The sequence below is a fragment of the Vitis riparia genome, chromosome 7 (assembly GCF_004353265.1).
Source record: "Vitis riparia cultivar Riparia Gloire de Montpellier isolate 1030 chromosome 7, EGFV_Vit.rip_1.0, whole genome shotgun sequence".
NCBI classification, from domain to species: Eukaryota; Viridiplantae; Streptophyta; class Magnoliopsida; order Vitales; family Vitaceae; genus Vitis; species Vitis riparia.
Window position 1 is genome coordinate 8,055,248 of NC_048437.1, and position 142,325 is coordinate 8,197,572.

Consider the following 142,325-nt stretch of genomic DNA (forward strand, 5'->3'; position numbering starts at 1 on the left):
TCAACCCATAAAAGTATAAACAATAAATGATTTGTTTCTCAACTTAAATAGGGGTACGTTTGATCATTTGTTAAATATTTATAAAAGTAAGAAAAAATTTAAGGATGTGTCTGGTCAGTTAAGTGCATGAGCAGAGCTAATTGTTTGTCACACCCATAGTTCTATGAGATTCCAAGACCGAGCCCAGATGTGCCTCAAAGAATCAAGGCCCATGATGTGTTGAGGCCTTTTCACAAAGGAAAGCTTAAAATTGAGCCCATCCAATTAAAATATGTAAGACTCATGAACTTAATTTGGAAATGGACTTGGTCTTTTTGAAGCCCACAAGGCGGCTCATTTCCTTTGGACTACAATGTCTGGTGTCATTTTCATGGATGTAAGGGCACCCACAATTTCCTTTTTAATAAAATCGCATCACTTGTTATTGAGTTGGTGGAGGAAATAACCTACCAGGCGTTTATAGTTTCTTAGATTGCTTTCGTTTTTGGGGCAAAATCTTCGTCCAAAACTACAACTAAGAAAAGCAGGAGTTGGGTGAATTGAGAAGCTCCAAAATTAGATTAGCCGATGCAAACAATTAAAGTAGTGTAAGTAGAGATAAAATACAAAGTGATGTGCAAGGTAAGACAACGGAACCCACCAACCAAAATACAGAATGGGGAAGATGTACCACACAATAGTGGAAGCCCATTGTTAGCTTATTTTTTTCCCCTAAAGATGTTAAAAACAAAGGAGCAGTGGAGAAGAACAATAATTGTATGCGATGTTGCAAAGGACGGGAATACTTTAATAGAGTGTTGGATTAAAGGAGAGAAGCTTTGAAAGAATGATAACTATTTTAGAAGAATAGACAATGGACACTTTAAAAACTGGCCTTCTCTTTTTCTCATCACAAAAAATACTTTAAAATATGGTAATAATGGAACTTTGAAAAGGAGCCTCCGGATCCCCACCTTTTTTTTTTCCTACTTGCACTTTCACTTGCACTTTCACTTGCACTTAGCACATGGTTAGTCTTAAATGATGTCTCTCTTTTTCGGGTTTCAATGTCTATCTTTATTGGATTCAAAATGCAATCCTGCTGGTTTCAATAACATGGTTAATAAGTCATAATACATGGAGTTTAAAGTGAGTTAAGATGGGGCATCATTCTGCAATACTTTAGCAGTACAATGAAATCTTAATGGAAGCACAAGTGATAAAAATCTTGAATGCGGAAAAAACACACACTTGACTAGTTGAAAGCATGTTAAGTGTCCAACTCTCACGTCGCTTCCTCCATTTCCATGATAAAAAATGTATGGAAGGTGAGGTGAGAGTTGAGTCGAAGAGACATTTTCGCCTGCCCTTTGATCAGGACTGTGAGGTAACCCACCGAAGGCCCAACAACACACACATCAATTATTAAATTTTCTCATCCTTCATGCATCTCTTTCAAACATTTCAGAGACTAGTTCTGACAGGTTCGGATCAATGGAGAAATCACACATAGGCACTATTCATTTGTTCCCCATAACAATGGCATCTGGGTCACATGGGAATCCATGTGAACAGAGTTGGGCACCCGCGACCATACCCCTTCCTTACACTGTATACACATATTTATAGTATTCCAAGACAAACCACCACCCTTCTTGGCTCGACCCTCTATGCGGGGACCGATTCCCGACGTCGACACACGTGTTTCAAATCTATTTCCCCTATCCCCGGTTAATAGACACGTATGGTACAGGACCACCGCCATGGCAGTGGCAGCATGAGCTCTGACATGCCATTGCCATTGCCATTTGCCAACCCCTCCTTTCTCGAACTCTCGAGCCATCTCCAAACACACTGAGCCAATTTTATATTTATATATGACCTTGCATTATGTGGAGTACGATTATGTATATTATAATGGAGATTGGTGTAGGGGGTTCACATGAGTATTAGTATAATTACCATATTTCACGGGTTTGGGTTGGTGGGAGCAAGAGGGATTCAGCCGTGACCGTATCTAAAACATCGAAGATCAAGAACCCATATATCTATTAAAATAGATAAAAGTGCACAATCGAGATCGAAAACAGGTGTCTTTTTGGCCAAAGGCAAGGCACGAATGATATAGGAGTAAAAGGGTTGGTGCATTGGTAGTGGCTGTTGCTTGCATAGGGAGGAGGGTTCTCTCTCTCTCTCTCTCTCTCTCTCTCTCTCTCTCTCTTTCCTTTCCCTCCAATAATTGAAGTTAACACTGGGCTTAGTTTATTTGTGTTAAGGCACCAATGATGGGGTGAATCTAGTGGACTCCATCTTTCCACGTCTGAAAGAGCCGAGGTTGTCAAAAACTTGGAGCCATGTTAGTGTCCCCATTGCAAAATCCACGAGTTTTCTTCACATCAAACACTCTTTTAAGTGGATTCCAACTCCTCATTCAACCCAATACATAGATTCCCTTCACCTAGTGGTGGGTTTCCCTGTCACAACCTAACCAAAAGGTTTATCCTTCCTCACTCTCTTCACAAAGGAAGAAGAAAACGTTAAAAAAAGATGGAGGAGATTCCATTCATCTCTCAGGTGGGGTTCCTTCAAATCTAAGTACCCAATGAGGATACGTCTGCTCTTCTGTTTGTGAGCAATGGCTATTCTTCAATCCACATTCCACCTAGGTCCCTAATACCATAAGCTAAAAGACCTCTTCTTTGTGGGGTTTGTAAGGATCATGTATATGTTAGAACCCGTTCTCCAATGGTGCATGCTTCCTATAATATGTTTCTTGTTTCGACAACAATGGGTCCGGATCTCCTGCGGAAATGATTTCATGGATCAACTTTTTTTTTTTTTTGTAAAAAAATCTAGTCAAATTCATACAACTTGTGTTGTGAAATTTTATATTGATCACTCTTATTGTCCTATTATGATGCCAACTTATATTTTTAAAAGGGTATCTCTAAAGCTCATCAAAGTTATCCCAAATTTTTTCTTTTCCCTTGTCTCAAGAAAGGTTGTATGTAGATTATGGTATGTGAAAGCGGAGACAGCTATTAACATGAGATTACCAAATAGATTAATGTATATATTTTTTTTAAATCAATAGATTATAGCCGGGCTGCATTTGATTACAACTACTCATAAAGGAGCAAGTGAGGCCAGTATACTTCAGTTTAAAAGAATGTCAAAAAATTTACATATTAGGGACAAATAGAAAACACTTTTCAGGGACCTGAATCATTTCTCACATGAATGCAACCCAACGAGGCCTTAGTGCAGTGAGGCAGTTATCCTTGAAAGCTAAAGGTAAATGTCCTGTTTCCATCAGATAGAGAATCACCCTATGTTGCACCAATTATTGACCTAAGAACATGTAGAGAGATGACATATATATAGATATATAAATATATGAGATACAAGTTTGACTATAACCATTTATGACTCTACTGGTTGATGGTAAAATTATCTTCTCTATGACTCCATGGTGCGAGGAAAGGATTTATCCATAAGATATGATGCCGGGGGGCATCAAAGTTCTAATTCTTGTTATAGACAGAGAACTAAATGATGAAGTTGACACTAAAGTAAAAGTTTCAATGGGATATCGATATGAAGAACCATCTTTTCAGAGCTCGCTCGAATATCTTCCTCATAACTTATCCTTTTGACTCAGCATGAGAAAATGCGGTTAAATGGAACAGGGGGATATTTCATTATGAGGGCCCAGCATATTTCCTTAATCTCCAGTGCTTCAGCCATAAATTTTTATGATCTTTATCTTCAATTTTGTGGATTTGTCTATGAAGTGGTACAGCACAGTGTAAAGATTACATGCCTGTTTTTGTATCTCATTGCTGCAGCTAGTTTCCTCATTATTCTTCAAAGCTGGAAAGGTGTTTGATGGTGAATAAAACAAGAAAGAGAACTGCATCATTGCCCTTAGATATATAAAGCATACATGGTTATAATATGGCAATGATTATGTGCGATGCCATTTGAAAAAAGAATCCATAAAATCATATCTATCACGCATGAATAGCAAACCTATATTCAGGTAAAAGTTGAAGACATTCATCATTATATACTATTAATGACATTAAGCTATCTAGAATATGAGTTCAATTATTCATGTACACTCATCCTATGTTCGGCTATGCACCAAGTCCCTATGCTTGGGCAGAATATGTTTCTGGTTCTTTTAAAATGCAACTGAACTCTAGCTCTCTCACCTCTGAGACTTCAAATTTCAGGAACTCCTTAGTGGCCATAGCCCGTACTGGTATCTCATCAAAAAGGCTGTTCTCAACCCAAAGGAGGTCTGACAAACTTAGCCATCAATGTAAAGATGCAGACTAAAACCCATAATTTACAATCAACCAATAGATAGAATGCCAGGTTTGAGAGTTTGCTTTACTTCAAAAGATCCCTCCATAGCAACCACCCTTGAGTCTTGACTCAGCTGGCACGAGTGGATTTGGGTTTCAAAGTAATCCTTAGGGGTACTGGTCATGGATACAATTCTAACCTTTCATTGTAATGAGGGAATGGGTCGAGACTTGAAGTTGTAAAGAGGTTAACATCCATCCATACTGCAAACGTACAAATCCTTGAATATTAATATTAAGCTGTACGTTGTCTTGTCTGCTGAAATAAGAAGAGTGAGGCAACAGTATGTATTGGGGCGCCTGAGTTAGCAGATGATGCGACACAATTTCTAGTTGATTTGGAAAGTACGCAAATTTTATTGCATTTTGCCTGGATTTGAACTCTTGTGCACGCTCTATGTGCCGACCAAACACCTCTGCTGAACCATTGCCATTTTTTTTTTCCAGAAAAGAACTTGTATTAGTTTTAAAGTACGGGTTTATTTAAGCTGAACATTTTGGCATTATTAGAAGATTAAGGCAGAAACAAGATCCTTTATCCATTTAGACAAGTTGCACAGTTACAAACTTTCTTCCTTGTACACAGGTAGTGACAAACTTACAAGATGTACAAGGCCTTCAAGCCAAGGGGGAAGTCCTTTTTCTTCCCTCCTTTTTTTTCTTAATCATTTTCTTAAACTAATTCTTCAACAAGAAATTACATATTTTCATCCAACCCTTATGACATTTCTCAAAAGGGAGGGAGAATATTTAATTTCTTCTGCTCTTTACACCCTGTATTGCCTCATTGACAGTCGCTTCCACTCTACCAAGCGTTGTAAAAAGTACATAACCTACAGATTTATCAAGAAAAAAAAATGATAATCAATACAAGCAGGTGTGCAAAATATTGAAGAGAAAAGTAAGTAAAGGAATAAGATAAGTGCATGTATGTAATAAGATAGGGTTCTTGCCTCAAGGGGTTCCTGTAGGGAATAAGATGCAGAGGTATCCTTGGGAATTTTAGAGACTAGAATGCCAAAACCTTGTCCCCTATCTCTTAAGATCTGATCACAGTAAAACACATTCGTAGAGCAGTTAGTGAAAGCTTGGAAAAAACAAATATTTTCTATAAATAAAAGGAAAAAAAAAAGAGTATAATATCAATTTTACAACATAGGATACCTTGAATGCATCTTCATCAGTTCGATCATCTCCAATGTAAACAGGAAAAACATCGGTACAGTTGCCAAATCCTAAAAAAGAATATTTAATATAATGGGTTAGTGACAAAACAATATTATTTTGGCCTACCATTATTATTATAAGTGAACAAAAATAATCAAGTGGGGTGCTTCCTTTTGAACACTTTTTCCTGTTGTCAAAGTTTGGATTACATATATTCCAACAACCAAACAAGGGGCTCTCAAGTGACTTTGTGGAACAAACGTACAATTTATAATATAATAGCTTAAAGTTTGAAGTTTTAGACTCACCGAGCGACTCTAACAAAAATTCAAGAGCCTTCCCTTTGTCCCATTTAATGGTAGGACGGATCTCCAACACCTGTATTAATAAACAATACAATATTGAAAGTGAGACATCTCCCTCACTCGTCTCATACCCTAATATACAAATTTAATTAAATATAATAACATTGAGACAGGTTAATGTCTGGCATCCCCCACCTTCCTTCCTTGAGTCAGTCGAAGCTTAGGGTACTGCTGTAACACTGATCTAACCTGCTGTGCCAGAATACTCCACTTCTGTATTTTCCATGCATCCAGTCAGATACATGCTCAATGAAATACGTATATGCGTATGAGAAACTGTAAATGGTTATGTGATGATGTACCTTCTCATCAACACAGCGGTAATGCACAGAGAGACAGAACTTGTTGTGCTCCACACTTGCTCCTGGGATGGACTTGGTTTTCTCCAACAATGCTTTGTAAACCTGAAAATTGGCAGAGAACAGAGTTTAGAAGAGAAAGGAGAAGAAGCTTTGAATTGTGAATAATACGTTTCTCCGATGGAAAAAGATGAACTCACCTCGTCGATCATGGGAAGGAATTCACTGGCTGGTTGGAAGAGGACAGCCTTTGTCTCCTGATGAGGAGTAGAAAGATGTGGAACAGATGAGAAAAAAATAGAAAAAAGAAGTATTTTTGAGGGAAAAAGAAAACTAAGGACTCTGTAATATATATAGACTATAGTGCATATTTGTAAACAGCTCACATACCTTTTTGTATTTGGAACCTTTTGCTGGTCCTTTAATGTCCATGCCGTGACTGCCTGCATAGTAAAGCTCTGCTAATCGTACAAAGTTGTACACCTACACATTAAAAATGACTACGAGATGAGTTGAAGGCAATACGTATTGAAAGATGAAGAAGGAGAAGGGAAAAAACAAAGAAAAGGTAAACAAATTCAGTTTAAAAGCTTCAACTGTGTAGAGATGAAAAGACAGAAGAAAGATGAAGAAGCATAGAAACAAAAGCTAGCTTGAAAAATGTACCTTGTCCCTGCATCTTCCACTCACTATAGCAGTGGGGAAATATCTAGCAAGCTGTCTCACTGCTGCTCTCATCTAATGAACAGTCACGAGAAGAAAATTTAATTAGTGTCGACTCATACGCGGCTCATACGCTGGGTGGGGGCGTGGGAAGAAAGGGATACGCGTATACAACAGTGAAAGAGAGCTTTGAAGAACTCACCGCGTCGGACATGAAAGCGCGATCCGGGTCATCAACTATGGGCGAAAGCGTGCCGTCGTAGTCCAAAAACATCACTATTTGCTTGCCCTTTGAAGCTTCTATTATTTGCTCGAACATGTTCAAAGCTGATGGGTGGCGAAGCTGTTTTATCAGCAATTCAACCCAGAGACATCATCAGATCATATTAAACCACCAGAGCAAAAAAACTCAAGTTTGGTATGTGAAACAGAGATTGATTACCAAACTGGTAGTACTCACCATCCAAGAGTTCTGGTCGGATAGAGAAGCTGTGGATTTGACACGGGTGGGGGAGGAAGCTCTCATTGAATCAACCCACGCGTTGATTCTCGCTCCACCTCCGACTTTCTTCGGTGGAATGTTTATGCATCCCCCCTGTGTCTCCCGAGTCTTCTGTACCGCCTTCGTGAACAGGGATGAGTTCGATACCGTCATCGTTATCGCCACGTTGATACCGGATTTGGTATCGGCTACAACTACATTCTGCCTCGTCATCTCTGCTCTTTCTTCAATCAAACTCACTGCACAACAATCCGACATTTTCAATCACACATACACCATTTTCATAGTCAATCAAAACAACGAAAAATCCAAAATCGGAAGGAACCCATTTGAGGAAATTAAGGTATTGAATCAATACCTAGAGGGCTTAAGAGTTTACAGGGAAACGAGCGCCGGTGAAGCAGATGAAAGAAAAAAAAATTAAAGAAACAGGGGGGCCGAGAGAGTGCTCTGTGCTGAAAGCTCAGCTCTGAGGCTGAGGGATTGAAGAATAAAAAAAGAGAAGGAAGAAAAACTAAATGAAGGGAAGGCTTAATAAAGCAGGAAACAAAGAAGCCGTAAAGGCAAACCGAGTGACAAAGATCAGAGAAAGAGAGGGGGGGAGAGAGAGAGTGTGTGAGGAGGTGAGTGAGAGAGGCGGCCCATTTTGGGCTGATTTATAGTTGCAACCACACGCTACAGGACGAAGGCAATGCCCAAAGCTCTGTGGGACCGGTGGATCCCACTTCAAAGTCTTTGAAATCCAGAGGGCCACGTGGCCCCCCACCACTCCCATATTGGCCTCTGGCGCCGTCTTCGCCGTCACTGTAACAGCCTCGGCTTAGCTGGTATTTTTCCACGTGGCCGACATTCTTTGGCGGGCCACTTGACGTGGATAAAAACCTCTATACCTTCACGGTCGAGGTTGAGACTTGAGACCCACGGTTTCTACAAGGCTTTCCCAAAATAGAACCCCCACCCTTGCTTTGGGTCCCCAACCCCCTGTTTCATGGCTCAAACCCTTCAAAACCCTTCCTCAAATCACCAAATTCTGCCTCTAATATTTAACTGGGGCCTCAATGCCTCATCGCCCCCTGTAAACCCATCAAAACAGGCAGCCATCATTCACATACCAAAACCACCTTTTGTTTTTAATTTAAAAAAAAATAAAAAATTCCTCATCTCTTTTCTTCTTCTTTCTTGTTTTACCAAAAGAGCTCCACCCGCCCATTAATTCATCCTTCTTCCCGTACATGAAAAAGACCTTTAACAGAATTCACTTTCCACAACTTTATATTTTGTTGCACGCTTCTCACATAACCAAAATTCCACATTATTTATCTTCCACTTTGAAAGGTAAAGGAAATGTACGTGGTTATTACCACTAATAGTTCACCCGACTTGCAAAGATAGAGCGACTACACAGGACGTCCATTCAACTAACTTTACTAAAACATCAACAACCCTACTTTAATCCTATCTATTTCTAGTCTCCTTTTCATCCTTTCTTGTAAGTTGGCTGAAAGCATACAAACCAAGGGTAAACAATCTTTGTGACAAACCAAACAATCAATGAAACTGGGAGCCAAACAGGTCCCATATTGGCCAGGAAGTTGGCAGAATTGTTTCCTTCCCTCAGGGTTTGTTGGGGAAGGCCATGAGGATTCTTTTTTTTCTCTTGGTCTATAATGGAACAAGCTGGCTGGATAGAAGACCCATTGGAGAAGATTGGATTATGTACCATAGAGATCGAGTGACTATGACATGGATTAGGTTTAAGTCCAAACTGACCGAAAGCTAGTCCTTGGGTCACATGCACTGGCATGGGTTAGGCACACTGATTTTATTTTTTTTTAATTTCCTCTATTCGTTTCGACATTTAATCAACTGAGGATGGCGGAAGGAATTCCTAGCATCAAGGGTGTCCTATCAATTCATTTGTCTATGCTGAAATCACGACATATATAGGGTACCCAAGGTCCAATCCATACAAACCCAAAATGTTATGTTTAAATGTTTGATTGCCTCCTTGTTGCCCCACTACTTCTTTTCTATTTTCTAGCAATGATCTCTGACATTGTTTTTTTCATAGTCCTTGAGACATATACCTAACTGCTATGCCACCATTATCATTCACATATTTCACAAAAATCCTACCTGCTTTCTGGTGACGCTACTTCCAAGCAAGGGATCAATCATCTCACATACCTCCTATGCCTCCTAATTTGCTTATTGCGGTCATAATTTTATTGTCTTGGTCTCCAAAAATTACTTCTAATGGATGTAAAGGATAAATCATCCTAAATTTGCAAAATACCAGCCAATTGACATATCATTGAATAAGGGTTTTTAAAAACAAATTCTTCAAGTAATACAATCATGTAACGCTATTTTATTTTTATCACCTTATGCTTGAAATTATTATGTTACGTTATATTAATATTATATTCCAGACTTCTCTTCGAGTCATGCATGAGATACCACAATAATTAGAATACCTAACAGTTGCGTACCCGCAATCAAAAGTTTTATTGATATAATAACTTGCATTGCATGTTGCTTTGACCAATCATCTTTTCGCATTGTAATTTTATAATCATAATATAGTAGAGGCAAAAAAGAAAAAGAAAAAGAAATTCAAATAAGGGCAACAGGTGTCAAAAAAGTAAAGAAAATGGTGATGTACAGAGCGCAGTGGCAGGTAGTCAATAATTTTGAGTTCAAAGCAATATTACATGGAAAAAGCTTGAAATGGAGCCACGTGAGTCCAAGAACACTCGTTACTTTGTCAGCCTTGCTCTCCAAATGGTCTCAAACAAAATAATGGGTAGAGACAGAGAGAAGTGAATGTGGTTAAAGAGCCAATAACGTACGATTCGTCTTTATGCCCATTGTTCGCTTCTTTGTATCTAGACTTGAAACTAGAGGCTCCATCATTTTCCTAACTTCCATCTCTCTCTCTCTTTGTTGAGGAGACAATGCTAGCTTCAACAGTACTCTTTCTTCAATCCAAGATGCATGGTCTTGCTGAGGATGTGATCGTGAATGTGAATGTGAAAGATTCTTCCAAGTGTTAGAGTAATAGGAAAGAATATATGTTCAGGGTAACGCTAAATCAATCAAACAACTGCCTCTACACATTTGTAATATACTTGTTAATTTGTTTGACCTCATGAGAAAGTATGAGATTCTGATATATATTATATGTACTTAAGGTGTTCATATTCATCTTTTTCAGATGCATGGGCATTTGGGTAGCCGGGTGGTATACAGGTATCTTTGGCTTTCTTCATATACTTTACTTTAAAGTTTAAAACATCAGAAGATGGGGCCTGCTGGGGGGTCGGGGTGGGGGGAGATCTTCATTTACTATTACTTTATTTTCAAAACAAGGGGTAGTGTTGGAGAACATGTATCTGGGTCGTAGAAGAAAAGTAAAAGTGAAAGTATTTCTTAATCCAAACGTGATTCCGGCTTCACCGCCTAGATCAATGCTTCCAATCTTGGTTTGTTTATTCATTTAGGTTCTCTCCTGGATTTCCCATCTTCTCGAGAATCCTTTTATTAATCCCAACACCCATTATAATACGTGAATGTGAACACCACCAGAAGATGTTACGACTTAATTATTCAGTTGATGAAGTTTGGTTTGTACTTTCTAAATGGACGGTAGAAATTATGAGGATATTTTAATGAACGGCATATGTGTCACAATGGAAACCTAACAATACGGTCAAACCTCCAGACCGTATGAATGAATAGAAACGGCATATAAGAGCATTATTGACCTAACAAACCTAATCAATGAAGTCAAATTGATTAAGCTTTAAATTATGGTCTTGAGTCTTGAGTCTTGACAGTGCGAAGTTTAATTGGACAGTCGAAAGCATACTTTATCCATCCTTTTCCTTTTCCCTTTTTCTCGTTTCTCACCCTATCTTTAATTAAACTTTCTTCCTTGTTTCTGTGTTAAACTTTTAGAAGCTGGGCTGCCCAGAATGGTAAAGTGCTTGCGGTCTACCCAACAAGAAACACCCACGAATCCCCACTACATCAGAATCTGACGTCTTCGTATACGTGTCACGCGTAGACGACGCGTAGTGTAAACCAGAGGGACAGTAGGCACGCCCGATGTAGGGCTGGATGCCCGACACCACACGTGTGCTTTGAAATCTTTTACCTGTAGAGAAGCGAGTAAAAATTTTTGGATACGTGGCGCATGAGTAGAGAGAGTGGTGGGGCTAGGGTTGGGAGCCACATGCTGAGCAACAAACCCACTACGATGGTCGGCTGATTCCAGGAATAAACAGCCCCTCACATGTTGGTGGTGTTTCTGCATGTAACGTGTCTTACCATTTACAAAAACAACCCATAATTTCACCGGTTATGCAACCGAACCACCACCCTCGCTACTCTCGAGTTCACTGTGTTGTGTTTCTGTCGACAAGCCAATTACTTAAATCCTAGTAAATAAACCATGCATGTATATATATACTAATACACACACCACCTTTAATGCGCCTACCTAACTCATCACTTTCTACCTTGTCACCTTTTCTTTTTTCTTTTTTGCCATGACTTATTCATTCGGTTGCTTCTTCGTGTCACATTCTTGAGTGCAGCAATGGTAAACTCCTGTACTTCATGACCGGTAAGAGATGATTGGAATGAGTCATTGTACCTTGTGATGGACGTTTGCCAGTCCAATTAGCTAGCTGGCATCTACCTTTTTGACTATTGTAAATCGGGTGAAAAAAGAAATGATATTTTGGTTGGATTCCAATAATGCCTAGGGAAGGTGACAAGTGTATTAGTGGGCTGGTAATTCAGTTTTGAGACGTTTTCAGGGTAAGGTTCGATAGGAAAGAGGCAAATTTGAATGTGGGGCGATGGGTGAGCCAATTGGGATATGGCAAAATATCATATTTCTCGCCTAAACTGATAAACAACTCCCACTGTTCCGTGCCATTATTGATGATGCGACTGTGAAGTTTGGTGGGAGTCCTCTCGCGTGCACTAGATCACAAATATTTCCAATTTCTGAATAGGTACATCCACGTGGAAATAATGATTTTTTTCTGCCTTCTTCATCATCACCTAACTGACAAATTTTTATAATCTTTTCAACTAGTTGCTGCCACCCTATTTCTCACATTAATTTTGACTAGACCCAAAGGAAAATGTGCTCATATAGTACATGATCCATATGCTGCGTCTCCCTCAGATAATAATGCAACTTCTAGTACAGCTTGGCCTACTTTCTATGCTATTATTAGAAGTGATTTTATTATGAAATGAAAACAAAAAAAAGGAGACTAATAAAAATTTTCCTTTTTTAGAAAACATTTGTTACAAATTTAAAAATTAAGGATAAATTATTTATTCAAAATAGTTTTCTGAGAACTTTTTTTAAAAGTGATGTGATTTTTTGTTAAGTTTTAAGAGAAACAAATGAAAATATGATTTTTTTTTATTAAAAAAAAATCATTCTACATATATCATTCCTTATAATAAAATTTTGTTATTGAAAATAATTATAAAAAAAACATATTTTTCAAAAGATTACCCATCAAATTACAAATTTTTATTATTCATCTTGTAGATATTTTAAATTTTCTTACCATTTATTGACATTCATATTTAATATATTACTTAAAATCCCTTTGAATGTGATTTTAATTTAATATATATATATATATATATTTAAATATTTAGTGTTTGATAAATTTTTAAAAATACTTTTAAAATTTTTTAAATATCATCTGTAATATTAAAAAAATCACTTATAATTTTTTTTATGAAAAAACATTTAATGGAAGATTTTTTTTAATAACACTTTGATTAGAAATGTTATTTAACATGCTTTTAGAATATGTGATTTTATTTAAAGTGTTTTTAATAATAATATTAAAATATTATAAGTGTTTTTTTTCCAATATAAGTGATTTTTAAAATTTTTAAGTATGTTTTTAAAATTTTATTAAACACATAATATAATTTTAAAAACACTTTTTAGGTTAAAAGCAGTGTTAATTAGCTTACATATATTATATTTTTAAAAATTTCCACATACCTAATCGAGGCTCATTTAAGGAAATATCGCTTTTAAGGGCTCCCCGGGCGAGTTCTTGAAGCATCAGATCACATAAAAGGAGAATACATAGAAGATTCAGGAAACCAGAATGAAGGAGGAATCAATCTCAAAATTAAAAGGAAAAATAAATAAATAAACCATGACAGGGGGAAACCAAAATAACTGCCACGGCAACTATAAATCCTTGAAACTTTCGGTTAGAGGTGGGGCCATGTAGAAGTGCCCCTCTCTGTGAAAGCGCCACGCGTGAACTGGTCCCACCTCTTTCACTTTAGGAGCTTGACAGATGAGATGACTGCCCTGGTCCCACCATAACCTCATAGTGCTCAGTGCTCTCCGCATATTTACAACCCCGTCCCGTCCCTCCCTATCTCCCCTTTTTCTCTCCTTCCCAATATCCACTTCTTTTGTCTTCTTCTTCCTTCCCCCATTTTTTTTCTTTTCTTTTTTTTTTTTTTAATTTTTTAAATCACAAACCTTCTTAGTATTAAATAATAATAAAAAATTGTCGACCCACAATACCTTATTATAACGTACACTTATATTAATTATGTATAAACATTTTTTGTTACTTAAGTAGTGGTTAAATTCCAGGTGGATGGATCAATTGTTGATTACGTAAGCAAGTACGTGAGGCACATAAATTTTTTATTCTTTAATAGGTGACAGATGGCATAATGCCTTGATAAATGTCATATATGTGTAAAGATGGCACTGATTCTGGGCTTCTAGCAACCCTTTTTCGCTTTAGAATGCTTAAGTAGTGGTTCAATGTATATTATACAGTTGTAGACTAGAATCAAATTATTGATGGACTCGTCCTCTATTGAAAATCGAGAATATTGGAGGAAATGGGAAGGAAGCAGGATTAAAAAAAAAAGTGACATTCCCTTAGAGGAATTATGGGACGGTTCAAGACCCACTATGAGTCTATGATACAACAAAAGTATAGTCCTTTTGTATTATTATATATGGCCAGGTCACATTCAACCTCTTTTGTATTTTTTTAAAATTATCATCTTTTACCCTTCCCTCAATCAAAAACAAAGTAATTTAATTAATACACTAAGCCAAACCTAACTTCAGAATTGATGCAGGAGTTGACCACATGGGTCCCCAATAATTGCCTAACTCCGGGTATTGTATATTCCTTGTCAATTTTTATTTTTAAAACTAAAAATTAATTAGAATTTTGGTGATATTGAGAAGGGCAAAGAACTGGTCACAATTATGACAGGATGATGGGGTTCCCACCCACTCGACTGGCTTCTTCGTGGCAGCACAAGGGAAAATGACAAACAACTTTTGCTTTATTATTATGTTTTTTCTAATGGAAAGGTCACACCGGTCCTGAAAAGAATTTGAATTAAAATTAAAATTAAAATAACTATAAAAGGAAAAATATATATATATATATATACACGTAAGTGAGTAAAGTCGAAAATGATGACAAAATACCCGTTTTGAACTTCTTAAAATATGTAGGCAAAAAAAGAAGTGAAAATGATCAATTATTGTTTGGATCGTGGATGAAGGAAATTGGTGGGGTTGGTAGTTGGTACGAGGAACTAGTATCAATGTCTTTGAATACCAACCGCTATATATACATATATATAAATATGACAAGACCAATTAGTGCATGGATTCCAATTGAATTCCAGCCAATGTAGTGGAGGCTTTGCTTCTGAGTTGCAGGAGAAGTAGCAGCATTTTTCAACAAAATATTCAATACTCCATGTGATATGAATTATTCTCCACAGCCTACAGGCAGCACAGGCTTAGTCCTTATCCCTCCATTATATGTCCGACTCCAGTTGTGATTATCATCATCATAATAATAAAAATAATCATCACCATCCACACACATTTCATCATCATTTACATCATCATGATACATATATGGCCTATCCCCTCATCACAATGTGGAGCAAGTGGGTACGACTCCATTTCTAGCTAGCTTTTGTCGTACCAGAGGCAATATATATGTATAGAAGTCTAGATTGAGGTGATTTAATTTTTGTTGTTTCTGGGGGATTGAGTGAGGCCACAGGCTTCCAAGTGTTGTCCCTTTTTTATCTTCACTGGAGTTTGGATATTCAACTTTTCTATCATTTAGATAAAAAGGTAAGATGAAGCTGGATTAGAGATAGAAACCCCTCCCCTCGCCACCTTTATTTATTTTTCTTTGCTATCTTTTCTATATCTCTTCAACTATCTCCAACAGAAACAGTTGGTGATGTGAGATGCTGGGACCTTCCTACAAGGGTCCAGGTCGGCATGATGGACTTCCACGTGGTCAGGATGACTGTCACAATTTTTAATTTTTTTTTTTTTATCCAAAGCAACTTGGGAAAAATATATATATATATAAATTAAAAAAAAAATCTCCATAGTCCTTGCTTTATGATAAAGAGACCTAGTTTAAGCCCATAGTGGTGATCGTAAAGTTAAAAATACCATGATTTGATTTGATCCCTCCCTATAAAAAGAACAATACTTTCCTCGATCCCTCACGTGTGCACTGTGATGTCTCAAGCTTTTGATTCTTCTTTTCCTTCAAATATTGCAGTTAAAGTGTGTGTATCAAAAGAGAAATGGGTAATGGGTAGGCAGTGTTGAATAATGCAACGACCCATCATCATTTTTAATCCTTCAATCCTTTTCACTTTAGAACAAGATGATCTCCATTCATTTCTATACTGTTTAAAGTAAAGCTTAATTATTAACAATGTCGAGGAAATCAAACAGGAGGATGCCAAACATGGTGCAATTAAATTACCCATCCGTCCTTCCATCATTCCATCCACCCATCTGTGTGTCATCCCTCTAGCCTCCTCCAAAGATAACAACAAAAAGAAAGGGCAAAAAGAAAACCCAAAAGAAGAAATCAAAGCCATGCACCACGAAGCCCGGTCACATCCATCAAGATAGAACAGTGGAGGCAATTTGGTCATCCAAATCACTATTTAGCATGTGGTCTGGAAACCTCCAAGATATAGGAAAGACTAAAGACACTGAGACTGTAGAAGAAAGCAATCCCTCCAAAGTCGTCCACTTGATTTATGTTGACTTGGGTTCAACGCGTTGGTCCAGGTCCATGTCCATGTCCAGGGGCTGCAGCGAGTAAATATAATAAAATATAAAAAAATGTCTCAAAGGTGTGAGAAAAAATACTTTTACAACCAAAGCAATCAATTACATTTGGTGTCTTGCGATTCACTAATCAAAAGAAGACATTCGGATACCCGCATAAGAGGTTAGTTCTTGGCAAGTCCTTGAAAATCAAAGCTTTCCACATCATTTAGACTCAGAAAACCTCCCACATGGGACAGAGATGCCCTGGCATATGGGCCACCCTTTAATTTAAGTGGGGATTGGCTGGACATATAATGGCATAGAGGAGGGGGGGGGGGGGGGGGGGGGGGGGAAGGGAGGCGAGGTTCCATTGTCAGCAACAGGAGGGGCATGGGCTCTCGCAAACATACAAAAATCTAAATACAAGTAAAAGGTGATGAAAAGATATAAAGGGGTAGTTAGGGTTCCAAAGTAGAATACCTGTTTCCATTATTAAAGTGGGTTAGGGTTCCTACTTCCTACGCCCATGACTTCCATTAATTCCCCCAAAAAGAAGAGAAAATAAAAAGGCCTGTTTGGCACGCTTTAAGAATTTCAAGTACAATGGCACAATAATGGTTGGTAAAGACTTAAATGCAACTTTTTATAAGAAACAAGAATCAATTAAGAATGTAAGAAAAGGGGGCCTCCTAAAGTGTTAGCTTTAATTCACATACTCCACAAAAGAATCTCCAAAAAAATCAATACTTGCATTGAATAAGCATTTAATTCCTACATAAATGACCATCTCTTACATCCAACAAACATTAATTCCGTATTCTATGTGACATGTCTCTCCCCACCTCTCTCTCTCTCAAGTCTTATGAGTCATGGACAATTCCACACACCAACCCAATTTGTAAAACCAACATTAATGCTCATTCTTTAAGTTCCTTCTTCCCTCTACATGGTTGACTGAACCTCAACCATTTGGCAATAGGGTCCCAGCTGACCAAGCTTCCATGCTTCACTGCAGCTGCAAATGGCCAGAGTTGTGGCCGGATCAAGATCTTTGGAAAGGTGTTAACTTTTTTTTTCTTTATTCCTAATAATCAAATGAAATCTCATAAGTTCCTAACCATATCACAATTTGCTTAAAAAGAGATTGTGGAAAGTATGTGAACTTTCGGTTGTCTTAACATTGTGGCTTAGAATCTCTAATGCCGTCCATGCCACTTCCACGTGCCAAAAGGAGGAGGAGAAGATGCAGTGCTGATATATAATTAATGTTAGAGAGAGAGAAGAAAAGAAAAGGATCACTTCTAGAAAAATCGAGATATGGTTACTTGTTGGTTCTTTTCCTGTAAAATTTCTGCTTTCATTCGCTGAACAGACTTGCGGGTCATATTACTATCATTGAGTGGGATGAGTTCAAGGAATCTATATATATAATTTATAAGTGAGAGTAATGGGGTATGCACCACCATTGTTGATAAGAAAATTTGATAAAATGGGGGATCTTGTTGGCACAAAATCTGATTGATAGGATCTTCTGGGGTGCTAATCTCTCCACACACAAAATGACCAACCATATATTTATTAAGTTGGCTTAATACATTTACTTTTGAACCTAGTAGGACTAAGTACTAGATTCTCCCTTGGTACCTAACCATATATTCCTAAAAAAAACTCTTTTTTCAGTTTGATAGTTCTTTCGTTTTCTAGCTAGATTCTCTTTCAATTCACCTTTTGCCATTTGAAAGGTTAACAAATGCCGTCAACACTATTATAATCTAATTCCGTTTTTTGTTTTTGCATCTTGTTTCATAGAATCAATGAATAGTACTGCATTTTGGACATGGATGAAGAGCCAAGAAAAAAAAAAGAAAAAAATCTCGGTCCGGCCCCGCCGGGAAATCAGCAAATAACTTTCATGGACTATGCACACAATGTGAATGAGAGTTTTGCCTCCTCCCTTTAACTAAGACTTTCACAAACCATGGTGCAAGTAGGGTTCAAGTTCAAGATCAAATATACCCACGTAAAGAATTTTTTAGTTCAACTAGCAAACACCTTTAATTTAAATAGGTGCGTTATAGTTGAAGAATATTTGTCACAGAAGAAAGGAGCTTTTATGGAGGCATGGTTGATAAGATAGTTTGGCATTTGTAATTATGTATGTATATATATATATATATGATCCATGAGCAAAAATAGGAAGCAAAGTTGGGCAAATTTGGTAATTATTTAGGTTGAAGTAAGCATACGTACAACAGATTATTTGTCTCCGGACCTGTTTAAAATGCTACGATTTCCTAATCCTAGCATGGGCTGTGTCTTTGTGATAATGGAAAAAGGGAACTTTAGAAACCCTATAGTCTCTCTCGGGGTGGGAGCCACCCGAGCATGAACTGATAAAAACTCCAGTGTGGAGCAGTTTCAGGCAGCATGAACATTATGGGCTCTGGCACTGGGGTTGCTTCAGAATGGATATGGTCAACTGCCAACCCACTGTCTAGAGTCCATGAACCGTAGAAAGACGACACGGGTCACTGATAGTGAGCAGTTGTGGTTCGTGAATTCACATTCTTATTAGCACCTTACAGTAGCCACAGATTCATTCGGGAACGAACACCCAAAGCTCTTCCTTGGTTATAAGGGCCTAGGACCAGCCCAGCCCCACCAAAAAGAGAAAAAAATAGAGCTTCTTTGAGGAGCCCGGTTGGGATAAGCCTTTTGGGCCTGCAAATATGCCTTGAGGACAAGCCTTACCTTTCCCTGGCTGGCGTTTGCCCAAGCTTCCATCTTCTGAGCATAATCTTTCAAAAAATAGATGACTTCATTGGACAAAGGCGTTTCTTCTTTTTACAATAGTGGAGACTTTGCACATCATTTCCGGTGAGAAAGATTTACAGGAGTCTATTATTGGATAATGTAAATGTATCTTTAAATTCCCTTTTGGCTGTCGGCATATGTTTTAAAGGCCCGCCCACCATCCCCATACGCGTAAAAAACAAATGCTCAAAAAAAGACGAACCGATGGCCTCCAAGAGGTTGGAGTACCATCGCTAACCACTGTCATAATCATGACTCGAGGATTCATGATATCTTGAATATCAATCAGGCAACTTCCTCATTTTTTTGTTTTGTCATTATCTGCGAAAGTTATAATCATTGTAGTTACATAATGGAAATGACAACATCTACTTTACAACTAATGTGGTTCCTCTAAACCCACAACATTTACGTTTAAGTCCATTCATTTGGCATATGCTTTAATTCATGCATGAACCTTTGTCAAATGAAGTCCTGGTTCAATTCCTTGATTTTCCCGGTTTGAATATTTAATGCTTCCATCCAAGTTTACAGCATAGTTGTCCCCGGCGAAAGTAATTTTCTTGATACAAACTGAAGCATTCCATGTGTCGGCCGGCTTGTGGCTTTTCTTTCAAACAAAAGCCCAAGACACCATACAAGGTGCGCAGCAAAAGAGATGGTGATTCAACAGCCTTATCAGTTAAGAAGTTTATCCTGACTGCATGGACTTGGATATATATGAGGGGTTGGTGAGGGGTTTTTGTCCAGCTGCCCCACCTACCTCAGCCGCCCTAAATACTGAGACAGGATTTGCTGAATTATCTAACATTCCTGATTCTCTTTCTGACATCCTCGTATAAATTGATGCATCTATCCAACTCAACTCATAAAAGAAATTAAAGGTTTTGTAATTTAGAAAACATGTTTGATAAACTTTGATAGAAAATAGTTTTTTCAAGAATTTAATAATTGTTTTTTAAAACAATCATGAAGTGTTTCTGGGTTTTTCTATTTTTGTTTTTTGTAAAATTTTCGAAGTAACAATTGAATAGTTGGAGAATAAGTTAAGAAAAATCTTTTTACATTTGAGTTCCCAAATGGAATCATTTTCCCGAGAAAAATTGAGAACTATTATTAGGAATTATTCTAAAAAACTGATTTTAGGAACCCGTTCTAAAAAAATTACTTTTTGAGAAAAAATTTCTAATACACTGCTAAAAGAAACCCTGGGCATCTTACAATAAATTATGCATCCCCCCGTGGGTGTGTCTGATACATCTTGTTGACATGCCCCTACCCTTATTGTATGACTATATGATAAGTAATTAATACAAAGTATTTGACACAAAATCAATCATCTCACTTTATATATATATATATCAGAAATTGCTAATAGCTCTTTTATTATAATGGACTTCATTATCTAATAAGATTTTGCCCAAAGTGGACAGACTCATCAAATTAGGCAGTTTCTAATAAAAAAGCTATCACATGGGCCTCTCCTATAGGAAGAGTATCAGATGAGAACTCCATCATGACAAGATAGTTATCTGATGGAGAATTTATTTAATCGAGTCTACAAATAGGTTATTTTCTACGTTGAGAAAATAAAGGCTATGCTTAAATGAGAAAAACACCCAAAAGAGGGGTGAATTGGGTTTTTTAAAAACTTTTTTAACAAACAAATTCAAGCACAAAATAATAACAAATAAAGAGATAGAGTTAAAGAATTCAAATTCGGATTTTATAGTGGTTCAACACTTCTTTGCCTACATCCACTCTTCTCAAACTCCTAACCGAGTGAGGGTTCCACTAACTTGAAGCTTCAACCAAGTTTCTAAACTTCTTTACACTTGGATTCCGGCTCCAATGGACTCTTACACAATCTCTTCAAAATTCAACTCTCTTGAAGGCTTTAACACTCAATTTTTACAAGAATGAATCCTTCAACCTAGCTTAATGATAGCTCAAATACAAATCAAAGCTAGGATGACTCATAAGGGTGCACTAAAGGATATGCAAATGAAGATTTAATGCACCAAGAAATAAGTGAAAACTTTTAAGGCAAGAACAAGTGGGTAGACAATTGATTGCAAGTGTTCTCTATATCATAAATGAAGTGGAGTTCTCAATTTATAGTTTTCTTAGTTCGGGAGCCAAGGAAAGCAAAAAGCAACCTCAACCGATCGAGCTAGGGGTCGATCGGTTCACTAGCCGTGGGAACATTTAATGCTTTGGTAGGTTATCGTTGCCTCAATCGGACCTCGACCGAGAATGAGGGTACCTCGATCGGGAAGGGAAGACTACTGGATAAAAGAGAGTGTTTTTTGACACTCCTTGACCGGACCTCGACCAGACAAGGGCAACCAATCGACCGGTTCCCTGGCCGGTTGAGCTAGTTGGCCTGTGCCTTGACCGATTCAGCCTTTTGGCCTCGAAAACCTATCTTTTTCAATTATTTTCCTTTCTAACACTTAAGTAAGGTCTTTAGGTGAATTAATATGCCAGTTTTGAAACGTTTTGCTTAAGATACATTTGATAAAACTCGGGTTTTAATGAAATTGTAATTTTAAATAATAAACCGAGTATTCAAAGATGCATGAAAAGATATGTAAAACCTAAGTGCACCCATGCATTCATCTTACATTTGTTTGCTATGATTAAAAGTCTTCCAAAAGTCTCGATCTTGTATTCATTTAGTCCTTTAATGAATTTCCAAATTTATACCTGAGATTCTTTACGATTCAAACCAATTAGTCACTTAACCATGATTTGTTATCATCAAAACCTGATTAGGAGAGCCCTTAGGCTCACAATCTCCCTCTTTTTTATGATGACAAATCTTGGTTATCTAAGAGAAGCAAAAATCTCTTTCTCAAACCAATCATGGATTAATAAAACAGAATTTATGAAGTTAAAACCAAGATAATCAAGACATGCGAATTTTCAATAGGAAACAGTGTAAGTCATGAAACATATAGCATATCATATATATAAGTTAAAAGTACACGAGAACATATAAACCTATCAAATTTATGATCCAAAGATATGACAATGATACGCATGTAAGTCTCCTAGATCCTAAATCTCTCCTCCTTTTGGCAACATAAAAAAGTAACGAATGGGGTCTCTATGAAATCAAGGCTGAGGAAGTGGAGGTGGAAACATGGAGCGTAGGTAAGCCATCATCTCCTCATGCTGACTCTCCTAGCGACTTTCAATGTGCTCAATCCTCTGTTGGAGATGTTTAAATGCAGTTTGTTGCTGATCCATGTGATCCTTCATACGCTCAAATCTGCTGCATATACTCAAATTGAGGTGTGAAACCAGTCTGATATTGATCCATGCAATCATCCATGGAGTAGAATCGAGTATCACTGATTACTGCAAGCTCCTCCATGCGAATGCCAAGAGAGCTGATCTGAGCAAATAAATCCATCCAAGGCGCATGATCAAGAGTGTGAGGTGCCTGATGAGGTGATGTCTCTGTGTGAGGAGACTCAGTGAAAGATGGCTAAGAAGATGGTCTCACTATGTAAGCTGGCTCAGACATCATCGACTCAGGGAATGTGGCCTAAAACTGAACACCCTTGGACTAGAGTGGAGAAATGTCAAGCTCGGGTTCTCTCTGCTCAAAGCCTCTTTGAGGGTCTAACCCACCATCCATCTCTCGTATCTCGGTCTTCTTCTTTATTTTGGGATGCACTTGTCCATGTCCTCGGGCCTGTGTTGGTGGTCTCTCTGCTCTCCTAATCTAAGAACCATCGGGGGTTTTCTCAAATTTCATCCACCCCAAGGACTGCTCATCATATGTGTCATAAATGTTGGGGGCCTCAAAATCTGTTTCTCTGCTCAAATCGACCCCGACATCCTTGAACACTCTAGTGAGGAAGCGATCATAGGGGAATAAGCGGGTCGTGCTCTCGCAGCATGATATTATGTGCATCATCATTAGATACCCCACGTGAATCCGTCTCCCCGTCAGAATGGAATCTATGAGGAATGCCTCGAAGTAGGAGACCTCATCTTGGTGTCCGCCTCGTGGCAGTAGAATGGAGCAGATCATGTGGTGAAGTACTTGGTTGATCATGGTTAGGTTATGAGCCGATGTTTTACCCATCCCCTAGGTGTTTGCAAGTTTGCACATTTTCTGAATGACCTTTCTAGACTTAAAACCCGACACATTGGGCCAAGCCTTGGACTCATACACCTTGAGTCCAACTAGAGCAATATCTAAAATACGGCAGATGCTCTCCGGGTTCAACTGAATCTCAACACCTCTAACGGTGGAAATAATCGGGCCACCAAGTTCATATGTTGCCCTTGAATAGACCGCATGCACCAGAGTTGGGAAAATCGGCTCTGAAATCGTCACTCTGGCAGCCAACCCATTCGAATGAAGAGACCCTCAAACCCGAAATGTTGCAGTTGGGAGAAATTGATACTTCTCCCTAGAACTACTTTCCTTTGAGCGAACTTCTGCTTGTACCTCTAATAATCCTCCACGATGCTGAAAAGGGTCGTGTCAAACCTAGCATTTCGGCGAGCCTCCGTCTGAGCAGGCTGAGACGGCTCAGTAGGGCACTTGCCCTGTGCTCTAGAGGCAGTCGTCTCTCTCCTAGAAGCCATCATAAAATCAAAAATGAAGGAGACGAGGTTGGTAGAGAGAGAAACACACACACCCGAAACCCTAGGTACGTAAGAAAGGTGTTGAAGCTGGCTATGACGCGTAGACATAGGAGAAGTCGTCCCAAATCCAAAGCCCTAGCCTCTGAAAATCAATCTAAAGCCCTCAATCTACTGCAATGGCCTCAAAAACCCCTTCTTGGCAGCTGAATCAGTAGAACACTCAAATAACCAAAGGAAATGGGAGAGAAAATGAATCATGATGAGGTATTTAAATCGCTAGCCCTGACGAATTGGTCGACCGCCTGGTCAACAGTCAACTTTCAATTTTTGTGCATTTTCTCATCTCGTGATCCTCCATCTGCCTTTTTAAGTTGAAATCCCCAATTTTTTATGCCCAATGCCAAGGGAATTTTGATTTTTGGTCAAAAATTAACCATTTATCTAAGTATATGTTTATATGATGCATATGACATGAAATTCATGCAATCAAAAGGTATATTCATCAAGAATTCATTAAGAAATTCATTAGATCACAAAGAAATCACCCCTAGTTGTCTTTTAATATCAACAAATTATTATTCACTTAGAGGTTTTGTAAATATATCGGCAAATTGATCTTTTGTACTTACATATTCAAGTGTAATGTCACCCTTTTGTGCATGGTCTGTAAGAAAATGATGTCTAATCTTTATATGCTTAGTCCTAGAGTGTTGCACGGGATTTTTTGAAATATTTATGGCACTAATGTTATCACATTTAATAGGAACATGCTCAAAAGATAAATCAAAATCACTAAGTGTTTGTTTCATCAAAAAAATTTGTGCACAACATAAACCGGCTACTATGTATTAGGCTTCCGCCGTTGATAAGGCTACCGAATTTTGCTTCTTACTATGCCATGAAACAAGTGAGTGTCCTAGGAAATGACAAGTGTCGCTAGTGTTTTTTCTTTCAACCCTACAACAGGCAAAATCGACATCCGAGAATCCAATTAATTCAAAGTTATCACTCTTAGGATACCATTAGTCTATGTCCATTGTCCCTTTCAGATATCTAAGAATTCGTTTTACGGCACTTAAGTGAGATTCTTTAGGACATGATTGAAATCTAGCACACAAACATACACTATATATGATGTCAACTCTACTAGTGGTCAAATATAACAAAGAACCTATCATGCCTCTATACATAGTTGAGTCAATGGATTTACCTTTCTCATCCTTATCAAGCTTGATGGATGAGCTCATTGGAGTCTTCATTGTTTTGGCTTCTTCCATGTTGAACCTTTTAAGGAGATCTCTTATATATTTTGCTTGATTGATGAAGGTTTCTTCCTTTAGTTGTTTGATTTGAAGTTCAAGGAAGAAGTTGAGTTCTCCTATCATGCTCATTTCAAACTCACTATGCATGCACTTAGAAAATTCTTCACAAAAAGAGACATTAGTAGCTCCAAAAATAATGTCATCAACATATATTTGAACTAAAAGCATGTCCTTTTCTTTGGTCTTTATGAAAAGAGTTGTGTCAATTTTTCCAATTTGAAAACCCTTTTTCAAAAGAAATTTACTCAATCTTTCATACCATGCTCTAGGTGCTTGTTTCAAACCATAAAGTGTCTTTTTAAGTTTAAAAATATGGTTAGGAAAGTTAAAACTTTGAAAACTGGGTGGTTGTTCAACATATAAAATAAAGTCTTTAAAACATGCAAAGGGAAGTAACATCATAATGGCTTCCAATCTAGCTATGGGGGCAAAGGTTTCTTCATAATCTATCACTTCTTCTTGATTAAAACCTTGGGCTACCAATCTTACTTTATCTCTAACAATTATGTCATTTTCATCTATTTTATTTCTAAAGACCCATCTAGTTCCAATAACACTTTGATTTGAAGGTCTTGGCACTAATTCCCATACTTCACTTATTTCAAATTGATTTAACTCTTTTTGCATAAAAATATCCAATTTTCATCAACTAAAGCGTCATTTATATTTTTAGGTTCAATTTGAGAGATAAAAGCAAGATTGTTGCAAATATTTCTAAGAGATGATCTAGTTCTTACCCCACTAGATGGATTGCCTATAATTTGATCTTGTGGGTGGTTGATGACAAACTTCCAATCTTTAGGAAGGTCTTGGCTTGATTCACCTTGCACTTGTTGAGAAAAGGGTAGTGCCAATGGTGATTCTTCTTTCTTAGGATCCTCTCAAATTTCTTCTTGTTGCCTTCTATATTCAATTTACAATTTTCCCATGGAGGTCTCCAAGCCTAAATCATCATCAAAACTCTCTATTTCTTGGAGAGAATTGTTAGATTCATAAAAAATAATATGAATGGACTCCTCTACAACCATGGTTTTTTTTTTGTTGAAAACTCTAAAGACTTTACTTGAAGTTGAGTAACCAAAGAAAATTCCAACATCCACTTTTGCATCAAATTTTCCAAGATTGTCTTTGGTGTTTAATATAAAACATTTGCACCCAAAGATTTTGAAATAGCTAATGTTGGGTTTTTTGTTTTTCCAAAGCTCATAGGGAGTTTTCTTAAGAATGAGCCTCAATAATATTCTATTTAAAACATAACAAGAAGTGTTAACCGCTTCGGCCCAAAAATATTTTGGTAAATTGTTTTCATTTAACATGATTCTAGCCATTTCTTGAAGAGTTCTGTTTTTCCTTTCAACTACTCCATTTTGTTGAGGAATTCTAGGAGCCGAAAAATTGTGGTTAATACCATGCTCATTGCAATATTCTTCAAAATCAATATTTTCAAATTTTCTCTCATGATCATTTCTTATACAAGTGATTGTAAAACATTTTTCATTTTCAACCTTATTGCAAAACTTTGAAAACTCATAAAATGCTTCATTCTTTCGACTTAAAAACAAGACTCGTGTGTATTTAGAGAAGTCATCCACAATAACATATGCATAAGATTTTCCTTCAAGACTTAGTGTCCTAGAATGACCAAATAAATCCATATGCAACAACTCAAAAGGCCTAGATGTTGAAATGAAATTTTTGTATTTGAAAGAGTTTTTTATTTGCTTTCTCATTTAACAAGTTTCACAAACTTTGTCTTTTTAAAAATTTATTTTGGGAAGGCCTCTAGCAAGTTCATCTTTGTTGAGTTGGGAAATGAGGTTCATGTTAGCATGTCCCCACCTCCTATGCCACAACCAACTTTGATCATGCATGCTTGAAAAACATCTATCATGACCATCATATTTTGAAATATTTATAGCGTAAACATTATCACATCTATGACCCATAAAAATGGTTTTATCATTTTGAATATCATTGATGATGCAATGAGATGCTTCAAAAATCACTTTAAAACCTTTGTCACAAAGTTGACTAATGCTTAAAAGGTTATGTTTTAAACCATTCACTAATAAAACACTTTCAATAAGAGAGGATGTGTCATTACCAATGTTGTATTAACCAATGATTCTTCCTTTTGCATTGTCTCCAAATGTAACATATCCTTCATTTCTCTTTGTAAGGAAAGCAAACTTAGATTCATCCTCGGTCATGTGTCTTGAGCATCCACTATCCAAGAACCACTTATCCTTCTTTGAACCTTACAAAATAAAATTCAAGTTGATTTAGGTACTCATATCTTTTTAGGTCCTTGAGGGTTAGTGCTTTGATTTTTCAATCCAAACTTTTTTAGCTTTTGCATTTGAATTCTTTTGAGAACCATTTCTTAAGGGACATGTACTACTAATATGCCCTCCTCTTCCACAAAAGTCGCAAGTAGAAGGACTTGCACTTGAGGATTCTTTTACAAAGTAGTTTTTAAAATACTTTTGATTTTTTAAAGATTTGAATCCTAGCCCTTGTTTGTCAAAAACACATTTTTTGCTAGCTAAAATCATTTCAAAAGATTTTTGTCCACAAGAAAAAATTGAAAGAAAGGAGGTCAACCATTCATTTTTCTTTTTCAAAATATTATTTTCTTTTTCAAGATGAGTTTTAGAAATTTCAACAATTGAAAATTTTTCTTTCACTTCTTCAAGTTCTTGAATTTTCTTTTTAAGATAATTATTTTTCAAACTAAGTTTTTCAAAATCCTCATATAATTCTTCAAAAACATCATGCATATCTTCATCACTAAAGTTAGAGTTTACCTCATCAAGTTCATCTATTGTCATGAAGCACATGTTTGCCACTTCTTTCTCATTTTTTTCTTCGGATGATTCTTCACTTTCACTCAAAGTGGTCATCATCGTCTTCTTTATTCTTCTCTTGGCTTCACTTTTGTAAAAAGGACAATCATATTTAATGTGTCCCAAATTTTTGCATTTGAAGCACACCAAATCTATTTTTTCTTCTCATTTATCCTTCTCACCACCAAATGAAGATTCCTTTTTAGAAAGGTCTCTTCTAAAAGTGAACCTTCTTTCTCTAAACCTTTCACCATTCATGTATTTGTTAAGCTTTCTTGTGATGAGGGCTAGATTATCTCCTCTTCATTTTGTTTTTCTTATTCAAATTCTTCTTCTTCCTTAGTTGTAGCTTTGAGAGCTATATTCTTCTTCTTTTTGTCTTCACCTTCTTGTAGCTTCTTTGTCAAATTGATTTCATATGTCATTAATGACCCTATGAGTTTCTCCATAGGAAACTTGGTCAAGTCTTTTGCTTCTTGAATTGCGGTGACCTTTGTATGCCACTTTGATGGGAGTGACTTCAATATCTTCATCACCCTTTCGGATTCCTTGTAGGTATTTCCCAAAGCTTCAAGATCATTGACAATGTTGGTGAACCTAGTGATCATCTCAACAATAATCTCATTTTCTTTCATTGAAAACAATTCATAGTTATGAACAAGTAAATTTATTTTTTACTCTTTTACTTGATTTGTTTTTTCATGAGTTATTTCAATCAATCTCCAAATTTCTTTTGTCGATTTGCATTGACATATTCTATTATATTCATTTCTATCCATAACACATTGCAAAGTAAAAACAGCCTTAGCATTTATTTGAAAATTTCTTCTATCAAGCTCATTCCATTCTTGCTTGGGTTTTGGAAACAAGACTCCATCAACTAGTTTTGTAGGAAAAGTTGGGCCTTCTTCAATGACGTCCCATACTTCTAAATCTTTTGATTGTAAATACCAAGTCATTCTAGTTTTCCAATAAGGATAGTCGGTTCCCGTAAAAAAATGGAGCTCTATGTTTTGTAAAATTTTCAGTTTGAGATGAGCTTGATGGAATAACCATTTTATTTTAGACGATTAAGTCTTAAACAAGAGTCTTTGCTTTGATACCAATTAAGAAAATAAAGGTTATACTTAAATGAGAAAAACACCCAAGAGATGGATGAATTGGGTTTTTCAAAAACTTTTTTAACACAAAAAATTCAAACACAATATAATAAAAAAAATAAAGAAATAGAGTTAGAGAATTCAAACTCTTATTTTATAGTGGTTCGACACTTCCTTGCTTACATCCACTCTCCTTAAGCTCCTAATCGAGTGAAAGTTCCACTAACTTGAAGCTTCAATCAGACATCTAAACTTCTTTACACTTGGATTCTGACCCCAATGGGCTCTTACACAATCTCTTCAAGATTCAACTCTCTTGAAGTCTTTAACACTCAATTTTTACAAGAATGAATCCCTCAACCTAGCTCAATGATAGGTCAAATACTAATCAAAGCTAGGATGACTCACAAGGGTGCACTAAAGGATATGCAAGTGAAGATTTAATGCATCAAGAAAGAAATGAAAGCTTTTAAGGCAAGAACAAGTGGGTAGACAATTGATTGCAAGTGTTCTCTATATCATAAATGAAGTGGAGCTCTTAATTTATAGGTTTCTAAGCTCAGGAACCAAGAAAATAAAAAAGCAACCTCAATCGGTCTAGCTGGGGGTCAATTGGTTCATTAGCCGTTTGAGCATTTAATGTTTTGACAGGTTACCGTTGCCTCGACTGGACCTCGATCGAACCTCGACCGGAGGTTGATCGGGAAGGAGGGTACTTCAACTGGGAAGGGAAGGCTACTAGATGAGAAAAAATGTTTTTTGACACTCCTTGACCGGACCTCGACCGGACAAGGGCAACCGGTCGACCGGTTCCCTGGCCGGTTGAGCTGGTTGGCCTGTGCCTCAACCGGTTCAGCCTTTTGGCCTCGAAAACCTATCTTTTTCAACTCTTTTTCTTTATAACACTAAGGCAAGGTCTTTAGGTGAATTAATATGCCAATTTTGAAACATTTTTCCTAAAGTACATTTGATAAAACTCGGGTTTTAATGAAATTGTAATTTTAAAGAATAAACCGAGTATTCAAAGATGCATGAAAAGATATGTAAAACCTAAGTGCACCCATGCATTCATCTTACATTTGTTTCCTATGATTAAAAGTCTTCCAAAAGTCTCGATCTTGTATCCATTTGATCCTTTGATGAATTTCCAAATTTATACCTGAGATTCTTTACAATTCAAACCAATTAGTCACTTAACTATGGTTTGTTATCATCAAAACCTTATTAGGAGAACCCTTGGGCTAACATACGTGTTATCTTCTTTTCTTTTGTGTGAGGCTTCTTAGTTAGGGGCATACATACTTTAGGCATTTTATGAATGTGGTGAAGAATCAAAAAGAAAAAATCATTATAAGTACAAATTAGAGGCACAAGTATGTATATGAGAGTTTTAAGGAATTTTATGATGAAAAAATAAAAATAAAAATCTAAATATAGTTGATGATTGTAGGAACCCTACAACAAAATAGTGTAGTTAAGAAAAAGAAGTGCACACTTTTGGGAATGACTTACTCTTATATAGCATCGACCAACCTCCCAATATCCTTCTTAGAGATGCTCTTTTGATTGTTGCCTACATCTTGAATCGAGTGCTTCAAAATTAGCTATCTCTACTTCTTATGAGTTACGAATAGTTAGGAAACCTAACCTCACTCACTTGCAACCTTGGAGGTTAGTAAGTTACGTTCATGCTAGCTCCCATTGATATGAGAAACTTGGCCCTAGAACAAGAAATTGCGTTTTATAAGATATTATGATGAATCAAAAAGCTATGTGATGCTTGATGAACAACTAAATGGGAATGTAATTGAAATTGAGTCACCAAAAGTCAATTTCTTAAAGAATGATTTTTTTTAGTACAAGAGAAGTTGATAGAAATCTCAAGTTGTTTGAGATAATTGAAGCATAGGAAAAAATTTTGAATTCTAATAAGGATATTGAGTGTCACTCGCCAACTAATGAGATTTTACCTTTGAATAATGACCTACCACCTAATGGGAGTGAACCATTAGATGATGATTCACAAGATTCACTAGTGTATAGAAGCAAATGTGAAACTACCTCTCATCATTGTTGTGAGATTTTGGGGGAAAAAAATTCATATTTGCACTATAAGATGATAATGAGTCAAAAAGTTATAAAAAGGCTTTATCATACCCTGCTTATGAAAAATGGAGAATTACAATGGTAGAGGAAATGGGAGTCTATGAGGAAGAACGTCATTTAGGAGTTAGTTGATCTCTCACCAAGGCATAAGACCATTAAAAACAAGTGGGTTCTTAAGTTTAAATGTAAGGTTGATAGTTCAATTAAGAAGTGTCAAGCCTAGCTTGGAGTGAAAAGATATACTTAAGAGGAAATGTGTAGATGGTGAAGAAACTTTCTCACTAGTAGTAAGGTTTGCCCCAATTGGCCTCACTCTAGCCATTGTCAAACATTCAAATTGAAAATTATATCAAATGGTAACTAAAATTGTATTTCTCGGTGGAGAAGTAAATAAAGAAATCTATATAGATCAATTGATTGGTTTCTTGTTAAATAGAAAGGAGCGCAAAATTTACTAGCCTTGAAAGTTTATTTATGGCTTGAAACAATCATCTAGGTAGTGGTATATTAGTTTTCATTGAACTATCATCACTAATGGGTTTATGATGGTCAAATAAGATCATTATATGTATGTTAAACGGTCTAAGGATAGATTCTCTATCTTATCTTTGTATGTTGATGACATTTTATTAGTTAAAAAAAAAAAATACAATTGTCACTACTGAAATGTGGTTTTCCTCCACTTTTGAGATGAAGGATATAGGTGAAGCAAACTATGTGCTCGAGATTAAGATTTTGAAAAATCAAGGAGACTTTTTAGTTTGTCTCAAGAGATTTACTTTAAAAAGATTCTTTAATGGTTTAAAATGAAAAGTTGCAAACCCATTAACAGTTTTGTTAAGAAATGGACGATCTTAAACCTGAAAATGTCGTAGGACGGAAAAAAAAAAAAAAAAAAAAAAAAAAAAAAAAAAAAAAAAAAAAAAAAAAAAAAAAAAAAAAAAAACTCATGATATCCTTATGTTAGTCTTATTAGCAACTTGTTTTATGTCATGCTATGTACACGCCCTAATACATTTTGTTACACATTTGGGTTAGAAATAAGGTTCCTTGGATCCTTGGTGTTCTCATTGGAAAGCAACAAATTAAGCAAATACTTTGAAACCTTAGAGGTACAATGGCCTACATACTCTGTAATCAGGGATCAAATTTGTGTTTGGTTAGTTCTAGTAACGTTGATTACGATCGGGATGTAGATGAGTGCAAATTGACTTTTGACTATGCTTTTTTGCTCAATGATGACACCATACCTTAGAGCAATAAAAAAGCAACCTTTATAGCATTATCCACCATAGAATCAAATTATGTTGCTTGTTTAGCATTGTTCAAGAGATTGTTTAGTTGACGAGGTTCACTCATGAGCTTGACATTATTGCATACATTTTAAGTTGATTACTATCTATTATGATAACATGTTGACCTTAGCCTACAAAAAGGACCCAAGTATATAATGGTCTAACTACACACATTGTGTTATATATCATTTTATATGAGCACATGACTATGCAAGAGGAAATTTCTTAAAGCACATATATCTATGAGTCATTCGATTGCAGATCCCTTAACTAAGTGGATACCTAGAGATGTTTATCAAGCTCTAAGTACTACTAAAAAATAGCATATTTTAGATAGCAATTGTCATAAGTTTCACATATTTTGAGTTGTAATTATGTCTAAAATACTTTATTAATATATTGTTATTCTTGTAATGATTATTAACCATCTTTTATGAGTTGTAAAGTGATTTCAAAATGTAAATAATGCATTTAATTAGTCATAGAAAAAAGAAGATTGAAAAGTGTTGACAAAGAAAAAAATGAGAATTTCACATGGTCATGCGAATTTTGGCAGGAGCATGTCAATTGAGATAGAGAAGCAAAAGCTACAGAAAACTAAGGAATATATGTGAACTAATTTTGCATCAATATGTGAAATTTGACATGTACATTATGAACACATGATTTGCTTTTGTAATTTGTATGGAGCACTATGAAGATAGGTTCAAAGATTTTCAACTTTTTTCTTGTAGACTTCATATCAAGTATATAAGCATTTTTAATTCCTTTTATTTCATCGCATATCAAAATCGTGTGTGTGTGTGTGTGTGTGTGTATATATATATAGACACACACAAAAGTTTCCTACTTGGCATACGCATACTAATCATTAAAGCTTCAACCACAAGAATAGAGTTGCATTTTCAATGTGGAGCTCTAACTTATATATCATTGCATGTGGAAATTAAACCTTTGTTTCATTAATTTGTAATTGCTTAGAATTGGGGGATGATAGAAATGCCTTAAGTCATTCCTCCTTCCTTGATACCCCAAGCCCATAAACGTTTGCAAGATAAGACAAAGAAAAGACAAGGGCTTGGATCATGTTAAGGCGAGGATTGAAGATATCAGTGATGTGATTAAATAAAGGTGGAATTATTACCTAAAAATTTTGTTTAATACATGTTAAGGACTTAATTTTAGGGACACCATTTTAGAGAATTTTCGTATCTGAAATCAAATAAACTTGAAACCAATCTCGATGATAAAGCCTTTGGGATTTGTTTCTATATAAGAACAAAAACATCTACACTTGTATGACTTATCCGGCATGGAAGCTTGCAAACAAGGAAAATGAGCATGTAATAAGATGTCTTGGAGGTAATATAAGGATCTTGGAGGTAATATAAGGAACTTGGAATCTTTTGGAAGTGTACTAATTGTCAATTGGACTTTTGGGCCAAAATGGGCTTCTGCTGAAACATAATATTAAAAGTGGGCTTCTTCCCAAAGTAATGTTCAAAATAGCTTCCTTGAATCCATATCAGCATAAAAAGCAATTTTTTATACTTTTTATTTTTACTTTACCAACTTCCATCCTGTGTCATCCCGTGTTGTTCTCTCTTATTCTCTATATGATTTTTTCCTTCAAAACCCTAACCCCACCAGTGGGCCATTGAGAGAGACGTTGGAGCTATAAAGTATCAGGTTAGTCCTAATATTCTTTTTGGCTTACTTTATGTAAAGTTTTTGGCATTTTCCCATCTCAGAATCTCAGTTTTCAGAAAATTATATTTTTTTTCCATTGCTTTTGGTTTTCTCTTTTGTTTACGTCCTTCACGGCTATTTTAGCATAAATGGTTTCTTATCATCCAAAGATTGAAGTCCTTTAAGATGTAGACATTTGTTGAAGTTTATAGGGAAAATGAAAATTTATGGAGAAAATAAAATTTTCTAGGGAAAATTAAAAAATTTCTGGGGAAAATGATAGATTTGTGATTTGTATATTTGATGATTTGTATATTGTGATGATTAAAAATTACTATATATTGGTTTTCTAGGTTGGTTTGAACGGTTTTCTAGGTTTCAGCTTATATTGTGATGATTAAAAATTAATGTATATTGGTTTTGTGGAGGGTAACTCGGTTTCAGTTAGGGAAAATAAAATTAATGTACATCAAAGAATGGGTTTTCTGGGCTGCTTACAACTTTGGTATTGTTAGCTTAAAGTTACAGTTGAAAAGAATGAGTTTGTTTGATGGGAGTGGAGGAGGATGAAAGGGAGGCCAAAGGTGAACCCATCTAGAAAAACTTTGATTATGGGTTGGAGAAATTGAAAGTAGGTAGGGATAATATTGTTTATGGGAAGCCCATTCAACTCCAATTTAGGAAGCCCTTGGTTAGGATAATCCCACACAATCATTGGACCCTAGTGGCCTAGCCCATTTAAATATATTATCATATGAATTGCCCAGATTATTGGCCCACTTGGATCTATATAAAGTTATAAACTATTCTAATAAGCTTGCATGCTAATAATAATGAACACATACAACATGCAAGCCATAGATTCACTGTAAACCAACTGACCTATTTTCCAAATAAATAAATAAAAACATAAATAATAATAATAATAATTAAATATACAATCAACTTTAAGGAGTAAATTAAATTTATATACAAAATTGAAAAAAAAAATCCGAAAGAAATGAAAAATAAGTAATTAAAATGTAGCATATATTTGATGGAGGGTGGACCCTCCGGTGATCATGCTCTTGGATCCCGATGGACAACGCCACCCGATGCTTTTTTATAGGTTAATCATGATGCGATGATGGTGAATTATTAGCTTTCATGGTATTTAGAATTGGAAGCTCTTCTTAAGTTGGGACTTTACCTTTGTTTTTTTCTTTGGGTTTAAGTTGATTGTGTAGGGGTTGATTTTATTAGAGGTTTTGGGTGCAAGCGATTGTAAAATAATCTTTTAACTGATGCTCCAAGTTTTTAAAACCGATTTTTAAAAGCATATTAGAGTGGTTTGAGAGTAATTTTATTAGAGGTAATAACACTTCCAACAATCACTTTTAAATAGACTTTGAAACCGTTTTATAGTAATTTTAGAAAACACTTCTAATATTTTTAATACTTGAAAAGTTTTATCATTTAAATGTTAAAAATATTATAAAATCATATTAAACATATTATTTTTAATATTTTTAATATTAAAAAAATTTCATAATTTAAATGTTAAAGATATCAAAATTACCCATACTTTTAATAAAAATATTATTAAAATAAAATAGTAAAAGTATAATATGAATGGTCCAATTCTAAAAAAACCTATTCTAAAAAAACCTATTCTAAGACATACTCATGATTTTTTATTTAAAAATCAATAAAAGAAATTGAACGTAAACCCTATGCTATTTCATTTTATTTTTTTACTATAACATGACATGTTAATTTGCTGTCATGAGTTCTTCATCTCTATGAGTTCTTCATTTTGAAATATTTATTGATATTATCATATTAATTCATAATATCATCCTACTCTTTACTTATACACTTATTTGCTTATAAATTGCTTTCATTTGAGTTGAACTTGGTATTTAGACATGAAGCTTTGTTACCTTCCAATATTTAGTTGTTTTATTCTTGTATTTTATGAATCATTGACTATAAAGTATTATTTTTTACTTGAATAAATATTATTTTTTATATAATAACCATTTGTTATTATCTATATGAAGGCAATTATGACTGATTCCATGGTAGAAGTGTTATGTTATTGGAATGGAACAATTTTAAAGACAGAAACGGATTTGAGATATATTGGAAATAATGTGGAGATTGAGCCTATAGATGTGCCCATTCATACGACCTTTGTGGTGTTGTTGAACATGATATATGATATCATTGGTGTTGACAGACACTATCAGTTAGTCTTGAAATGTCGACATCCAACTGAAATGAATAAATTTCAACCATTAGTGGTCAGGAATGATTGAACAGTTGCACGTATGCTAGCGATGCCATCAAAGTATGAAATGTCTTCAATTCAATTATTCATCAAGCAAGCTCCCAATCACAATCATTTGAATGATGATATTGGTCATTTGACACGGTGGTCGGCAGGTGATATCGATGTTGATGACGAAAATGAAAGAGATGAGGAAGATGATAGAGATGATGCAATAAATACAGATGAGATTCATTTACATAATGATGATGAAAATTGTTGTGAAAGAGAAAATATTGATTTGGTAATGGTCCAACAAGTTGTGGAATGTGAAAACACAAGATATGTGAACCTTGAAGTTGGTGATAGGTCTAATAATCCTGAGGTTGAGTTTGAGGTTGAAAACACATCACCAGTTGCTTCCCCACATGGCACTCAAGTTAATGTCTCTAATGACAACCTAAAGGCAACATTTGCACCCGTTTCATACCATATGCCACCTACACAACAATTTTCAAATATGGACGAGGCAATTAATTGTGTTGTAAGTGATTGGACTACATGGAAAAACCCAATTTTAGGAAATGTTGATGGGAAGTTATCAATTGGCCAAATATTTTTCTTCAAAATCATATTTGCAATATGTTGTGAAGATGTTTTCCATAAAGTTGCACCAAAAGTTTACTATTTATAGATCAAATGCAAGTGTGTTAGTTCTTAAATGTAAAAAAGCACCAGAGTGCCAATGGCGACTATGGGCAATGACGGTGAAAGATATAGGTATGTTTAGAATCACAAAGTACAAAGGTCCTCATACATGTGTCAATCCATGTATAAATCAGGATCATTCTCAGTTGGATTCTAGTTTTTTATTTGAGTATATTGAAACATTGGTGAAAGCAGAAATGACCATTACAGTTACTGCAATTCAAATTGTTGTTGCCGAACAATTTGGTTACCAAATTTCTTATCAAAAAACAATTTGGTGATTGGTACAAGTCTTATGCAGAGTTGTCACGTTTCTTTCTTGCTTTGGAGCAGTCAAATCCTAGATGTCTTATGTATTCCAAAATGGTTCCTGGAAACAACCCAAATGAAAAAATTTTCCAACGTGTTTTTTAGGCATTTACTCCATCTATTCAAGGGTTTACTCATTGTCAACCAATTCTTAGTATTGATGGGACACATTTGTATGAAAAATATAAAGGGACTTTGTTGATTGCTATGGGATGTGATGGTAATAACCAATTGTTTCCACTTACATTTGCCATTACAGAAGGAAATAATACAGATAGTTGGTGTTGGTTATTGGCATGTATCAGAGTTGGAGCAACACAAAGGAAAGACTTGTGTCTGATCTCTGATCGTCATCTTGGCATTATAGCTGCTGTCAATGAAACATATTCGAGATGGACTGAGCCAGATGCTTATCATAGATTTTGCATACGTCATTTAGCGAGTAACTTCAACACAAAGTTCAAAGATAAGACTTTAAAGGATCTCATGTGTAAGGCTACTAGGGAGAGTAAAGTTAAAAAATTTATTTCTCACATGGATACAATTGGCTGGATAAATGCCGAGGCTAGAAATTGGTTGGAGCAAATTCCTTTTCAAAAATGGGCACTCTCACATGATGGTAGGCGGAGATATGGGATTATGATAACTAACATGTCTAAAGTTTTTAATGGTGTCCTTAAGGGTACTCGTAGCTTACCAATAACAACTTTAGTCCAGTTAACTTTCTATTGGGTTAACAGTTACTTCACAGTCAGGCGGGAGCATGGTGCCAGTCGGCTCGCTTCAGGAGAAGAATTCACTCCACATATTGATGTCAAGATAAAGGCTAAAGTTGTTAAGGCGGGTTCACAGGAGGTTCTTTTGTATGATCATGTGGCGGGACGTTTTCATGTTAAAACTAGACACTTTGTTGGAAGCAGTAATCGGAAACCTCGCACATATCATGTTACCCTTCAAACGAGGTCTTGCACATGTAACAAAACACTTTTGTTAGGATTCCCATGTTCGCACATTCTTGCTGCTTGTCATTGTTGAGCAATTGATTTTCGACAATTTGTACAAGGTTATTACACCATACGTGTTTACCTATCAACATGGGCTCCCTTGTTTTATCTCATATTTGATGAGTTGGAGTGGCCTCAATATAGTGGACCGATAATTGTGCTTTTGGACTCAATGAAACGGCTAACTTTTGGTCGACCAAAATCAAGTTGTTTGCATAATGAGATGGATGCAAGGGAAACTAGAACTCCACAAACATGTGGACTTTGCAAGCAATCGGGTCACAATCGATGTTCTTGTCCTAATAGAGAAACCAATGATAGGAGGAGTTGATGTGCTTCATGAACATCTTATTGTACTGTTTTTTTTTTAATTTACTAGTATTGACCTTAATTGTTTTAAGATATATGTAGAAACTATCTTATTAAACATCTTATTGACGTTTGTTTGTTTGAAATTGTTATTTTTTGTTAATTCATTCTTATTTTGCTTATATCATGTTACATGAAAAAAAAATATTAATCTCTATTATTTAGGGGAGATGCTATACAAAATTTTTAAAATTTTAATAATGAAATTAATGTTGTTAGAAATTGTTGTTTTTTGTCAATTCATTCATATTTTGCTTATATCAGGTTACATTGAAAATTTTTGAATCTGTACTGTTTAGGGAAAATGTTGTTCAAATTTTTACAATTTTAATAATGAAATTCATGTTGTTAGATATTGTTGTTTCTTGTCAATTCATTCATATTTTGTTTATATCATGTATAGATGTACATGCAGACATGGATACTCTGTTGTTTCCTACTCGTCCTGACCCTGAGGATACATTTGTGCTTACTCTTCAGCATCGACATCGATCATCCACCATTCGTGTTGATCCAGATTTGGGTAATGTTTTAACTTGCCGACACAGGTTGCGTCGAGAGTGGGTTTTGGATTATCGTGTTCGGCCATACATTATACAGTCAGGATTTTATGTCTTTCATCGAGTGGGCCATGTTAAGGTTGATTGGCCTTTGATTACTGCACTGGTAGAGAGATGGCGCCCAGAGACGCACACATTCCACATGCTAGTTGGTGAGATGACCATCACATTACAGGACGTAGCCATCTTATTTGGATTACGTGTACATGGTCATCCTATAACCAATTCTATAGATATTGATTGGCATGCACTTTGTGATGAGTTATTGAGTGTTCGACCGACAGAGACTGATATTTGTGAAGCATCCCTTACAGTTCGTTTTATTACTACCCATTTCTCCCACTTACCACCAAGGGTTGTAGATGAGGTCACGTTACAGCGCCATGCTAGAGCTTATCTTTTATTATTAGTTGGTGGTTCATTATTTCCATATAAGAAGGGGGTTTACATCCAATTAGCAATTCTACCCATGTTAAGAGATTTTGGTGAAACTGCACAATATAGTTAGGAGAGTGCAACACTAGCACATCTTTATCGAGAGTTATGTCGAGCTAGCTTATAGTGCAGAATCTATTACAGGACCATTACAGTTGTTGCAGGTATAACTACAAGTCTTATTAATTATGTAATTTTGTCATAATTATGTGCATTTAAACATAATTTTATTTCATTTTTAGCTATGGTCATAGAAGCGATTACATGTGGGTCGTCCTAGTAGATCACTTCCCAATGCACCAGTGCCTGTAGATGAGAGATTTCCGCCATATGCACTAAGGAGTAGGTGGAGAGTTCTCTTATCTCATACAAACACTCCTCATCATGTGTTGGTCACATACAGAGATGAGTTTGATAAACAACGATCTGATCAGGTTTGAACTAAATATTAGCATATCTCGAGGAGGTCATGCATTAGAGGACTCTGATAGTGATGTTTGCCGCACTGGTATTATTGATATTATTCGTATGGCCACTGATGTTATGTGCATTATTCGGGAGAATTATCGTATCCCACATGTAGAGCATGGAGGAGGTAGGTCACCCGCTTAGTCGACAGTTGCTCGACCACCACTTGTTCGAGGTCGGTCGACATCTTGAATGAGAGGTAGATTTAGTAGTTGTCAGCCCATCACATCGTCAGTATCAGCATCATTACAGTCTCCTACCTTTTTATCCTCACGATTAGTACAGTCACCCATCTCTTCAAACGTAGCATCAGTGCAACACCCTACTTATTTAGACCTACCATCAGTGCAACTCTTTACCTCTTTAGACCCACCATCAGTACAACTTCCTATTTTATTTAGACTTATCTCCAGTTCAGGCTCCTACTTCTTCAAACCCACCATCAGCCCAACCCCTTACCTCCTCAAACCCACCATCAGTGCAGATTGACACATCTACTCAGCTAGATTTACCGCCAGCCATTCCGAGGGGTAGGCAGGGCCTACGTCGACCTAGATTGCTACCTCTACCACCACCTCTATTTCCAGCTCCAGCCCCATCACAGACAGATGTTCTTCATGTGTCACATGCAATACCTACTACAGTTAGAGAGGAGCATCCAAAAAGGAAGAGAGTACCAGTTACACATAGGTTCTCTCCTTGTGTAGGCATGTGAGATTATATATGTTTTTATTTTCCAATATATTAATGTTTAGTGGATATTTTTTGTGACTTTAATTAAACTATTAAAAATTACATTTTGTAATAGACTTTTTGTAATTAATTTCATTAACTAATTTTGTAAAAAAATCTATATATGACAACTACGGCTTAAGAGTATACTATTATTTCGATAAAGATAAATTTGTCATAATACAAATAAATTAATATCTTAAAAATAATAAATTAAATATTTTAAATTAATAAATTATACAATTTTATATATTATTTATATGTTATATAAGTTTATTATTTTAAGATTATTAATTTATTAATAAATAAAACATTCATTTATAATGTCTTCTATTTATTAATTTATGTTTGTTGGGATAATACTAGATTCTTAAGTTTAAATATAAATAATTTATTATTAAAGTATATATGTTAAATTTCAATAATAAATTATAATTCAATAGTTTTTAATTAAATTTGGAAGTAAAAAAAAAATTATAATTGAAATCTCACTTACCAACTGCGGCTTAAAAATATACTATTATTTCGATAAAGATCAATTTATCATAATACAAATAAATTAATATTTTAAAAAATAATAAATTAAATATTTTAAATTAATAAATTATACAATTTTATATATTATTTATATGTTATATAAGTTTATTATTTTAAGATTATTAATTTATTAATAAATAAAATATTCATTTATAATATCTTCTATTTATCAATTTATGTTTGTTGAAGTAATACTAAATTTTTAAGTTTAAATATAAATAATTTATTATTTAAGTATATTTTTTAAATTTCAATCATAAATTGTAATTTAATAGTTTTTAATTAAATTTGAAATTAAAAAAAAATGATAATTGAAATCTCAGTTATCAACTGTAGCTTAAAAATATATACTATTATTTCAATAAAGATAAATTTATCATAATACAAATAAATTAATATCTTAAAAAACAACAAATTAAATATCTTAAATTAATAAATTATACAATTTTATATATTATTTATATGTTATATAAGTTTATTATTTTAAGATTATTAATTTATTAATAAATAAAATATTCATTTATAATATCTTCTATTTATCAATTTATGTTTGTTGAAGTAATACTAGATTTTTAAATTTAAATATAAATAATTTATTATTTAAGGATATTTTTAAAATTTCAATCACAAATTGTAATTTAATAGTTTTTAATTAAATTTGAAAAAAATTATAATTGAAATCTCAATTATCAATTGCGGCTTAAAAGTATACTATTATTTCGATAAAGATAAATTTATCATAATACAAATAAATTAATATCTTAAAAAATAAAAAATTAAATATCTTAAATTAATAAATTATACAATTTTATATATTATTTATATGCTATATAAGTTTATTATTTTAAGATTATTAATTTATTAATAAATAAAATATTTATTTATAATATCTTTTATTTATCAATTTATGTTTGTTGAAGTAATACTAGATTTTTAAATTTAAATATAAATAATTTATTATTTAAGTATATTTTTTAAATTTCAATCATAAATTGTAATTTAATAATTTTTAATTAAATTTTAAATTTAAAAAAAAAAAATTAACTGAAGTCGTAGTTGACAACTGCAGCTTTAGTTCAAATATAAAGTTGCAGTTGCCAATTACGATTTTAACTAAAATGACAGAAAAAAAAATAAATTTTAAAAACATAGCGCCTACGTGGCACCAAAGAGGCCAATTTGAATATAAGTTTCAAAAAGTGATTAGATGTTATAATTTTTTAAAAAAAAAATGGGTCATTTTGACCCAAAACTCTATCAATTGAACCAGGCTATTTGAGTAAGCTTGCTCGCGCCTGTTGAACCTGAGCTTGGTTATAGGCCAAGTTTGAGCAATTCAATACTCAGCTTGCTTGGTGAGCCACTGCAATAGTTTATACAATGTCAATGTGCAAACATCCAATGTTTAGTTATCCTGGCGCCAGTAGCATTGCCCTGCTTTGCCATCCAATCTCCGAAGAATAGGTCATCTTCAGTGAATGACAAAACACACATGAGCGCAACACTGCATCAATAACATTAGAGAAAAATTAAAAACAGAAACCAAAAATCAAATCCTTTCTTCTTTTAGTCTATCCATGCTTCCATCTGCAAAATTTTCAGTTTTGGGTAGCATTATGAGCTTTGGGATGTTGGAATTTGCCTGATCTGCTGCACTCCATAATTTCTATGAAATTGTTTGTTTGGTTATTGTTTCCAGGTGTTTTGAAGGTTTCCAATGCCTCAAATACCAAATATATAGTTGCGTTAGAGATATAGTCTACTAGGCTTGGTTTTGAGGTGTTTTAAGGGTATCGAAGATGGCCATTCTCGTTGTCTAGTCATGTGAGAAAATGGGCTTGGTTTCTAAGGAATAAACAGAAAAATCTTACCTTATGTGAGCCTTCTTAAATCACAGAAATCAGATTTTGTGATGAAAATAGAAGTTTGTCCTAAATATATATATATTTCGTCAGGCTGAACAACTGGGTCATTCCAGGTTTTAACACACAGATTTACGTGTTGGGGAAGCATCCACACCCCTGATTATGGCCTAGGCCCTAGACGAGCTTTAATTAATTGAAATTGCAAAGTTGGTATGAGTCACAGGTCTGTCTACGTGTGCCTGAGTAAGTCCCCTCATCATTTGGTTGAATCCAAACTATCAACCTCCCATGACCGTATGTAAAGGCAAGGAGTGGGTGGTTGAACTTCTCTCGAATCATGGGGATCATGTGGGTGCCTCACATTACTCTGTTTCTATTACAGGTATATCTACAGATCATTATTAATGAATGGGCGCTTTTCTCTTTTTCTGCAATTCAAAAAGATGAGCTCTCCCCTCATAAACTTTGCCTTTCTTTAGTGTGATCAAACCACCTCAAGCCCATCTCTTTCTTCCTGACGTTGATCCTACGCATGGGTGGCAAATTCCTCAGAAAAGTTGTCCCCATTGGTTCTTGTTAAAGATGAGATTCTTAGCCACATCATTGAAACCTGTAAAGCAGAGCAACCAACTTGGCTTCACCTTTCTTGACCCTGAAAGGAACCCTTGAATGACCTTTTTAGATGCAAATTTCACTCCATTCACACTCCTTTTTAGCCCTCGGGATGCTTTAGAAAAACTTAAGGTAAAGAAAACAAATTAAAAGAAATTTTAAGATTGCATACAGAGACCAAAGACTAAAGAGGGTGAAAGGGGGTGGATCAGCTTTGAAAGGATTCCAGATGACCCAAGAGGGGCTTTTTCAGAGTCTCTTTCTCCCTCCATTTATTTGCAACTTGTCTTTACATGTTGAGGAGAAAGAATAAGAATATGGAATAGATCGATTTTCTTTCACTTTTTGGAATTTGGGTGGAGGACCTCTAAATTCCTTATCTCCTCCCCAGGGATATTTTATGTGCTAGCAAAGTTATCTCGGCAACATCCCATGGTTTTGCGGTTACCACCTGTCACATAACCCTGCACAAAGAACCTCCTAAAGTGCTGGGAGATCCTAGATGTTTCCATAATTTCCTTTCCCTATGTTTCTTAGATTCAAAGCCCCCCATAACCTTCTCATCAGTTCTCATGCATGCTTCCGAGCAATCCTTGAATTTAGACTTCAAAACCCGTTTCTTTTTCAACTAAATATTGCAACCCAAACAAGCCAAAATGATTGGCACTAGGCTGAACACATGCATGATTTCATAGATTACTAGTTTTAATGTCTTGAGAAGTTATGAAGAAATAATTTGGTTATTTTCACTGGTGTTGCATGCTCTTGAATGTTAACCTGTTCTGCTTTACATTTCATGTCCCTGCATCCATAAAATCCTCAAAACCGGAAATTTAAGCATACCATTGTGTGAGATGGATCACATCTAGGTGAAGACTCCGGTTGAAAGGCTCTGCTCATGGCTTCCAATTCACGTATACAATCTAGCTTTTCCACTCCAACCCAAAATCCAATTTCTCAGGCGAAGTGATGCTCTGTTCTAATTTTCTTTAATTGATCATGGAAAGTCTCATCTCATAAAGGGTGTTTCGCATCCATCTAAAATTTCCATGGAAGTGGTCCGTACACACCAGCCCTTTCTGTCTTTAATAAAATTGTAATCAACCCAATTCGATCTTCAAATATGCAAAATATCTCAACAAAGGGACTGAACCAGTGTTGATTTTACTTCCAATGGCCCCACAGAGCAATAATTGATAGCATGCTCATCACGTGTAGGCACAATCATGAAGAAAATTTTCTCATTTTCTCTCCCAATGGGCAAGAGAAACCCTTGAATCAGATCTTTACTGTTTAAGATAAGGATGAAACAGATAGAAAAGGGACCAAACACCAGATCATGTTTCACCATGTTTTTGTACAAGACACAGAAAGTGCTTATGCATTACATATTCAAAGATACTTTAATTACACTGGCCTACAAAATAGAAAACCGAAACATAACTAGGAATTCTCCACGGTCGGCCAAGAAAAAATACCGGCAGACCAAGATGGAGATATCTTACATATACATTAACAACACCTGACTGACTCAACAGCACCCCTGTCAATGTCAAAAAACCCATTGCAGAGGCTACTACTTGGGCCACCAACTGAAACCTAAACTAAACAACCGAGGAACTACCCTGGAAAAGGCCAAATTAAAAAAGGACTAAAAACAGAGATTACAATGTGATTTAAGTCTAGATGGATGCCCAATCAATCTCCACAGAAGGAAACTTCTCCAACGTCAAGCACTCCGAGTCATTCCACTGTGAATCAGTGAAATCCAAGAAGGAAATATCTGATTCAGGCGATGATGAACCCGCAGATGATTCATCGGATGGAGAAGGGGATGCCGATGATGATGAGATCTCCACCTTACAATCCTCCAAACCCAGAAACCCCGATTCGGGATCCGATGAATTATCCAAGACCATTTCCGCCTGACGGGTGGAACTTTCAATCTTTGCATCGGAGACTAGGCCAGGCTTCCCTGAATTCCCCTGTTTCTGCGAAATAGCCAAGTTTTGGCAAATGGCTTGAAGCTTCGCATCCACTGAGGAGTGGAGAGGCTTGTAGTCCCCGAATTCGCCTGCAACAAGTGACCCTTGGTGCCGGAGATTTGGGAAATTTAGCCTGGCGAACTCTCCCCTGAGCTTAAAAGCGGCCTTATCATAGGCCAAAGCCGCTTCTTCTGCAGTATCGAAAGTGCCAAGCCACAGGCGGGTACGGTTCTTAGGAAGTCTGATCTCCGCAACCCATTTTCCCCAATGCCGCTGTCTCACTCCTCGATAGAGCTTAGCTGGTTTCGGGGGAGTTCCAACCTGCTTCATGGGGATGGCTTTGGGGCCGAGGAAGTTTAGGGTATGTTGCTGCTGCCATTGGCTTAGCCTCTGGTTCTGGATGGATGAAGCTGTGGCCACGGCAGCCATGCGTTGCTGCTGCTGCTGTTGGAACTGGATTTGGGCTTGAATTTGGAGAATCTGAGCTGGGGTGATGTGGTTTAGCCCGATTGAACCTGTTTGCTCAAGACCCATTTGGTCGTAACCTGAGAACCCTTGAGAAAACATGTGGGTTGTCGATGTCGAGCAAAAATCAGGGTACATGTTGGGCTGTGTAGAGTCTGGAGGATAAGAGAAGAAGGGAAGAGAAGAAGAAGAAGTAGAAGGAGGAGAGAGAGATGAAGTCGAGGGATAAGGATAAGGAGAAGTTAAAGAAGAGGTTGATGAAGCACCTTTCATAAAAGGTTCAAGTGCTTTCATAAGTTCTTCTCTTTCTGAGAAGACTGTCCTGCTGCTACTGTATATATCTATTGCCGCTGCCATGCCTTCCCAACAAAGTCGAGGAAAAAAACAATACTTCGACTACAAAAACAAATTGGAAGAAAATAAAATCTGAAAAACCTTGTCAAAGCCAACCTGTTTCTTACCAAAATTAAAGAACAGGTACTCGGAGAAAACAAGAAAAACCAAACGATTTTTTTTTTTTTTTTTGGCACAAACAAAGAGCCAAAGAGGTCACCAAAATCAACCAGAGGGAAGAAAAATAACCCTCTCAGTTGTTCTGATTTCTGATCAAATCAAAACAAAAACTTTACACAAACAGGAGAAAAAAATCCTGGATCTCTATTCTGAATCACCTGACTTTCAAAAACACCCTCGTGAGTTTGCTTCCTCTTTTGGATTAAATTCAGTTTAAAAACAAACCCCAAAATAAGTAGTTGAAAGACAGACGACGACAGAAAGGGATTCAGAGAAGCGGGGAGCTACAGAGGGGGGGAGAAAGAGAGAGAAGATCAAACACTGCTGCAGAAACAAGGGGAAGAGGAGATTATCTATCGCTCTTTCAGTTGTGGCCTCGCTTTTTTTCACTCTGAATATTAAGGCGACTCTCTCCCTCTTTATATAACCCCTACCCCATGTGTTTTCTCTCTCCAACTACCATTTTTCTTTACTTAATCATCACTCACCCCTCACCTCGTCAACTTCAATGGGCCTCCAATCGATGAGCGATCACCAATGCCCAAGCGACACGTATGCCACAATCCTTTGAGTGACCGGCAGGTGTCCGTCCACAGCCCTAATTTACACGCGTCAGATTCAGATTGGATGCAAATTCGGTTGACTCTAATACGGTGTCCCTGTTCCCTCTTGGAGTTAAATACATTTTTGTTCTTTCTAATAACGTTGGCACGCCTGCCATCTCCCACCGAAATTTAATCATAATTCGGTGGGCGCATTGATCCTGTATTCTAGTACTATCATAGTAAGTACAAAGCAAGCAAATCGGACCGTCGGATATCAAATCATCAACAGCGGATAGATCAGAGATCAGAGATCCTCGATTAGGATTTAATTGGAATGATAGATGGTGAAAAGTGAACACTTGATTTTCGTTTTAAATAGCATTTTGCAACGTTAAAAACATCCGAACTTGACGGCGATGCAGCAGTATTTCTCATAGTGCTCACAAGTAGGATTGTACAATCCTAGGTACATCATTCTTATCCAAACCAACCCCATCTAACCTCGTCTTACGATAATAAATCTTGTCGCTAGTGTTACTTCAAGTTAAAACTAGCCGAGTTAGATTAATGAATTCGGGTTGGGAAAAGTTATTCCGACGGCAGCCTCCTCGACCTTATCCTCATCTTTCCTTTTCTTTTCTTTTTTTATATATAAAATAATATATTAACATTTAATGCCGCTCCCTGCATTTTTTTTATATTTGAATTTGTTGTGCTGAGTTAATCATCATTTATAAGATTGCAGAAGACAACAAAAAGAGGTTTGGGGTTGGTTGAAAGAAAAGCATGATTAAATAAAGGGAGTGAAGGGTAAAATGGGAAAAGGGAAAGTGGGGGAATCATGTGATTTAGAGCGAGGAAAGTGGGGGGTGAGCGGGACATGGATTCGTGAATTGCGGCTGTCCCATTTCTCTGTTTTCTTTTTGGGTTTTTACACGAACAGATGGAAATTGGATTTTGGGGAGATTCCGAAGGAGAGCCCGCAAATGAAGGGCGGAGAAAGAGAGAGGAAAGCTTGATGAGGGAGACTGGAGATTAAAAAAAAGGTTAAGTCAAAAGAAAGAAGAAAGTGGGAGAGTGGGAGAGCTAGCGTAAGGATGAAGCGAAGATGGAGTTGGGGCCCATTTTGGGCGCCCTCCCACGCTCTTCCTGACCTGGACTTCGCTTCCACTCCACGCTAGCCAACCAACCACCCATTCATTCCTATAACTTTTAAGTTAAGCACTAAGCAGTTCATCTTCTCCCTTTTTCAACACGACTTCGTTAAGCTAACAAACAATTCCCAACTTGGGATAAAGTTGAATTCAAAACAAACTTCACAATCAAATTCAACCGCAAAATTTGCAATGCTCAACTTAGGTGCACTAAATTTGCCCTTTATTTATTAAAGAGTGATGACCTTTCTTTCCTCTTCTTTCTACACAGCCTGCAGCCATTGATTTTGAAATGCATGACCTCAAATTTCTGAACTGTATGCAACTTACTAATCCCAACCACTAATTTAACCTATCTTTATAAGTTTTTGTTTCCTTCTTTCAAATGGTGATCATACATCAGCTGACAGGATCATACATCACACCACACGGATGTCAATATATATACCGTAAACGTCTAACTGATTGCCCATTTTCTTGGCATTTTCTGGTGTAGCTAATATGCTGCTCAATCAAACAAACCAAATCGGGTCATATAATTCACTAAAATTTAAAACAAAACGATACAACTTGGGAAGCCTCATTAGCCAGTGGGCTTGAAATCCGACCTTTGGGGTTACTTGTGAGTTGGCTCTTCCTATGGTTAGGTAGCTTCAGGAATGAAGGAGGTCCTCATAACCCTGAAAAATCAACTGCTTCCTCCTCAATGTCAATGTTACAGGAAGATATTTTGCTGCTCTCTTGTGGTAGGAGTTCAATTATTGCTGAGTAGGTATCTCTTCCACGTGATGTGTCTCAGTCTACATTTTTAAGTTTGCTAGCCCAGTTTGAATCGATCAAATAAATTGCCCATCAATTAAGCTGTTCCTTCCATTTCGTTGTTCCATGTGATGACTTGACTTTACATTTGTCAACTCACTATATTAATCAGTAGGGATCAATTCATATGGTGAGTTGGCGACCGGGGGAGCCCTGGCCAAGTAATCAAACCATTCGCCCCAATCCAATTGGAGTGCAATGTTGCCACTCTTAGAATAAATCTATAATTTGAATCTTCCTCAAAGACCAATTCATCGTCAAATGAGATGGTTAAAACCCGATTTCTTAAACCCAAGAATAGATGACTCAATTGATAACCCTTAAAATAGGCTTATATTAATCGACCTTTCAAAGCATGATCCAACAAACCTTATGATGGACATGATTTAATTTATTATGCATCTAACAAATCTTTTCAATCCATACGAGTCAATCAACAAATTGTTCTTCTACTTCTAATATTCCTTCAATCAAAAGACAGATTGAACTTGTTATATGACAGTTCTAAACCATTTTTAACAAATCTTTTCAATCCATACAAGTCAATCAACAAATTGTTCTTCTACTTCTAATATTTCTTCAATCAAAAGACAGATTGAACTTGTTATATGACAGTTCTAAACCATTTTCTGGCCACGGGAATGAACAAGACAACACAACACGACCGCTTCATGATTTTCGGTTTGTTAAGGATTCTACTCAGAGATCCGCTGTCATTTTCTCATTACAAATCATCCCACCTCCACTCAAGCCTTTTGGGGCTCGTCCGTGTAAAAACCTACCACAAGTACCAAATCTGCAAGAAAAGTCCTCACACAATCAAGATACCATTCAGATTCGCGTGTCCAAAAATATCCATGTTGCCATCCCGATTGATGTTTACTGCTCAGCCACATTTCAATTCATTTCCTCCAGCCAGAGCAGCCCACTTCCATCACAATAAGTGGCCCTTATCCTCCGGTGGATACCCCATTGATGGCTTCAAAAGGCAAATCAAGCAGCTTATTTATATGTTTTGCCAAAGTTGGAGTCAATTTGAGGCCAAGACCCTTCACATGTGCAATGTTTGCGAGTAAAAAATTCTACCATCTAATACAGCCGAACTGCATATGCCAACTAAAAAAGGAACTTTTAGCATCCATATATGCTTTAACATAGCACATCACCTCTTTCCTCTGGCCTACCAACTCATCTCAACATATTCCATGTCACCTCTCCATCTAAAAATTGCATCCAACACCCCAAATTTTTTACCAAATCCATCATTGGCAAAAGATACTAAAGCAAGATCTTGAACACAGAATCAGATACCTTGCCCTTATGCAATTCTAATGATGATCCAAAGGGTTTAGGATAAAACCCCCTCAAGGAAATCTTTAACTCAAAAATCAACACTATTTGTCCATCTAAAAGGACACATTCCATCAAAAAGAAAAGATTCCTTTCCTTAACAACTTGCAATTTTTCCTAGAAAAGGCCAAATTTGATTCATTCAAGGAACAGACTCCTACTGTGTAGACACTATGCATCCAACATAACAACATGCTTTAAGGATTAGGATTCACCATTTGGCACAAGAAGTTAAAGATATCAACTGAAAATAAAAGATAACAGGAAAATTCTACCCAATAATTTCTTTTAAACTATGGTAGGCAAGATTTATGTATATCTTAAGATATCATATCCCACTAGATAGAAAATTCATATCCTATAATATTATTTATCGGATATGATATTATTAGATATTATATCTAATAGACAAGAAATTATAAAATGACATGCAATGAAATATGTTATATTATATTTACATTTAATTTATAAAATAAAATAAAAAATTAAAATGAAATATATATTACTTTTCATTGTTTGATATTTGTTTAAAATAAACCTTATATAATATCTCAATTTCTATTATTAAAAAATATGAAATTTCTCTTACATTTAACATTATTCATTATTATAATAATTAAAATTTATAAAATAATTTTTTTATATATTATGTTATTCAACATAAAAATGATAATTTATATACATATATATAACAATACATCTATTAATATTATTTTACAAGATATTTCATAAATATCTTTTTAGTTCTTTTTTTAACCACAAATTTAATTTTTTAATCACAATTTTTTATTTTTCAAAATAAGTAATATAAAAAATAAAAAATAAATAAATTTATGATAGATAAGATAACTTATCTTATCTTATTACCAACCTCACATAGAATAGGATGTGTTATTTCCTTTCTTATCCTATCCTAATCCATATCCAACCAACCAAACATGATCTTATGGATTTTTGTGATGGAAAGTATTTTTATGGGTTACTTTTGGGATTGAAAATTTTCTACAATCATTTGTTTGGTAGTTTTACCAAAGAATTAGCTCAAAAAGTTAATGTCAAACCACAAACTAACAAGAGGCTCAATGACAGACTTATGAGCACCTGATCCCAGAATAAGCCTTTAGGAAACCAATTCCAAACAAGCATTTAACATGCGTAACAGTAAATCTATTTAGAACAACCTCTCATAGGTTAATTTTCTTAACCTATAGGTAGGTCTAACACATTTCTTCCCCTTAAACATCTAAATGTACAAGTACTTCCAGGAGCCCTGGCTTCTTTCCCTCTAAAAGGCCCCTTGGGCTTCCACTAGATAAAAAGATTGGACCCATCCACCTCTATTTGCAGGCTACTCTGTTGTACAGTGCTATCAATGTGTTGCAACAGGATGACTAAAAACCTAGGGCCTGTTTGGTTACTGTTTCCAAAAACTCAAAAACACGTTTGGCAATTGCTCCCAGTGTTTTTAAATATGTTCTCCGTGTTTTTAATTTGGTGGTTTTGGATATAAACCTATGCCAACTACAAGTGGAAAATTGACAAGCCATTAGAGTCACTATTTCAAAAGCATGGCAACAAAAAGAAATTGTACTTCAATGGACAAATCATTACAAGTAAAAAATCTAAACTGGATCTTTTAGGTTTATAGAATCCCACAGCCTCAAAATTGTTGATAAAATCCACCCAACTAAGCAATGTGCAGATTCCAATGGAAACACTGGCCCAGGGAGAAGAACAGGGGTCTAATGAAAAAAAAAAAAAAAGACAGAAAAGAAAATTTCAATTTCCAGAGCATGCAAATTTCTGTTCAGGAAAAGGGCAATAAAGGCAATGGTTGATAGTACATAATTTGCAGATGTTTTACAGCTTTGTGAGAATGGTAAATCTTCAAGAAACTTTCTAAACAATAAGCCGGTATCACACGCAAATTACCGGAATTGGAGTGAGTCGATAACCATATGATCACTAGAAGCTTCAGAAGAACACTACTGTTTATCAGAAGGCATCCGATTAGTCAACTCCAGATTAGTCTTGCAGTTTTCCCTCAAATCCTTTAGTGTGAGAAAACTGCTTTGCTGCCACATAATTGAAAGCATTCATCACATTTGGGACGTAAAAGAATAATGATTCATTAGTTAGATAGAAAAAATATAAGTGATAGTCTGATCATGAGAGGCCAGTGATAGTGTATGATCATGAGAGGCCACTAATACTGGCAGTGACCTATTGGCAAGAACAGAGACTGATGCGGAACCCAATATACAATGTAGCAAAGAACCACTTGGCTGGTGTTTCTAACCAATGCCTCATGGCTAATAATAGCATATTAGCACTTAGGAGTGGCTATCTGATTTAATAAAACAATCACACTATTCTACCAAAAAATGAAAATTGAATTTTGGAATATAGAAATCCAACTAGAGAGATATCATTTACATGGAGGCCCCATTTTTTTCAGCACGAGTCATCTTGGGAAGTGAATATTATAGTCTCACAGGCAATGTAACCATCATGCTATTCAAATGTAAGGATAGAAAATTGAACCCAAGAATATAGGCAACAAGAGTGAGACTCACAAGCTGGCCGTTTTCGTGAGCAAGTATATCCCCCATACTGAGAAAGAGCGACCTCCACTGACCCATAAGCTCAGATTCTAATTTAGAAGCTTTATTGGGATTCACATGACCATGTGCATCAGTCTCCTTAGCCCTACAACTTCTTTGAACCAAAATGCTTGCTTCCTTTTGACTCTTCTTTAATGCTTGTAAAAATAGAACAATATAAAGTAAGAAGAAACAAGGCTATAATAAGAAGAAAAATAGTCACACAGCAAACATCAATGCCAGATATCTAACCGTAAACATTTTATATAAACATACCAGCAATCCGACCCTTGATATCCTGGTAATGAAGATCCGACCAAATATAGGCAGCTGATTACCACATCATAAAACCATACCTTTTTCAGACAATGTGAAGACGGAGAGAAGACTACTAAGGCAAGAAGAAGGCAGATGAAAAAGTTATCTAGGAATTACAAGATACCTTTCAAGCAAAAAGGACAAGAGCAGGCCTTGAGCATGTTAGCATCAACATTTAGATTAGAACAAGCATCATTCTTGAGTCCTGTGCATCTCCCCAATTCAAAAGATTTAGACCCTTGTGACTCAGCAAATCTCGAGAAATCAACAGAACCATATCTATTTGGCATATCAACAACAGGTGCACCCTTGCCATCATTTCCACAAGATCCAAGTGAGGGACCCTTTTGTGTAACATCAAAAGCAATTATTTGATCATCATCTTGACATTTTTCTCCAAAATTATAACCCTCACTTTCGCTCGGTTCTGATCCTGTGGGCATTGAACCACTAGAAGGACAACTATCTCTTGATGCATTGCCCACTTCCTTATCAGAAGGTATTACAACACCGCCCAAAGCAATGCCAGTGCTGTTGTCCAAGAAGTTGGAAGGCTCCTTGATTTCTTTGGGAATGTTTGAGATCAGAGACGAGATATTTTCCCGCAAACCACAAACCTTCTTACCCTTTAACAGAGACAAATCCTCGTCATCACCATTTAATCCACAATTGGTATTGCATTTCCCCCTCATCAAATTTTCCACCCCTTGGCATACTCGCTTTGCAAACTCTAAATCTCCCTGCTTGTAGTCCACGGTGTTGCCATGCCCATCCCCAGACTTAACACCCCTATTACCCGAAATAAACTGAAAACCCCTTTTCCCTGCTTGATTTGTCAGGTCAGCTAGGACAAGTCGGTTTTTCCGCAACCCATCAGCAGAACCATCACTGCTCATCATGAATTCGCTTCTAAGAAACAGATCCTACCAACCTAATCCTGGATTCAACTTTCAGTACATATAAACTCGAACCCCACTGCACCTATTCATCGAAATCAACGAATTCTTAACCCTTTGATCCACATATTAAGAAACCCCACCTCTCACTGTCCACCGAAAACAACAAAATTGCCAATCAAAACATGCAAGAAAAAAGAACAAGAAAAATTGAAGTTGAACCCTAGATTAAGATAAAGAGAAAGGGCAAAGACCATGGTAGGTACATGAAACGAGCGATAATAAAAACACAGACCTTACACCGGCAGAGGTCGGATGAGGAGATGGAAAATATTTGGGGGCAAACTGAAAACTGAAAAGTGGATATCTGTTTGGGTCGCGGCTTGTGCTTGATACCCTCGCTGAAGATAAGATCTTCTCTTGAGGCGGGAACTGTAAATATTTCGAAGTAGGCGGTAGGCACGTGGCGAGCACACGCACCGCGGTTCAATTTTGAAAAGAAATAGGAGGGCATTTCCCCACTTCCCTACTTTTCAGCCATATGACACTCATGGCGGTTTTTCTCCTTTTTTTAAAATGATTTATAAATGAATAGCCTGCTACGTGGATTCTATGAGGGAAAGGTATAGAGGTATTCTGAACGAGTTGTTCGACGAGATATCAAACCCTTATAACCACTTGTTGCATCATCTTCGAGCTATGACATTAAAGACAACTAATCACCCCATATTGTGTAAAGTTTTCCTTGACATGACATTCTCCTAGTTTCACACTCTTTTGTAAGATCCTGATGTATATATTTTTCAAGATTTGTACAAGTACTTTGTACGATAATATAGGATAAAGAAGTCAAAAATATAAGGTGTTGATAAATCCTTGACGCTACCAACGTTCTACCAAGGTCTACCCTAGGATACACAAGCTATTCTACCCCTAAGATACACAACTTAATTAGCATCAGAAGTATTTTGAAAAGCAAGCAAACATGCCCTCTTGAATGAGGATTATATTCCACATCATTGAGCACCAATGTGACCAAAGAATGGAACAAGTACGACTAGAGATCTTAGGAGTTAGGACATATGTGTTGTAGAATGGAAGGTGAGGTGGGTGAGAAAAATCGGATGTGGGAGCGACGTGACGTGCGCATAGCATAAGGCAACTTGAAAAATCACCGATTTTTTTAAATATATATATATGCATATATTTGTTTTTATTTTTAAATTATTCATTTTTAATTTATCTTTTATTTTAAGTTTATATTATCATTTTATTATTATAATTTTATTTTTAACTACTTTCCATATTTATTTCATTAATTCTATTTTTTAAAATTACTATCACTTCACTCTTAATTTTTTTTTTATCTTTTTAATTTTAAATGTTTTTATTTTAAAATATTAAAAATATAATTTTATTCAAAAATTGCTACATTATAAAAATTAATGAAGTACTAATATTTTATAAATTAAAATTATTTTGATAAGATAAATTATTAATAACTTTAATTATTTAAATAAATTAATGTTAATAGAAAAATTGTCACTATATATTTGTAATAAAATTTTAGAAATTAAATCTCAAATAAAATATTTTATATAAATCAATTAATTTTTTTATTTAAAATGTAATAAAACATGTTTAATAAAAGTATTTTTAAAATAAATGAATATAAATATATTAAGGAATTTAAGTTAATTTGTTTTTTATAAAAATTTGGTAAAACTATCTTTAATCATATTTGTGTTAATTACATTTAAAAAATAATTTTAATATATATATTCTTACTTATTTTATCTTCTTTTTTTAAGTTTTTTAAGCATTTTCATGAATTTTAAATCATTTTTGTTCTATTGATATTTTCAATATATCTATAAAATCTAAGTACCTATATATTTGATACGTCGGAATATGGAATAAAAATAAATATTTTGTTTTCATTCCTATTTCTTAGTGGGTATAAATGAATTTAATGATCTCATTTCTTGCATTTGGATGAACTTAGGAATACAAAATTGGAATGATTATTTGTTTCCATTCAAATGTTTAATAATAATAGGAATGGAAATGAAAAAGAAATAAATTTATAATAATATCCTTCCATATAATTTAAAATAAATTTTGAGAGTTTTTTTTATTAAATAATAAGACTAAAAATATATATATACTCAATAAATAAAAAAATTAACCATAAAAATTCATATAACCCTAATATACAAATATTCAATTATCATTTTTATTAAAAATTTGAATAATTTGTCATGCTTAAGTAGTTATAAAATTATATTTTACCTATATATATATATATATATATATATATTATAATATTTAAATTCTCAAAGCTAGCAAATGTTTTTCCTATTTCCAAAAGAGGAAATAAAAGAATTCAAATTTCATTCAAAACCCTAGAATTTAGAAATTGAAATTATTTTTATAAATGTCATAAAAGGTTTGATTGATTCAGTTTGGGAGAATTACTTGTTGCATAAAAGTGGATGATGAATGGGTCTCTAGCTTTGCAAATAAGATAAACATAGGCTTGAAGAATGAGATAAGAGGGTAAAATAGTAAATTTAGGTTATTTTATATTATGAAATGAGTTTAATGAATCAGAATACCACCTACTTTTCATGAATTCAAATCCGACTTATAAGTCGGATTTGATTTCTACCTGAATAATTTTTTATTTCATTTTTGTTTTCTTAACATTTATCCAAATATAAGAATAAGGGATAAAAAGAGTGAGATGCTATTACACTCCTTATTCCTATGTACCAGACACCCACTAACTTGCTACACTCAAAACCACAATTCTCAAAGTGGAAGAACCGAAACAACTTGGTATTGATTTGATTCAACATTGGAATACCCTTGGTATCAAAATTCCAATACTAGAAAGTGAGCTCCAAGTAGTATCAATTAGGTGTTAAAATGAAAAACTCAAACTAATACCTCAATGCATTGAGATTCTAGTATTGAAAATGGGGTCCATTTACAGCTCCTAATATTGATTTGCTTGTCCTAATGAAATCCTTCTTCTCAACTTCTAATGCCATTTTTTCAATAACTATAGAAAGCAAAACAATGAGGCATTTGGGATTTGTTGGTAATATGCTGGATGTTGATGTGTTATGCTAATATGTTGGATGTTGGTGTCGGAGACATCATATTGTGCATTTATAATACCAATAAAACCCTTTTCTAAAACAAGGAAAACAATTCCTTTTCTTTATTCTTTGAATTGTAGAAAAATCTTCAAAAACATCTTTAAATTGTTTTATGAGAATAAGGGTTTTGAGAACTAGAAAAACAAAAACAAAACAACTCCCTTATGGAACAATTTTTTTTTAATGTTTTTTGTACTTGAGAATAAAAAACAATTATCAAAAACACTTTTCAAATCGACATTAAAAGTGTGTTTGATAGTTATTTTACGAAATATTTATAATTTTTTTATGCTTGAAAAATAAAAAATTTTAAGTGTTAAAAATACTAAAAAAACTTCTTAAAATTACTGTTAAATAAACTTTAAGAGTATATATATAATAGTGATTTTAAAAAGACCGTTTCTATCATTTTTAACATTTAAATGATAAAAAATTTTAAATATTAAAAATATTAAAAACATTTTCTAGAATCACTATCAAATGAAGTCTAAGAGTGTGTTCGATAACGATTCTAAAAAACTATTTTAGTATTTTTAACTTTCTTTTTTTATTACCTTCCTCGCGTATGTATAAGATCGAATCCATTCGATTTCTAAAAAGGATTACTAATCCTTAACTTTTCGAGGAATCTTTCATCAGTGGTTGTGAATGACTGATTTTTTTTTAATCTTTTCGACCTTGGTTCCGTATAAAAAAATTTAAATATTAGAAATATTTTTTAAAATTATTATTATATTGGTTTTAATAGTGCGTTTAATAATGATTTTAGAAAGTATTTTTATTATTTTTAATATTTAATTTTTTAAAATTTTCGAGTATTAGAAATATTAAAAATATTTTATATAACAAATTCTAAGGTATATCCGATGAGTTAAGATTGTAAATACGGAGACCAAAAATCATTTTAAACAACTTATCAAAAGTACGATGTATTCAATCGAGGATTTAAGGCATTAGAATTTCAGATTCAAACTTCTTAAAAACTTAATAAATGAATCCCAAGAATTTCCGCATTTTGGTGTATCCAAAATTTAATACATGTAATAAAATTTAGAAAGATGACATTAAGTATGGCCTGAAGAGTCAGCATCCTCGTCCAACAAACAAAATTGGTGTAGACACGTCAATCTGATCCAAATCGTTCCTCAACCATATCCAAGGACGTTGAAAGGCGCGCCAAACAACAAACTGCTAAACGACTTGACCAATTATCCACAGCCAAGTGCAGAGATGGGAAGCATCCACGTCACGCTCATGGCCTATAAGTCATGAAGACCTTGATCGTACGCTACAAACCCAAGCTTCATCTGCGGAAAACGCTCATCATCTCTTCGGCATTGAAAACGTTCTGACAATGGATTCACCTAACACTAATCCGACGGCTGAGGATGAAAGTCAGCTCGTCAGTCGACGCATCCAACGCCTCTCCTTGCATCTCACCCCCATCCCCAACTCCTTCATCCGCGACCACCACCAGCTCCAGTTGCTAACGTGCGCCCGGGTGAAGCTTAGCGTGAACACCGCACTGCTCTCGGACTTCATGAGAGGAAAACACAGAGGGATTCAAGAGAAAGTGTATGAATACTTCAAGTCACGCCCTGATCTTCAAACCCCAGTTGAGATCTCAAAGATGAGCACCGTGAGCTTTGCATGAGGCAGCTTCTTGGGTTGGTCAGAGAAGCCGGGATTAGGCCATTTAGATACATTGTTGAAGACCCATCCAAGTATTTTGCCATTGCAGAAGCTGCTGGAAGCGTTGACATGTCGCTTGGGATTAAGTTGGGAGTGCAGTACAGGTGATTGTAGCTCTCTATCCCTTTTTTCTCTTCTGGGTTTTGGTCCTTTTTGGATATGGTTTCAATTTGTGGGTTGGGGATTTGGGGTTTTGTGGCTTGAAATTTGTGGAATTGGTTACAATCCATTAAGAAACGGGTTGATTTCTGACATGGGTCTGCTCTTGTTTGTTATTTACTCACCTTTTTCTTGTTTGTTTGGTTTGAATTGAATTCTTTTTTCTTCTAGAATTAATTGTTTAAAAGGAAATAAATAATCCTCATATTTGTAAATTTATCTTCACTCATATTTTTGTGGTAAGAGTTACCCATTTTTTATTTACAATATGTTTTAAAAGAAAAAAGGCATTTTTGTGGAAAGGAGGTCGAAACATGAGGTAAGGTTAGATTTCCAAAATTGGGTTTATGACCCTATTAATCAAATAACCCTTTTTCCTATTTGATATTTAAAGTAATTTTGGTAGTGATTTTAGGAATTGTTTTTAGTCTTTTTAACACTTGAAATTTTTATCTTTCATATATATTAAAGATGCTAGAAACACTTTATAGAATCAGTACCAAACACACTCTTAGTATCTTGTGCCTTCATGTATTGGATATTAAGCTTAATTTGATGAGGTTATAATGATGAATGGCTTGGCCCCTGTTTCTTCTATGGTTATACTCTTGTTTGACTCATACAGGGTCGTATATTCTTTGAACTGTGATTTCATTTTTAGTTATTTCTTTAAGAAAGGTAGCTGTATGGAATTTGAAATTAGCCCTATGGTTTTATTTAATTCTTTTCTTTTATGGGTTGAGAATTCTGCAACTTACTTGCATTATCGGGGTGAGATTTAGGACCATACATTATTTTTACTTCTCTTGTATGTCTTTGATCTCTGATTTACTGGCATGGCGGTTATGAATGAATTTATGCATTTGGTTAGGGTATTTGATAAACCTTGAAAGATCATCACTGTTTTGTTTTAGTGGAAGCAGAAACCTGCCCCATCAAATTGATGAACCCTACTATCCTCTTCTTCTTATCCTATGCTTTGGGTCCAACAAACTTGTACTGGATAATATACATGGCACATTTTTGGATGAGGCAATATTGATCCTCTAGGCTGCATAGTTCATGATGATTTGTTTCAATTTGAAACTTCTATTCAAATCAAGCAAGAAGACTATCCTTTCTGTGCACTACTGTTGCAAGAAACTTGTAACTAACATGGCTGCTCGAGGTCTTGGTTTATTGTCTTAACAGTCGTCTCCTAACTTTCATGGATTCATAGCTTGAACCACAATGATATTGGAGTTTTCAATATCCATCTCATATCTATGGCTGGAGAAATACTTTCTCCATATTCCCAGCATTTTGTTGGCATTCAAACTCTCATTGAACCAAATCACCATTACTTGGATTTTAAATTTATGTTGGGATATTATTTTCCTAATCCTAGTATACCTGAATACATTGACTCTATAAAAGTAGTAATGCCATCCTAAAATCTGAATCCATTAATTCTCCCCTGTTTGGTGGACACTACATATACAGTAGAGATGTTTGGCACAATCTAGTCTCATCATCCCTTCTCTAACTATGTCAAATCTTAAAAGATGTTTTCCTCAACACTGTTATTCATTTTGCTTACGGAAGCAGATTATGTTTGAGTCATCATTGCACTGTGATCCCAGGAACTGCTTATTGAGGTGTGATATGGACTTTTTATTCATTAAATATATGGTTTGACTCTAATAAATCCATTGTTCAGGAATCAAATTCTTCTTATTCCCTATGTGGTACTTGCTTTTGAAAGATCTAAATATGGGGCCGCCTGACTGCAATTACCCGTCACAAAGCATTGTTACAGGCAAATTTGTTCTCTATGAAAATTGATATGTCATACCTTTGATATTTTTACAAATAAATGTGTCTAATGCTACACTGAATTTTGTTGCTTTTATGTGCAGTCTTTGGGGAGGCTCCGTGCTCAACTTAGGAACTAAAAAACATAAGGATAAGTACTATGATGTTATTGACAATTTGGAGTATCCAGGTTGTTTTGCTATGACAGAACTGCATCACGGTAGGTTCATTGCTGGTATCCAGGACTTTTTGTTTGTTGATTTTTCAGTATTCAGTGTTTCATTATTTTGTGGTTGAAGCATATCATCTATAGGCGTGGAGTCTTTAAAATCTTTCATCATTGTTTATAAGAGCTCTTCCTGCCAAGAGGCAGGATTTAGTGCAAACTGCCTCAAGGCTTTCAGAAAGGTTCAAACCAATTTTGTTGCTGTTTAAAAGGCTCTCATTGTAGTTTGTTGCTTACTTCATTGCAAACTTAGTCCAAGATTTACATTTATGTGAAGTGTGTATAAGGAAATCAAGTTGCCTATGGAAAGCTTTCCAACAGCAAGTGTACATGATAAATTCTGGATGTCAATGACAGATTTTGTCTTGGAGTTTTAACATGAATTTGCTCCTGATTGGTGATTCTTAGCATAGTTATTCCCGTTGTGTTGAAATATCAGAGAATATTTTGCTAAGGTCCAGCAAAAATGGATCAAATGCAATTTAAGTGTTTTTGAGTTAAATCCTAAATGAAAAGAACATTTGATAAGTATAATGGATAATTTGATTTGGGCTTTTGCTATTTCATTCTTGTTTTATCTGTTTAATTTGTTCTAGAATCCTTTTTCTAAAAAAGATTATGTTGATTCTTTTTAATCTCTCCTGAACGTGTCGCAGGTTTTTAATTCTAGTGCTAAAACTTTACTCTGTTCTGATATCTAAACTAAACTGTAAATTGATTCTGCTTAAAAGGTTCAAATGTTCAAGGCCTTCAAACAGTTGCAACATTTGATCCGATCACCGATGAATTCATAATCAACACCCCTAATGATGGGGCCATTAAATGGTGGATTGGCAATGCTGCAGTTCATGGGAAGTTTGCTACAGTTTTTGCCAGGCTGTTATTGCCTACTCATGACATAAAGGGAGTTTCTGATATGGGTGTCCATGCCTTCATTGTTCCAATAAGGGATTTAAAGACCCATCAAACACTTCCAGGAGTTGAAATACATGACTGTGGTCACAAGGTTGGTCTGAATGGAGTTGACAATGGAGCATTAAGGTTCCGTTCAGTAAGAATTCCACGGGATAATCTTCTGAATCGATTTGGAGATGTTTCTCGGGATGGAAAATACACAAGCAGCCTTCCATCTATTAATAAACGATTTGCTGCCACACTAGGGGAACTTGTAGGGGGAAGGGTTGGCCTTGCATATTCTTCAGTCAGTGTTCTCAAGATTTCCATCACAATTGCCATTAGATATTCCTTACTCCGCCAGCAATTTGGTCCTCCCAAGCAGCCTGAAATCAGTATTCTTGATTACCAGTCTCATCAGCACAAGCTTATGCCTATGCTGGCTTCTACTTATGCATTTCATTTTGCCACTCTGCATTTGGTGCAGACGTATTCTGAAATGAAGAAGTCTCATGATGACCAATTGGTGGGGGATGTCCATTCCCTCTCGGCAGGCCTTAAGGCTTATGTGACTTCATATACAGCAAAGTCATTAAGCACCTGCAGGGAAGCCTGCGGAGGCCATGGTTATGCTGCTGTCAATCGGTTTGGTAGCTTGAGAAATGATCATGATATATTTCAAACATTTGAAGGAGACAACACTGTGCTTTTGCAACAGGTTCCCACTTAATCCCATTCTACTGAGACAGCCTTCTCTTGATTAAATAAAACATTGGGCACTTAAATGCATGGGAATATAAGTGGGAAGAGGAAAGGGCTGGGGTGAGTAGGAATGACATGAGATGGGCTTGTGAGTAGAGTGCCAACCTTACCTCAAGCCTATTGGAACACTCTTCTTGACTGCTTCTCAAAAGCCAAGTCAAGTGTGAAGTACTCAGAGGAGTTGGGATAGTTTGCAACCTCACACATTCCTTACAAATAGGTGATGTATAATGTGAATAGTTGACAATTAACCTGGGGCTATCAGTACAAGAACAGGTTGGAAGATGGCTGTGTGCCTTCCAATCTGCCCTGTTTACCTTTGAACAAATCCATTCCAATAGAGGTGGGTGGGATGGGTGGGTTACCTGAACAACTCAATTATTTCTTCTTTCAGAGGTTTTAAAGACTGTGTGCATCTACAAAATGAGATTTAGCTAAAATAATTCTGGACAGATAAGTCTAGCTGTCCATCTACCAATAGCCATAACCATAACCATTTCATCAGATTTATTTTATGCATGGAAAGGCCATTAGGGTATCCATATCAAGCTGGTTGTGAGCTGTTTATTCTTGGTCTGCATCACAAAATAATCTTGATGTCTTTTTTAGATGGAAGCTAGCCATCAACTTTTCACTTGTGATGCAGGTAGCAGCTGACCTCCTGAAGCAATACAGGGAGAAGTTCCAAGGTGGGACACTTGCAGTCACATGGAACTACTTGAGGGAGTCCATGAACACGTATCTGTCTCAGCCAAATCCAGTGACTGCTCGGTGGGAAGGTGAAGAGCATTTGCGAGATCCCAAATTTCAGCTAGATGCCTTCAGGGTGAGTAATATAATTTTCTTTCTCTAATCTTTAAATCATGATTTCATAGCAACCAATAAAGCCTCTGCATTTTTTGTTTGTGGTTTTTCTTGCTACAGTACCGAACGTCGAGATTGCTTCAAAGTGTTGCTGTGCGACTTCGCAAGCATTCTAAGACTCTAGGGAGCTTTGGGGCTTGGAATAGATGTTTGAATCACCTTTTGATTCTTGCAGAGTCCCATATTGAATCTGTCATCCTTGCAAAGTTTATTGAATCCGTACAGAGGTACTTCCTTTTCTTAGCCTCTAAACTTCTCTCCATGTTCTCCTAAGCTTAATGTGGTGTGGTGTTGTTCTTGCACCAGTTGTCCTGAGGAGACTCGAGCAACTTTGAAACTTGTCTGTGATCTTTATGCGTTGGATCGAATCTGGAACGACATAGGAACCTACCGCATTGTAGATTATGTTGCCCCCAACAAGGCAAAGGTATTTCAAACATCCAGACTTATAATCCAGCTCCAAGATTAGAATTGTATCATTCCAAATGTTAGACAAGGAAGTGTGAAGGAAATATCTCCAGCTATCTGCATTATTAATTTTACCATGAGCTTGAAGATGAGCTACAATAGGAATGGCAATAAACATCTGATTTATGACTTTCAGAGTAATCCCTGACACTAAAAAGTATATCTGAAGAATGATTGGAACTTGTGTGATTTGCATATTAAAGGAGCTGTCCCTGTTCTAGAGGATAATGCGCTTTGTTTTTGTGCAGGCTATTCACAAACTCACAGAATACTTGAGTTTCCAAGTGAGGAATGTTGCAGGGGAACTTGTAGATGCATTTAATCTTCCAGATCATGTTACTCGTGCCCCCATTGCTATGCAATCAGAAGCCTACTCTCAGTACACCCAGCATGTTGGGTTCTGATTTTTTTTTTCTGATTTTTTTTTTTAAAGGAAAGAAAGAAGAAAAAGAAAAAAGGCAGCTCCAGATATGTTTGGATAACTGCAGATGCCTGAATAGTGGATCAGGGAGATGGTGAGAAGTTGTTATTCATTTTTCCTGTTTTCCCAGTTAATGCTAGCAATTAGGATTTGGAGGTCAAGGGAAGATAGTAACAAGAAGGAGAATAAAGCAAATTTACATTCATGATTGTTTGTAACATGTATGGGATTGTTGTTTGATTGGGAACTTGCAATTGATTACACATTTCCTTGTTCATACATACGTATTTTTTGTTTGTTTGTTTTTTTCTTTCTTTTTCGTGCCATGACCTGCGCAAATGCATCACAAGAAAATATTCTGTCAAACATTTCCTGTTACACCCATCTGCAGTATCTTTCCACTGGTAGTCAGTGATTTTTTTTACTCAATATGGGTGATTTGGTAAGAATCCAAACCTCCCATATCCCAACCGATTGAGAGGCTCCCTCCTCACATCTGATGCTGGAAATTGGTGGTAACAAGAATTCTTGTGTAACCACTCATCCGGTCTAGTGTAACCAATAAAAAATTTTTCAAAAAAGAAGAAAAAGGAAATCCGGTCTTTCATCAAAAAGACAATGTCATAAATGGCTGACCTCGGAGTCACCTTTAGCTTCAAGTCAAGAACCAATTTAGCACCAATCCCAAAATTTATTCTATTTCTACTCAGAAAGGTTTTTTTTGCAACAAACTTTGATTTTTACAAATATCTATTTCCAATGGCAAGCTTAGAGATGCTTATACTTTAATTACATAGCCTTCAGGTCTGGTAGGCTTGCCAGTGGAATATGCAATTCGAGCTGCTTCGCTTTTTTGTCGAACATCTTCATACATTTTCAGTGAGGCCTCAGAAAATTTTGTCAATCGCTCAAGCACCTTGGCCAGACTTGTATGTATGCAGCCCAAGTTTAAAGACTTGTCCTCATTCTTCTCATCATCTTTGCTCTCCGATTCTCCATTGGTATTTGAATCAAATGGCTTCTCTTTCTTCTGTTGTTCCTCTGTTTGCCTCAGCAATTGATGCAGATCAGATATAAATTGTTTGATGGCATCACTGAGTTCATCTGCTGGCAAACCTTTGGCCCCAGCTAACCAATCACGACACAGAACAAATATAGGTGGGGCAATAAGTCGACGAGGAGAGAATGGCCTTCTGCTCTTGGTACGCTCTTGTGGCAGCAAGATGCAGTTTTGCAGCCAACCATTCAGAGCTTCGACATATGATGTGTGGCTGTTGATCCAATCTGCAAAACTTAAGCCAAAGTATTCAATCTCGGACTGTAGCTGAGCCATAATTTGCCTGTGGGGATCTCCTCGTGGAGTTCCTGTTGAGCTTCTTGCATGGTATGCCAATGAGATGGTGATGTACTGTGCGTGATGGCACTCAAGCATGGCTTTCCACATCCTGATCAATCTGCACAAGGGCCATGGTTGATATGTAATGACTTAATACATACCATATCAATTTAGTTGACATGGGTTTAAAGGGCATGGAAAAAATTGAAGTTACTATCTACGAATGAGAGTAAGGCTTGATGGTATACCATTTTCAAGATAAATAAAAACTAGAAAATCTTACCCCTGAATCAGTTCTGCAAGTTGTGGCTGCAACTCTTCATCCCTCATTTTCTCAATCCGCTTTGATATGGAATCAACAGCATGAATTGCCACCCTTAGTCGTGAATGTAGATCCTTAACTACTGCCCTGGTTTTGTCAATTACTTGGGAGCTAAGATCTTTTGCTACTTGATGCCTCAACTTATCACACTTCCGATCATACTCCTTCCTGATAGATTCACTTGCCTACAGAAAACCAAAAAGGTAGCAGGGCAGGTCAGAAAATGACAGAGATGTAACAACATACATGGGACAACTTTAAAAAGGGATTATATATCAATAACAACAGAGACACAAATCAATTGACAGGGTAGAATACACAATCAGCAGCAAAGGAAGAGTTAGGAAAACCAAAAGGGACAAATAGGCCTGATCAATCTTTAGGAACGTCAACATACAAATTGAAAGAGAGCTATTTCACCTTATGTGCACAATTTGGCACCCAAGTTGAGGTGAAAATAGTATGAATCTATTGGCACTTGAAACAATCTCATCCCCAAATGGAGCACCATTAGTGACTAGTAATATCAGCATTTAATGTGTATGTCAGAAGAGGAACAATACCGGGTTTCTGTAGAGTTTTTACATTAATCACCATACATCTCTTCACTGAAAGGTTGATGTATAGGAGGGAAAAATTTTGCTTTTAGACCATGGGGTTTTGGTCTTCAAATTACTTATCAGAACTCCTTTGAAATGAACAATAATGGGTTAGTTGTTGGAATAGCAGGATTAAACTATATAAGGATTATGCTGTAAATGGCTAGAGAGAATTCATCAGTTCTCTAAGATGGTTAATTATCGTACAAGATCAATTAGATGGCTAATTACGATAACAAGATCTTTTAGTTATGGGTGAACCTACATGGAAAAAGCTCATTTGATTATGGGCTAATGGGATGGTCTAAAGTGGCTAGGGCTAGATCCACATAGCTCTTGCTGTCCATTCAAGAGAAAATCAACCAAATGGCGTTTCCAAAAATCACCAGAAATTGCTTGTTTTTTCAACTAATGTTACTTGCCCTAGAGTAGTGTAAAACTTGTTAGATAACCAATTTCCCTAAAATCTTAAGCTGTAGAATTTAGACCCACAATGAATATCATGGGCTCCAACAAAACTCAAAACTGGTTAGACACTAAATTTAGACCCAGATATTGACTTCTGTAAACAGATGGGTTAAATTCAGTTTGGGTTCTATCCATCCACTGGATTTTCTTGAATAATTCATGCTCCTTTTTCTATTCTGTGTCAAAAGACCAACAATGTTAGCCAAGGAAGAACAATTCTTTGCTACACTAAAAAGTTTCTAGGAAGAATTTCAGATACCAAAACATTGATGCTCTGAATCATGAACCCATGTGGTAAACTAAAACCCTTTCACAATCATGCAACAAGAAACCCCTAGATAGTCAATTGGAAATAAAAAGCTTCATTTTATGGGTAACAATGTCCCAAATTGTGATCTAAAATACAAACATTTGTGTTCCAGATCATGAAATAGTAATAATCAGTCAATTGTGAAAGAAAGTTCATCTACACTACATACAACATGAAACCCAAGAGAATCAAGAAACTGAGAAAATGCTTGTTGTGTTAATAAAGTGGCTTCAAACAAGTACCTTCACTTCATCATAGAGTTTTCTCTCCCATGCGTAGAGTCTTTCCAAAGTAGAGGAATGGCTTCCAGCAATCATGCAGAACTCTTCAACAAAATCACTTCCACTATCATCATTATCTTCTTTGGTTGTGGCAGTTGTAAGAGGATTCTTTGATGAAGATGACCTCGAAGATGTTGACCGATTCCATGTAATAATCTTAGTCCCATGTTGTAGAGGTTCTGTACAGATACTGAAAAAGTTAGATTATTACAAGCAATCCCCCTAACCTACACACCTCAGTAACCTACCAACCCAGATAGAAAAGAAAAAAAAAAACAAAATATGGAAAAAAAAAAAGAGTCCCACATGCTATCCGGTAAAAGCTGCTTGTGAATTGAAAAGGATTTTTTTAATTCAGTTGGCCGCATGTTATGGTAGTGACAAGTAATGCAAATGCAATTGACCCCAAAACCCAATCAAGATGTTTATTCACATGTAATCTTAATGTGCACAGTTGAAGAAGGATGTTATTCCTCTGCTCCACAAATAAAAGTTCTGTCTTTTTCACCTTGTTCTTGAGGAGGTTAATAGCAAAAGATTCCTGGGTGACGCAAGAGATTGTCCAAAAAATTAAATGATTGTACTTACATAGGTGACAAAATTTCTCTGCAACTGTTTTAGGATGTAAATTTTCCATCTCTGAGTTTCAATAAACAGGCCTAAGCACTAGGTACCTGTATATTTATTGATTGGCTACCATATTTCACGCTCATATACAAGTCAAACTTACCATGAGAAACAAGTGCAGATTTTTCCTGGCAACAAACTAGTTGGAAAGCCCCAAAAAGACGTGAGGCAGATGACCGCCCTACAAGAATGATTTGGGACAGTACATATAACTTATACAAGAATAATTAGGAATGAAAACTAATAGACTATTATAAGTATTCATCCCAGAGGACCAGAGAAAAAATAAGAATCAAAATCCAATTCAGCAATTTAAATTGTATAAAATAAGTTTTCTCATGAACAAGAATAATCACCTTTGGCATCACAATACCCTATCCCGATTTTGTTTGTCTCCAGCATCCTGGAGACCTCCTTGCCAGATTCAGAGGCTCTGAAGAAACGATGCTCAATATCCTTTATGCTTGAAAGAAAATCTTTAGCCCTATGAGTTATGAACTCTGAAGGGTCCTCTCTTTCTGCTGACACATCTTTCTCTACCAAGGCCCTTTCCCTCTTTGAACCAGATTGGTCAAGAATATGTTTTCTTGACATAGTTTCTGCAGACCCCTTAGCTTTTGCTCCCTGATGTTTCACTTCGTAGTCAATTGTTTTTCTAATACCATCAGTTCCTCCAGAGTTAATTGAATGGCCATTGCTCTCTTCCATTTGGTCGTTACAATCTGACCCTTCAGGAGTCTTATGCTCCCATCCTGGCCTTGTTGATATTTCATGTAGTTCATCAGTTCCATCTAAACCCACTTCTTTGCCCTGGACCCTTTTCCAGGCTCTCAAATCATCAAAATTCATATTAATCCCATCAAGTCCCACAAATCTGAAGTCTTCACTATCATCAGCGGGATCAAAGTAGTCCCAAGAAGCACCTTCTGGAGGAGGTGGTGGGGGTGGTGGCATTGAAAATGATGTAGATTCATCATCCATATAACCATTTTTAGGTGGATTCACACTAACAGTCACAGCAGCAGTAGCTCCTGATCTCATATAACTCAATCTGGAGACAGGAGGTGAAAGGGGGCTTTCATTGTGCATTGGGGAATCTGAAACTTCAGCATTGTGCGAAGGAGATGGAGACGGGTAAGAGGACTGTGATGGGGTTTTGTCAAGTTCGGTGGCCGACATTGATAGAGATGACTCTATCAATGCCTCGGCTTCGGCAAATCGCCGCAGAGCAATGCCGATATTTCGAAGAGATTCAGTGTAAGAAACATGAGCAGCTGCTAGACCGTACCTTGAATCAATAGCTTGCTTAACGAATCTCCTCCGTTCCTTGCAAAGACGAAGAGCTTCGTTTTTCTCAGTTTTGGAGCTTGCACAACCCATATTTCAGCAAAAAGCTAGCCACCCCCAGTTCATGAAAATAACCCCATTTTCCGAGTCACCAAACACCACTCGATAACCACTTTGAACACACCTCGAGAAATCCACCAGAAGAAAGAAAGTGGAGTGAAGAAAGAGAAGAAATCCTCCTTCTTCGAACCCTAAACCAGCAAAGAGAGAAACAGAGCAACCTTGGTAACCCTTAAACGAAGTTCTGTTCTCCAAGAAAAGCAAAACCCACTTGCGAAACCCTTAGTATCGATGAATGGGACTAGACCCAGCTGAAAACGACGCGAAATCCTCAGACTTTCTATAGGGGACTCTCTCGTGTTCACACACCTGTCCCTGCACAAGAAACAGAGGAAACAGGAGGGTGTTTTGGCGAAATGGGTTATGGCGGAGTAGAAGAGGAGTAGTTGGGGAGTCATAAAACCTAACCCATTAACGGAAACCTGAATGCGGATCAAAGTAATCAATGGATTTTGGGTCAGTGCAAATCAGCCTGCTTTTAGGGCTCTGCAGCCAAGATTTTGCAGAGATGGTGAAGGCAAACTGAAATGATGAAAAACAGAAGAAGAAAAGAAATGTAAAAAGAAGCGAGAAGGAGAGAGAAAGCGAGGAATCTACTACAGTTGTCAGTAACGGGCCTCGTTGTGTGTGTCCAGTTACATTCATTCCAGTCTATTCAACCAACGAAAATAAAGGAAAGAAATGTTCAAAAAGAAAGGAAAAAAAAAAAAAACTTCCATTTTCCCCTCTAAATCTTTCACAACTTCACTTTCTTCTGTAAATGGCAAAAGGGTTATGCTATTAATCCTCAATTCAATTGTTCTGGTGAGATTCACATTCATTCAGTTTATTCAACCAAAAGAAAAAAAAAAAACCGTCTTTCTCTCTCCTCCCTGTGTACAGAGTGATAAAAGGTGGGAGGGCTAACACCTTATTAATGTTCAGGAAAGAAAGGTTAATGAGCAGGAATATATAAGGAAAGGCAAACAAATCCAATTAATTGTATCATTGCGAACCAAATTCACCCTTAAACACCCACATCCTTTCAAAATCTATTTCACCCAGAAGACGGAAATCCATTCTGTCGTTTATTTTCATTTACTTCTTCATTTTCCCATTCAGAACACAGCATAGACTCTAGCGCTTTTATTGAAAAAAGTGTCCGTGATGAATTTCCCCTAGGTTTCCCGAGGGAGGCTCTAACGGCTCCTTAAAATCCGGCAAATTTTCCTAGACCACTTTTTTGGCTGGACAGGGGAGAGTGACGAACAAGTTGGTAGTGGTGATGGTGGGATATCACCTGTAAGGCTCCACCCTATTCAAATTGAGCCCACTTGGTGTCAGACCGAACTCAAACCACCCCCACCACTGACTGAATATTCCAGTATATATAAGTGTACATGGAAAAGGGTATATAACTTTTGATGCTGTGTGGAATAAACAATGGAGCCCAATGTTCTTTGTACAGAGGTTGAGGTGGAATGTTGTGAGAAATGGGGGGTTTGATTTCTGAAGTCAAAACATTTCTTTAGCCAGATCAAAAAAAAAGGGGAGGGGGGGACATGAGAAAAAGTTGTAGAGAAGTGGATCATTTTAGTGCTGTTAGTCTGTTACCCGTTTGGTTATTTGCCTATATTAATGTTGAATTGATGAAATGTGGGCTTAATTTGTAGAGAAGGACATAAAATAATATGGGGTTCTTATAGTATTGTTGTTGACAGAACCAATGTTAGATTTGCTTTACATAAAGTGTATACAGAAGAAGCCTATCAACAAGGTGGAGTCATACTGCAAAAGGTAAGAGATCAAGCATTTGATGGGAACCCTAAAATTATTGGTATTTTATATGGATGCCCACATCTTACCCAAGATAGAAGTTGAATTTCATAATCTCGTTTCTGGGATTCACATGCTGCTGCTCTGCTGTGTCATGTAAGGTGTCTTTTATGACAACAAGACAAATGGCTTCTGCATGAAATATTAAAATACAACTCTTTGCCCATAAGAATCAAAAGCACTAGTAGAAATCTTGGCCTTTAAGAATCAAAAGTAAGCACACTGCTGCATAGTCCGGTGGTAATTGAAGCATTTCTCCCACCCCTGGTGCTTTTGCTAGGCCATTCCATAATCAAAAGGAAAAGAGAAAAAACAAAAAAGAAAAAAAAAGTAAACATAAAGAAAGAAAAATGAGCCCATTGATCGTGATTTTCCTTTCAACTTTAACTTTTGTCCATGTAACCTAAAGGAACTAGATAAATTTTTCTCAAGGAGCCCATCTTTAGGCAGCCTAAAGGACACAACCTTGATTACTTTGATAACTAATGTATTCTCATTTACCCATATATTTTTTTGAGCAAATCCCTTTTTGGGGTCTCCTTTTCTTTCCTCTATGTATACTAGTTATGTTTTTATGGGTTTAAAGTTGCACTCTTGTTTTGATGGATGGGAATGATATTATGGCCATAGGCTTATCTCTTTATTTCCCTATTGATGCACGAGTGGTTGCATTTTGTGATCTTCAACTCCTTTAGTAAAGCCTTTTTCTTTTAGTTGATGATTGCAAACATCAGTTTTCCGCCTAGGGTGAGAATCGGCCACTCAAATTATTGGAAAGGTAATTATTAGAATTGGTAGATGCGGACAGAAAAATAGTACTACAATAAGGTTGTAACTTAATGATCACAAATGCAAAAAGAAGGATGTTCCATGCCCGGGTCCGTGCTCGTGGCAATGTTACTATCACTAAAGTATGTTGATGTATATGGGTTACTTAATAGACCCAGCTACACTAATTTTTTCTTTTTAATTTTCAAGTGTTTATCATGGTATGACCTATGAAAGTTGAAGATTGAGGAAATGTTTGAATATTATTAATTTCCATATCTCCTCCTTTTTTCTTTTTTCTTTTTTTTTTTTGGAAGGAATATTGCCACGGGAGAGTGTGGGAGGTAGGTTGGGCTTAAATTTGCTCGGTTGGCGAGAAAATTTTGTGGAGGGAGCCATCGATCTAGTTGCCTAGTGCTTTTCTGCTCTTAACACTAAGAGATTCCCAAGTACAAGCCCTTTCAAGAACACACGATGAGTCCATTATTACCCACCAAATGTTGACACAAATAGAAAAGTGAATGTTCCCCTACAAGTTTTTTGGTTGTTTTTGTTTTTGTTTATGTAAAGAAAAATATTAGAATGGAAAACGTCAACCATAATCATGGTGTGACCTAAGAAAGTTGAAGATTGAGGAAATATTTGAATATTATTAATTTCCATACCTCCTCTTTTTTTCTTTTTTTTTGGAAGAAATATTGCCACAGGAGAGTGTGGGAGGTAGGTTGGGCTTAAACTTGCTTGATTGGCGAGAAAATTTTGTGGAGGGAGCCATCGATCTAGTTGCCTAGTGCTTTTATGCTCCTAACAATAAGAGGTTCCCAAGTAAAAGTCATTTCAAGAACACACGATGAGCCCATTATCACCCACCAAATGTTGACACAAACAGAAAAGTGAATGTTCCCCTATAAGTTTTTTTGGTTGTTTTTGTTTTTGTTTATATAAAGGAAAATATCAGAATGGAAAGCATCAACTATAATTACTCAACAATACCGAATGCTTTATCATAGTAAATGCATTTCTTTACCTTGGGCGGATAGCGGGAATCGAACCCGCATCTTCTCCTTGGCAAAGAGAAATTTTACCATTCGACCATATCCGCATTTTTTCGTTCTTGATACGAAATATGTCCACACTTATATATCATATATGTTTGTATCATATTTGTGCAGAGCCGAGCCAGATACTCTCTTCAGGGTGATTCCCATATCATTTATATATTTCTTTTAATTCAATTTAAAATTTGAATTCAATTTTATATTTATATTGTATATATTTATAATAATATAAATTATATATATATATATATATAATTATTTATAATAAAAATTATAATATTAATTAATTTAGTTGCAAAGTTTTTATTAAGATTAGAGTTCATCTCTGCAATGCAATTTTTGCTTCTAACTTTGAAAATGATAGACATAATTCTCAATAATTTCCAATAAGAACATCATTGGAACCTCTATAGAAAGAGGCAAGACACGTATTTATCCTTGTGCAATAAGGTAACACTTGCAATTTTTATAGGATATCATTGGATCAAATTTTGATCATCTTATTTGAAACTCAATTGTTACTTGTGGAAAGTCAATCAAACTTTTTATAACATTCAATGCTCTATCTTGTTAACTTGTTTTAAAAGCTAAATGACATATGACGACTCCTCATTATTCTCATGCTCGTGGGTGCTTCGGCCCGCTCATAAAGCCAAAAAACCAACTGAGATGAACAATCTCAAGCTGCTTGTACATTCCATTGATGGCTCGGGTACCTTCATTTCTGGCTGTGTCTCATTACACCATGTGAAAAATGGGATAAACTTTGGAGCAAACTCACTGGTTTTAATTTAAATTTTTCGAGTTTGCATGAGTGGGGATAGGGCCGGGGTTGTTTCTAGAAGACCATGAAACCTTGCTTGCCACCTTGCTTGCCCCACGTGGCATCCTGACACGTGGATAAAATCAACAAGTTACTTCTGCAACATCTTTCTACTGTGTCTTCCTCTGTTCTGTTGGGTGAATGAGAACTTACACCAAGGCAGCCACAAGAAAAATGCCTCTTGGTTGGAGGCTGGTACCCACATGTAGTTAATAGTTAACACTAAGTTGAAGGTCTCTCTTATTTAAATATAAGTAACGTACACTGATGGCATTTCCTTCCAAATCTAGTAGACATCCAGTCAATATAGGCAGCTATACATTATTGGAACATGCCCAAGTTTAGCCCTAGTATGTTCATACGACAGACCTTAACAATAATCCCTAGCCTCTAACATGGAATCTCCCTAACAACGTTTAAGAAGTCCCAACAAAAATTCAGCAAGCAGGGCATTGGCTTTGCTAGCATGACTGTTGCCACTGCCGGAAGTGTTGAATTCCCTTCTCACAAGGTTTCCTAAAGACCATCGTGTTTTGGCAGCAAAAACATTGCTAATATTTTTTATGTCTACTTCCAAACGAGAAATTATTATTCTGGCTACAACTTCCCGTGCGTTGCTATTTTGCCGTGCTCTGTTCAGCTGCTTGGCTAAGAACCTTTCAGGATACTGCATGCCTCGGACTACGACGCGGAGTTCCTTTCCAAATTTTCCACATTTGTTGCACTTGAGAAACTTGGAGAATTCCTGACCGTAGAGTTCCTTGTAGGAGATCAGAATGGCTTTGAGTTGTCCAGTGTTTCTTTCACTCATAAGAGAAATGACTGCTTTCCAATCAACAAATATTCCACTCTCCATTGCTTCGTACAGTGTCTTAGCATCGCACATGGCCATGCTCCTGTCTACTTTGCTGCCATACTTGCGACTCGATTTCAGGACTGCAAGAAGAATCTGAAAATACAAACATAAGGGCAGATAAGTGACATTTGTGCCCATATTTGGATGCCCCCAAGCTTGGATTGAAATGGTTCGATTGTGCCTTCAATGATACACTAACAAAGAAACAGTTCAAAAATTGTGCCCACCTTTTCAAATTCCTTAGGAAAAAAAAAAAAATAAAACAGGAAGGAAACAGTATGAAATATGATGCCAGACACAATTGAATGATTCCACTTCCATGGGACTATCAAGTCCTTGCCCTGCTTTCAAACTACCTATCATCAAAATTTTACTTATAATATGCATACCTCTTTAAAACCACCTTCAGCTTTGAGGGTAATATCCTGTTCAACATCGGAATTATAGCGAAATCGATAGGCCTGCTTGACAGAATGGAGCTCTGAAGAAGAACGAGTACACACTACTTCAATAACAGCATTAAGGTTCACTCTCCCCCCAAAAAGTGCGTCTCTCACTATGTCTGCATCGCGATCCTGTGGTTCACTAAGGCGAAGATGCACTAAATTCTGTGGACAATTTAAAAGCATATACACATCATTATTTTATAAAGTAGCAAACAAAGTATAAGGGAAGAATGTTGGTTGAATTTGTAGTGAATATCATGCTTACAGCAAAGGCATCATTCTTTCGAATGCCAGATAGAACATGGAGAAGATCTTTGTTGTAGAGAGTAATGTATGTTTGGCGGATAAGCTTGAGTTCCTGCTGGCTTCGGGTTGTGAGAAGCTCCACAAGCTTTTGTTTGGTAATGATATTATTTGGATCATTGCCTGTATACAAGTATAATTCTTACCTCAATAAACAGCCGATCAAGGACATGGAAAAATATGCCTCATCACGTTGAAGACCATCAACTATGAAGGTAAACTAGCCATTTTTTTTTAGCTCCTGCCAAACACCAAAAGGGTACACAGGGAAGAGTACCTGAGAAACAAGAATTGAGGTATTGACAGTCCAGTTGATACTTCTTAGAGGCTTGAGTGGAACGACTCTCCATTCTTCTGGGAACTTGAGCAATCAGAGGCAAAGTGAGGCCATTTTATAAGGTGGAGGTGGGCTTGTCTACCACAATCTAAATATCAATGTCGATGACAGTCTGAGGAATATTTACTTTACGCAAAGAAGGCAGTGCAGGTGAGGGAATAACAACTAAATTCCATGTCAAAGAACAAAATGAGGGAATATATCCTGAGCTCCAATTTCAACCGTACTCCATCGTCCTCTCAAAACATCACTTTCTCCAACAGCATTTTCATAACATTCCCAACAGACACTTCTGGGTTTCAAGGCATCTCTCTTTCTCCAATACTACATAGCAAATAAAAAGATTGATGACTCCCAGTGATGTCAACCATGTAAGTGGAGGCCGTGGTGAACTGATTTTGACTAAAGCAAGTGAATATTTCAATTAGGCAGAGACTGTTATGCACTAGACATGTTAAACATTGGACACATGTCACACATCCACGTCTCACAACCATTCTTTTTTTTTTTTTTATTTACAAATTTTAGTTCAAATTAAAATTGGGACAGTTATGATTTAGGATTTGTTCAAATTTAAGGGTGAAAATATAATTATCAAATTTATTGATATTTTAGATGGGTATACTAGTTTTAGGTTCCCAAATAATAGATTGATTTGAAGTTGATGTTGATTCATTGGCCACTATCTATTGATGCATGCACCGGATGCTACTACAAAAGTAGCCTCCTACCTTGATGTTACATGGTCCATGCTAGAAGAGGTCTTTTTTATAATTTCTTGTGCAATGATGTTAAACCATTGGTCAAATATTGATTCGACTCCTTGTTGAGTGTTGATTTAGTTCATTGGCCATATTATCTATTGATGCAAGCACCAGATGCTACTACAAAAGTAGTCTCCTAACTTGATGTTACATGGTCCATATTAGAAGAGGTCTTCTTTATAATTTTGTGTGCAATGATGTTAAATTGATTGGTCAAATATTAATTCGACTCCTTGTTAAGTGTTGATTTAAGGATAAAATATTGTTATTTTCTTCAAAAATGCATTGGGATACTCTTCGTTGATGCTATTGTGACTAACCTACTTTAATCCTACTCTTACCAAAATGATAGAAGATGACTATGATTGACAATGTTTTGTGTTGATTTTTTTGTCCTCCCCTTTAGTTTTCTTGTCTATCATAATCAATGCACTTTGAATTCTAATAAAAAAATTGTTTGTCTACCTATCCTAAAATTTTTCCACATGCCACTTACGACTTTTGGTATAGTCATGTGTGACCCAAAAAATTGTACTTGTAATATAGAGACTTTAAATTTGCAGTACCGATGAGCATTCAGGTAAGAAAATTACTAAAAACTAGTTCAAGAAAAATATAAATTGATATTTTTATTGAGTTTTAAAGGTAATTAAGTTTTTAAAAAATGAAAAATCAAACAAAATAGAAAATGGATAAGGTTCAAAGATTTTTCGATAGGCACTACAATATAGAGTTTCCACCATCTCTCCTCATTTCTCCCTCACAATACTAAAACCAATTTTAAGCAAGTGAATATTTCAATTGGGCTTTAAATAGGCATAAATTGCACTAAGCATGCTAAACATTGAACATATCTACTTCTCACAACTTTGCTTTTTCATCTCTTTTCTTTTTTAATACAAATTTTAGTCCAAATTAAAATTTGGCTGTGCCACTGATGCCTTAGGATTCCTTGGAATTTAAGGGTAAAAATATAATAATTATTTGTATTGGTATTTTAGATGGGTAACATAGTTTTTGGTTCCCAAAAAAATAGATCATAGAGTAGTCTAAACATTTATAAAGAGACTGAAATCAGTTTATATTGGAAAAGAACTGAAAGATGACCAATGGATCATCTCTCAAAAATGATCTATAGACCTTGGCATAGCTTTTAAAATATAAAAATCCCTAAGGAACAAAACTAAAGGAAAAAAAAAAACTCTAATGTAACCTTCAAAACATTAAGATCTAATTCATGATTCACATTTGTAGAGAAATGAAGTCCAAAATAGTATTACACTAGAAAAATATAGGAGATCATTGTGTTTAGCATGTGAAAGAAAGATAACATAATTGATAATAAGTTTCTTAAGACTGTATCTTAATAAAACTTTTAGTTCCTTAAGATTCAATAATTGCCCTTGTGGTCACATAGAAGTTTACCTTTTATAAGGATTTGTATTATAATAAAGCACTGTGATTACTGTATGTTTATTGATGCATCTGTTGGATGTTATTATAAAAACAATCTCATAAATATATGTTACATGGTCCCTTATAGGGAAGGTCTTCTTCATAATTTTTTGAGCAACAATGCTAAATTGATTTGTTGAATATTGATCGAACTTCTTCTTTATTGATAGTTTAGGACTAAATATTGTTATTCTCTTCAATTTATTGATTTAAACTTTAAAAATAGGAATAATATTGGGATACCCCCTATTGATGCAACCATGACTTACCTACTTTAACCTACTCTACCAAAATGATAGAAGGCTACTATGATTAGCAAAGAAGTGTTGATGATATTTATGTCCTCCCCTCTTAGTTTCTTTGCCTTCTATACTGGATGCATCTTGAATTGTGCTAAAAAATTGTCCACTTGCCTATCTTTTCTTAAGAACATGACATCAACTACTTTCTTTAGCCATTTCTTGGCATTAACCATTCTACAATCACTTAGATTTAAAACAAAATTATGTGAAATAAGTTTCTCTTTTCATAACCACCTCTATTTATTATTTAATTTTCATAATGGTTGATAATGGCTTCCATTTAAATGCTCTCATTTTGCAACATCTTTTGGGATAATGTGAGTCCTATTAAATTATGTTGATTTATATTTGATTACTCTAGTAGGCCCCATATTATATCTCCCATCTTCTTCTTCTGCATCCTCCTTTCACCACATCATTCTTATTTTCTTTAAAAAAACATATTCCTTTTTATAACTTGTTACCACCTCTTCTAAAAAAATTTCCACATGTCTCTTTACTCACCACTTCAAGTGTGGTCATGTGTCGTCCAAAAAATTATACGAAGGAGTAATAAGATATTGTTATGTTGTTTATGACTTAAAATTGTATTCTTATTATTTTCTAGTCCCTGATTGAAAGAACTGTAAATTTGCAGTACTCGATAAACATCTGGATAAGGATTTGTCTTTTTGATAATTTTTTATATTGAGTTTTAAAGGCAATGGAGTTAAAAATTGATAAATCAACAAAATATTTAGAAAATGGATAATGTTTCAGGTTAGCTTAAGGGTTTTTCATTTTTGACCTATATCTCATATATGGGCCATGGCATAGAGTTTCCATTCTCTCCGACCATTTCCCCCTCATGATACTAAAACTAATTTGAATCAAACTATATGAATATAAAATTTGTGACTCACCTTTATGACCATGTCACTAGAAAACTCTCCAGTCTCTGAATTAATTGTATGACATTGAGATCGGTCAAGTCTTACTTAAGATATTTTCAAGTCAAGTAGTAGAGGTGTGTCGTGACACTTGCGTAAAATCATTTTTTTGTGAATAGGATGAAATAACCTAAGCTTAGTCTCACCTTACATGAAAAAATCAAATACTCATATCACCAAGATAAAAAAGATTAAAATTGATCAAAATTAAACTAAAAACATAAATAGAAGTATAAGACTTTAACTACACTCTACTTTGATGACAACAATGAAGGTATTAAATTATTAATCCTTAACTTACCCAAACTCGGATTTAGGAAAAACCTAAGCTTACCCTCACCTTAAACCACAAAATCAAATACTCATAGTAGCAATATAAGAAAATTATAACTTGAAATTAAAAATTGAAAATAAAAGCATAAATAAAAATGTAAAATTACGTCTATGCTAGAGTAGAGGAAGACTATATTTTTCCTCCTTATTCCTTAGTTTCTCTTCTGCTTCTACACGCTACTTCACTCTCTTTCTACGCTATATATTCAGCTAGCTTTTCCCCCTTTGATAGAGTCCCTTCCACACCAATTCCACAACTTAGGGGAGAGAATTGAAGCTTGGAGCAAGGGAGACAACTGGTTGCAAGTAAGGAAAAGCTGGCACCCAGCTTTTGCCTGGCTTGTTTTGGCATGAAAATGGCTAAAACATGCGGCAGCTCATGTTGGATTATCTGTAACTTACGTGGCAACCATAGAGTGGAGAATGTGACAATTTTAGGGAGGAAAACTGGCTTCCAATAGTATGGAACCATGACATCTAACAAAAATGTGATATGAACTTATAAAAATAAAGAATGGTGGAAATTAGAACCAAATATTAAATGAAAATATTTTAATCATTCCTTAAAGACATGAAAGGGAGTATGCACCCGAAGAAAAAAATCCCTTAAAGGTAGTGTTTATTTTAGATGTAATGAAGAGTAAGTTTAATCGTGATTTTAGAAAGTGTTTCTAATTTTTTAATATTTGAAATTTTTTATCTTTCAAATATTATAAATATTATAAATATTTTTTAAAATTACTATCAAATACACTCGAAGTACCTTAAGATGAACGTAGAAATTACATGCCGACAACTAAGCTTGAGGTTTTACCTTAGAGAAAAAAACATCTTCGAAATATTGAATTATCAATCCATATGATGTTTAAATCGTACATAGTTCAAGGCTTTTCTTAGGTGTTAAATGCCTAGCAATTTCTTTTAATTTCGTATAGCAATAACACGATCTTAGGAGGACCTAACACTAGATATGGATTCATTGACCTTAAGGGAAAATGCAACGACAGACATAAAGGACTGCGATGATGATGCCAAGAAACAAACGGCTGGGAAGGTGTCGTGTCCTGTTTTGACGAAGATATTTTGAAAGGGTGTCACTAGATGTTAATTCTGGATGTGGAGGATGTAAGCCGATCCATGTAGGAGAAACTTCCACGCTAGCCGATGGGATTTATCAATGAATATGCCGACCGGCCTGCTGCTTCAATTCACCCACCCAAGAAAAACTTTTGCAATGGGGGCCTGAATCTCAGGCTTGTTTCCTGGAGCTCCATTTAAGAAAAGGTTGGACGTGTAAGACTTAAATTCCAAATAGTTTTGAGTTGGGAGATGAGGCGAGAACTCTTGGATTATAGCTCTTATTATATTACTGGTGCAGTGAGTTGCCGAGGATCACCCTGTGCCATGTGTCCAACTTCATGCAGCAAATGATGATATAGCTGTCTCATGTTGATGGCCTCAGTTGCATACTTGCATCACCCGCTAAAATCCCATCCCTGCAACTGCTGACCACGCACAAGCAACCCCCGCAATCCTCTAGGGCCGATTTCACAGTTCACACTGCATTCTTCCTAGTACATCCAAAGTTTTCTTTCACCTCGTGAAGCGCTATTTTGTCCCATTGTTCCTCCTTCCCCTATCTACAATTTCCCGGGTACTTTAATTATACCTCTTACCGCCATTGATCTTCATATTAATGTATGGGTACTGACATTATTGGCCCGTGTTTTTTTATACACTTGCTATCATACACTGGTCAGTTTCATAGCAAACATGGTGCAAACCTGTGAAGAAATTGGAGAAGCGGAAGGAGTAGAGGAGGAGGAGGAAGAAGAAAAAGAAAAGCTCAGCTATGAAGAGCTCAAGAAGCGGATGTGGAAAGACCGGTTGCGCATGCAAAAGTTTAAGGAGAAACACGGCAAGGAAGTGTCGGAGACACTTGAGAAACAAGAGCAATCTCGCCGAAAGAAGATGTGCAGAGCGCAGGATGCCATTCTTAAGTACATGGTGAAAATTATGGAAGTGTGCAGGGGACAAGGCTTCGTCTACGGGATTGTCCCAGAGAAGGGGAAGCCTGTCACCGGCTCATCCGATAGTTTAAGAGAGTGGTGGAAAGATAAAGTCCGGTTCGATCAGAATGCTCCGCTGGCCATTTCTGAGCTCTTGCCACTACCAGAAGAAAGTGAGGGTGTGGACTTAGAATCTTGTATGCATCTCCTTCAGGACTTGCAAGACGCAACTTTGGGTTCTCTTCTTTCAGCACTCATGCAACACTGTGCTCCTCCACAAAGAAGGTATCCCCTAGAGAAGGGTTTAGCCCCTCCTTGGTGGCCCACAGGTCAGGAGCTTTGGTGGGGTGATCAAGGCATCGCCCAAGAGCAGGGTCCACCTCCTTATAGAAAGCCTCATGACCTTAAAAAGGCTTGGAAGGTGAGTGTTTTGGCTGCAATCATTAAGCACATGTCCCCTAATCTTGATCGTATGAGAAGGTTAGTGAGGCAGTCCAAGTGCCTGCAAGATAAGATGACTGCCAAAGAGACTACAACTTGGTCTAAGGTGGTTAACCAAGAAGAATATCTCAACAAACTTACAGAGAAATGTCTCAAAATCTCATCATCCAAAGAAGAAGAAAAGGAAGAACAATCTATCTTCGTTCCAAACGAAGACTCCGACTTACATTGCTGCAGTGAAAAAAGGAAGAGTACGTTTGATAAAGAGGCCGCGGTAAATACATTATACGCTTGCCAAAACGCAGAGTGTCCGCAGAGCCAAACAGAGTTCGGATTCGTAGACAGGAACTTGAGGACCGACCACCTTCACTGCACTTATGGCATAGAGGAAATTAAGGACAGGGAAGAAATAAATGATGAGGGCTCTGGCTCAACTGTCAGCAATCTCCTCCCCTATGATCATGAATTGATGGATTCACAAATGACGGAGCTTAAAAGCATGGATATTAATGAGGTTGAATGGTGGAGTAAGGAGCCAAACGAGGTCGATCAGGGCAATGACATGCAAGTAATTGAAATTGGAGAGGTCAGTGGCAGCAAGGCGGCGGATAGTACTACATGTTACTGGGAAGAAGGTAGAATTGAAGACTTAGGACTGGATGCAGCATTTGAGATCCAGAGAGAAAACATGCAAATTAATGCAAGTCTTTCGGAAGATGCCTTATCTGATGAAAATTTATTTTCTATATGGAATATGCGTTACGAGCAAAGCTAAAAAGAGATCACCGGTTATCCTAAAGTCTTCATTTTCTTACCTCTTCTGCTATACTTTCCGAAAGAGTTAAAGGGTTCCTACCGTAGTCCCTTCTTTTCTTTTCCTTTTAAGCAGGAGTTTGCAAACTACTTGTAGTATATTTACCTGTATTGTGTAACAAAGCCTTATTACATCATCAGATATAATGCAGTTTCCTGGACCAGTTAATATATCTCATGTTATTTTGCTTCTAAAATGAGAGATTGATGGCTAAGCAATAATACATTGGGCAGCTTCTTCCGCCAGACCCTAAAAATATACAAGTTGGTTTTAATCAGAACTCATAGAAGCTGTGTCTTTGAGGTATGCAGTCAAGATATTCAATTCTAGTAGCAGCACATGAGTAACCCTTTCTGAATCTTGTGCTTTTGCTCCTTATCTCCACCTCTACAGAAAAGACACCACACACAGGTCTGTGATCAGAGAATCTTGACTCTCCTCGAATATAAGATAATTGTTCAATGCCTTCGCCAAGCCATAATATCCTGTCACACCTGAAATTCGAGCCCAAGGTGGTCAAAAACTACTACTCTAGTAATTCGCTCTGACAGAACATAGGGGGAGAAAGGGGACAAATTCGTACCATGCTGGGGTTCGTCGTTTCTTCTTAGATTTGACTGTCTCTCCAGCATATGAGTCTGAATTGTGTGAGTACTTGTAAGTGGGGGCAAAGAAGATCCGACCCTCATTCCAACCGGTAAAGACTCTCCCTGCTATTCTCTCAACAATCAACTGTACACAACAATTGAAGACAAGCTACTCAAGTCATGTACAAAATAAACAATAGAAGTATTCGGTATTCTTATTCAGCTCATGAACAGTTCCCAGAGTTGAAGTTTATGGGATTATTTAGCCATTATCTGCGGAAGATGACATTCACTAACCATTGTTACATAAATAAAGAGGGGTTCCGGGTCTCCAACTAGAATGTTTAAACAAGCATGATATATCATTCTACATTTTTGTATTGAAAGTTCCTGGAAGCAACTTCAAGAAAGGTTTGCCACTCATGGCCTCTACAAATGACTTGCGACAGCTCAATGTTTTAATAGGTTTTTCACTGTCATTGAGCAGAAATTTTGGTTTTTCCCTTCTTTTTTTCTTACTCTCTGGGAACTCTCACTTTGTCAAATAATTTCAGTTGAAGCAACAAACCTGATCCTTCAGTAGAAGGGAGTCCCAGTCATTATCCTCCAACAGAATTATTGTTTCATCATAGCTCAGAGCCACCCGATAATTTAAATCTCCAAGCCAAATTATACGACTGCAATTTTAAGAGCATGAGAGCAGAAACAATACAATAGATATGGAGAGATGTTTGAGAGATAGAAGAAAGGGAAGTGAAAGCAAATTTTTATACTGATGATTAAGTGAGCAAGGACATACTCATGATCTACTATCCTTTCTGGGATTGGACGAATTATATTCTTGCATATCTTGGGGAATTGTGTATTCTTTAGGATCTCGGCTACATCAGCATTCCTCTTCAGCTCATCTCCCTCCTTCTCCCCTGAAGCCAAGTGACTGCATACGAAGCAAAACGTCGTTTGATGCAATGTCATGCTAACTGATATACACCCCTGCAATATAAGCTCCTTCGCATTAATATAAACATGCATACTATTTCAAGATCGGTAGGCCACCATGCTAATTTAAAATTAGTACAAATCATTAAGGTTCAGCCCTTCAAACTAATGAAACAGAGAGGTCACTACCCCTGTGTTTGGGAATTGTAGTAGCACCCTCCGTATATACGGTGATGTGATTTACTTCTATTGCTATCAAATGGGACTGAGCAGGTTGAACTTACTTTGTTGCCAAGGCAGCCCATGATTCCTCTTCCTATGCATGAAACTCTGAGGTGGCCAATGTGTTGAACTAACTCATCCCGAGCCCAGACTGAAAGGAAGATACCCACCATCTGCTTGCTTGTGATAAGGCTGTATCCCGTGGAGCAAGGTGAAGAAGGATAAGAGGGTATATCAGCAGCTGAGAGGAAGTCGTCAGCAGAAGCAGAGTCAAATTTATTTATACGTTCCCTGAGCTTTTTTGGCCTCCTCCTATCTGAGGCCCTTGTCTCCAAAGGGCAATTGCAGGTTTTGAGCAGCCGAGTGTCTGCCCTGAAGTTCCTACTAAGGACCTTCAGTGAAGGCTTCTGAAAGAAGTGATGACTGCCGCCCTGGGTTTTTGAGTCCTTTGAGTAGTTTGATAGTCTTGAACCATCGGTCGTATCAGGGTCATACTGTGGACTATTAAGTGCTTGGCATATAAGAGCAAGCCATTTTGCAGCAGGCTCATTGTCTTCAATCACCAGGACATTTCCTGCACTCAGGGGAACAATTTCCTGAAACCTGAAGGTGAAAGAATGTTAGTAGACAAGAACTGAATTGATCATATTACTTCACAATTAGACGATGGTATTGTTTCAAACTGAGAAACCTCATCTAGCTTTTCTCCGAATCATATGGTCCTAATCTCTTGCACAAGATGTTTGATAGACAAACATTACATCTTGTTGCAGCTTTATAACAAGTTTTCATGAGAAGAAGGTTGAAGAAGAAGAAATAATGGATACCATACCCTAAGACATATATGTCTGCAGAACCCTCCATCTGCAAAAAATCCTCAAGGTTGAGGCCAGCGTTGGGAGTCTTTCCTCCTACATTCCATGTTGCCACAAATACCCTGCAACCTCAATCACATTTTCACACTGTAAGACAACATAAGGCCAATCAAATGCGATACCAAATGAAAATGTTCACAAAGAGGAAAACTATGGGAATTAATACCGGACATCTTGAAATTCAGTGGGTGGTGCCATGGGCGAATCGAAGTTGGATAGGTTTAGCCCTTCAATCCCTGGACTAGTCTCTCTTTCTGCGCGTTGGATAAGAAATCAAAACCATGGTTTTATTTCCCCATCTTCTGAACTTTCAAATTTACATATTATAAAGGGTAATGCATTAAGGGTCAACATCAAACATGCAGATTTTCTTTCTCCAAATCTATTTTCCTCCCTTTTTTTTCTTGTCTATGGCCAGTAATCAAAGAAGAGTTTTAGTTAGGTAAACTACCAAAATTATACAAGAACAGAGGAGATGAAAAGGATGATCTTAGCCTGCACACCCATCACCAGTCCGTTGAATTGAGTAAGAGCTGACCCACAATATATAATTTTATATACATATATATGATACAGGCCATAGAAATAATGCATTAACTTAACTCACCAGAGAAACTTTTTCTTATGACATGGGACGTCTCCTTGAAAGGTTTCCTCCTTGATGAAATAATTTTCCTTTCCAAATCTGTCAACCAGAGAGAAAATAAGAACAAAATTATCAAAACAAAACCCAAGATGGCGATATAAGGCATCCATGGGTCAGAGAGACAGACCTAGAACAACTCCATCTGATTCGAAAATGTCATCATCCAAGTTTTGTCTCCCATTCTTCTTGGAAGTAAAGATCTTTGGAAGGATGGACTACGTCCAAAACATAACCCCAAAGACAAAAACAATAATTAAAAGGTGTACATTCGAATTATTAATGACGGCGATTCAAGAAAAAGAGAAAAAAAAAAAGTAGATTGATGTAGTAATAATAATTATAACAATACCTTCTTTTTCTTATCATTCGTGACAGAATTGTCAGGGGTGGCGGTTTTGGTCATATCGGAGGTGGTATCTGATTCCGAAAGCCGTGTCAGTGACGACATTCAATCATTAATTCTGAGTAATATAGTTCAGATTCCGCCGGAATATGACCGCCGATCGACGTCCCTCCGGTTGTCAAGGGTGGCTAAAGAGAGAAACTTTTTTCAGTTTCTCATGGTTCATGAATTTTTTGGCCAGTTATTATTTTTGTCCTTTCTCCTTGTTTATTTTTGCTAGGGGGGTGGTATTATAATTTTTGTGTTCCGTTCCGAGGAGGGATCAGATTTTCCCGCCATTTCTGTCGGAGGATTTTGGGATTGTAGGTGGATAGACCGTTAAGTCCCCAGTTCACCTTCGCTGCCCGTTACTCATCCCTCTTCCTTTTCTCATAATATACCATTTTCTTTTTCTTTCCCTTTTTTTTAAAAATAGAATAATTTACAAAAATTTGCCAGCTGGCACGGTTCGTTTGGACATTATCCTCAGAATTATGTAGATGTCGGATACGGTTATTGAGTTTGGATTGTACAAACTTGTGCAGTTGTTTGCTTGTTTTAACTAATATCTTAATTAGAGTTTATTCTGTTCATTAAGTTGATTGATATGTTCTTTTTAATCTTCTTGATATTCACCCTTGATCAAGGAGGTATAGCAAGATGATGCTGATTCCATCATGGGTTTAATGTTAATATTTATTTATTATTGGAAATTTTGCAATTTTGTTTTATTAAATGATTTTCAATTTGTAAATCTTTTATTCCTTTTTATTTTCGATGTCTTTTTGTGAGGTGGTAGATGGTATGATGGGTTGTTTCTGTCGAAGGCCAGGCCTCATGCCACGCAAAAGGGCCTGACCTTCCTACTTACAGCATTGTGAATTCCATAAATGATTTTGCAACCCAAGATTTTGAAGTCAATTAATAATATGGCAGAAGAAAAGTATAGTAAAATGATACAATTTTTTTTCATAACTGTGAATTGATATCTTGTACTTCTGATTTCAATGATCAATTTCTGCAAATTGATAAAACCCAACGATCGAATTTTCCATCTCCAAGAAAAAACATTTAATCCCGTATCAAAAATGTTCTCAGCTCTCCCTTTGAGTCTTATAAAGTTCTTTTACTAATAAATCGACCGAAATTCCTTTCAAAGCCTATTGAATAATAATGATCGGATAAGTCTAAAATAACCCCGAAGGGACTCGAACTGGTGACCATTAAAGAACAAACCCAAGACCGAACTACCTCTCAGGTTTAATTTTATATCATTAATAATAGAATCAAAGATGAAGTCAATCAACTTCACGTGAGATTTGAAGTTGATGCTTCCACAAATACATGCCTGCTCCATCTATTTGAAATCCGTTTGACTAATTATCACAATTTGAAGGGAGACGATGAACTCACTCCTTACCTCTGCCCGGTTTCTTAAGTAAGAAGTAATCATCATATTTACTATATTAATACCTTCAATGGCTGCAGCTCATGAAGAGGTTTTGGGTGAAAGCTGATTGTATTACCAACAATATATTCAGAATCCGTCAGCTAGAAACTTCACAGATGGCAATCAATCAATAAGCTATAATTTGGAAGCCACAGGTCCATGGCCAACTACATATGATGAACAGAATATATTACTTCTAAAGCAGAGTGTCATAAAACCATCATCCAGCCCAATAGAAGGGAATATAGAAGCTGAAAGCATCATTAATCAAAATATAAATAATACTTAAGATGTAGACAAAAGAATTGACAATAAGGTATTTTAGTCATCAGATTCCTGGTATTGCTTGAGCAGTTGGGTGCAGCCAGAAGCAGGCTCATCCTTCATGAATCCCATGGCATTTGCAAAACGAGTATCAGAAACAAGACCATTGCTGCGGGTCAGGCTAAGACGGGAGCGATCGCGTCCTGGATCTACTTTTGCACAGTCAGGCTGTGGGCTCTTCACTAGAACAGCATCACACATTTGGTCCCCATGATCATCTGCAATTGAGATCTTGTATGTTCCAGTTGAGTCAGTCACTCCCTCAACGCTGTAAACAAGCTGTAAGCTGTTCCTGTCTTTGCACTCAATTCTAACTCTTGCACCTGCCCAAGCACATAATTTGACATTGAAATAACTGAAATAATATCATTTAGAACGGGGAATAACACTGAATCATTTGAAGAGATAAAACAATTTTGGATTTGATAAGATTGGAAAAAACAAAAATTACCAATTTACTACAAATTGTTGAAGCCCAATCCCACACAAACAAAAATATAATAAACTGATACATGGATACAACTTGCAAGTCATTCTTGATGCTCTTAAGCAATCATCTGCAATGGCAGTATAAAAGGAGTATTCTGTGTTGGGTTGTGATTGCTTCTGTTGTAGACTCCAAAATCAAAATCCAAAAGAATTCTTTAATGAGGAAGCAACCACACCTCCATATGAAGTAAACCATGATCCGCGTGAACCTTGACAATTCACACGATGAGGCTAATAATAGCCATCACATGCTACACATCACATGATTTTTCACACCTCCATATGGAGTAGACCATGAACCCTAAGCCTCAACATGCTGGCAGTAGAGCCAGAGTGATTGCACCAGAACCCTATGGGGACCCATTGTGTTTGTCTTTTTGCATTACCATAACAACAATAAAGCCTATGACTGATGATAATAATAAAACGGCTGCAGTACTAGCAAAAGCAGAAGAAATAACAATTAACAAAATAAGGATAGTTATGCTAATAATAATAAAATAGATGTAGTAGCGCAGAAGAAAAATAAGGAATCTTCGTTGTCCAATGCAGAGGGTTAAGAACATTTGTACGCAAAAACTCATAGATCTAGGCCGTTTATAGGATATAGTCAACAAAAACTGGTGAAAACCATCGCCACAATCATCAGATCTGGCCACCAAATTGGGGGAAAAACCCTCCAAGGATGATCCACCAATCAAATGGTCCAGATCCATGCACAATAACAAATACTTTGAGACACCATGTTTCTGAACGATTACATAAAAGCTAAAAGCAAGAAGGCTTACCGGCGATGTAAGTAGTTGCGGAGGTCTCGAATCCAGCGCGGCAAGTGTCGCAGTAGACGCGGCCATGGAGGACGAAGGGTTTCCGCATAGGGCGGGCCTCGCTAACGCACACGAGGAGGAGACAGAGAGCAATGGACATCAACAGCTTAGCCATCTTGTTGGTTGGTTACAGAGCAGAAGCGGAGAGAGATGAGAGTGAATGAACGTTATAAATATGAGAAAAAGAAAGAAAGGAAAATGGAATTGATATAGGGATTAGGGGGAGGGTGTTAGAGCAGTAGCAGAGTGTGAATGAGCTGGCACCCATCATGTGTCGGTGTGGCCACATGACATGGTCCCACCTTCTCATTGAAAAACTAGACAAACCGCGTACTGCGCCACTTTCCCATTCTCTCTCTCTCAAGCCTGCCGCCTCAACATTAATTTCGGATCGGTGGGATTCATTTGTCTTTCCTTCAATTCCGCTCCGCTCTCACTTCCTGTGGATTTTTTTATTTATTTATAAGGAAACATCCTCGTTGTCATTTTTACATGAAGAAGATAGGCTTTGGAATCCAATTTTCTCGGGTGAGTGATGGGGCATGGAGATTTTTAAAAAGACATGTGAAAGCGCTTTCGTGATGGTGGAGGAACATTGCGAATTTGGATTTCCTAGGGCAGATCAGTTGACAAGAAATGGGACGTTTGACTAAGTTTTGCAAATTGCACCCACATAGAGAGAATTGAAAGCATATTAATGGATCGAGTGGACAAAATGATCGTATCCAGCATTTTCTACTAATGATGGCGTGCATTGTGGAGATCTTAGATTTTAGTATAGAAGCAGAGCATGTGGCCTGCCCTCTTCGGTTAACAGAGCGCGTAAACTCTTGGGAAAGGGGTGAGCAACTGGAGCCAGATCAGAGTAATTTACAGTGGCCTTGACTTAATGATAGGTGATTTCATACTCTGTCCACCTCATGATTCCCATAGCTAGCCTTTTTTATTGTTTATTGTACTTCTGGATGGGGCATGGGTGTGGGCAAGAGTTGTGAAATATGGCAACAAAAGCAGTCACGAATGGCTCCATTCTATAGCTTCACTCCCACCGGGTCCCCTCACTTCATATTATAAGGGCCTTGTGGAATTCTCTCAAAAGAATTTGCCATTGCAATGGCCCGTTTCGGGGATATTGCCAGTGCAATTTCGTGTTGAATTCATAAATCTCATAAAACAGCTTGCTTGCTTGCTTGGGAGTCCAAAACGTTTAAACTTAACACATAGGGGTAGAAAAGGAGAACGGAGGAAGAGCTCAGCGAAATTCTAACTACACGGCCAATAAAATGAAAACTTGAAAACTTTGCATGCTGTGAGGGACAGACAAATTTTAACTCATTGCTTTACAACGGAGAACCGACCGGAGAAAAACATAGCGTTTAATGCGCGTAAAGAAGAAACTCTAAGAATGTATTCGATAGAAATGATGAATTAAGCAACCCCATTTTCTCGGCCATAAATAAATCAAAATTGACTAGTGCATACGAAAAGCTACCAAGGTCAAAATCAAATCCGGCTTCCAAACGGAGAAACCTAAAAGTGGCCTTATAAAAATAGAGAAATTCAAAGTTAAATATGTTCGGTCAACTCCGTTGCTAGAGCGCTAGTCAGACCCTAGCTACTCTTGGATACTTTTATAACTATTGAGGATCACCTCTTGCAAAACCAACCAGTTATGGACCCTCTTTGGGTGAAGTAATTCTTTTTTGGAAAGGACCCATTTTAGTACTAGGTAAAATATTAGGGGAAAAAAATTAACATTGAGACTTATGAATTGAGTTTTCCTTGATCCAACAATCCAAAATTCATAAGGGATGACAGTTATGTTATTATCACTTAAAATATAATTATTAATGCAACTAATGGTTCATTATTAAATCATAGTATTTAATTCATCAAATATATTATTATTTTGTACTCTATCATTGCCATGAGAGGAGCTCCCATGTCCATCACTTCCATTCCTCTCATTTTAATTATATAATAATAATAATAATAATAATATTATGTATTTATAATAATCTATAATATATATATATATTGAGCCTTAAGTTCAAATATTTTATTTGTGTAAAACAAGGAATTATTTTATCAAAATTAACATGAAAAATGAAAATAAAGTGATTGATGGAATTATCATGAAATGACTTATTAACAGATAAACATATAAAAAATTTTAGGTAATACATGAAAGTGTATATTATGATTCCTCCAAAAGAGAAATAAAAATTAGTAAATAACAATGAAGTAAAAGAACCCAGAATCTAAATCAACTCTTGTTGTAATTGCCATTATTGCTTTTTTATCTACATAATTAATAAAGGAACTAATGTTTATATATAGATATAGAAGGATCTATTTTATATGATTGCTTTTTCGATCCACAAGAATCAAGGTCAAACAAGCATTGCTCTTTATTGATCAAACAAAATCAATAATAAGGAAAAACCTTATATTACATGAATTTGAAAGATTTTTAATTAAATGATACATGCTTCTATACCGATAAGCAACAAAAAGAAAGAATGAACATTTGCAATACTTCAAAAACATTAGACATTTCATGTTCTGAAACCTCCCATGAGAAAAGTGTTGTTTTCTCACTAGTCGAGTAGCTTCTCTAGAAGGTATGGCTAACAATACTACGATGCCAAGGTTATCAAGTGTAACAATCAGTGCTGCAATATTCGGTACACTACCTAATAGTGCTCTAATGCCAGGTAGAGGTATTCTAACAATGCTACTATTCCATTAGTATATGACCATTGTGCCTAAGAGTCTTCGTCCTTCGTGTCCTGCCCAAATTATTTGCGAGTGTGGCAAGCCAAGTCCTTGATTAGTGCTTGGATCCTCCAACTGCCCTTCTGTTTTTTTTACCTAGTGCTCTTCGTTATGTGAGTCGAGTAAGGAAAGGTAGTCTGACCTTCATTTGAATTTCAAACCAAGCGCCAAGCTAAGGATACATGTCCTACAATGGGAGCGTCATCCCACCTAGTATAGGATTATGCCCATCATTTAATTGATGTAGCTCCATCAATGATGGTTGTTGCTCCTCTTCCAAGGCATTTCACCTATACATATATATAGTTCCAAATGTCACACTATAGTGTTCAGGAGAATCTCACTAACATTAGAGTCACAAAAAGTAAACATTAGTTAGGCTAAAAGCTATCTAGTCTCGTAGATTGAATCATGCTCAAATCCATGGTTGCCTAATATTTTTAAAGCGCTTTCTTAAAGAAAATGAAGTGTTTGATAAAGTTTTGAAAATCATTTTTAAATATTAAGCGACCTTTTAAAATTTTTGAAAAATGAATGGAAACACTATTAACCAACTTATATAAATAAAAACATTTTAATTATAATTACAATCAAACAACTCATAAAGGCCTATTGAGCTTTCATATATATAGATAATAGATGGATAAATGATTGATGGGTCAAGCAGACACAATGCTCATGGATGTTAAAATGGGTTGGTTAGGCCAAAATACAAGGGGCTTGGGCTTCCTCAAACCAAGCCCATTCGACACCGCAAGCAAAGGCAACAGAGGGTGGTAGCAACTTGCAACTTGCAACTTGCAACTTGCAAGTGATCTTGAGTTCAATAATGAAGATCATAAATGTATGATTAAAGTAGTGAGAGACAAATAGTAGTGATTCCTCATATGATTTCTGTAACTAAAGTCTCAAACAGAGGACAAAGAGAATCACACCATTCTTCCAATTTCAACATCACAAGATTTTACCTACTTTTTTTTTTCCAACTTTCCACATCACAACACCCATCATCATCATCACGGTCAAACTATAAATAAACATCCTAATAAGATAGAATCCCTCTAATTACTGCTCCAACGGCTCCATTTAGTGGGACACCCTTCTCATTTTTTGCTTTGTTTCGAAGAAGTACCAGAAAATTTCTTTCTGGGAATGCATTTCCCTTTCACTGTCTTCTCTTTCTTCTCTTCCACCTCCTCCACTGCTTCTCCCAACCCAGCCTTGGAGCTCCTGACCATTTCAAAGTACATAACAAAGTAGTTTGGTCCAAGTTTGCCACAAAATGGTAATACAAACAAAATACATATACACACACCTAGCAAGATTGTAATTGTTATTTCATTATTTGTCTTGATTTCCTAAAGAAAGAAACTGTCTAATTCTGTCGCCAAAACAATCATTTACTAATTTATGCCCCATATCGAATGATGACAAAATCATTTTTGAAAAAAATTATTTCAGGCTGGTGCCTTTCAATAATTCTGATATTTTAAATCAGACCGTGCACATTGTCAAAAAGCTATGCAAATTTTGGGCAACGATTGATTGTATTGTGGACAGATCAATTTTAGGGGAGAAATTTCTGGTGAATTAATGGCAAAAATTTTAAAATGTTTTGAATAGAGCACACTATAATTATCATTCAAGTAGTGTTATAGATTATGACAAAAAATGTTGTGGAATTGAGTCACTGACCTTTCTTCGTTGTACGAAGATGATTTCTTGAGCACTGGCTGGATGGAAACTCGGTCCTCGGTCATGGATTCAACGATACTCCCACTGAAGTACTCCTTCTCTTCCGATTGAAGGTTTCCAAATCGTGGGTTCTCTGAAATGTAATTGATCATGTCTTCTTCCGCCACCTTCGCTGCAGTTTTGCAGAGAACCCCTTTATGGAGATTGGTGTTCTTCACAGGAATGTTTGCTGAGCTTCGCTTCAGACTCGTACCATTCTTCGGTTTACCAGAGACCATGCTACCGCATGCAATGAGCTGGAGCAGAACCGAGTTGCGACTTAGTACTGGCTCAGCAAAGACGGAGTCAACTGGGTCGCCGTCTTCAAATCGTTTAGAATTGGAGTTGCTCTCGTTTGCTTTGTCAGAGACTGTAGAGGATGTGGATGGGGGTGACCCGTCCTCTAGCGTTAACTCAGTAGGGTTGGAGTTTTTCTGGGTTGCTTCAATTTCGTCGGTAGAGACTCCTCTTGAGCAGCGCGAGCGGGAGGTGTTGGAGCTGGTGTAGCTTGTCTTCTCTTCATCTTCCTCCTCTTCTTCTTCCTGGTAATCGTGCTCTTCATCTCTCATGTTCTCCACTTCTACTGGCTCTCTGTGTCGGCTCCGCCGGGGGAGAGGAATGCGTTTAGGGTGGAAGTTAGGTTCCGGAATGTGCTGCACTCTGTTGCTCACATGAAGCTGCTGGAATTTGTCTGTGACAAGGAATGGTCCCGATGAAAAGATGAGGGAAGATAAAAGCAGCAAACACAAGGTGGGGTTGTGCTAAACATGTTGTGTAATAGAGGGTGGATGGAGAGTCTACCTGTACAGCCTTCAATCAGTTCAGAGCCTTTTAGTACGTACTCAGCTCCTTCTGCCGGGTAGATGATGTCGTTCTCTGCTAAGTCATTCCACACATACCCGTTCTTGTAGCTCCTAATATCAAACACTATTACCCCAATTGTTTGAAGGAAGAAAAACTAAATGCATGTGAGAAGATGAGTCGAAGAACTTACCTTTTGCAAGACCAGGAATAGAGAGAAGGCATGCCTTTACCTCGGAGAACAGTGAGCCGTTCCATCACATCTATATCGATAACATCATAAACGGGGAAATTAATAAGACAAGAATCAATCAAAGGATATAAGCAAAGCAGAAGGCCATTATTCGATTTACCTTTCAAACGAAGCTGCTGATTGGCCAAGTGGGTGACCTCCATATAGTGGGGATGCTCAAGCTGTCCATTTCTGGAGAGGTAATACACAACTTGAACTTTCCTGAAGGGTTTGACTCGGGGCTGCAAACACACTTTGGCCCTGTCTGGACTGGTTTCTCTGCTTGATCTCCTCGCTCGAATGTCCATATTCTTCTGTGCTAGCTAGCTTCTCTTTGTTCTTGTTGGAGGTTGAAACTTGAAAACTTTAACGAATCCAACACCCCCCTTTTATCATACCACACAGGACAGAGAGCGAAAGGAATACAGGGAGAGGGACAAACCTCGAAAGGTTCAAATGCAGAATATCTTTGGATGCTCGTGAAAATGGTAGTTAACGGAGGGAGATAGAGGTCAAGGGTGGGGTCAGGGTGGCACTGCTCTTCCCATTTTGACTTTGCTAGCCGTGACCCCAATTGAGACATAAAAAAAAGCCATATAATCAGATAAGCTTTGCAACCAACCTCACTAAGCTTTTCGCCAGCTCTGTATCCTAGAACGTTCACGTCTGTGTATTTAATAGTGCCAGATTTTTACCACTGATCCATAGGGCTCTACCCCTACCTCTCTTCCATTCTTTTTCAGTTTCGTTATGTTAGACAACAACCCTTTATGATTGAAAAGTGGACTTTTCTCCCTTCCTTCTCAGATACACTAGATGTAACCTCTTATTGCTTAAATATGAAAGAAGATCAGCTAAGCTAAGCTCGCTTTCTATTGAAATAATACAACTGGAAAAATATTCCTTTTTCCTGGTAAAATATGCTATTGTAGCAGAACTTTTGAAGCTATATCATTTCCCTCAATGTAAAGAATTATGAGTGTAACCCAGAAGGTATGATCAGTGTCTTAGTAGCCATCCACGTCAAGAATAAATAGCTAAGGGTTAATGTGAAAGTTTAGTGGCGGGCTTTATATAAAGTCTTATCTTATGATAGTCTATCTCTTTTTCCCAGATGATCAATGGCATACTTTTGTTCTTCTTTCTAAAAGCGATGTCGTCCACATGTTTGCTATGATGAAATCCCACCAGCCATGATGAAATGCTACTTAACCTTTTAAATTTTCTTCACTCATGTGAGCTTCCTTTTGAGTTTGAGAAAATTTTCATATATATATGAGTAGTCAAACTATTGAAATGTTCATACATATACCCACCCATCAATGTTGCCATGATTTCACCACTGAGTGACTGCAGCAGATTAAGATGTGAAAATAGCAATTCCATGGAGATTTCAAAAAAGATTACATTCCGACCAAGCTGGTGGATGAAGTGAAATGATTAGGGTATAAAAAAAAGTAGCTTAGGTGAATGAGTATGGCAACTTTAACCCTTTTATAATGTCTCACTAAAGAGATTAATTTAGTGGAATTTTTCTTCCACACTCGCTTTATCAACAACGGACCCAGTAGAAATTATTTCCCCTCCAACCAAGATCCTTTATTCACAGAAGAAAGTGAATCAAATTTGGATATACATTTGAATGCAATAAGTTTAATAATGTTCTCATTGTTTGACAATAAATTACCATGAGATATGAGGAAAGGGTAATTGTAAGTGCCAATCTCTCCGCCTGGGGTAAACTCAGAAGAAGAGGTGATTGTGAAGTGTTCGACAAAAGGCATACAAGAGGATCTTCACTATTCTCACGTGATTGTCTAAGTTAAAGCTCAACATGTCTATCAGTAGAAATAAAGAAGTCCCACCGGCTGGTGGAGCTTCCATTTTTTGTTTGGCAGTAAGTATGGAGCTACCCATAAGGACAATGGATACGTCCCTTTTTCATTTTCACACAAAGGTGAGGGCGTACTAAAGCGTGGGCTGGTCCGGTGCATCACTGGGCAGTCTCCACATTTATATCCAAATCTTTCAGAATCCCTCCAAACGCTTAACTAATAGCCAACATATGGTATGCGTATATATCGGAATCTTATCTTCTCTCACAATTTCCCTGCATATCTTTGATAGACTCCAAGACACGGGTTGAAATGACCCAAACCACATGCTAAGATTTGCAATAGATGTGTGGAATGTGTTATCATAGATATAGATATTAAACAAGCGAGATCAAGCAAGTCACATACATAATATGATTTGATGACGTTATTTTATAAACGTAATTATTATATTAAAATTTCGGATATATTGAAGGTTGGACGTTACCAAATAGCATAGAATCTTCCAAAAATTTGTTCCAATAAAGAATAGTAGTAATGAGAGAGAATTTAATGTAGGAATTGGATAATAAATAGAAAACGAAAAGACAATTACAAAAACCTCGGAGGTTGAGCTTGGAGTCTTGGACTGTAGTGGTGTCGTCAAGTCCCGTCCCAGAAACAGCGTGGGCCTGTCACTACCCTCTCCCCAGTTCCCCCTTCTACCTTTGAGCTTACTGGGGGACTGGGTCCCCGCCTCTTTACTCTATGATTTTCCCCTCTCAACTCTGTTTTAATTTATACCTTATAGGCATATTTACAAATACCTAAAGTGCAAAATATTTTGGATATGGGCTATGGAGCTATATAATAATTCAGAGGATCAGGGTCTGACCCTGTTGCAGTTGGGCATGGTAGACTCACTGGCTAGGTCTCTCTCTAAAGGGTAACGGCTAACGAGTGGCATTACAGACTACAGAGGAGCTGCATTCACTGAGTCTCCCTACGATGTGACCCAAAGCTGTTTCTTTCTCTGTTATAGAAACTAAAAATATAAAAATAGATAAAAGGGCCAAAGCCAAAAAGGAAGGGAGGACTGAGGAGCAGTGGGACTCTGGTGTCTACCATTATGGAGCACAGTATCAGAAGAAGACGCAGTAGAATACAATGTCAAATCGAATATAACGTTTCACTTCCTCATTAATTATATCCCCATTATTAGCCTCTCATTTTTCACCTAAAGCCAAAAGTATGGGTATCCCACGCGCTCTCTCGTAAACTGTGCCGTACTGTTCCTCCCTCTGAGACATCGTACACTGATCATACCCGCGTGTGGACCACTCGCTACAAAGGCCACCTGTAATTCCAGCCTGAATTTTACTACGACGCCCCGGCTGTGGATGCTTTTCACCGAGTCAAACTGGCTGGTGGATCAGTCTGACGGCACCCGTTTTTGCTGCTAGAATGTCCTCCTTTTTTCTTTTCTTTTTTCATTTCTGATTTTTTTTTTTTTTCAAAATTTTATTTTCAATTTTAAATATAACTCTTTAAAAAACTTAAATATTAAATTTTAAAATATGCTCTCCATAATAGTTTCAAGCCCATTCGTTTTAGTGGGCTCTGTGTTTACCATTGGACCCATAGTTGCAGACACACGGCAAGTTTGAAACGTGGGCCGGGCTCACTAGAATCTTAGGCCCAATCCAGCCCTACATAACTCAACGCACCGGGCTCGGTTGCGTGCCAATTTTGAATATGAGCCACTTTGTGCAGGACCCAGAAGAAGATTCCTGATTCCAAACGAAAATTGGATAGAAAAAACAGGATATGTAGATTTCTAGAGCTTTTCAGACCCCTGGATGCACTGGTTCCGGCATTTTGCCTCATAGGAAAGGGAAAATGTAGATCGCAGGGTCATAGATTGTATATGGCCTTATGGGATTATTGCAAAGCACAATGAATGATGTTATTTATTGTAATTTGAATATATTTTCTATTTTTTTAAAAAAAAATTGTATATAAAAGTATAATATTTTATACAAAAAGTATATATGTAATTTATAAAAGTAAAATTTTTAAATTTGAAGTGCTAAAACCTTTTTTATGCTTTGTTTTTTTTAAATAGTTTTAAAAATCATTATTTTTTATTTTTTTATTTTAAATAGTTTTCCAAATCATTATTTTTTTCAATATAAACTTCAAAAGAGAAGAGTAAATGCATCTTATATAAAAATTATAATTAGGTTTTTATCTAAAAGCAGAAAATAAAAAGTATATTCAAAGTTGCACATAATATTTATGTCAAATATGATAAATTTGGCATAAGTATTTAAAAGTGTATTTTTATTATCCGTTACTTTTTTTTCAATAGATTGTTAAACACATTGAGTTCCCAGAATGATCATAGATTATTTACAAGCTTTTTGGTTAAATTTCAATGAGGAAAATGCAGTCTTGTCAGTATGACTCTATTGATAATTAAGTGATAATTTAATAGAAAAATGCGGTCTTATCGGTATGACTTTATTGATAGTCAAGTGATAATTTAAAGAGGAATCCCTTGATAGGTGGTACTATAGGGATTTTTTTTCCTTTTTGATGTGATATCGAGACAAGTTATATTCTTCAAGGGGTACCCAATAGGTGGATACCTAATTTTGGTATCATTGATATTTTTTCTATAAAAAAAAAGCAATGTAAAGAGCAAAAAATCCACCTTTTTCTTCCCTTGCCAAAAAGGACACCAAATGACAAATTCTTATTTCTAGTAAATTGTTGTGACAATACGTTGTGGTAAAGAAGTCAAAAACATTTTTTATATTCTAATTTTATTTATTTTTAAAATTTGTAGTCTTATTTGAAGAGATTTTGGCAGGGGGATGAATTTTTTGATATAACATATATTGGGATGATTTATTCTCTTTTCTTGTTTTTGATACCTAGTTCTAGGAGTCCATGGACCTACACAAAACTGCTCTTCCATTCAGCTGCATCACAAGCCAATGAAGCCATACCCCAATTTGAAAGTTCTAGGCAGGCCAATCCTCAAGTGACGCTATCTCAAAGGCCAAAGTATAATCAAAAGCATGGGCATGCGGATTCTTACATGCAAAATTGCAATGGTCGAATTTGAATATTGGCAGTCCCACTTCCACATCATAGGTCTCTCCGCCCTATATTTGACCCACATGCATAGCTTTTGCTTTTTTCACTTCCGTGGTATTGGGTACTACTGTCCTCCACCAATCGTGGTGTGAGTGAATTGGCAAAGAGGTACACACTGCCACATATTTACACGTTTCAGTTTATGGGTATGATTTTAAGATAAGGGTTAAATTCACTCCAAACCCAACATCCAGACTTTAAGTTCTCACAGGAGGTACATTTACTGACAACAGTGAGAACAGATATTTCCATTGACTTCATTCGAGTCAATCATGTAAATAATTCAAAGAGTACCAAGTGGAAGAGAAACAACAGGAGAGATTGACGGAGAAGAAGAGTTTGTCAAGCTTGAGGTCTCTTGTATCAATTTCCAACGACTTGACTCGCTCGAGGCTGACCTCAACTTTTTCCAATACCCTCGTATTTCTCCTTCCTTATAATCCTTTCACACCATAAAATGGTATATCAAGAATGAGATTTTATTAGATTAATTCATGTTCCCGACGCAAGGAAATTTCATGGTCTTAAAAGATTCTGCTACTTCCATACTAAACTGCCTAATAATTTCCCAAATGTCTTAATTAATATTGTGTGAACAATATTTACTATTCACTATCATCCTACACCATTTGTAGCTTGCCTTCTGTATATATTCGACTCGAACTCTCCTCAGTTTCCAGGAAGAGAGAGACAAATGAGTTCTTACTCGTACGTGAAATGTGTGTGGGCTTTCTATCTCTTTTCATCATGGGTCCCCACTCTTTGGTTTGCACAGGGTGCAGATCCTTATTTGCCGGTCAAAGCTGTGAATCTAGGAAATTGGCTTGTTACAGAGGGATGGATGAAACCTGAACTCTTTGCTGGGATACCCAACCAAGATCTTTTGGTACAGTTGCTTCATTTTCCTAAGACTAGCCATGCATCACGAAACACCTATGGCCACTAATTTTGTTTTATCTTCCCTTTTTGTGTTGATAAATGCGGCACTAACCAAGGAAAAGGGGCTCCTTACTGCTTAATTTTGCATTTCATCAATAACGTATGGCTCTTTATTGTGATCCTTGGTAGGATGGAACTCAAGTGCAGTTCATGTCTACAAAGCTGCAGAAGTATCTCTCCGCTGAAAATGGGGGTGGGACAGATGTTGTTGCCAACCGCACCTCGCCCTCTGGCTGGGAGACTTTCAGGGTTGGGTTCTTTTAACCATATATAACCATCTTTCAATTCTTCCTCATTGTTAACAATCCTTGCTTTTCGACTATATGATGCAGTTGTGGAGGATCAATGAGTCAACTTTCAATCTCAGAGTGTTTAACAAACAGTTCTTTGGACTAGAAAATCAAGGCAAAGGAAACAAAGTGGTAGCGGTTTTAAATTCCCCTGGGAACTCAGAAACATTTCAGATAGTAAGGAAGAACGACGATCGAAATCGAGTTCGCATAAAAGCATCAAATGGCCTCTTCCTCCAGGTATCCCATCCATCCTAAAACTGTATATTTCAGGGCACAAGGCATTTCCTCACTCTTTTGGGCTCTTAAACACCCCATAAAAAATGGTAGTATTGTGTAGAACACTAGACAACAAGTCCATACATGTGAAAACATGATAAGCTGAGGGTTAGACTAATAATATAAAGATCTATGATCTGGTCCCAGCATCTGCTGTTTTTACTGTATCCTCAGCTCCATTCAGGGATGAAAAAGGGATTAATCTAGCTCTCCCAGTTCACATTAGGTCTCAGTTCTAAACTAGGATCCGCCTCCTCTCCTATCTCCAGGGCTAATAGTAATAGCTAGCTAATTAGCAGGTATTCAACAGCAGCAAGTTAGTTTCAGTTGTCAATTGAATTATTTACCAGTTCTAGGAATAAATGCTTGTGGATCTCATGATTATTGGGCTTTTATTCAATAATCAGGCAAAACCGGGGCTGGTGACTGCAGACTATGGAGGCTCAGGTTGGGATGACAATAATCCATCCGTCTTCCAAATGAAGATAGTCCGGACTTTACAAGGAGAATACCAAATCACTAATGGCTATGGTCCAGACAGAGCCCCTCAAGTCATGCAGGTAAGGGTTCAAATATGATTTCTGCAACAAGCCTAGCAAGAACATTTAACTGATGAATACTTTTTATCACAATCATCAGCAAAGCATTTGATCATAATAAAAGCACAAACCTCTTAATATCAGGATCACTGGAATGCATACATCACTAATGAGGATTTCAGATTCTTGTCATCAAATGGTCTGAATGCGGTTAGGATTCCAGTTGGGTGGTGGATAGCGAGCGACCCAACACCACCAAAGCCTTTTGTGGGGGGCTCCTTAAAGGCCTTGGACAATGCTTTCACATGGGCACAGTAAGTGAAAGAAAAACGGCCATACAACTCCATCTCCAACCATCCTTAGCCACCATTCAATATGTTCATAATATTTCTGGGTAATCACTAATTTTGCAGGAACAATGGCATGAAGATTATAGTTGATCTGCATGCAGTTCAAGGTTCACAAAATGGCTTCGATCATAGTGGGAGCAGAGATGGGTTTCAGGAATGGGGAGACTCCAACATTCAAGATACTGTTGCAGTCATAGACTTCCTAGCAGCAAGGTTTCAGAAGCTAAAATAAAGTTTTATCTTAACATTTTTTTTATTTTTTATTTTTTTGGCCATTGCCTTAAATGCTTCAGACTTGATTTTTGGGCAGATACGCCAACAACCCGAGTCTAGCAGCCATTGAGTTGATGAATGAGCCTCTGGCTCCAGGAGTTACACTCAATGATCTTAAGAAGTATTACAAAGCTGGTTACGATGCCGTGAGGAAGTACACATCAAATGCTTATGTGATCCTATCGAACCGACTGGGGCCTGCTGACTCCAAGGAGCTCCTGGACTTCGCCAGGGGCCTTAATCGTGTAGTGATCGATGTGCATTACTATAGCCTCTTCTCAGATATGTTTAACAACATGAACGTACAACAGAATATTGATTTCATCTATAACCAGAGAGCTTCAGACCTCAGTGCTGTTACCACTTCCAATGGCCCTCTCAGTTTTGTAGGTAAGTATGAATCACATATTTATTGCTTATAACACAATCATGGATTTAGAATTATTTGTCATACAGATGTATGATGATGGTGAATTTTCTAGGGGAATGGACCGCAGAATGGGCAGAAAGTGGAGCATCAAAGGAAGACTACCAGAGATTTGCAAAAGCTCAAATAGATGTGTACGGGCGTGCCACTTTTGGATGGGCTTATTGGGCTTACAGATGTGCTCAGAACCACTGGAGCCTCAAGTGGATGATTGAGAACGGCTATATTAACCTCTTAAGTTCCTAATATGAATATTAGCTAGCTACTATCCTTGCATCTCCTTCCACTCCAACTAATGGTTTCTCAGGGGAAATGTATTTCAGCTAGTTATAACTTATATAATAAGTGAAGAAGATGCTAATCTTTAAACATATAATAAGTTCGTTTTATACTTCTGTTCTTTTACCATTTTAGAATTTGGGGTGGACTATGTTGAAACTTGTAATGGTTTGACCACCAACCGATGCACTTTCCGGTCTGAGTGAATGAACCGATGCTCAATCCTTTAAACCGGTGGTTGAACCGTCAACCCGGATGAACCGTCCGATTCCTGAAAAACCTGTCAAGATTTGCGCCTTAAGTGACTTGAGCCACAGGCTACATGTTACATGAGGGAGGGATGGCTCACTAAGCCACTTAATCACTCTGATATTTCTTGTTGTACAATTAATGAAATAGTAATATAAACTTTGATTTTTTTTCCATTTCCACCATATAAAACCATTAAATAAATATAATAAATTTACATTCTTCATGTTATATTTATTATATAATGATAAGTATGAAAATAATATAAATTATTTAATATAGTAATTTTTAATTTTAAAATAATGAGATTTATGATAAAATTAAATATTATAATTTTTCTGTCATTTAAAATATATCCTAATACTTAAATAGTATATATGTTTTATCTAATAAAATTTTAAATATTAATAAATTTATATTTATCTTCATCATTTAATTCGAAATATCAAAAATTTTTAAATAACCAATATTATTAAAAATTTTAATTTTATATATATATATATATTCTTAATTTCTTTTTTTTTAATTATATATAATATAATAATTATATATTTATGTGTGGACCCCGCATTTCGGCTCATGCGTTTCCCACTCGATGGCGAGCTCGATTTCGATTTGGAAAATGATTTTTATTGATTAAGAAAAACTGACTTGGAGTCGCCACTTATTTTTGTTTTATTTTTTTAAAAGGGTAAACAAAATAAGAAAGAAAAAACCCTAAACGTGACTCCTTGTTTCGGAAAAGGTGGTCTATGAAAAACCGGATCGGATTCGGGGGTCAGGTTACTTATCGGGAAGGTACGATAGAGACCGTAGCACCCCTCTAAGCCCCTAAAGTTGGGTCTCTACTAATAAAATGAAGCAATCAAGGCAATTGATGAGGAAAATCAATTAATACTCAGAGTCATCATGCACATGTAAGAGTCGAGACATGCATAGACAACGATCAGAGGGAAAATAAGTACATACCTGGGCAACAAACCGTCATACGCTATCAATAGAGAGAGTTAGTACACCATATAGAGCACAAAACATACCACATGCATCACTAAACGGGGATTAAAATTGTTCGAAGGAAAGCTAGATTTTTGAAATTCATTCGAGAATCGGAATCTTAGAGATTATTTTGAAAATTAGGTTCTTAGGAATTATATGTAAGAGTAAGATTTTAGAAATTAAATTTGAAAGAAAATTGGGATTTCGAGGAATTACTTGAAAGTTCGGGATTAAGTTACGAAAATTGGGACTTCAGAAATTAAATTTTGAAGGAAACCAGAATTGAAAGTCATTTGAGAAATGGAAAGTGTGAAAATCGAATTATAAAAATTGGAGATCTTGGGGATCATTCGGAGGCAGAATTTTGAGAAATGAATGGATAAATGACAATAATAATGGTAATAGCAAGCAAATAACGGAATGGATGTGAGAATTAGAATATTTAGGAATTGAGAATTAAATTCGAAATTTGGAAAATTGGGGTTTCAGGAGACTAAATTGGGAAATCAAGATTTTGAAGGATTATTTAAAGTCGGAATTTTAAGCAAATGAATAAGCAAAGGGAATAATAATAATGATGAACTAATAATGATCGGATAAACATTTGTGAAAGTTAGAGTATCAGAAATTGAAAATCGGGCTTGGGCATTTAAAGAATTATTAGAGATGGAATTTTAAGTGAAATGAAGAAGTGAGTAAATGGGATGATAATAATAACAATAGTGGAGATAAATGGAATTTTTATTTTGGGAATTCAATTTGGAAGTCGGGTTTTTGAAGAGATTAAAAATTAATTTTAGAAGTCGGGCTTTTAAAGAATGGAACTTTAATGATTGAGATTTTTTTAAAAAGAAGTAGGTAAATGAATAGGAAATAACAATAATAATTAGCAAAAATGATGTTTAGACAAATGAAGGTGAATAATGGGATTTTCAAGATTAGAAATTAGGAGAAATATTTAGAGATGGAAGATAACTAAATGAACAACTAGAGAGATAATGATAATAGAAATAGAAGTGATCAAACTAATGAGGATGATAATAGGGTCCTTTGGAAATTAATTTGGGGATGCATAAAGAAGGAAAACGAGGGAATGATAAACAAAACGAGTAAATGAAATAAGAAGAATGGATAAAATAAGTGCAATGGTCGGTGCTTGCAGGCCTGAAGGTAGCCATGCAACTGCGGGCCCGGATAGAGTATCAAAACGAAGGAAAGGCCCCCTTGATCCAGGATCCATGCGCATCCATACCAGAATCCCCTCTAATGGGACGGCCCATCATGGAAGGCCCAATTGACACTGATTATTCATGTGAGGAGCTCTGCCCCATTCATAAGTGGTGAGATCAATACATCCCCGAGTAGACCATCAAGAATTTGCGTGGCATACTACCCATGGCCTCCATATGGTTCCTCGTGCCTTTCGAATGGTATATAACTTCTTGGTAGTAGCCTTCCGTTTCATCCATAACACTCTTTTCCATAGTTCCCAGTGCAAGCACCACAGATTCCAGAGCATATCGCAAGTGCATGAGTTCAACATCTTTCATTCTCTTCTGGGCTGCCAAATTACAAACAATTGGTTGCATGCTTATCCGGTCAATGGCATCTTGAGACTTAAAGCCACGGACTACATCGAATTATACCCGCGGAGAGTTTTGAATAGAGAACCATTCCAAAACAAAGTTTCCAACAAAAGGGTCAAACCGGTTGCCTCCTTCTCCCGTTGCCAAGACTCTACTAGATGAAGCCGAGATAGCACCAGATCCGTTCGAGCTCTTCATCTCCTGGGATTTCTGGCTGCCGACAAGTCCATCTGGAGCGTTGAAGTCAACTTACCCAGATATTGAATTGCTTAGTGAGTCCTACGCACCTTCTCCATCACATCCTTTTCTGGCGTCGGCTTCTTCTAATAGATCTTGTGATGGAAAGCTTCAAGCAACCTGACTTCAGCATTAAGATGAGACGGTTCGACCTTCTTTCTTCCCATGGAAGCGACTAATTAACGCATGGAAGGCTGACCCCAATCCTTGCTTATTTCAAAACGCAGATACTACCCCCAATCTGAGAGCTGAATGCAAGTACTAAGAATTTTCTCAGCTCGGATGACAATAAGACTGATGCCAACTCTTGTAGCAGCTTAAATATCCCCACAAAATGAGTCTCCAATGCACGGATGCCATGAAACAAAACTGACCGAACCTTTGCTATGGAATGGCCTGAACCGTTCATCTCAATCTGTAACCATAATGTCGAAAATCCATGCATGAGAGCCGATGTGTACATGGGGAGTGGATTTGGATAGGCACATGCATGAGGGTACGTGGTACAACTATGAAGGTGATCATGCATGGCCGTGCATGGCCATGCAAAGGTGAGAATGATGAACTAGGGGGCATTTGAAAACGAACAGGTGAGTGGTGTGGTGTAGTGAGAGAAAGGGTGGTGAGTGAAAGATGAGATGAGTTAAGGGAAAGGTGATAGAAATTAGTGGTTTTGGGTAGGGTTACGGGTAGTGTGAGAAATGGGGTGGAAGAGATGGGTCCGGTGTGTATGGGATGCAACGGACGTGGTGATGGATATGATAATGGGTAAGTGGGGTATTTGGAGGGTGACGACTTAGAAAGAGCAATGGGTTGAGTGGTGTGGTCAATGAAGACATTCATGATGCAAGATGAAGAAGGGGTGAAACAAGGGACAGAGTATGAGAGATGAGAGTTTGGTAGGTGGGTTTGAAATATATGAGGGACGGATAAGTGGGGACATTCACGTGTATAAAGTTTTCTTTGTGTAGGAGAGCATGAGTTAAGCGGGCAATAGGAAGTGACAAGGGGGGTGGGACCAGCTGTGGCAGCAGGTGTGATGGATGGAGGACTTTGTGGCCATTTTCTCTGAGGTGATCCATCTGGTATTAGATCAACTGGAGCCCAAACAGGGACCTCATTATCAGGCCCCTTTCCTTGAGAAACACTTGGCGAGACAGATGGTAGAATTATTAGAGCCTTGAAGTGTGGAGGAGTTTTACTAAGTGGAGGCGACAATCTCGGATTACTTGGTGGCACGTGACCATTGGTCGTTTCAGATGCTGGAGCAGATTTAATGGGTGGCAATACAAGTGGAGGGTGCAAAACAGGCTTATTTATATGAAGTGATGGGCTTAGTGCCTTGCTTCTCGATGACCTTGCTCAGTGGACAACACCAGGTCATCCTTTATTTCAATTGCACCAGATGTACAGTTTCTTCAGATGAAGAGCTACCAGAAGACTTAGAACTAGAGGATGCAATCAATGATTCAGCAACTGCAGCAGCATGCCAAACATCCCAAACAGCCCTCATCATACGCTGTCCTCTCAAAAGTTCCACTTCTCTTGGAAATGCCCAGGCCGCTATGATCTCTACAGCCCAAGGAAATCAACCGCTTGGCGATGGCGAGAAACCATTGGCATTAACTCGGATATTTCTTCCTGATCAAAATCAGAAGCAATACCAAAGGTGGCCAGAAGCTGCAAGAATGCATGAGCTCCCAAGGAGTTCCTATTGCTGGCATCAATGTCAAGAGTATCAACCTTGGGCTTCCATTCCTCATCAATCGCTTTTGCCATTTCTTTAACATCATCTGAGACTTCAGAAACAGGTCCCAGATTTGGTTTTGTTAGCAAAATACTAAGGCGTGCCATCAGCATGATACAGGTTCAACAGAGACCTAGCATCCTTCTTCCCATCCAAATAAGGTGTTTCAGATATGAATTGGTGAAGCTTTTCTGAGTCTGTATCTTCACACAATCTGATGAGCTAGGGATAAGACTTCAACTCCACACTTCCATTTTCATATGACGGAGTTGAAGCCATTGTCTAGGAATTTGAAGAGCGCATGCCTCAAGAGGAAGCCTGTTTTAATTCATTGCTAGCACCGTCTGAGGAGCACCTGGCAATTCTCCTAGGACAGCGGCACCTGGCAGCAATGCAGTGACAGACGGCACCACGTCAAAACCGCTGATTAATAATTCTATCAGCACCAGCACTCCAAGCCCTGCTCAAGACTGCTGCAACGTCAGGCACGTGGCACTGCTTGCCCTGGTAGATTCCTGAACATGCTCGTTTCATCATCTTACAGTCATACCCACGAGCAACTTATCAGATTTCCTTCGAGAACCTTTCCTTCTCACTGTTTCCTTCACTTTTCTTCCTCTTTCTATACCTTTTCCTTTCCATCATTGTTCAAGTCACCATCCAAAATAATATGAGTAAGACTTGGAGTGGTTGAAGTAGCATGAATCTCTTCAGAACAACTTTATTCTCTGATAACATCAAAACCTTGAGGATCCGTATCCTCGTAAGGGGTCACAGCAAGAGTCCTCTTCTCATAGTCCATGCATTTAACACGGTCTCGGAACAACGAGTAGCCATAACAAGCAAGAAATAATGGAAATAAAGCATGAAAGACAACAGATGAGGATAGTCTCACCTAAGGCTTCACTCATGAGCCACCAGTGAACCCTCCGGTTATGTGAGGCTAAACACATCAAAATATGACTATGGGCATGATTGTGGAATATTTCACAGCAAAAGCATGGCATATTAAGATTAACAACCTCATGCATATCTCAACAAACAACAGGTGGCTTTCATTATCCACCCCCAAGCAAAACCAACAAATATTCAAGCATCAACAAGAGATATGGAAGAGAGATAACATCCAAAACATCAACGAGCCTGCAGTAAACATTACCTGAAGAAGTTTTCTCCAGCAAAAGCAACAAGACGTCCAAGCTCTTCTCCAGAAAATCCCTCCGCCCCGCTTGAAGCCAAAGACCTCCTTTTTATCTCCTCCTGTTTCTATCTTCCACAGCAAGCCACTACCGACTCCACTGTTCCTCGCATCAGCAGCACGTCCACTGCCAACCACCAGCATGGCCGCCCACGTTTATGCAGCTGATTTCCCGGGTGTGGAGAAAAGAGGGACCCCCCTCCACTTTATCTCTGGTGCTGCCCGACTCCTCAATGTTATATTAAAAAAACTAAGATCTCCCAAATGGGGGTCTACAAATATGCCCCTCTTCGGTAGAGTTCACGAGTGTGAGGAACATGAGCACTGAAGTGAAAGGAAAGTGTGAATAGTGAGTGGAATGAAGTGAACTCTATCGAAGAACCAATGAGACCCCCATAGCAATACTAGTGAAACACGAACTCACTCAAACTAACAGACAAACACGAAGGCTCTAAACCTGAGAGAAAATGATGTCTCAAAATGTCCCTGAAGTCACACTGAGGACCCAGGCTTCCTCTAAGACGTCTCCAAAAGTGACTCGAAATACCATATCAAGGATGAGTAACGGTCGAACCACTCTAGAAGTACGGGAAAGAATGTGCCAGAAGGAGACTATCCTAAGTGAACTATATGAAAATGACAAATGTAGGGTGCTCAATAACATGACAGAAATATGTATCGTGAACTCAAAGGACATCGTCATAAACAGTGAGAAGGGAGATATGAAAGGACAATGACGAATAGGCGATAAGCACGGGGTGACAAGGTGAGGAAAGCCGAGGACGAATGCAAAATCTTGAAGGTGGGATGTGCAATGCCAGTGAATATCAATGCCCGGAGATGTGACTCTGAGTGACAAGACTGACCCTAAACGCTAAACTGAGAAAATAATAGCTCTGGAATCCAAACAAAAAAAAAACTAACTCTAAACACTAAACTATAAGGCCCATAGGTGAAGACCTACGGTGGTGACAAATCTAAAACAAAGGGAGATGCCCTAAGCGAACTGACGGTAGGAGAATGCTCTAAACAAACTGAAAATAGGGGGATGCCCTAAACAAGATGACGGTAGGGGAATGCCCAAACGAAATGACAGTGAGGGGATGCCCCAAACGTAAATGACAGTGGGGGGATGCCCCAAACGTAAATGACAGTGGGGGGATGCCCCAAACGTAAATGACAGTGGGGGGTTGCCCCAAATGTAAATGACAGTAGGGGGATGCCCTAAACGAGCTGATGGTAGGGGGATGCCCTAGGTAATAACTCATAAAGATCAACAAATGGGTCCGATAACCATGAAATCAACACGAGACACGGTAAACCCGAAGAGAGGGGGTATGCCCCAGTAGAAAAGCACTAAAGGGGGTATGCCCCAGTGTGACGACTCGCAAAGATCAAGAAATAGATCAAGTAGTGAGAAAGATCTGCAAAACAGCTGATGAACTCAAAGACGGGGGTATGCCCCAGTATGGCATGACACTGCAAATCTCAAACCGCCGGAAACGGCTGAAAGAGACTCTACGAGTCTCGAACGACGCTCCGCTAAAAGCTCATATCGATGAAGAGCTCAGGAATAATGATCAGTGAGGTGAATACAACATATCCCGGCCGAGTGATGGAAACTGTAACGGATATGTGAGAGAACGATCGCCTCCAGGGCTAAATGAGGGCAATATGCCCCTGTATGACATCAGATGTACCCGATCTGTCCTGATGACCCGAGAATAACACCAATGGGACGCGTAACAGATCTGATATGTACCCCACTGAAATGATGACGCGGGAAATCCAGGCACCAGAGACAACTCCATCCAGAAATCACGACTATATCAAAGGGTATGAATCTGGCTGAATGACTCAAGAGAGGCTCCTCGGAGTATTCGGACAAAATGAAATCAAACATCGACCTGGCGTGTATCTCATAACCGTGGATGATCATGTAAACCAGTGGGGATCTATAAATCTCGATCAAGATGGGGAATATGCCTCAGTGTGGCATCGAGAATGTAACATGCCGAAAAAATCAGATGAGCTCAGATCATCTCTGTCTGCAACTGAATCAAACCCACATATCGAAGAGGTATCCATCGGAAGGAAGCATGACGACACCTAAACATCTAAAAGCGCGGGCCTGGCTAGATGGCTCTCGATAGGCTCCACCAAGGACTCATCGTGAGGATAGCGAACATATCGTCATCTCTGCATACATCTCGCAAATAAGGATAAGCATGCAACTCCCTCGTGATCTGTAAATCTCATCCGAATGGAAACATGCCCCTGTATGGCATCGAAATGTATGATAGGTCGGAGATCAGATAGCATGGAATCATCTATCCTCGAACATGTGACCTCTGCGAAAATCCATAAAGATCCTCCGAAACGGAATATGCCCCAGTATGGCATCAGGTGCGCGACAGGTCCAAAGAACAAATGTCATGAAATCATCCATCGTCGAGCACGTGACCTCCGTGAAGATCCGTAAATCTCATCCGAAACGAAAATATGCCCCAGTATGGGCATCAGATGTGTGACAGGTCAAAATAACAAGTGTCATGAAATCATCTATCGTCGAGCACGTGTCCTCCGTGAAGATCCGTATATCTCATCCTAAACAGAAATATGCCCCAGTATGGCATCGGATGTGTGACAGGTCGGAGATCAGATAGCGTGGAATCATCTATCCTCGAACATGTGACTTCTGCGAAGATCCATAAAGATCTTCCGAAATGGAATATGCCCTCCCGGATGGAGAGGCATGATGGCATCCAAGTGTCGAGAAGTGCGGACCTGGCTGGGTGGATCTCAGGGGCTCCGTAAGGTAACGATCATGTCCACGTCTCAGTGAGCATCCAGTAAGTGATGATGATTGTGCAAATCTGTGAGGATCCATAAGCCTCCGAATGAAATGGGATATGCCGCAGTGTGGCACCAGAGATGCGATAGGTCAAAAATCAGGTGACACCAAGTCCATCATCGTCAAACTCACGATCCCGGTAATCCGAACACAACTGAATCAGACCTGCACATCAAAGAGGCGACCCCCAGAAGAAGAAGCATGACAATATCTAAATATCAACCAGATCTCAATCACCTGTCCGAGTAGAGGCTGCCGAAGACGACATCTGATCCCATGGCCTCAGGGTGGTCTTAAGACACGGGACGTAACGTAGGCCAAGGTGATAGGGCGATGGAAATGAAAGGAAACTAGGCTCAAATACCCAATGATCAAAACTCATGCCCTCATATATGAAATGCAACATGTATAGTGAACCCCATGAGCCATGGACCTGAGGATGCCTAACGTGAATATGATGTCGATAAGGAGACAAATGAAGCAACATGAACTGATAGTGGTATGTGTAATGATGATGCGAAATGAGTATCGAACCCGAGATGGGTCGCTGTAAGGAGGGAATAAGGTGTGAAGGGAATGAGATGAATCACAAGCAACGATAAAAAAACGACAGCGAAACAATGAATATGTGAAGAAAGGTGGTGATCGACTCAGATCAAACATGAAGTGAAGTCACATCAATAATGAATGTAATGATGGAAAGGACAATGACTCGGAGTCCTTAGGAGAAGGTCACTCATCTCTCTCACAAATAGATATGACGAAGCAATACAAATAACATGGGATCTCAGAGAGCTCACATACGAACTCCCAATAACGAACATACTCGATAAAAATGACCCACAAACATCAATATACATACTCAATGATAAAAAAATAATACACATCTGCGTTGTTTTTTTTTTTTTTTTTACATATGTACAAACACGCGTACCCTGAACATGAACAAATGAACCCCAAAGATGATATCAATAACAAATGGACACACTCCCAAGTGATAAGGTAACAAACAAACTCTCTCTGACAAGATGACCTTCTCAAACTAAGGATCTCTAAACCTGTGTCTGCGAGATAGACGGTGGGAATGATGTGACTATCCTCCATGTGATGAACTGAGGAGGCTCACCACTCAGGGTGGAGAGAATATGAGACAAACAAATAGTAGATAGGATAGGGAAGAAGAGATGAATAACACAACCAATAAGATGAGATGAAAATGCAAAGGTGCAGTGATAGGAAAAGATGATGAGAAAAACATGCCCCTAGGTCCAAGGCTCATGAAACTCTCAAACAATGCATGCATACATTAAAGGGCCCCTGTCCCGGTGTGAAAATGTGAGCAAGGCGATAAGAAAGAAAGGCTATAATACGCATGTGAGGCTCAATGGGCTAGCAACAGACTATGTATCACAAAGGAATAACAAGGTAATGGCTAACCGAAATGATGGCCACCCATCCTGCGACCATGGTCTCAAACATAGTACCTCTTTAGCTGATCCACATTGGTGGGCTCTGAGAATCGGTTTCCGTCTAAATCCATCAGCCATGTAGCGCCCTCTGGGGTCAACTCCCTGATGAAATAAGGTCCGCTCCAGTTGGGTCTGAACTTCCCTCTAGGATCTCTGATCAATCCCCTGATGACTTTCAAGACTAAGTCACCTACATGTAGTGGTCTGGGTTTGACCTGCTTTTTGAAAGCGCGGGTCATCTTCCTCTGATATGCACGAACATGGTCTGCTGCTCTCAATCTCCTCTCATCTAGGAGATTGAGCTGATCAAATCGAGCCTGAGCCCAATCTGTCTCGGGAATCTGCTGCTCTAGTGCTACCCTCAACGAACCCATCTCAATCTCAACGGGTAGCACCGCCTCCATGCCGTACACCAATGAGTAGGGTGTGGCGCCTGTAGAGGTGCGAAAAGAGGTCCGATAAGCCCACAATGCAAATGGGAGCTTCTCCGACCAATCCCGAGAAGTCTCAATCATCCTCCGTAATATCCTCTTGATATTCTTATTCGCGGCCTCTACTACCCCATTCGTCTGCGGCCTGTACGCAGACGATCTATGATGCCGAATGTCGTATCTCTGTACTAAGGTGTCAACCTCTCCTCTGAAATGTACCCCTTTATCTGAAATCAACTCATGAGGGACTCCATAGCGACAGATGATGTGTGATCTGATGAAACCAGCGACTCCAGCTGATGTCAATCTCGCATATGAGGCGACCTTCACCCACTTGGTGAAGTAATCGATGGCGACCAGGATGAACTCATGACCACTGGAAGATTTCGGTGAAATCTTCCCGATGATGTCAATACCCCATACGGAAAATGGCCATGGCGAAGTAAGTGCATGCAACTCGGAGGGCGGCACGTGAATGAGATCTCCGTGTATCTGACACTCAGGACATCTCTGAACAAACTGGCAGCAATCCGTTTCCATGGTCAACCAGAAGTAACCGGTCCTCATGATCTTACGGGCCAACATATGCCCTCCCATATGTGGTCCGCAAACTCCCGCATGAACCTCTCTCATCACTCGATCGGCAGAGGCACGGTCTAAGCACAATAATAGCATCCCATCAGTTGATCGTCTATATAATGTCTCACCACAAATCACGAATCTGGCGGCTAACTGTCTCAATCCTCTCCTATCCTTGGCCGTGGCGGCCTCAGGATATACGTCAAGTCTCAAGAAGTGATATATGTCGTGGTACCAAGGCAAACCATCATCTATCTCCATATCATCAATCAAACAACAGTATGCAGGAGCAGATCTCGACTATATCAACAATGGGCGAACAGTGGCGTCCACAGGAATGTCGATCATGGAAGCCAGAGTAGCTAAGGCATCAGCAAACTGGTTCTGCGCTCTAGGCAGATGGGTATATCTCAAATCATCAAATCTCCCGACCAGTAGCTCCAAATACGCATGGTAAGGCCTAAGCTTCACATCTCTAGTCTTCCACTCGCCCTGAATCTATCTCAATACCAGATTGGAGTCACCAAACACCTCCATCTGTCTAATCCCGAGCTCGAGGGCCGTCTCTAATCCCAAGATACAAGCCTCATACTCAACAATGTTGTTCGTGGCAGGATGTCGATCCGAGAATGCCAAACGAACAGATCTGGGAATGTGATCACCATGAGGGGATATCAACAGGACGCCTATCCCGTATCCAGAATGGTTGGCTGCACCATCAAAGTACATGCGCCAACCTGACAGACTAGTCACAGCAGCAACATCCTCGTCTGGGAAGTCGTCGTCAATGGCCCTGCCATCGGAAACCGGTAAAGAAGCTAGATGATCCGCGACAATGATCCCTCTGACGGACTTCTGAGTGACATAATGAATGTCAAACTCAGTCAGAAGTACCAACCATCTCATGAGGCGACCGACCAGGGCAGGCCTGTCAAACAAATATCTCAGAGGATCTAGATGAGATATCAAATGCACTGAATACTTGGTCATGTAATGTCTCAATCGTCGAGTGGCCCAAACCAAAGCTAAGCAATAACGCTCAATCATAACATACCTCGTCTCGTAGTCTAGCATCCTCTTACTCAGATAATAAATGGCTCGATCCTTGCCCGAATCATCGAGCTGAGCCAACATGCATCCTAATGCTACGTCTGAAACTGATAGATATAGGAGTAGAGGACGGCCTGGTGTAGGAGGCGCCAAGACTAGAGGTGACAACAAGTACTCTCGGATCCTCTCAAATGCATGCTGACACTGATCATCCCAAACTGTAGGCTGACTCTTCCTCAAGAGTCGGAAAATGGGCTCACAAATGTCTGTCAATCTGGCAATGAATCTGCTGATGTACTGAAGTCTGCCCAAGAAGCCTCTGACCTCTCTCTCCGTCCTCGGTGCAGGCATGTCAAGGATGGCTCTAATCTTGTCCGGGTCTACCTCTATGCCTCGCTCGCTGACCATGTATCCCAAGAGTTTCTCAGAAGTCACTCCAAAAGTGCACTTCTTGGGATTCAGCCTCAATCTGAACTGCCTGATCCTCTCAAAGAATCTCTCCAAAGCTGCTAAGTGACCTGATCTACCTCGGGATTTCACTATCATGTCGTCTACATAAACCTCGACATCCCGATGCATCATGTCGTGGAAAAGCGTGGTCGCTGCTCTCTGATAAGTGGCTCCTGCGTTCTTCAATCCGAATGGCATGACTCGGTAGCAATAAGTACCTCACTCGGTAATGAAGGACGTCTTCTCCATATCCTCTGGAGCCATCAAGATCTAACTGTACCCGGAAAATCCATCCATAAAGGACAACATCGAATGACCTGCCGTACTGTCAACTAGCATGTCGATGTGTGGAAGAGGAAAATCATCCTTAGGGCTGGCCTTGTTGAGATCTCAGAAATCAACACAAACTCTCACCTTGCCGTCCTTTTTGGGAACAGGGACGACATTGGCCAGCCACTCCGGGTACTCGACCACTGATAAGAATCCTACACTGAGCTGCTTCTGGATCTCCTCTTTCACCTGCAAGCTCCAACGAGGGTGCAATCGTCTCAACTTCTGCTTAACCGGTCTGGCATGGGGCAGAAGTGGCAAACGATGCTGGACGATAGATGGGTCAAGGCCCGGCATGTCCTCATAGGACCATGCGAAAACGTCCAAGTATGCTCTGAGCAACTGGATGAGGCTGTCTCTCTCATCTACAGATAGATCTGACCCGATCCTCAACTCCCTAGGCTGATCTGCGGTGCCGAAATCAACAATCTCAGTGTCCCCTATAGCAGGTGAAACCCTCTGATCAACGGGATCCGAATCGGAAGCAGAAGACGAGTCATCATCTGAATCGTGCTGTGCAATCTCATCATCAATATCAAAAATCTGTGATGTGGGTGAAGATGGTGCAGATAAATCAATACCAGAAGAGACAGGCAAATACTCAAAGATGCTCAAATCCATAGATGAAGAGTCAGAAACATAGTCAAAACGGGAGACGAACCCCGACAGAACGTCAAATGACAGAGGTGGGTCCACAAAGTCGGACGCTCCCTCGATAATGCCAACATGGCTATCAAACAAATCATCAAAAACTATAAGGTCCTCAGCAGACTCCTGAACAGGGGCAGTCTGGACCTCCTCGACGATCTCGAGGACGAACACCCCGAAGAGATCAAATGGCGAAGCGAGCTCCGACGGGGCCATCTCCTCGATCTGGCTCAAGCTCATCGCGAGCATCTCATCAACGTACTCATCACACGGCACGGCTCCGTCCACTACATCCCCAATCTCGGCAAAAGTCCCGTGATCATCGATCTCATCCGGGAAGCAAAGCGTCATAAGGCTCGTGCGATCTGGGGAGGGATGAGCAATCAACACAGAAGTCGAAGGGCCAGGGGCTCCGTCACTCAACTGTAACTGTTGGACGAGGCGCTGAAGCTCGGCCTCCTGGGTGGTGCTGAGTCCTCCGATGACCCCATCAGATGGTGCATGTGGCTCTGATGCCCTCACAAAGTAATCGGCTAGGCTCATGGTGTATGGGCGGACAGGATAATAAAAGGGCGTACGAGTCAAGCGAGCCCTCACCCTCCCCCTGCGCAGTCGCGCCATATGACGATAGTCAGCCTCAGTGGGAATGAATCCGAGCCCGAATGGTACGTTGCGGTCCGGAAAGGCCATGAACTCACTAGGCCCGTGCTGACGCCGTCCCAGGCCCATACCGGGAAGATAAGACATGCTCCGCATAATATCGAGCACCACCGTGCTGCTATGCTGGTCGAAGGACATGGCTACAAAATCTCGGCAGAAATCCTCCATCTCCAGAGTCTGTACCTCATCAAAGGTAAATCCGGTCAGAAAGAGATCATCATCAGCGTGACTAATCTCGAGTACGGGCTCGGCAGAAATGAACCTATCACCCACAGCCTGCACCACGACGACCCGACCATCATGAATAAACTTCACCTTCTGATGAAGGGAATAAGGAATAGCTCCGGCTCTATGGATCCATGGCCGGCCCAGAAGCAGGTTAAAGGATGTAGGAATCCTCAAAACCTGAAACACGGAGATGAAAGTGGCTGGACCAATCAGTAGCTCAATCTCTAGTGTACCCATGACCTCTCTCCGAGTGCTATCATACGCGCGAACGGTCTGAGTGGATGGACCGAAGTCAGAAGGAGCGTATCCGAGGGCAATGACAGTGGTGAGAGGGCACACGTTCAGGGCCGACCCATTGTCCAGAAGGACAGATGGGACTCGGCGGCCTGAACAACCGACAGATATGTAGAGTGGACGCGTGTGATCTGAGCCCTCCAGTGGCAAATCATCGTCTGAGAATACGATGCATGTGGCTCGGCCGGCCGTCATCATGTGGATCAATCCCTCGGGAGTGGTCGTGGTATCAACTCTAATCTGACTCAAAGCTCGAGTCAGTGCATCCCGATGAGTACTGGAGGACGCTAAGAGGCTCTAGATGGAAATACGAGCCTGAGTGCTCTGCAACTGCCTCAAAATCTCATCGTCCTCGGCTCTGACCTCCTCGGGAGCGGACGTACCCCCAACTGGCCTAGCTGCCGCGGGAGGTGGCTGTCGCATCACTCTACCTCCTCGGAGAACATACTGAATGTCCAGAGTCTGGGAATCGTCAACGTGTGGAGCCTGAACCTCCTCAACATCCGGGATCAAGATGAAAGGTGTCCAGACACTGTAATGCGGCAAAATCAATGGCTCAACAGTGGTAGCCTGCACCGATGCCGCCTCGGGAACCAATCGAAATGGAGCAGGCATCCGAGGACCTAGAGTCACCCCACTCATCTCATAAATCACATCTGGCATGATGGGCTCTGGGTCTGAATCGTCATCACTCAGCATGTGGATGTCGTCATCGATCTCATCAAACTCTAAGAAATGAATGACGTCGGCTGGTGGAAGGACTGCATGTGTGGTGTGAGCAGGCAACGGGTTCGTGGTCACACTCGGCTGACCGAAGTGTACCAAACCCTGGTCGATCAAATCCTGAATGGCATGCCTCAAAGCGGTGCATCGATCGGTCTCGTGTCCAGGCCCTTGATGGTATGCACAGTGTAGATCCATCCTGAACTGAGGCGGAATCGGCTGAGGCGGTGGTCTCGGAGTGAGAGCGGCCAATACTCCGGCCTCTGTGAGCTTCCGAAGAGCCTGGCTCAACGGCATGCCTAACTGGGAGAACTGTCTCTGCGTCCTCAAAGCAAATGGAGCAGAGGTTTGCTGAGCTCGAGGCCTAGGGTATGAAGGTGCAGGTCTCGGAGTGAACTGTGCAGCGTAGCATGGCTGTCCAGCAGCTGTGTATGAGACAGGAGGCCTCTCAATGCCCTGAGTGGCATAGTAAGGTAGAGCTAATGGCTGAGCCTGATATGTCTGATCATAAGTCGGGTGAAGTGCTCGTGGCCTGTACTGCTGAGGCGTGTAAGATGGACGAGCCTCGAGAAGCTGTGGGATAGGCTGATGACGCCTGAGAGGCCTCTGACTAGAGGAACTAATGGCACTCACATTTGTCGATCTCTGTCCTCCGAAGGGTTTCTTCCCCTTAACATCACTAGGGGAAGAATCTGCCCACAAACCTCTCGAGATGCCATCCTCGACATCATATAAAGCCAGAGCCAGAGATCCAAAATCTGTGAAAGGTACCCCGACCACATGCCTGGCAATCCTCGGCTGTAGGCTCCTCAAAACCATCTGAATCTAATCTCTCTCTGACGGTCTATCCACTATCTCGGCAATCTTCCCACGCCAGCGGGAGATGAATGAAGAAACTGACTCGTATGATCTCTGCCTAAGAGCCTCGAGCTCCCTCCTCGATACGTCAACGACAGTATTAAATGCATACTGTCTCAAGAACTCTTGGGCCAGATCATCCCAAGTCCGATGACGTGATACATCCAAAGAAGCAAACCAACGCTGTGCAGCGCCACCTAAAGACATGGGGAAAAGCATGATCATCTGAGCCCCGTCCAATCCCTGTCACTACCCTCTCCCCCCTTCTACCTTTGAGCTTACTGGGGGACTGGGTCCCGCCTCTTTACTCTATGATTTTCCCCTCTCAACTCTGTTTTAATTTATACCTTATAGGCATATTTACAAATACCTAAAGTGCAAAATATTTTGGATATGAGCTATGGAGCTATATAATAATTCATAGGATCAGGGTCTGACCCTGTTGCAGTTGGGCATGGTAGACTCACTGGCTAGGTCTCTCTCTAAAGGGTAACGGCTAACGAGTGGCATTACAGACTACAGAGGAGCTGCATTCACTGAGTCTCCCTACGATGTGACCCAAAGCTGTTTCTTTCTCTATTATAGAAACTAAAAATATAAAAATAGATAAAAGGGCCAAAGCCAAAAAGGAAGGGAGGACTGAGGAGCAGTGGTATCTGGTGTCTACCATTATGGATTATCACTGCACATGCACAGTATCAGAAGAAGACGCAGTAGAATACAATGTCAAATCGAATATAACGTTTCACTTCCTCATTAATTATATCCCCATTATTAGCCTCTCATTTTTCACCTAAAGCCAAAAGTATGGGTATCCCACGCGCTCTCTCGTAAACTGTGCGTTACTGTTCCTCCCTCTGAGCCATCGTACACTGATCATACCCGCGTGTGGACCACTCGCTACAAAGGCCACCTGTAATTCCAGCCTGAATTTTACTACGACGCCGCGGCTGTGGATGCTTTTCACCAAGTCAAACTGGCTGGTGGATCAATCTGACGGCACCCGTTTTTGCTGCTGGAATGTCCTCCTTTTCTTTTTTTTTTCATTTCTGATTTTTTTTTTTTTTCAAAATTTTCTTTTCAATTTTAAATCTAACTCTTTAAAAAACTTAAATATTAAATTTTAAAACATGCGCTCCATAATAGTTTCAAGCCCATTAGTTTTAGTGGGCTCTGTGTTTACCATTGGACCCATAGTTGCAGACACACGACAAGTTTGAAACGTGGGCCGGGCTCACTAGAATCTTAGGCCCAATTCAGCCCTACATAACTCAACGCACCGGGCTCGGTTGCGTGCCAATTTTGAATATGAGCCACTTTGTGCAGGACCCAGAAGAAGATTCCTGATTCCAAACGAAAATTGGATAGAAAAAACAGGATATGTAGATTTCTAGAGCTTTTCAGACGCCCTGGATGCACTGGTTCCGGCATTTTGCCTCATAGGAAAGGGAAAATGTAGATCGCAGGGTCATAGATTGTACATGGCCTTATGGGATTATTGCAAAGCACAATGAATGATGTTATTTATTGTAATTTGAATATATTTTCTATTTTTAAAAAAAAAAAAATTGTATATAAAAGTATAATATTTTATACAAAAAGTATATATTTAATTTATAAAAGTAAAATTTTTAAATTTGAAGTGCTAAAACCTTTTTTATGCTTTGTTTTTTTTAAATAGTTTTAAAAATCATTATTTTTTATTTTTTTTTATTTTAAATAGTTTTCAAAATCATTATTTTTTTCAATATAAACTTCAAAAGAGAAGAGTAAATGCATCTTATATAAAAATTATAATTAGGTTTTTATCTAAAAGCAGAAAATAAAAAGTATATTCAAACTTGCACATAATATTTATGTCAAATATGATAAATTTGGCATAAGTATTTGGAAGTGTATTTTTATTATCAAAATGACAAATTCTTATTTCTAGTAAATTGTTGTGACAATACGTTGTGGTAAAGAAGTCAAAAACATTTTTTATATTCTAATTTTATTTATTTTTAAAATTTGTAGTCTTATTTGAAGAGATTTTGGCAGCGGGGATGAATTTTTTTATATAACATATATTGGGATGATTTATTCTCTTTTCTTGTTTTTGATACCTAGTTCTAGGAGTCCATGGACCTACACAAAACTGCTCTTCCATTCAGCTGCATCACAAGCCAGTGAAGCCATGGCCCAATTTGAAAGTTCTAGGAATCTAGGTAGGCCAATCCTCAAGTGACGCTATCTCAAAGGCCGAAGTATAAACAAAAGCATGGGCATGGTAACACCCAAAATAAAGTCGGATTCTTACATGCAAAATTGCAATGGTCGAATTTGAATATTGGCAGTCCCACTTCCACATCATAGGTCTCTCCACCCTATATTTGACCCACATGCATAGCTTTTGCTTTTTGCATTTCCGTGGACTATTGGGTACTACTGTCCTCCACCAATCGTGCTGTGAGTGAATTGGCAAAGAGGTACACACTGCCACATATTTACACGTTTCAGTTTCTGGGTATGATTTTAAGATAAGGGTTAAATTCACTCCAAACCCAACATCCAGACTTTAAGTTCTCACAGTAGGTACATTTACTGACAACAGTGAGAACAGATATTTCCATGGACTTCATTCGAGTCAATCATGTAAATAATTCAAAGAGTACCAAGTGGGAGAGAAACAACAGGAGAGATTGACGTAGAAGAAGGGTTTGTCAAGCTTGGCTGCTTGAGGTCTCTTGTATCAATATCCAACGACTTGACTCGCTCGAGGCTGACCTCAACTTTTTCCAATGCCCTCGTATTTCTCCTTCCTTATAATCCTTTCACACCATAAAATGGTATATCAAGAATGAGATTTTATTAGATTAATTCATGTTCCCAACACAAGAAAATTTCATGGTCTTAAAAGATTCTGCTACTTCCATACTAAACTGCCTAATAATTTCCCAAATGTCTTGACTAATATTGTGTGAACAATATTTACTAATCACTATCATCCTACACCATTTGTAGCCCTTGCCTTCTGTATATATTCGACTCGAACTCTCCTCAGTTTCCAGGAAGAGAGTGACAAATGAGTTCTTACTCGTACGTGAAATGTGTGTGGGCTTTCTATCTCTTTTCATCATGGGTCACCACTCTTTGGTTTGCACAGGGTGCAGATCCTTATTTGCCGGTCAAAGCCGTGAATCTAGGAAATTGGCTTGTTACAGAGGGATGGATGAAACCTGAACTCTTTGCTGGAATACCCAATCAAGATCTTTTGGTACAGTTTCTTCATTTTCCTAAGACCAGCCATGCATCATTAAACACCTATGGCCACTAATTTTGTTTTATCTCCCCTTTTTGTGTTGATAAATGTGGCACTAACCAAGGAAAAGGGGCTTCTTACTGCTTAATTTTGCATTTCATCAAAATAACGTATGGCTCTTTATTGTGATCCTTGGTAGGATGGAACTCAAGTGCAGTTCATGTCTACGAAGCTGCAGAAGTATCTCGCCGCTGAAAATGGGGGTGGGACAGATGTTGTTGCCAACCGCACCTCGCCCTCTGGATGGGAGACTTTCAGGGTTGGTTCTTTTAACCATATATAACCATCTTTCAATTCTTCCTCATTGTTAACAATCCTTGCTTTTCGACTATATGATGCAGTTGTGGAGGATCAATGAGTCAACTTTCAATCTCAGAGTGTTTAACAAACAGTTCTTTGGACTAGAAAATCAAGGCAAAGGAAACAAAGTGGTAGCGGTTTTAAATTCCCCTGGGAACTCAGAAACATTTCAGATAGTAAGGAAGAACGACGATCGAAATCGAGTTCGCATAAAAGCATCAAATGGCCTCTTCCTCCAGGTATCCCATCCATCCTAAAACTGTATATTTCATGGCACAAGGCATTTCCTCACTCTTTTGGGCTCTTAAACACCCCATAAAAAATGGTAGTATTGTGTAGAACACTAGACAACAAGTCCATACATGTGAAAACATGATAAGCTGAGGGTTAGACTAATAATATAAAGATCTATGATCTGGTCCCAGCATCTGCTTTTTTTACTGTATCCTCAGCTCCATTCAGAGATGAAAAAGGGATTAATCTAGCTCTCCCAGTTCACATTAGGTCTCAGTTCTAAACTAGGATCCGCCTCCTCTCCTATCTCCAGGGCTATAGTAATAGCTAGCTAATTAGCAGGTATTCAACAGCAGCAAGTTAGTTTCAGTTGTCAATTGAATTATTTACCAGTTCTAGGAATAAATGCTTGTGGATCTCATGATTATTGGGCTTTTATTCAATAATCAGGCAAAACCGGGGCTGGTGACTGCAGACTATGGAGGCTCAGGTTGGGATGACAATAATCCATCCGTCTTCCAAATGAAGATAGTCCGGACCTTACAAGGAGAATACCAAATCACTAATGGCTATGGTCCAGACAGAGCCCCTCAAGTCATGCAGGTAAGGGTTCAAATATGATTTCTGCAACAAGCCTAGCAAGAACATTTAACTGATGAATACTTTTTATCACAATCATCAGCAAAGCATTTGATCATAATAAAAGCACAAACCTCTTAATATCAGGATCACTGGAATGCATACATCACTAATGAGGATTTCAGATTCTTGTCATCAAATGGTCTGAATGCGGTTAGGATTCCAGTTGGGTGGTGGATAGCGAGCGACCCAACACCACCAAAGCCTTTTGTGGGGGGCTCCTTAAAGGCCTTGGACAATGCTTTCACATGGGCACAGTAAGTGAAAGAAAAACGGCCATACAACTCCATCTCCAACCATCCTTAGCCACCATTCAATATGTTCATAATATTTCTGGGTAATCACTAATTTTGCAGGAACAATGGCATGAAGATTATAGTTGATCTGCATGCAGTTCAAGGTTCACAAAATGGCAACGATCATAGTGGGAGCAGAGATGGGTTTCAGGAATGGGGGGACTCCAACATTCAAGATACTGTTGCAGTCATAGACTTCCTAGCAGCAAGGTTTCAGAAGCTAAAATAAAGTTTTATCTTAACATTTTTTTTATTTTTTATTTTTTTGGCCATTGCCTTAAATGCTTCAGACTTGATTTTTGGGCAGATACGCCAACAACCCGAGTCTAGCAGCCATTGAGTTGATGAATGAGCCTCTGGCTCCAGGAGTTACACTCAATGATCTTAAGAAGTATTACAAAGCTGGTTACGATGCCGTGAGGAAGTACACATCAAATGCTTATGTGATCCTATCGAACCGACTGGGGCCTGCTGACTCCAAGGAGCTCCTGGACTTCGCCAGGGGCCTTAATCGTGTAGTGATCGATGTGCATTACTACAGCCTCTTCTCAGATATGTTTAACAACATGAACGTACAACAGAATATTGATTTCATCTATAACCAGAGAGCTTCAGACCTCAGTGCTGTTACCACTTCCAATGGTCCTCTCAGTTTTGTAGGTAAGTATGAATCACATATTTATTGCTTATAACACAATCATGGATTTAGAATTATTTGCCATACAGATCTATATGATGGTGGTGAATTTTGTAGGGGAATGGACCGCAGAATGGGCAAAAAGTGGAGCATCAAAGGAAGACTACCAGAGATTTGCAAAAGCTCAAATAGATGTGTACGGGCGTGCCACTTTTGGATGGGCTTATTGGGCTTACAGATGTGCTCAGAACCACTGGAGCCTCAAGTGGATGATTGAGAACGGCTATATAAACCTCTTAAGTTCCTAATATGAATATTAGCTAGCTACTATCCTTGCATCTCCTTCCACTCCAACTAATGGTTTCTCAGGGGAAATGTATTTCAGCTAGTTATAACTTATAATAAGTGAAGAAGATGCTAATCTTTAAAGATATAATAAGTTCGTTTTATACTTCCGTTCTTTTACCATTTTAGAATTTGGGGTGGACTATGTTGAAACTTGTAATGGTTTGACCACCAACCGATGCACTTTCCGGTCTGAGTGAATGAACCGATGCTCAACCCTTTAAACCAGTGGTTGAACCGTCAAGCCAGATGAACCGTCCGATTCCTAAAAAACCTGTCAAGGCTTGCGCCTAAGTGACTTGAGCCACATGCTACATGTTACACGAGGGGGGATGGCTCACTAAGCCACTTAATCACTCTTATATTTCTTGTAGTACAATTAATAAAATAATAATATAAACTTTGATTTTTTTTTTCCATTTCCACCATATAAAACCATTAAATAAATATAATAAATATACATTCTTCATGTTATATTTATTATATAATGATAAGTATAAAAATAATATAAATTATTTAATATAATAATTTTTAAATTTGAAAATAATGAGATATATGATAAAATTAAATATTATAATTTTTCTGTCATATAAAATATATCCTAATACTTAAATAGTACATATGTTTTATCTAATAAAATTTTAAATATTAATAAATTTTTATTTATCTTCATCATTTAATTTGAGATATCAAAATCTTTTAAATAAGCAATATTATTAAAAAAAATAATTTTATATATATATTCTTAATTTCTTTTTTAATTATATATAATATAATAATTATATATTTATGATATAACTTATTTGACCATCAATCCCTCCATTGAAAAGTTATCGGCTCAATGACAGTTCTAGTTCCGAAAACATTGTATATTAAAACACTAAATTAAATCATAATGGTGTCTAAAAATGTAGAACCACTTTTATTATTTTAATTAATTGGGCTTAACAAGTGGACGATTGAGAACAACCATACAAAGCTTTAAATCCGGAATGCCACCTCCACTGTTTCCACATTAAATAAATGGTCCTCTCTAATTTACTTAAATGACAGAAAATAAAAACAAAAATCAGTTGAGTGACGTTCTCCAACCATTTATAATATTGTTGAGCTTTCAAATCGGGAGAATTATGTTTTCAATCCAATTGGATTTGATAATTAAAATAAAGTCCTTCAATCACCCGTTACAAATATATATATGAAATAGTAATAGACAAAAATACCATTGTGACAAATTTTTGTTTTTATTTTACAACTCTTCACATGCCACTACCATCAAATTCTCTGTTATTTAATCATTTTTTATTTTTATTTTTATTTTTTATACTCTTTTATAAATAATTGAAAAATCAACATTATTTTTTTTATTTAAAATTATAAATAAACAAAAATTATATTAATGATTTAAAGACTATTTTAGGAAATAATTTTTAAAAAATGTTAATTTAAATAAATAAAGATTACCTTTTACATTTTAGAAGTAAATAATTTAATTATTAAAATAATATTTAAAACAAACATATTCACTATTTTCTTTTTCTTTTTGTACTAAAAAGTGTTTTAATTTTTTTTTTATTATTATAAAATAAAAAGTTTAATTTTTTAAAAATTTTCTTCCTTTCTTATTTTAATAACTTTTTTAGCATGACTTTTAATAATAAATCATATGAAATATTGTAAATTTGTTTACTAAAGATTTTTTTAATGATTTAAATTAATTGAAAATTTATTAAAATAAGGAAAAGAAAAAGAAAGAAGGAGGACGAAGTTTATTTTAAATACCCAATAAAAATGTTTTTATATGACTTAATTTTAAAAGTAAATTAAATCAATGCATAGTAGAAATTGAAATTTTCTTATATAAAAAGGTTGAAAAGTATATTTACTCATTTTAGATGAAAATAAGTAGTTAAAAATTTTATAGATTATGTTTGAGTTTGGTTTTAAAATATTTTTCTATTTTTATTTTTTTACTTTTTATTTTTATTTTTAAAAATAATTTTTATTTTCTATATTATCTCTTTTTGAAAATAAGTTTAATTAAAAAATAAAAACTATTTTTAAAAATAAATTTTGAAAACCTTGTTTAATACTATTTTTTATATGAAAATAACAAAAATAATTAAATTTCATTTATTCATTTATGATACCACGGTACAATGGTATTACACTAATTATATAAGAGAAATGTACTAAATGTATAAGGATGTACAAGACTACATTTTATGAAAGATTTCAATTTATTATAAATCATTTTTTTTTCTTATCACCTACAAATTGTACACTTATGTCATGCATTTTATTTAATTTTCACATGAAAATTCCAATACTTTTCTAGTAATGATATTTGGGAAAAAAATTGACCCTATATCATCCACCATTTTCTCAACTAAATCATTGGAAATATGGTTAAATACACCTATGTAGATACATAACTTATGAGGGATATGAAATTTGTGTCACTGTACCAAGGCATTACACGAAGTATACAAGGAAAATGTATTAAGTATACAAGGGTGTACAAAGCTATATTTTGTGAAAGATTTCAATTTATTATGAACCATTCCTTTATTTTTCTTATCACCCACGAATTGTATATTTATATTATGCATTTTATTTAATTCTCATACGAAAATTCCAATGCTTTCCTTAATAATGATATTTGGGGAAAAAAATTGACCTTAAGTCATCCACCATTTTATCAACCAAATTATTGAAACTTAAGAGGGATATGAAATTTGCACTATTATACAAAAGTATTACACTAATTGTAAAATAAAAATGTGTCAAATGTATAAGGGTATACAAAGCTCCTAATAAGTTTTGTACGATTTTTAAACAACTTGAACTTGACATTAAGATGATTGTTGATATTTTATTTATTTACCAAACTATGTCATTAATACTTTTCCTACAAAAATTAACATATAAGAAATAAAATTAAAATCAATCATATTTGAATTGTTTAAGTAAACTAAATGAAATATATATATATATATATATATATATATATATATATTTACTATTTTGTCTTTATAAACATAATTCTATTGTTATAAATAGAGATTAAAAAATCATATTTAAATGGAATTAAAATAAACAAAAAATATTTTTGTAACATTTTTATTTTTTAAAATAGTAATTTAAATTATGAAATTAGTTTTAAATTAAAAATATTTGTTATAATTACAGTTTTGAAGATTTCATGATTTTATTTTATTACTTAAAAAAAATGATTTGATAAGAAATATTTATTTTAATAGTTTTAAATATTTAAATATTTATTTAAAAATATTTAGAATTAGTGTGGGGAACAATTAGGTAATTTTGGATTGGAGAAATTTTGAATATATTGAAGAATTTAATTTTGTCAATTACCCTATTTACACTTTCAAAATTATTGGAAGTTTGGTAATTTAATCTTAGAAATATTGTTTTATTGATTAATATTATATATATAACATGTGAGTGTTTACATTATTTTCGAAATAATATGATAAATAATAAACACTCTGTGTTTAATTTGCAAGTTAGAAAAAAAAATATTTTATAAGGTATTTAAAAATTATTTAATATATATAAGAAATAATGTAAAACATATTTATTATTTTATAAGTAAGAAACAAAAAAAAAATATTTGTTGGGTATTTAAAAAGTATTTATTATATATTCTATAAGTTTGAAAAAAAAAAATATTTGATGATGTCTAATTTACGAGTTAGAATAAAAAAAATACTAATATTTTATGAGGTATTTAAAAATTGTTTAACATATATGAGAAATAATATAAATTTGAAATAAAGATTAATATTTATTATATATTATGTAAGTTTTTAAGGTATTTAAAAAATATTTATTATATATTATGTAAGTTTGAAAAAAAAAGTAATATTTGATGAGGTATTTAAAAGTTATTTACTTCAAAAATATATTTAATAATAATAATTTTTAATTATTTATTTTTCATATTTAATTTGATGGAAAAAAATGATTAGGAAATTCAACTTAATCCTACTAATAAATAGACGAGAAAATTGTAAAAGAGTCGGAAAAGAGAATGACAATGTGACCAATTAGTTTTTTCATTTAATAGTTAACGACATTTTAAGAATTTTTTAAAGATAATATCATTTTTTTCATTTTGAGTTTAACTTCGAGTGGTAGGAGGACGTTACTCGCCGGATTGAAAACACAATTTTCCCATTCAAATTTCAGAGAGCAGGTAGCCGTAGGTCTTGTTTGCGGAATGTAGTGATGTTCAACACACAAACTATCCCTTTCGCGTCGTTCACTCCGACCGTCCTCTCTACTCTCTGTAGGGAATTAAACCGAATTCCCAACCCGTGAGAAACAAAAAATTAGAGAAAAAACAAACGCCAAAGAAAAACAATCACACGCACAAGACAGTATTTACGTGGTTCGGCAATTTGCCTACATCCACGGAGTTGCAGGGATATCACTATTATCAGGGAAGAATACAGAGTACAACCTTGACGACTACAATATTTTTCCCTATATATATAACATGGTAACCCACCACACAAAAAACCCTAATTACAAAAGGTGGTTCCACAATGGGCTAAACAGGCCCAACAGGCCTCAATAAATCTCCCATTAAAAAGCCATGCCATATTATTCGGGTTGGGTCGTCAAACCGGATCAAACGAAACTAGGCTCCACAGAGCCCAACAAATCTCCCACTTGGAGACTAGTCCAATCACCAACATCAAACCGCTATCCTCCAAGAAACAATCCCTTATCCCTACAACTCATCCTCCTGTCCTCAAGCTAGAAGACCAATTGAAGCTGCGCACAGCTTCAACTTCTCAATAGTGACACCCTTAGTCAACATGTCTGCAGGGTTCTTAGATCCACAAATCTTCTCAAGTATTACCAGTTTATCCTCAACAAGATAACGGATAAAGTGGTATTTTGTTTGTATATGTTTCGACTTTGAATGAAAAGCCGAATTTTTGGCAAGAAAAATTGCACTCTGACTGTCACTGTGTAGAATGCCCATCTCCTGCTTCTTACCCAATTCATCTAAGAAACCATGTAGCCAAATCATCTCCTTTCCAGCTTCAGTTGCTGCAACATACTCAGCTTCTGTAGTAGACAAAGTAACAATCTTCTGTAGATTTGAAGTCCATGATATAGCTGTACCACCTAGAGTAAAAACAAACCCAGTAGTACTCTTTCTACTATCAATATCACCAGCAAAATCAGCATCTACATAACCCTGCAATTTCAAACTAGCACCTGTGAAGCAAAGACATGTATCTAATGAACCCTTCAGATATCTTAAAATCCACTTGACTGCCTCCCAATGCTGCTTTCCAGACCTACTCATGAATCTGCTCACAACTCCCACTGCATGTGCAATGTCTGGCCTTGTACACACCATAGCATACATCAAGCTGCCAATAGCTGAGGCATAGGGCACCTTGCTCATATGGTCCCTTTCTTCTTCTGTCTTCGGTGACTGTTCTTTGCTTAGTTTGAAATGGCTCCCAAGGGTGTGCTCACTGGTTTAGCTTCATTCATGTTGAACCTGCTAAGAACTTTTTTCACATACTCTGATTGTGAAAGCTTCAATGTACCATTAGCCTTATTTCTAATGATTCTCATACCAAGGATTTGCTTTGCAGCTCCCAAATCCTTCATTGCAAATTGTTTGGACAATTGCTTCTTCAGATTATTAATCTTCTCAATGTCAGACCCTGCAATAAGCATATCATCCACATACAACAGTAATATGATGTAAGAATTGTCAAAAGACTTAACATAGCAACAGTGATCAGCTTCACATCTCTTGAACCCAATTCTATGCATAAAACTGTCAAACTTCTTGTACCACTGTCTAGGAGCTTGTTTAAGGCCATACAAGCTCTTTCTCAGTTTGCAGACTAGACTCTCTTGTCCCTGAACAATGAACCCTTCTGGCTGAATCATGTAAAGGTCTTCCTCCAAGTCACCATGAAGGAATGCTGTCTTCACATCTAACTGTTCAAGATGTAAGTTTTCTGCAGCCACCATTCCAAGTACAAGTCTAATTGTTGACATCTTCACAACTGGAGAAAATATCTCTGTGTAGTCAATGCCCTCCTTCTGCTGGAACCCTTTAACAACTAATCTGGCCTTGTAACGTTTACTACCATCATGCTCATTCTTTATTCTGTATACCCACTTGTTGTGCAAAGCCTTCTTTCCTACTGGCAATTCAGTCAATTCCCATGTCTGATTCCCTAACAAAGAATCCATCTCATCCTTCATGGCTAACTCCCACTTGCTTGAATTCTCATCTTGCAAGGCTTCATCATAACACTCTGGCTCACCGCCATCAGTCAACAGGAGATAATTTAAAACAGGTGAATAACGCTGCGGAGGTCTAATGTTCCTGGAAGATCTGCGAACTTCAACTACAGGTGTACTCAGATCTACCTGTGAATTTACATTCTCCTTATCTTCTTCACCCCCCTTCTGGACAGTACTTTCAGTCAATTCATCTAAGTTGACAAACTTAGATTTCTTTTGATCTATCTCTGTAACATCTGACACTACAGTTGACCTGTCCTTGTACATAACCTGTTCATTAAATATCACATTTCTACTTCTGATGATTTTCCTGTTTTGTTCATCCCAAAACCTATAGCCAAATTTCTCATCACCATAGCCAATGAAAAAACATATTTTTGACTTTGCATCAAGTTTGCTACGAGCATCAGAATCAATATGAACATAAGAAACACAACCAAAAACTTTTAAATGTGAAAACTTCACCTCTTTACCGCTCCAAACCTCCTCAGGAAGTCTGAACTCCATGGGAACTGATGGTCCTCGGTTTATCAGGTAAGCTGCAGTGCTAACAGCATCAGCCCAAAAAGTTTTTGGTAGTCCAGCATGCAACCTCATACTTCTAGCACGCTCATTGAGAGTTCTATTCATGCGCTCAGCCACACCATTCTGCTGTGGTGTCCCAGGAATGGTCTTCTCCATCCTAATTCCCTGTGCAGCGCAATACTCACTGAACCCTCCATCTATGTACTCTCCTCCATTATCTGACCTCAAACATTTTACTTTCAAACCTGTTTCTGTCTCAACCATGGCCTTCCACTTCTTAAAAGTTTCAAATACATCAGATTTATTTTTCAGAAAATAAACCCATACCTTTCTACTTGAGTCATCAATAAAAGTGATGTAGTACCTTGAACCTCCTAGGGATGCAACCGGAGAAGGCCCCCACAAATCAGTGTGTACTAGTTCCAATTTTTCAGCCTTCGGTGTCCTGCCAGTTTTCAAGAAGCTCACCTTTTTTTGCTTTCCTAAGATGCAACTTTCACACATGTCAAAATCAATGGACTTCAATTCTGGTAGTTTTCCTTTTGACAGCAACATCTTCATCCCTTTCTCACTCATGTGACCAAGTCTGCGGTGCCATAGGCTTGTATCAGTACTTGCATCAGCAACTGCAATTGTGTCTCTTGGACATGAGGTCATATACAGAGTACCAGTCTTCTTTCCGCGAGCCAATACCCTAGCTCCCTTTGTAACCTTCCAAGTACCACCAACAAATAGTATTGCATGTCCTTCATCATCAAGTTGTCCAACAGAAATCAGATTCCTCCTCAGGTCAGGAATATGTCGAACCTTCTCCAGTAACCAAACAGACCCATTGGGCAAAGATATCCGGACGTCTCCCAGACCCACAACATCCAAGGCTGAACCATCAGCCAAATACACCTTACCAAAATCACCTGCAACATAATTCTGTATGATTTCTCGGTGTGGAGTGGTATGAAACGAAGCTCCTGAATCCAAAACCCAATCATCAAGTGGACTGTCTACTGCAAGAAGTAATGCATCTTGTACCTCTTCTGTTACAGCATTAGCAGAATCATCTTCATTCTTCTTCTTAGGGCTTTTGCATTGCCTTTTAAAGTGACCTGGTTTCCCACAATTCCAGCATTGTACTTGTTGGCCTGATCTAGATTTGCTTCTGTTCCGATTAGAATTTCTGGAATTTGATCTACCCTGATTTGAATTTCTGTTATTACCTCTACCTCTTGTCTCAAGGTTTAGGGCAGAACCAGATCCTGAGGTTTCACCTGCATCTCTTCGGCGAATCTCCTCAGCCAGAATTAAATCTCGTATATCATTGTACTTGAGCTTTTCCTTTCCCGTAGAATTGCTTACTGCCATCCTCATTGCCTCCCAACTGTTTGGCAAAGAAGCCAAGACGATCAGAGCACGAATCTCATCATCAAAATCAATTTCTACAGACGACAATTGATTTGTGATTGTATTAAATTCATTCAGATGTTGTGCTACTGATGCATTCTCTGCCATCTTCAAATTAAACAATTTCTTCATCAGATGCACCTTATTGTTTGCGGACGGCTTTTCATACATACCGGACAAAGCCTTCATCAAATCTGCTGTGGTCTTCTCCTTTACAACATTATGTGCAACAGACCTAGACAGAGTTAACCTAATAACTCCTAGAACCTGTCTGTCAAGAAGCGCCCATTCCTCAGCCTTCATACTCTCAGGTTTTGTCCCCAAAAGAGGTAGATGCAATTTCCTCCCATAGAGATAATCTTCAATCTGCATCCTCCAATACGCAAAGTCTGTGCCATCAAACTTTTCTATTCCAGACGCCTTTCCTGCTTCCTCTGCCATTGCTCCCACTCAAAACCTAACCCTAGGCTCTGATACCAGTTGTAGGGAATTAAACCGAATTCCCAACCCGTGAGAAACAAAAAATTAGAGAAAAAACAAACGCCAAAGAAAAACAATCACACGCACAAGACAGTATTTACGTGGTTCGGCAATTTGCCTACATCCACGGAGTTGCAGGGATATCACTATTATCAGGGAAGAATACAGAGTACAACCTTGACGACTACAATATTTTTCCCTATATATATAACATGGTAACCCACCACACAAAAAACCCTAATTACAAAAGGTGGTTCCACAATGGGCTAAACAGGCCCAACAGGCCTCAATAAATCTCCCATTAAAAAGCCATGCCATATTATTCGGGTTGGGTCGTCAAACCGGATCAAACGAAACTAGGCTCCACAGAGCCCAACACTCTCTCCCTCTTTCCCTCTCGGAAAATGGCTACCATCTCCAACTCTCTCTTCTCTCCTCTCACTTCTCCTTCCCCTCTATCTCCTCGTCGACCCTCTACATTCACCGTTTCTCTCTCTGCCCCTCGCTTTCTTTCTCTTCAATCCAAGTCTCGATCCACCTTCATCGCTTGCGCTTCTCTCGACGCTGGTAAGGGAGACGTTCCCGTCGAAAAGAGTATGCTCTTCTTCCGGCATGTCTGCATTGATTCTTTTGTTTTTCTATCATGTTTTTCCATTCTGTTAGGTTTTGTGTTCAAATTTGTTCTGTTTTTTGTTATGGTTGTTCTGTAGCATATTCAGCATTTCCTACGGTGATGGATATTAATCAAATACGGGAAATTTTACCGCACAGGTGAGTTTCTGTATTCGTGGTTTCATGCATTTGAGTTCCCCTTTGCTTATTTTTTACTGTTCTCTGTTTGGTTGATGTGAAAAGGGAGGAAAGCAGAAGGAAAGAAAAATAAAATCTTGAATTTTTGTGTGTTATATTGATTTATGAAAATGCTAAACCCAGCTTAACTAAGCCGAATAGTTGACTCTAGGCTAAGATGGAAAATTTCAGTCTAATGTCCTATTTTATTTTTTCTTACATTTTCTCGACAACCAAATTCAGCTTAAACCTTACATTTTCTCGACAATCAAACTCAGCTTGAAGTTTCAGTCTTCCTTTTTTCTTTTCTTTTCTTTTCTTTTTCTCTCATTACTTTGCAGTCGTATTGGCAATTTTGTTTTTGGTTGTATCTCAGGTTTCCGTTTCTTTTAGTGGATAGAGTGATTGAATACAACCCAGGGATCTCAGCAGTAGCAATTAAGAATGTGACTATAAACGATAACTTCTTTCCTGGGCACTTCCCTGAGAGGCCAATTATGCCTGGTGTGCTCATGGTTGAGGTAATTTGCTTATTGCCAAACTTCATGTTCTTCATTTGAATTCAATTTACTAGAAAATAACAGAAAATGTTTGAAAAATAAAGAACTCAACATATTTGTGCACGTTGAATAAGCAATGGTTGGGCTCTAAGGACTTGGGTCCCCTTAATTATATATGTTAGTCACAGGATTCTTCCCATTGGGATTTGTCTCAATCTTTCTTTTCTCTTCTTTTTTTTCCCTTTTAAGTCTAATGTTCCCAATTGTTGAAGCTTTTAAGTGAAAGCTTCTTCTTAGGTTGCCACATGAGAATAGAAATCATTATTATTGTCCAGTTCAACTTTGGCTTTGAATTCATTATATCCCAAGGTCTTTTAATAATTTCCTTGATTTTGGACTCTTGGCCACTTTGGAGTAACTTGTTGGTGTTTTGACTATACATTTCATTTTTGCAGGTTTAGGAGAATTTCATATTTTTGTAAATTTTCATTATTAGTGAAGTTTGTTGACTGTCATTAAGTAGACATAGCCTTTTGTTGGGTGAATTTTACAACAGTCAATTAACTCATTGTCTTTTCTTTTTATTTTATAATTGGGTATATTTTATGGGAACACCAGAATGATGATTAACAATAGCTGCATGAGTTATATTTGTATGACATGTTCTAAGTGTTACGAAGATCTTTGGAGGGATTAGCTTCAGCTCTAAAAGTGGGGTACACAGTTTTTGGAAAACATATGATGCAGTCACTTACCAACTTATCTCAAACTAGTGTTATGGTTATTGGTTTATGATTCATGATGGAGCTTTACCGTAGAATTTCTTATAACAGAGAACATGAATAGTATTTAGCATTCTTGAATTGACAAGAAACCCAGACAGTCAGGAATCAACCCATTAACTGAGTTACTATTCTCCATTAGGACGGGCTCCTTGTTGGATGATCCAGATGAAACTAGGAATTAGGTATACATTGTTCTTTGCTTCCTTCTGGAAAATCAAAGTCTTTCCTTCATCAGCTGAGATCCTTGGGAGTTATCTAACCATTAGATTGACATGAATAAGAGGTCGTGCACGGTTTGTATGCAGTTTTATTATTGTGTGTGCTAACTGTGGGCCATGAGGAGTAGTCTTCAAATTTGTTGAGATCTTAACATCTCCCATAGAAGTGTTGAGTCTGATCAGAGGGGGCTATCTCCATCCACTGTCCTCCCACTTGGAGCTTCGAGCTCCCATGGCTGATTACAAGCACAATTACCCTAAATAGCATTACTCATCCTCGGAGAACGAAAAGAATGTGCAGATTATCCAGCTAATCTTGAACTGAGCAGACTACTAGTCCATTATCTTAATTGAGCCTACAAGTGAATCAAGCACTTTTTGGCTACAGATGCTCTGGAAGTTTCATTCCCTCTTCATAATCAAGCTGATCCCTTTTCCCATATCTTGGAAAAAACAAATCCTGTTGTTCCAATGTAACTGAGCCCAAATAATTGGAATTTAAGGTTATATTGTTGGTTTTAGATACGCTAGGTGGGCTTTTTTATAACAGTTGCAAAGAAATTGGCAAAGAATTTATCTCTTCCTTTTGAATGTGGATGATGATCTTATGATCTTTAACTGAGTCCCAAAGATCCCATTTGGCTGCAGATTCTCAGCGTGTTACACACCCCAATCCTAATCAAGCTTGTCCTTTTCCCCTTTCTTGAAGGACAAAAAAAAAAACAAGAAATATTTGAACATTCACTATAATCTTTTTCATTTGCTTAACTTGTTAAGGCAAGACATTGATCTAGATAGAGCTAAAAGGTTAACAAAGATGGACATAGCCTAATAGCTGGGATTCAAAGTTTTTCTGTTCTTAAAATGTTAAGATAAACAAATGGGTGCAAAGGCTCAAAGAATTTATCTTCTCCTTCATTGACTTGTAAAATTTTGGCATTGAAGTTCATTGGTTGTTACCTGATACTTAATTGGGGGAGGAGTGATGGGAGGGAGGACATCAAAGGTGGTATTTTTAAGCTTTTACTTGATTCTTGGCATGTCAACCATACATTAGATATAAACGAACTTTTTTATTTGTTATGAATAAGGAAGTAAGACATTTGATTTAGCATTAGTTATAGAATGCTATAAACATTGCACTTCGTTTCTTTTGCTTCTTATTACTTTTTGTTAGGCAACGGAAATGAAGTGCAACTGACAATAGCATTCTACATGTGGTGCTAAATGAAATGTCTTACTTCCTTGTCTATGACTCCATGCCAAATATAACAGTTCATTTGTGTCCAATGCATAGTTGACATTACACTTATACTCTGATTGGCATATCATAATTCCTGGTACCCTTTTGTGGCACTACTTATTCAGCTTTTAATACATAGGACTTAGGAGTGCTCTTTTTCCTTTTGTTAATGAGTTGATGATTTCCTTCTTTTGATTTTGGGATTTTATTTTCATGTTATTGCCATATGACTTGCATCTCATCAGGAGCTTCAGGCTTTTTTATTGCTGACTTCAAATTTTCATACTTCTTTCATCCTTGTCCTCTTACACTCAGATTATCATAGGTTTTCAGTGCTCTGTATCAGATTGTTAGAGTCCAGCACTCTATATGTTATTCCCTATCAGATCACTCTTTTGTTTTGCCATATTCACCTAGTTATAATGTTGTGTTCACTTATTTTGTCACTCAACTTTCTGATATAGCCATGTCAATTTGCAATTTTTTTCCCTGTTCTCAACATTCTGCTCATACAATATAATTCTCCAAATTATTTTGAAGCTGGGTGTTCGAAAGCAACTGCAAATGATTCCAATTTGGTATCCATTGCTAATTTTGCCATTAAATGGTTATTTGCAATCAACACTCAATAGCATAGCATACCTCATAATATATATAGCCACATATTTCATTCATAATCAGTGCAACAAGATAATTTCTTCCCCCAAGTTCATAATCACTCCAATATATTGCTTTGCGACTCCTTTATTTTGGGACATCCATATCATTATCTCACAATTGGTTTTACCACAAATTTCTGTAAGTTGATGAAGATAACCTGCCTCTTCTTTTTGTTGACCTATAGTTGTTGCTCTTCCCCTTTGCATCGGAATAAATATGTTTTTGGGCACTCTCTTCAAAGTGAAAAGTGTACATTCCCGCATGAATCCCAGCAATCACTTATTCTGATTCTACTTATTGATCATCTGTAATAGAAGTTAATGTTTTTGTAGAATTGTCACTCATCATCCTTATCATGTCCCATAGGATCGTGGGCCAAATAGATAGACATCCCTTTAAAGACCAAATGAACAAAGGCCCACATCAGGGTTGTAAATTGGCCCTAATACCATTTGTAACAACTTGTTCTTTCTTATGTAGATATTATCCGCTCTAGGCTCAATGGGATCTTACGGCTTTAAAACATATTTATATGATTAAGAAAAATTCATACATATGTGATGCTAAGAATTGTTTCCTCTATCCATGTGGGATATCACATGGATATTCTCTCAATATGAAAAGTTCTTAATGTTAGTTGACTATTTGGTTCTCTAGTAAATTGACCAAGAATAATACCTGTAGATTCTCCCAATTCGGCCAGGTTGCTATAAGTATGATTCTCACCATAAAATCATCAACACATCTAAGATATGCTCCTCTTTTAGCTTTGACTAGTTCAATAGATGAGAATGAATAATAGTTTTAGCTTATTCGATACAATATAACTATGAATGCTTGGATGTGTAGTAGAGGTGCATGGTCCTAGTTTTGAATCCTACTGCTGGTTAAATACCTTGATTTACCCGGTGCTGGTTGTTGCGGGCGTGATCTGCAACCCTAGGTTTGGGTCTCCATGGAACATCCTAAGGGCTTGATCATTGAAGATTCCTCAATGATTAAAAAAAATAAGTATGAATAGAGCTCTTTGGGCTGCTATTTTCAGTAGGGAATAGAGGAGAGACACATGATCTATGACTGTGGAGCTTGCACAGGCCTTACCTGACCTGGGGATGAAGGGTGCATCTTCCAGGTGAATCAAGGCCTGCACAGGCTCCACAGTTTACTGCTTTATTGTACTAGTTTGGGCTTCTGTGCACAGGAGTTGACTGTCAGACTTTGGTAAAGAGACTGAATTGCAACCTCCTGCACAGAAGTCTGAGGACACATTAATGGGATAGAAAAGTGTAATCAATAGCAAAGTGCTAATTTTATAAAATCTCTAAAATAAAATGTGGATTTTCATTTTAGTGGGCAGAACCAGCTATCAAATTTTGGTCTCAACTTTTCCCTTACATTTCATAACCATTTGGTTGTGGGACCTTTTTGTTTTTATTTTGTTTGTTAGTAGACAATGCCTCAGATCTCCCTAGGGATAACCAAATCACTGAGTTTTATACCCATTGCAGTGTTTGTTCTCCAAAGTGCATCACCGTATAATATCTGCCTACTTCACAAATAGAAATCTAGAGGCAGTTTTTATAATGTAACATTGTTCTATCATAGTCTTCAATTTGAATTAAAATTCTCCTGCTAATACGTGCAGTCATTTGTCCTCGTTCCAAATGGAAAAACCATCTTTAGACTAGTTTCTTTCATCATGTCCCAATTAATACTTCTAGCTTCAAAAGAGTGCCTTTATTTCTGATTTTTTTCCCATTGCAGCATTGCTAAAATTGTTATTGTTAAATTCTTTTTACAACCCTGTTTCTATCAAGTTTGGATTTGGATACATTACATGTGCCTCTAGTAATTGCTGATGAAAGTGGTTGGTGGGTCCAGGCAATGGCTCAGGTCCGGGGCTTGGTTATGCTTCAACCTGAAGTTGGAGGCTCTCGTGAGAATTTCTTCTTTGCAGGAATCGACAAAGTGAGGTTCCAGAAACCAGTCATTGCAGGAGACACTTTGGTTATGCGAATGACTCTGGTTAAGCATCAAAAACGGTTTGGAATTGCAAAAATGGAAGGGAAGGCATATGTAGGAGGTGAGGTGAGGTGGTATGTGAGGGCGAGTTCTTGATGGCTACAGGGAGCGAATGAAGCCCCTGCTCAGTCGGGTACTTTTCTAACCATGTTCCCCTTTTTCCCCGGCTAAAATTATAAGAACCTCCATGTTGTTTCCTCCTTCATTTTGCTTTTCCTACTTTGATAATGCACCTCTGTAGTCTTCTAAATTTTGGGGTTACTAGGATATGGTTGTCATGTGTGGATTTCTTGCGGAGTAAATGATATGACTAAACTTTCACCACTTGAAGAGCTGCTCTGAAACTCAATCCTGGAGTTTGATTAGATGAGTCACATAGCACC

At 37.3% G+C, this 142,325-nt stretch overlaps 13 protein-coding genes and 1 non-coding gene across 18 annotated transcripts; 5 read left to right on the forward strand and 9 right to left on the reverse strand.

Moving 5' to 3' along the window:
* Positions 1-4,866: 4,866 nt before the first annotated feature.
* On the reverse strand, positions 4,867-7,968 carry LOC117917425 (probable trehalose-phosphate phosphatase J). 2 transcript variants are annotated; one of them, XM_034833702.1, is made up of 12 exons: positions 7,711-7,968; positions 7,307-7,589; positions 7,049-7,189; positions 6,850-6,921; positions 6,574-6,666; positions 6,384-6,440; positions 6,187-6,288; positions 6,020-6,097; positions 5,828-5,897; positions 5,517-5,587; positions 5,306-5,398; positions 4,867-5,185 (listed from the first exon to the last, which is right to left on the reverse strand). In XM_034833702.1, the coding sequence occupies exons 2-12, from the start codon at positions 7,559-7,561 to the stop codon at positions 5,120-5,122; spliced, it is 1,098 nt and encodes a 365-aa protein (XP_034689593.1). In that variant the 5' UTR covers positions 7,562-7,589; positions 7,711-7,968; the 3' UTR covers positions 4,867-5,119. The 2 variants fall into 2 exon arrangements, with proteins under 2 accessions (XP_034689593.1, XP_034689592.1); XM_034833701.1 differs by having other exon boundaries at positions 7,307-7,587; positions 7,707-7,968.
* Positions 7,969-45,445: 37,477 nt separating this feature from the next.
* Positions 45,446-47,494, reverse strand: LOC117918016 (ethylene-responsive transcription factor RAP2-4-like). The gene has a single exon (XM_034834537.1). It carries the CDS (start codon positions 46,934-46,936, stop codon positions 45,812-45,814), a length of 1,125 nt encoding a protein of 374 aa, XP_034690428.1. The 5' UTR covers positions 46,937-47,494; the 3' UTR covers positions 45,446-45,811.
* Positions 47,495-52,531: 5,037 nt separating this feature from the next.
* On the reverse strand, positions 52,532-55,237 carry LOC117918017. 2 transcript variants are annotated; one of them, XM_034834539.1, is made up of 5 exons: positions 55,073-55,237; positions 54,006-54,926; positions 53,840-53,893; positions 53,537-53,721; positions 52,532-53,027 (listed from the first exon to the last, which is right to left on the reverse strand). In XM_034834539.1, the coding sequence occupies exons 2-5, from the start codon at positions 54,778-54,780 to the stop codon at positions 52,986-52,988; spliced, it is 1,056 nt and encodes a 351-aa protein (XP_034690430.1). In that variant the 5' UTR covers positions 54,781-54,926; positions 55,073-55,237; the 3' UTR covers positions 52,532-52,985. The 2 variants fall into 2 exon arrangements, with proteins under 2 accessions (XP_034690430.1, XP_034690429.1); XM_034834538.1 differs by having other exon boundaries at positions 52,532-53,035; positions 55,073-55,236.
* A 3,944-nt stretch (positions 55,238-59,181) lies between these two features.
* On the forward strand, positions 59,182-65,505 carry LOC117918015 (acyl-coenzyme A oxidase, peroxisomal). Its single transcript, XM_034834536.1, is given in 8 exon segments — positions 59,182-59,566; positions 59,569-59,740; positions 61,694-61,809; positions 62,547-63,427; positions 64,118-64,297; positions 64,396-64,562; positions 64,642-64,762; positions 65,052-65,505. Coding segments are annotated over 8 exon segments (2,061 nt in total). The 5' UTR covers positions 59,182-59,298; the 3' UTR covers positions 65,208-65,505.
* Positions 65,506-65,895: 390 nt separating this feature from the next.
* Positions 65,896-71,793, reverse strand: LOC117918014 (protein ALTERED PHOSPHATE STARVATION RESPONSE 1). Of its 2 annotated transcripts, XM_034834534.1 has the most exons (5): positions 69,524-71,793; positions 69,271-69,348; positions 68,502-68,719; positions 66,844-67,067; positions 65,896-66,678 (listed from the first exon to the last, which is right to left on the reverse strand). In XM_034834534.1, the coding sequence occupies exons 1-5, from the start codon at positions 70,545-70,547 to the stop codon at positions 66,003-66,005; spliced, it is 2,220 nt and encodes a 739-aa protein (XP_034690425.1). In that variant the 5' UTR covers positions 70,548-71,793; the 3' UTR covers positions 65,896-66,002. The 2 variants fall into 2 exon arrangements, with proteins under 2 accessions (XP_034690425.1, XP_034690426.1); XM_034834535.1 differs by lacking the exon at positions 69,271-69,348 and having other exon boundaries at positions 69,524-71,792.
* Positions 71,794-74,188: 2,395 nt separating this feature from the next.
* On the reverse strand, positions 74,189-74,259 carry TRNAG-GCC. Its single transcript has one exon. It is a non-coding gene; the product is annotated as a tRNA-Gly (tRNA).
* A 1,020-nt stretch (positions 74,260-75,279) lies between these two features.
* On the reverse strand, positions 75,280-76,993 carry LOC117917430 (annexin A13-like). The gene is made up of 4 exons (XM_034833708.1): positions 76,921-76,993; positions 76,606-76,766; positions 76,284-76,502; positions 75,280-75,987 (listed from the first exon to the last, which is right to left on the reverse strand). Exons 1-4 carry the CDS (start codon positions 76,991-76,993, stop codon positions 75,445-75,447), a joined length of 996 nt encoding a protein of 331 aa, XP_034689599.1. The 3' UTR covers positions 75,280-75,444.
* Positions 76,994-82,536: 5,543 nt separating this feature from the next.
* On the forward strand, positions 82,537-84,012 carry LOC117917432 (putative ETHYLENE INSENSITIVE 3-like 4 protein). Its single transcript, XM_034833712.1, has one exon. It carries the CDS (start codon positions 82,537-82,539, stop codon positions 83,986-83,988), a length of 1,452 nt encoding a protein of 483 aa, XP_034689603.1. The 3' UTR covers positions 83,989-84,012.
* A 103-nt stretch (positions 84,013-84,115) lies between these two features.
* LOC117917953 (type I inositol polyphosphate 5-phosphatase 5) lies at positions 84,116-87,985 on the reverse strand. 2 transcript variants are annotated; one of them, XM_034834439.1, is made up of 10 exons: positions 87,646-87,985; positions 87,424-87,496; positions 87,258-87,335; positions 86,817-86,904; positions 86,608-86,712; positions 85,838-86,378; positions 85,414-85,607; positions 85,183-85,291; positions 84,611-84,759; positions 84,116-84,521 (listed from the first exon to the last, which is right to left on the reverse strand). In XM_034834439.1, exons 1-10 carry the CDS (start codon positions 87,742-87,744, stop codon positions 84,302-84,304), a joined length of 1,656 nt encoding a protein of 551 aa, XP_034690330.1. In that variant the 5' UTR covers positions 87,745-87,985; the 3' UTR covers positions 84,116-84,301. The 2 variants fall into 2 exon arrangements, with proteins under 2 accessions (XP_034690330.1, XP_034690329.1); XM_034834438.1 differs by having other exon boundaries at positions 87,424-87,511.
* A 1,243-nt stretch (positions 87,986-89,228) lies between these two features.
* LOC117919307 (pollen-specific protein C13-like) lies at positions 89,229-90,946 on the reverse strand. The gene is made up of 2 exons (XM_034836459.1): positions 90,730-90,946; positions 89,229-89,775 (listed from the first exon to the last, which is right to left on the reverse strand). Exons 1-2 carry the CDS (start codon positions 90,881-90,883, stop codon positions 89,450-89,452), a joined length of 480 nt encoding a protein of 159 aa, XP_034692350.1. The 5' UTR covers positions 90,884-90,946; the 3' UTR covers positions 89,229-89,449.
* Positions 90,947-94,363: 3,417 nt separating this feature from the next.
* On the reverse strand, positions 94,364-97,155 carry LOC117917612 (protein UPSTREAM OF FLC). The gene is made up of 5 exons (XM_034833938.1): positions 96,435-97,155; positions 96,275-96,344; positions 96,082-96,194; positions 95,242-95,971; positions 94,364-94,776 (listed from the first exon to the last, which is right to left on the reverse strand). The coding sequence occupies exons 1-5, from the start codon at positions 96,619-96,621 to the stop codon at positions 94,650-94,652; spliced, it is 1,227 nt and encodes a 408-aa protein (XP_034689829.1). The 5' UTR covers positions 96,622-97,155; the 3' UTR covers positions 94,364-94,649.
* Positions 97,156-101,978: 4,823 nt separating this feature from the next.
* LOC117919299 (probable glucan 1,3-beta-glucosidase A) lies at positions 101,979-104,758 on the forward strand. The gene is made up of 8 exons (XM_034836448.1): positions 101,979-102,178; positions 102,361-102,480; positions 102,564-102,761; positions 103,208-103,360; positions 103,484-103,653; positions 103,753-103,902; positions 104,000-104,352; positions 104,445-104,758. The coding sequence occupies exons 1-8, from the start codon at positions 101,987-101,989 to the stop codon at positions 104,633-104,635; spliced, it is 1,527 nt and encodes a 508-aa protein (XP_034692339.1). The 5' UTR covers positions 101,979-101,986; the 3' UTR covers positions 104,636-104,758.
* Positions 104,759-124,180: 19,422 nt separating this feature from the next.
* Positions 124,181-127,127, forward strand: LOC117919298 (probable glucan 1,3-beta-glucosidase A). Its single transcript, XM_034836447.1, has 8 exons — positions 124,181-124,511; positions 124,696-124,815; positions 124,898-125,095; positions 125,541-125,693; positions 125,817-125,986; positions 126,086-126,235; positions 126,333-126,685; positions 126,780-127,127. Exons 1-8 carry the CDS (start codon positions 124,320-124,322, stop codon positions 126,968-126,970), a joined length of 1,527 nt encoding a protein of 508 aa, XP_034692338.1. The 5' UTR covers positions 124,181-124,319; the 3' UTR covers positions 126,971-127,127.
* An 8,986-nt stretch (positions 127,128-136,113) lies between these two features.
* Positions 136,114-142,272, forward strand: LOC117917562 (3-hydroxyacyl-[acyl-carrier-protein] dehydratase FabZ-like). Its single transcript, XM_034833877.1, has 4 exons — positions 136,114-136,319; positions 136,436-136,496; positions 136,891-137,035; positions 141,802-142,272. Exons 1-4 carry the CDS (start codon positions 136,130-136,132, stop codon positions 142,036-142,038), a joined length of 633 nt encoding a protein of 210 aa, XP_034689768.1. The 5' UTR covers positions 136,114-136,129; the 3' UTR covers positions 142,039-142,272.
* The last annotated feature ends 53 nt before the right edge of the window (positions 142,273-142,325 follow it).

Bases quoted from the DNA above. Each gene is read 5' to 3' on its own strand.
- LOC117918016 (XM_034834537.1), bottom strand. From the start codon at position 46,936: ATGGCAGCGGCAATAGATATATACAGTAGCAGCAGGACAGTCTTCTCA.
- LOC117919298 (XM_034836447.1), top strand. From the start codon at position 124,320: ATGAGTTCTTACTCGTACGTGAAATGTGTGTGGGCTTTCTATCTCTTT. The intron at 125,096-125,540 runs GTATCCCATCCA...TTCAATAATCAG, and splicing joins CAAATGGCCTCTTCCTCCAG to GCAAAACCGGGGCTGGTGAC. The intron at 126,236-126,332 runs GTTTCAGAAGCT...ATTTTTGGGCAG, and splicing joins ATAGACTTCCTAGCAGCAAG to ATACGCCAACAACCCGAGTC.
- LOC117917430 (XM_034833708.1), bottom strand. From the start codon at position 76,993: ATGGAGAGTCGTTCCACTCAAGCCTCTAAGAAGTATCAACTGGACTGT. The intron at 76,767-76,920 runs GTACTCTTCCCT...ACTTGTATACAG, and splicing joins CCTCAATTCTTGTTTCTCAG to GCAATGATCCAAATAATATC. The intron at 76,503-76,605 runs GTAAGCATGATA...AATTGTCCACAG, and splicing joins GAAAGAATGATGCCTTTGCT to AATTTAGTGCATCTTCGCCT.
- LOC117917612 (XM_034833938.1), bottom strand. From the start codon at position 96,621: ATGGACATTCGAGCGAGGAGATCAAGCAGAGAAACCAGTCCAGACAGG. The intron at 96,195-96,274 runs GTAAGTTCTTCG...GTTTGATATTAG, and splicing joins TATTCCTGGTCTTGCAAAAG to GAGCTACAAGAACGGGTATG. The intron at 94,777-95,241 runs GTCAGTGACTCA...TGAAATGGTCAG, and splicing joins TCTTCGTACAACGAAGAAAG to GAGCTCCAAGGCTGGGTTGG.
- LOC117918017 (XM_034834538.1), bottom strand. From the start codon at position 54,780: ATGATGAGCAGTGATGGTTCTGCTGATGGGTTGCGGAAAAACCGACTT. The intron at 53,894-54,005 runs GTATCTTGTAAT...TGTGGTAATCAG, and splicing joins TTGTCCTTTTTGCTTGAAAG to CTGCCTATATTTGGTCGGAT. The intron at 53,036-53,536 runs GTGAGTCTCACT...ATTATGTGGCAG, and splicing joins CTCACGAAAACGGCCAGCTT to CAAAGCAGTTTTCTCACACT.
- LOC117918014 (XM_034834534.1), bottom strand. From the start codon at position 70,547: ATGGGTTGTGCAAGCTCCAAAACTGAGAAAAACGAAGCTCTTCGTCTT. The intron at 67,068-68,501 runs GTACTTGTTTGA...GGTTTTCTGTAG, and splicing joins AACTCTATGATGAAGTGAAG to GCAAGTGAATCTATCAGGAA. The intron at 66,679-66,843 runs GTAAGATTTTCT...GCCCTTGTGCAG, and splicing joins CTTGCAGAACTGATTCAGGG to ATTGATCAGGATGTGGAAAG.
- LOC117917425 (XM_034833702.1), bottom strand. From the start codon at position 7,561: ATGACGAGGCAGAATGTAGTTGTAGCCGATACCAAATCCGGTATCAAC. The intron at 6,441-6,573 runs GTATGTGAGCTG...ACTCCTCATCAG, and splicing joins AAGGTTCCAAATACAAAAAG to GAGACAAAGGCTGTCCTCTT. The intron at 6,289-6,383 runs GTGAGTTCATCT...GCCAATTTTCAG, and splicing joins TCCTTCCCATGATCGACGAG to GTTTACAAAGCATTGTTGGA.
- LOC117917432 (XM_034833712.1), top strand. From the start codon at position 82,537: ATGGTGCAAACCTGTGAAGAAATTGGAGAAGCGGAAGGAGTAGAGGAG.
- LOC117917562 (XM_034833877.1), top strand. From the start codon at position 136,130: ATGGCTACCATCTCCAACTCTCTCTTCTCTCCTCTCACTTCTCCTTCC. The intron at 136,497-136,890 runs GTGAGTTTCTGT...GTTGTATCTCAG, and splicing joins CGGGAAATTTTACCGCACAG to GTTTCCGTTTCTTTTAGTGG. The intron at 137,036-141,801 runs GTAATTTGCTTA...TGGTGGGTCCAG, and splicing joins CTGGTGTGCTCATGGTTGAG to GCAATGGCTCAGGTCCGGGG.
- LOC117917953 (XM_034834438.1), bottom strand. From the start codon at position 87,744: ATGTCGTCACTGACACGGCTTTCGGAATCAGATACCACCTCCGATATG. The intron at 87,336-87,423 runs GTCTGTCTCTCT...TCTGGTTGACAG, and splicing joins ATCAGATGGAGTTGTTCTAG to ATTTGGAAAGGAAAATTATT. The intron at 86,713-86,816 runs GTATTAATTCCC...TTGAGGTTGCAG, and splicing joins ACTGAATTTCAAGATGTCCG to GGTATTTGTGGCAACATGGA.
- LOC117919299 (XM_034836448.1), top strand. From the start codon at position 101,987: ATGAGTTCTTACTCGTACGTGAAATGTGTGTGGGCTTTCTATCTCTTT. The intron at 102,762-103,207 runs GTATCCCATCCA...TTCAATAATCAG, and splicing joins CAAATGGCCTCTTCCTCCAG to GCAAAACCGGGGCTGGTGAC. The intron at 104,353-104,444 runs GTAAGTATGAAT...TGAATTTTCTAG, and splicing joins TGGCCCTCTCAGTTTTGTAG to GGGAATGGACCGCAGAATGG.
- LOC117919307 (XM_034836459.1), bottom strand. From the start codon at position 90,883: ATGGCTAAGCTGTTGATGTCCATTGCTCTCTGTCTCCTCCTCGTGTGC. The intron at 89,776-90,729 runs GTAAGCCTTCTT...GTGCTTGGGCAG, and splicing joins CGCAACTACTTACATCGCCG to GTGCAAGAGTTAGAATTGAG.